Genomic DNA, 144,179 nt, shown 5'->3' with positions numbered 1-144,179 from the left:
TTCCTTCTTTGCATCTTGAACCTGGCTCAAGGCCTAATTCAGACACCAACTTTCCAGAAATCTCCTGTCTGTCATTCTACCACCTCTCCAGCCAGAGCCCATACACCCAGAGCATGGGGTGACAGTGACACAGACATTTTCAATGGCATGAGTGCCACAGATACCCATCTTAAAAGGTCATAAAACTTACCTGTTAAGTCATACTCCATATTATTTTTCTTTGGAAGTGGTTACCTGGGTTCTTGGTTTAGAAATCTATTGCTCTGTACATCTTTTTTTATTTTTTATTTTTTGCTTTAGGAAATATGCTATTTTCCAAAAGCACATACATATAGTTAAACAAAGACAGCCATCTCATTTAAGCGGCAAGCCTTAAAAGCCATTCTTCTATCATGTGCTGAATGCCTGGTCATAACCATGAATCCCATGGAACAGCTTGCATTGCATTTGCTGTATTACCCAGGCTGGAATGTAAGTTTCCGCCACATTTTAGAAAGATTACAAATTATGGGAGAAAAAAAAAGCAAGATCCTAGAAGCAAATAGGTGCTCACCACATTTGTTAAATGAATGAGTCAGCTCTAGACTACGTGTATGATAAGCATTTATAGATATGCATATTTCCATGGCACTGCCCTCACAGTGACTGTGTATGTGGGTATCTACTCCCCCTCTATAATACAAGCCTCCCAAAGATAGGAAGCCACAGCTGCTCCACAGTCCAGCCTGGAGGGCACCATGTCCAGGGAGAGGCCACAACCTGAGTTACCTTGGCCCTACTCTTGGTGGAACTACTTCTCAGAGCCTGAGCCCAGTGGCTTCAGATGAAGGTGGATGCCATTCTTGGAGCGCAGGACCAGCTGGAGCAATTTGATGGGTGGCTGTAAGGGGTCCACAGCGAACTCAAAGCGGAGCAAGCAGAGGGCTGCAACCACCTTAATCTCGTTCATGGCAAACTGCTGCCCAATGCAGTTTCTGCAATGAACACATAAAGAGGCATCAAGCTATTGCGTATCCGGAGTGATGAAATCCAGTGTGCTCAGAGGCCAACAAAAATAAATATTTTTGTATGAATCATTAGCTGGACTCAAGAAACAGAGCTTGAAAGCATAGTATGGTCCCAGACTAAGGATATCCACATTGGAGGGTCTCTCTTGGAATGACTTACCCACACTACCACCTGCTAAGGACATGAATTATATTGATAGCAAGAAGAAGGTTCCTGGAACTTAGCCAACATCAGAATCACCCAGTATGGTTCCCCTCATCACAGAGTTCCCCAAAGTGATGCCTCGCCCACAACATTGTCCATCCTCCCCTCCCTAGTCCTGAGGACATGGAAATTCTAGCATCTCCTTACCTTGGCCCAGCGGAGAAAGGCATGAAGGCGAAGGAGTGCCGTCCAGTTACATTCTCAGGGGAAAAGCGCAGAGGGTCAAATACCTGAGGGGATAGACCTTGCTTAAATACCTGCCAGGTCCAGGTGCTGGATGACCCCCATAGTTTCCCACCCATTTGACCTCTGGCCCAGAAATGGGGTACCTCAGGATTGGGCCACACTGTGCTGTTCCTATGGAGGGCATAGATGTGCAGAGAGACCAGGCTGCCTGTGGGCAGAATAGAGGGCAGGTGACCAGGTGGTCCTGGAACAACCAGTCCCACCTCCTCACAGTACCCAAATCCCTTCACGTCTGCCTAACTAGGCATCAACCCCTACCTCAGCTTTGCTAGTGACAGAAGGTTCATGACAACACTCAGCACATCAATGTGCTTATGATCATTATCATACCTATTTTCTGTAACACCAGCACTGAGTACAGCACCTGACATGGACTTTTGGGGAAAGGAATAAAAAGGACTAACCCACCCCAACACAAGAAGGACAAGCAAAGACTCTTACACACTTTCTGCTATGTGAATGGGGCCTACTGAAGATGTTCAAGGCACTACTTGAAATTATACTTGTAAGGAAGGTGTTCTCCTCACAGAAGAGGAAAAGGGGGCTTAGAAGAAGAGAAATTTACTCATGTTATAGAGCCAGGGTTGGATCCAAGCCATCCCATGTTGGAACAAAGCATGAGTTCTCTGCCATTGTTGTGAAGAATGAGCCAAAGGCACAGCAGCGCGAGTTTCAGAAAAGCATCCTCAAGGACTCCAGTTCCAGCCCTAAATTCATGCCATCTCACCTGCAGGTAGAGAGCGGCCATCCACAAAGCTGACAGGCTTGCTGAGCTGGCGGTACACCTGGGGCACAGGCGGGTAGAGGCGGAGGCTCTCCTTGATGCACATGGTCAAGTAGGTCATCTTGCTCAGATCATCCCTACCGGCAACACAACCAGTCTTTTCTGGAGATAGGGAGCCACAGGGTCCTGCGGGAAGGCAGGCTCCAGCCCCAACTGCCCCCCTCCACAACCATGACAACCCCAAGTCTCAGAGGAACATAAGTGCACCAAGTGGTCGGGCCACACTGCACATGGGGTGGCCACTCCACATTTTTCTATCCCTCCCTCATCTTCACTGCTGGGAAGGGAAATCCAAGGACACTAGGGGTGTGTGTGCACCCAATCATCAAACACAAGGTCACTCCTGTGTCTCTCAGAGCCCCACAGAAGCCCTGCAAGAGACAGTTGTTTGGGTTCTGCTTGGATTTCCCTTGGGAGCTGAAATGGAAAGGAATAGAGGCTAATATTCATTGGTTGAATGAAGTAATAAATGCAGTAACAATGACAATATATATGCATTTCTCTTTTCCCTTTTGCCAGTAAGAAGCTCAGCCACAAATGTGAAGTCCAAATATAACTACTATGCAATACCTTATTACATAACCCCTAAGTTTTTGCCTCCAGTCCTCATTTTTCATTTGTGTTTTACTATTTTATTGAATAATTATCTTTTTGAGTTGCTTCAAGTTCTAGATAGAATGAAGGAAAATAAAATAAATATTTCAACTCCCTCCCTCCAGGCTGTCTTCACATAGTTTCCCAACCTAGAATGCCCAGTTCTCTCCCTTTGCAGGAGTTTCACTCCTTCTTAGAAAGATAACTTAAGCCCCACCCCTTCAGATTTCTTTGCCTGTAATATGGGGTCATTCATTATTTGGTTTTCTCTAGCTTTTTAATTATGAGTTTGTTTCTCTAAAATGCCCAAGGACAGCAAATTGAATCTTCTTCCTTCTCTTCTAATCCACATCCTCAACAGCATTTGACATGTGGCTGGACACCCTGGAAGATTTTCAACATCCAATCAATAAAAATAAGTAATGGAGACTTCATTCTCTAAATCTTAGACCTTGGAATTGTGTGTCTCCCTCAAATGAATCTAAAGTTTCTCTCATCAGTTGAGCATTTTCTGCACCCCAGCCTAATGCCTAGCCCAGGTAATGACAAGAGGGGAGAAGACAGGAATAGAGGGAAGTGGAGGCAGAGGGGTGAGAGGTTCCCAGGGAGCCTGCAGCAAAGAAAGTTACCATCAATAGTATTGTGTTAGTGAGTTCAACTTGAACCAGAAGACAGAATAATTCCAAGTTTCTGGCTGATAGAGTTTAGAAAACAGCATTCTCTCCTTCACCATAGGTGTTTGGAGGCTGCACATGACTATCCAAAGGCAGGTGAGAAACGATCAACTCCCTTGGTTTTCCCAACTCTGTTCATCCTCAATTTTTCTCTCCAGGAACCCAGAAAGGTAGTCGGGTTCTATCATCAGAATCATTACACAAGAAATTAGCTTCCTATTGACAACCTTCTCTATATTACTCACATCAGAAAAACTGCAATTGGAGAAGGGGCTCTGTGGAGCATCCATGCATTGCAGGTGACAGGATAGGTGCTGCTGCCTTCACCTGGTTTTCAGGATGGCTTTGTGTCATCTATGATGATACCAGACAGCACAGACACAGCCTGCAATTGAGCAGGACAGACTGGGCTTCCCTGCAGACTCACTCACCACTGGAAGGAGTCCTTGTCTCCAATGATCTCACGGGCTTCCTCCCGACAGCGATCCTGGTGTTCTGGGTTCAGGGCCATGCAGTAGAGAAACCAGGAGATGCCACTGGTGGTGGTGTCATGACCTTCAAACATGAATGTGTCCACTTCAGCCCGGAGGTCTGCATCTGACAGCTTGATCCCATTTTCATCCTGGGTTAAAATAGGCATAATGGAGCAAACAAAGACATGTAAGGTAGGAACCAAGAAGCACTCATAACAGCAGCTGTCAAATGAAGGTCTGAGAGAGGTTGTGAAAGCTGTGTTTCAGACTGAAAGTTAGAACCCTCCCTCAGATTTCTATCTGATCTCCCAAAATCATTTGGATGCATCCTATTCCAGGAAGCCTTTCCTGACCCCTCTGGCTAGTGACGAGCATCCTTACCCAGCCTGGACTGTTGATTCTGCTCATTTGACACATGGAATGCCACTCATCAGAGGAAGAGATCTTGGTCAATATCCACTTCCCTCTTCACTAGCATCTGGAGGGTAGTACCAGGTCTTCCTCATCTTCTGCATCCCTAGCACAGGAACTAACCCATGGCAGGGCTCAGTGAATTTATAGAGTGAGTGAATAAATGAGTGAATGAATGAAGTCTAAAGTTCTAAAATTTTAAGATGCTGAGATTCTTCTGAGTCTTAGAAATCTAGAATTGGTCTTTGGGCCTTCTGGCATGTTATCCAGGATTCCTGCCACTACATCTCCCCCCCACTGCCACATCCAGACACCTCCCCACCTCTGAGCCTTTGTGTGTCATGAGATTAGATCATATTTGTTGGGGAAAGAAGAGGAAAATGCTTAACATCCCCTGCAGCTGTCCATGATTCTTGTCCCAGGAGGATGGTCTGAAGACCCCTCTGGGACCAGTTCTCAGGAGGGGCTGGGCAAATGTGCACTCACCCGAGCCCCCAGGAGAATGTCCAGGAAATCCAGGTACCTCCGGTTCTGGATCTTCTTTTGTTCTTTCTCATCTTGTAGAGCTGCCTTTCTTTCCCTGATGACTTGATCTGTGTCAGAAGTACAGGGTGCTACTGCTAGGGGCTCATTCTTTGCCCCAGGGAACAGAAGTCCTTCATAAAAAACATCTCAGAGGGGTCCAGAGGAGCTACCTTAGAACCTAGACTTCCTGTGGGCAGAACATTTGGGAAAGGCCTACCTGTGTGGTCATGTGCCACCTGGCAGGCCCGCAGGAAACGGCGGCCATGTGGAGTAAGCCAGTAGATGAAGTCGTTATGGTACTGTACAGACTCTATGCGCTGCTGCATTAGCAGAGTGAGATTGCTGACTGCCAAGTAGTAGTTATTGTCCCTGCACAAAAGTAGAAATGGGAAGCACTTAGACATTGACCCATAGCAGAACTCCGGCTGCCCCATTCTAGGAATCCAGCCCCAGCTACAGCACTTTCTCCCTTATTCTCCCTACCATTAAGTCTCCCCATTAAAGCTTAAATGTGTCTCCCCACCATGGGAAAGGTCCACACTCCCTACAAGCAGGGGTTCCCTGGGGCAAGACCCTGTCTTCTCTCAGACCAGGATCCAGGAGTCCTGCCAACTCTCTTCTCTGAGTTGGCCTGTGTTGAGACTATAGACAGCTCCAAGTGCCCTCTGACCTGTGGTTCAGGCCGCTGTTTCCTTTGCCAAAGGTGCACTTCATGAGTGAGTCCAGTGCCATGAGGCCCACATCACTGAAGATGTCAAAGCTCTTGTCCTTACGAGCCTTTTCCTCCCACTTGTCCTAGAACCCAGAGAATGGAAGTAATGTGGGGCCAGCAGGCTTTGTGTCCCATCCCTGCCCTCCAAGAATGTGGGGTGGGGCAGGTAGGGCTTCAGGCTCACAGGGCAGGACTAGGAGGCAGGTCTTGCACAGCACACAGACACACAGACTCTTTTCTCCACGTCAGAGCAGCCAATATATAAGAAAATTGAAGGGCCAAGATGGGGTGAACTGACCAGCACAGTGAGTGTATAAATCAGGCCAGCAGTAATGTTGGGGGAGGAGTTTCCTAATGGGGAAAGACTACCCTGAATAACCTCTAGGCATTATCCAGACCTGAGAGGCTGAGCTTGACCGGGACCCCTGGCATCCTTTTAGAAATGATTTGTTAATGATGTTGCTTTAGGCAGTTGTGGTAGAAAGAGAATGAAGAGACACTTTTTAGATGTAAATGGATGTCCTCATATTCCCAAATATAGGCACACCCTTATGCTACAGTAGGAGCCTTGTCAGGTCCTATAGAGGCTTTTTGGTCTGGAAGAAATGGCTGGGTCTCCTGATGGACACAGGGACCTGCGATACTTGGCCATATGGAGCTCCACACCTAGTGAACAGCCAGCGCACAAAAGGAGTCAGGCATAGCAAGGCTTGGCACTGTTCTAGGCAGGAAGCAACTCAGTGCCTCAGCAATTCTTCTCACTGCTCTTCTGCAGGGAGAATTGGGGTGAAGGAGGGGCTGGCCAATAGCACAGCCTCCTAGAGCTTGGCACATGGAGCTCACCAGCATGGTGTTTGTTGAGTCAGCAAACACCTTCACATAGGGCTTCAGCACATCATAATGGAAGCCAGGTGTGAGCAGCTTGCGGTGCTGGAACCACTTGGGCCCATCGAGGACCAGCAGGCCTTTCCCTGGGGAAGGTGGGAGGGGCTTGTCAGTGCACACCATTCTGCCCCATCTCTGGCAGTCTGGCTCATCTCCTGACCCAGCTCCGCCTTCCAGCCATGCAACCTCTAGTAACACTAGTCATGGGCCCACCACCATACCTTTTTTCAAGCCCTTGCCCTGGCCAGCACCATCTGTACTATGTCTTAGGATCAACTCTAGTGCCACCCTCTCCAGAGGTTGTTCCTTACACTCAGATTTTCCAGATCCCTTGTCCTGCTTGTCCAGGGGAGAAGACACACCCAGAAGAAGAAGGTACCAGAGCCTTACTTCCCTGACTGTCCAGGAACTCGACTGCCTCTTCCCTGTCTTCTCTTCACTGAGCAGATGAGGTTAGGAACTGCACATGGGACCAAGTGGTCCCATAGATGAATAACTGACTGAGTAGGGACAGGCAGGGAAGGATCATGGTCACCCAGCACCAAGGGCAGGGAAGGTTACCACTTACCAATCCACTGGAGGAAATAGTTATACACATCTGGGGCCTTCGGGTCTGTAAGAGACAGAGATTAGGTAAAGCCAGGACTGGGGGATTCCTATAAGAGGCTATTGATAAGCAGGCTATTGATCACCAGATTTAGGGTGCAGGCCCAGGACTCCTCCCCACCTGGTTTCCTAAGCCCTTGCTGAGAAGGAAGTGCCTCCCCTCTTCCAACAATACTCACCCCCTCGGCTATACACAGCTTTGGCGTAGTCAGGCTCATAGATGTTCAGGAAGCCAAGAAACTGTCCAAACCAGAGTGGGTGGGCGTAGGGAAACTGCTGAGCCCAGGATACCACCTTGTCCAGGCTCCCTGACTTTTGTATCTATAATGATGACAGAAGGCCAGTCTGTTCAGACACCTGACAATACTAGCCATGCCCTAAGTCCCTGAGCCTGCTCCCTCCTGCCTGTCACTCAGTTCTATCCATCTCTGAGCCCAGGTGCCTTTCCAGACCCAGAGCCACTTCTTTCAGTTCAAGCCACCTATTTGCACCTGGGTTAGCTCGACAACCCCAAATTGGCCAACCTGCCTCCATCTGGTGCCACCACCCCTCTATCTACACTGTAGTCAAAGAGAGATTTCTTTTCAGCATTGAAGCTTTTCATTAGAAAGATAATACCAGCTTGCTGTGCAAAAAGGAAACCACCTTAATTCCAGCCCTGATAAATCACTTGACACATTTTTGTTGAGACCAACTATTTGCAGGGTATTGCCTAGACATCTCAAGGGGATGAGACAGATATGGTCCTGCCCTTTCATTCTATGGGGAAGACTGATAAGAAACAAGTAAACAGTTAAGTAGAATTATTCAGACAATAGTAAGTGCCAAGAAGGAAGTAAACACAAGAGAGACTAATAGGGAGATCTGCATGGATAAGAGTGATCCAGATAGCCTCTCTTTGGAGATGACATTTATGGTGAAACTCAAAGGGTGATAAGGATGTGAAGAGTAAAGGAAGAGCATTCTAGGCCAAGGGAACAAGTACAGAGACTCTGGGGTGGGAAAAAGTGTGCTGACTTCCAGGAGCTGCTTCATGATGGGACAGTGACTTGAGATGAGGGTGGAGAGACCATTCAAAGCATGTTGTATAATCTCTGGGAGTTTCTCTAACCACATCTACCCACACAGAGGTGTTTATGTAAAAATAGAGTATACAATAAACACTTTTCCAAACATGCCCCTTTTTCATTTAACATATCTTGTCTTTCTTTTCAAACTAGTGTAATTACATGTCCCACAATATTTTTCACAATTATATAGTATTGTACTATAAGAATGTATCATTATGTATTCATCAATTTTTTTTTTCTATCAATATTTTGAGAGGTTTTTTCAGACCCTTCAGTACACTGGCCATGGGCCTCAGAATAACGTCTGAGCTTCATTATTTGTGAGAAGGCATAGATAATCTTTATTAAGCCCTTGCTGTGTGCCAGGCCTTCTTTCACACACCTTGCATCTTGATCTCATCCAATCCTTACAAATCACCCTAGCTGTTTTTGCTCAGTGGATAGAGCATTGGCCTGCATGTGAATTGAAGGGTTCCAGATTCTATTCTGGTCAAGAGTGCATGCCTGGATTGTGGGCTTGATCCCCAGTAGGGGATGTATAGGAGGCAGCCAATCAATGGTTTTTCTCTCATCATTGATGTTTCTCTCTCTCTCTCTCTCTCTCTCTCTCTCTCTCTCTCTCTCTCTCTGTCTCTCTCTCTCTCTCTCAAATCAATTATATATATTGGCCTAGAATGCTCTTCCTTTACTCTTCACATCCTTATCACCCTTTGAGTTTCACCATAAATGTCATCTCCAAAGAGAGGCTATCTGGATCACTCTTATCCATGCAGATCTCCCTATTAGTCTCTCTTGTGTTTACTTCCTTCTTGGCACTTACTATTGTCTGAATAATTCTACTTAACTGTTTACTTGTTTCTTGTCAGTCTTCCCCATAGAATGAAAGGGCAGGACCATATCTGTCTCATATGTATATAATTGATTTGAGAGAGAGAGAGAGAGAGAGAGAGAGAGAGAGAGAGAGAGAGGGAGGGAGAGAGGAAACTAAGATAGTAGCATAAATACCTAAACTGCTGCATCGCACAACAATTTCAAAACTATAATTAAAAGACAAAACGAACATCATCCAGAACCACAGGAAAGTTGGCTGAGTGGAAATTCTACTACTAAAAGGAAAGAGGAAAGCACATGGAGAATCAGAGGAGCTGCAAAAGGCTGCAGTATGGAGATACACACACTTGGGGGGGCGGGGAGCTGAATACCTCGCTGGCTTTTTCTAGTGGGAAGGAGACAAAAACTCTCAACTGCTCTGAACTCAAGTTCTGACTGCACTGAACCCCAGCTCTGGGTGAGACCTTGGGGAACCAGGCTTATACAGGGGGAATCTGGACTGCCAGGGAGAAACTCAGGGGAGCTGCAAAAGGCAGAGGTCCGGAGGCACATGCACAGGTGTGCAAAGAGAGGACTGACTGCTGAGTGTGCCACTAGCTTTTTCTAGCAAGAGGGAAATGGAAGCTCCCCACTGTGCTGAAATCCAGTTCTGGATGAGAATCTGGGAATCCAGATTCATTGGGGGAGAAACAACTGTCTGGCAGTGGGCGAAACTTGAGGACGGCTTACTCTTAGAAGTGCTTGCAGCAATTACCAAGGGACACTGAGACCCAAGGGCCTCATAGGGCAGGGCTGACTGGAAGCCAAGACTGTCTGCTAAGCCTTGAGACTCTGACCCATCCAAGCTGAGCAATTTTGCAAGACTTGTCTCATAAGACTGTTTCCAGCACAGAAGTTCTCCCTGAGTAGACACAGCTGATTCTCACAGCCAACTGGCCTGAAAGTCAATTCTTCCCAGTGATACCAACAACAATCAAGATGTAACTACAATAAGGCTGTACACACAATCCACAAAGGGGTGCACCAAGAGTGTCCACCTCAGGTAACTGGGGAGGCTGAGCCACTGGGCCATATAGGAAACCTAGCACACAAAGCTACCCTACCAACTCAGGGAAGCAGCAGAAATGTGGAGACAAAGAAACAGATCACAAACAAAAGAAATTGAGGAAAACAAATTATTGGATATAGAGCTCAAAACCATGGTTACTAGATTTTTCAAGAATTTCCTAGCAAGACCCTTGAGGATATAAAAAAGAACCAACTAGAAATTAAACATACACTGACTGAAATAAAAAATATTATACGGAGACCCAACAGCAGACTAGAGAAATGCAAAAATCAAGTCAAAGATTTGAAACACAAAAAAGCAAAAAACACTCAACTGGAAAAGAAAAAAGAATCCAAAAATATGAAGATAGTGTAAGAAGCCTCTAGGACAACCTCAAGCATACCAACATCAGAATAATGGGGTGCCAGAAGAAGAGAGAGAGCAAGATACTGAAAACCTATTTGAAGAAATAATGACAGAAAACTTCCCCCACCTGGTGAAAGAAATAGACTTACAAGTCCATGAAGTGCAGAGAACCTCAAACAAAAGGAATCCAAAGAGGACCACACCAAGACACATCATAATTAAAATGCCAAGAGCGAAAGACAAAAAGAGAATATTAAAAGCAGCAAGAGAAAAACAGTTAATTACCTACAAGGGAGCACCCATAAGACTGTCAGCTGATTTCTCAACAGAAACTATGCGGGCCAGGCAGGAGTGGCAAGAAATATTCAAAATGATGAATAGTAAGAACCTACAACCAAGATTACTCTACTCAGAAAACTATTATTCAGAATTGAAGGTCAGATAAAGAGCTTCACAGATAAGAAAAAGCTAAAGGAGTTCGTTACCACCAAACCAGTATTATATGAAATGCTGAAAGGTATTCTTTAAGAAGAGGAAGAAGAAGAAAAAGGTAAAAATAAAAATTATGAACAACAAATACATATCTATCAACAAGTGAACCTAAAAATCAAGTGAATTAAAAATCTGATGAACAGAATAAACTGGTGAATATAATAGAATCAGGGGCATAGAAAGGGAGTGGACTGAAAATTCAAAGGGGGAAAGCAGTGTGGGTAGTAGAGAGAAGAGACTGGACAAAAGTCATACACCTATATATGAGGACAGTGGAGGGAGATAAGGGCAGAGGGTGGGGTGGGAACTGGGTGGAGGGGAGCTATGGGATGGGGGGAAGAGGAACAATTGTAATAATCTGAATAATAAAGATTTATTAAATTTTTACATATATATATTCTAAAAAGCCCCATTTTAGAGAAGAGGAGCCTAAGGTATAGAGAGATCTGAGGTTGCTTGCCAAAAACCACACTGCATGATTTCACAAATGTCAAAGCACTCCTATAAGCTAAGTATTGTCATCCCCATTTTACAGATAAGGAGAGCAAGATTTAGAGAGCCTAAAAAAACTTGCCCAAGTTCACATATATTAAAAAATAGGAGTAATCTATATTCAAACCCAGGTCTGTCAAGCTCCGAAGATTGCTGGCCAGAGAGTCAACTTTCCTGGTTCACATCTCTTCTTCCTTACAACCCGTGCAGAGTCCAATGTAATCTCCCCATATATCTTCTCCCTCATTGCCTCTGAACTTACCACTGCGAGTTTAACTGGGCAGTGGGGTGTAAGCGTTTTCAGTGCCCTGGTGCACACAGTGTCAAAGAGTTTATCACTTCATCATCTCCATTTACCCGCAAGAGGGAACTCTGGTGTCCCTGACCTCTTTTCTGCCTCCTTCCTGGTTGGTGCTCCTGGATGTGCCCCCTTACTCCTGTGTTTCTCTTATTTTTCCATCTGACCTCCTGCATTTTCATTACCAACTTACTTTCTGATCACCCTGACTGCTCCCCTTCTCTTCATCCCTTCCAGGTTCAGGGAACCCAAGTGGATAGGGGCAGGGAGGAGCTTAAGTCACAAAGAAGCCAGACTCACAGGATCCCAGAGGTGGAAGGAGCCCTAGGCTGATCTGCTTCATCTCAGCTCCACTGCTTCCCACATCAGCCATGCGTGTGCCCCTTGCAACATCTCCACCGGGGACAGGAGAACGTGAACTCATGCTGACCATGTCTACAGCTTGAACTAGCCCTCTGGCTCCTTATGTCCAGCTTTCTCCTATGTACTTCTGTCTGCCTCAGAAACCTCTTGGCCCCACTACTGGAGCTACATCCCCATCAAAAGGGCTAGGGTGTCCTTTCTCAGAGGGTGGGGTGAGACAGGGCATGCCTGGCCAGCTTCTCTAAGTTACACAACTGGTCACCTGCCCTCTGTTCTGTCCATAGGTAGCCTGGTCTCTCTGCTCATCTATGACCTCCATAGGTACAGCGCAGTGTGACCCAACACTGAGGTACCTTAGTCCTGGGCCCAGTGGTGAATTGAGGTGAAAGGATGTGGGGGGGTCACCCACCCCCTGCACCTGGCAAGTTTTTAAGTAAGGCTTGTCCCTTCAGGTCTTTGATCCCCTGCATATTTCCCTGAGAATGTCACTAGATGCCACCCCTTCGCTTTTATGCCCTCTTCTGCTGGGCCCAGGTAAGGAGAGGCCCGACATCTCCATGCAGTCTCAGGGGAGTGCCTTTCCTGGGCTGAGAGCTAGCATTTCTTTTCTCAACCCCAATATGCAGATCAGATTTGTGGGTCCCTCCAAGAATCCCTAACATTAAGCTGATAATATGGCTGAGCATCCATTATGTACAAAGCCCTCCCTAGGCCCCAAAGTGGAATGAACAGGACTCTAGAAGAATAGGGCATAACCCCACCTCAAGGGGATACATTCTGAGAATTGAGGAGGATGACAGGTAGATGCTTTGAGACCTCCAGACTGTAACTGAAGAACAGAAGGTAGAAGTTAATTATGACAGATAGCTCTTCCCTGCCCCAGGCCCTTCCTTCCATCATTAGTTCTCCTCCTCCCTTCCTACTCCTACCATCACTAAGTCTAGGAATCAAACCTAGACCTAATTTTTATGGCCTGATTATGTGCTGAATGAAAAGGCAGGAATCTGGGGTCCAGCCTTGACTCAATTTCTGAGCTACTACATGGACATGGGCAAATTCCTTCAAATTCCTTTATGAAACTCAATTTTCTACTTTTTACATTATGAAAAATTATCCCTGCCCTCCCCCTTTCTCAAGCTTCAATGTGAATCCAAACAGACCAGAGGTGCCAGGTCCCAGGAGAATGCAGAGGAATTAGATCTGCCATGGTTCCCTAGGAAACCTTAATATTGTTAGAAAACAACCACCCCTCCCTGTCCTTCCTGGTGCCAAGACCTTTCACCTATTTGTGTAAGAGTCAAGAAGTCAGACCTAAGCCATGGTTGAGGCCTTCTACATACTCTCAAGTTGGGTCATGAAGGAATTTGGGGAGAAGAGAGAGCCAGGTCTTATATGGGAGTAGGAAAGCAAAGTCCCTCTTCTAGAAAACCCAGCTTGATAAAGAAAGGGAAATGGAGGAGATATGAGAGAAAGAGGATTGAAGGTCTCCCAAATGCCTCTCAGACCACCATTAGGGTTAGACCACAATCTTTCCATTATTTCCTTCTGTAGTTAGCAAAGTCTCTTTCAAACCCATCCTGGTTCCTCCACTTGTTTTTTCCATCACTCTTTCTCCTCTATAGATACTCCTTCCTACTCTCCAACATTCACTGTTCATTCAGTAATGCCTACTCTGAGCCAGGCTTTGTGCTAGTCCCAGAGGGAACAGGGATGAATCAGACCAGATGTCTATCCTCTAAGGATCAGTCTCATGGGGAAGATGAACAAATAAACAGAAGATGACAACCCAATGAGACAAGTGTTGAGATACAGAGCATGGGCTGTTGCAAACTCCTGGTTAGGCACCCTACCCGGCCTGGGGCAGGAGAAGCTCTAGTGTCAATTTCCCCTCTAGACAGTAAGCTTCTTGAGAGCAAGGCCTGGGTCTGATTCATCTCTCTGATGCATCCTTTCCTTTCTGGGTGTCTCCAAGGTGCATTTAGATTACTAGGCCATCCTGAGAGAGAAGTTATTTATAGGGGCAAAAAAAATAAACCTGGGCAATCCTCACTTAAAAGTCAAGTTCATTCCCAGCATCAAACATGGAGGAGAGGCAAATCCCCAGACTGAGAATGGGGGAAGGTACTCAGGAAGTAGAAGTAATTATGCCTCTCTCTGAGTCTTAAACTCTGGCATTTATACCTGGGCTCCCAAACCCAGCTGCAGAGCAAAACACTCATGAAGATTTTTAAATTCAGGCTCATACTTGCAATATGCTAATTAGGATCTCCAGGAACTGGGAGTTTGCTTCTCCCAGTTGATTCCAGTGCAAGTGTTCCTTGTTTTGTGTTCAAAATCTCTGATCTAGTTTCCATCTACATAGGGAGCCAAGAGGTGTTCCTGACAATGAGTGTTAAGGTGATCTCCTCACGCTGAGGTAATTGGGGAGGACAAGTCATGATCTGAAACCAGGAAGATGCCACTGCTCCTGAACCAGCCTATGGGTGTGGCCAGGAGAACCCCACCTTTGGGGGCACCAATGGCTTAGATGTCCTGGGAGGTCTCTCAGGTAATAGCACTCATTTTTGCCTTCACTTTAATTTTCTGCCTTAAAATTTGAAATCTTTACACTGCACAGAACAAAGAGGACACTGGCTAAACTTTAAATGAGATTGCCTAATTTTATTGTATGATTATCCAGGGTTTTTGCACTAATACTATAAACAAGCCTTTATCAGAGCTCTTACTGAACCTTGGGCCTCAGAATGATGGAAAGGAGTTTTTGGCCTGCCTGGACCTCCACTGCCTGGAAGAGTGGCTTAGCAGTTTAGTGTCTACCTATGGACCAGGAGGTCACTGTTCAATTCCCTGTCAGGGCACATGCTCAAATGAGGAACTAGACCAGCTCAATCCCCAGTGGGGGGCATGCAGGAGACAGCTGATCAATGATTCTCTCTCATCATTGATGTGTCTATCTCTCTATCTTTCCCCATCTCTGAAATCAATAAAAATATATATGTATTTTTTTAAGTGCCCCGCCCAGGCCAGCTCAGAAGGCAGGATCGAGGTGGAATCTGGTGGAAAAGCTGAATGGGAACCAAGGCTCGCTCCCAGAATATCATTTCCCTGCCAACTAGGTCTCCCCCCAGGAGATTGGATTGGATTCTCTAAAGGAAAAGGGGGCCATTTTTCTTCTCTACTCCTCCCTCCTCATATCCCCCACGTACCTCAAGGGCATGTCCAAAGAGCCAGTGGGTGGGGGGCCCTGGGAAGCTGTCCATCGCCCTGGCCAAGAACTGCCGCCGCACCAACAGATGGATGAACTTGAGGAGACATAAGACCAAGATCAGTCCCAAAGCCCACAGGCCTAGGTGGGAAAGGCTCAAGGCAGGCACCATAGCTGAAGTTGCAGCCACCAGTCTCCTCCCACTGCCCTCGGGTTCCCTTATACTCTAGACCTAGGCAGCTTGCCAATTCCTTCCCACAGCCCTGCCCACAGCAGCCCAGAATGGGCAGAGCTTCATAAGGCAGAGACAGCAGCCCCAAAAGTTACAGACAACAGAAGAGATAGTCTGCCTTGCCAACTAGTTCCAAAGGGCTGAAGAGAAACAGATGGTGGATTCCAAAAAGATTAGACAAAGAGATTGCCTTGGAGGAGCAAACAGAAAGCAATTCTTTCTATAATCATTGCCATAAAGACTTCCTTTTCCTATAAGCATCTCGTTGTCTCAGGTGCTTTCTACCACTATCTCATTTAACCCAAACAAGGTCACAGGTACTACTCTTTATACCCATATCCCAGATAATGAACCTGAGGCTCAGCTTGCCTGTGCTCTCCACTGTCCTTTTCCATATGGGCACTGGGAGGGCTTGCATTTATGCCAGGCTCATTACGCTTTGAGTCCCTTTTTAATGTGGTACTTCAGGAACAAGGTTCTAGCCTCAGAAGAGAGATTCTAGGTCAGAAAAGGGCCAACTTCACCCCAAGATCATATTACAAATTTAACCCTAAAGAACATAATATTACCTTCAGGATGATGAGGAGGATCATCAAATTCAATTCCTCCTAGATTGATGAAGGGAGCCACTTTGGCCCAGAGACAGGGAGGAAATTGTCCAAAGCCTCACAGCAAGGCAATTGTAGCTCTCAATTGCCCAGCCCAGAGTTCTGTTAAAGAACAAGGTTGACCCAGGTCCCAGCTTTGCCTGGGGAGAGTTTGCTATTTCTTCCTCCAGCCTTGGGTTGTAACAGTCAGGGCCCCACAGGAAACAATTCACTGTATATGTTTCAGATGAAAAGACATGGATGCAGGGCTCCTTTCAGTGGGATAGGCAGAGTTAAGGAATCAAACACGGTAGGGTGTGGCTCCCAGAGACTAGCAGCAGCAGGAAACCGGAACCTGAGAGAGTCAGAATGCAGAAATCAACCTTCCAGCAAAGCAAAGAGCAAAGTCTGGGCCTCTCATGGAGCAGCAGTGGGCAAACTAGCAAACAGGTGAACCTGGAACTCTGATTCCAGAACTCAGATCACAGGTTCTGACTCAGAGAATGATACAATGTCAACTCCACCCCTGGTGAGACATCCTATCTAGTCCTACTCATAGGCAGAGAGAAAGCAAGATGACATACAATAAGAAGAAACCATAGGGGGTTCCTGAAATTCCACATTTGTGCTTCATTTAATTAGATCAGGACATGGAGTGCTCTTTTAAAATGGAAGTCATATGGTCAAAGAGTAGTGGTGCATTAAGAGCTACCAGAAGACTTACATAGTTTATGGTGAATTTGTTTATCGTATGATCTCAGCCTGATGGTATAATGGAGTGTTTGAGGAGATCCTGAGGGAGCTCCCATCTCTTGAAAAACTCATGGTTCCTGGTAAGAACCATTTAGGATGCACCTGGGAAGTGAATAGGACTAGCCTACAAGATGATAAGTGGGTATAGTGGATATTTATTGATTGACTCCCAGTATCCATTCCCTGCTTCCCCCTTTCCAAGCAGTACCATGAATTTATTGCCTTTGGGGTGCAGTGGGATTCACCCATATCTCTTTATGAAAATCTACATTCACATTGTCTGTGTCAAGGATAGGCACTCGACCAAAGTCAGTCAATCAGGGCCAATAACACTCGGTTTTGGTCTATAATTCAAGCTCTCTGTAAACAGACTCTCTGATATTGGATTTGAACCTGGAAGCATGTGCTCTCAGGAGTAATCAATGTGAGGAGATCCTGACAAGAAAATACTCAATGCTGACCAGCTGGTGTGGCTCAGTGGTTGAGCTTCAACCTATGAACCAGGAGGTAATGATTCAATTCCCAGTCAGAACTCAAGCCTAGTTTACAGGCTCAATTCCCACTGTGGGCATGCAGGAGGCAGCCCAGCAATGACTCTCTCTCATCATAGATGTTCTATCTCTCTCCTTCTTCTTTCTTCTCTGAAATCAATTTAAAAAAATATTTTTTAAAGATACTCAATGCCAAAAGAACAAAACTGAGAAATATACAGAGAAAAACTAAATACTAGTCACACTGTTTGAACTTCTGCATCAAGCTTCACCTATAGCTAAGAGTGCCTTTGGATCTTTACATTATGTGAGCCAATAAATCTACTTTATTACTTAAATTCCATTTGAGTTGGGGGTTTTGTTACTTGAATCCAAAGGTTTCCTAGGTAGTATACTGGGGAAATCCCAGGAAAGTAGCAAAGACTTGGTTAAATTGGGCTGAAACATATTTAGGGGCTAGCCTGTGACAAACTGAATGGAATTAACATGGAAAGGGTTAAGTGGGATGAACTGGTATGCTTGAAGTAGTGGAAGTACTGAGAGGGTTCACAGAGGAATTCTAAATGAGATTGCCCTGCGCAAGCCTCCCATAAGAGGGCAAGAAATAATCTGATTATGGTGAAAGTGAAGGGCATGGTTTGGAAAAACCACCAACTGAGTATGAGGTATGAAGCAGAAACATAAACAAAGGAGCATCTTAGGAAACTGGAGTGTCAAGAGCAGAGTGAACACGAAGCCTCTAACAGAGGAGTAAGGAGGTTGGACTTTTTTGTGCTGCAGGGAACCACAGAGGGGTCTTAAACAGAGAAACAAGGGTGGTCAGAGACATGTTCCAGGATGATCCCCCCTCTGTGTGGGTGCAGTCAGTATCCCTGAGCTAGCCCAGTGTGGAAGCGGCCTAGAGCCTCAGTTGGCAAGCAGGAAGAGGAAGTCCGAGGGAGAACCAGCAGGGTAGATGTTGATTATGGCCTTAGAGGTCTTGCATACCTTCTCCTGCCAACAATTTGGCCCAGCACTCACAGTCTATTTGTCACACATCCTGCTCTCCACTCACTGGCTGAAATCAGACAAGACACTAGCATGTAGTGAAGCCATGATCAAGTACATACATGAGAGAATGGACCACCTTCAGGGGTCTGCAGGTGCTGAGTTTTGTGTGAGTTGAGAGAGTGCTGGCAATGTGCACCTACCACACTCAGGAAGGTGCCATGTTCCGATCCTCTCCACTTCCCTGGCACAGTAGGCACTTATAGGTGTGGGGAGAAGAAAGTGAGGAAAGGTTGTCTGGAAAATGCAAAATATTTTAGAAATATGTGCCTTTCTGGACACCTTTTGTGCTTGGGTTCTAGTAGCTGCTGCCTGGTGGGGAGTTCAAAGTTCACCTCAACCTGACCCCTTACTTGCCCCAACTCACTCTGAGCACTAACCACAATAGCAATGAAAACTACCCTTCAGCCCTGCACCAGCCTTATAATGTGCACAAAGCAATGCCATGCTCTCAAGATCCTCACCATAACCCCATAAAGAAGGCCATGCAAGTAGGAGATACAGATGTGGGCAAGCACAAAGGATTGGGATTCATCAAGGCATCAGATGCTTCTAAAGCTCCCCAGGTAATTCTAGTGTGCAGCCAAGATTGAGAACTATTGTTCTAGGCATACTATTTCCTTCCCCTAAATGTAATCTAGTCCTTCCTATCCCCTATCAGAAGTTCACACTCACCACTCCCTCAATTTGCTGAATATCCCTGAGAAATTGAGATAGGGATCAAGTTGAGGGTGGTAGTCCAAAGGTTGGAGAGACCAATTTCCTTGTCTTTTTTTCTTCTCTTCTTTTCTCCTTTTCCTTTTCCTTTATCTCCAGGGTTGAGGACTCATAATTTTTCCTGATTGGCTAGCTAAACCAGTTGGCAGTGTGACCTCAAGCAAACAGTGTTTCTGTTCTTTTCCAGAGGAACTTAGATAGAGAATGAACTTTGGCATGTGGGCATACAGTCCTCCTGCAATTCCAGTCCAATTCTACCCAATTTGGCAACTCCTAGACATACGGTTCCAATGGTTTCTACCCTTTGAGACCTGATAGGGGCAGCCAGGAGAAAGCCAAACCTTTAACCAAGCATTCAAGCCACCCACCACCTAAGCCTTGCCTAGCATTACCAGACAAGAACCAGTTCTTGACTTTGAGTAGGAAAGATTTCAAAATACAGGTCCATGTGATTTTGAAAGTATGTTTATTAATGCTAGGGACAGTGAAACAAAGAAAGGGCTAAGGGTAGAAGCAGCAGCAGGAATCTAGACAGTGCTCTTCTTTGGCTTCCTAGAAACTTTATAGGAAAGAAGTGAGCCAAGGTGGACTGTTGTTAGCTCACTGGGAAGTCAGGAAAAAAAAAAAAAAGGGAAACTTGGAGGCAGGATCATGGAGTAAGCCAGGGACGAACTCCCACTGTTTGCTGCTCCATTGGTTGCAAGTATCATGAGGACTCTTAGAGTTTAGGAGAAAGTAAAAGTTTATGCCCCCAAAGGGGCATGGGTATGCTCCAGAGTGAGCCTACAATGGGTCTTTGTCTTAAGGGTTTTTATCTTTCTTCTGGGGTGAGATTCTTAAGGGAGGGTTTCAGTAGAAAATTCATTAGCTTTCCAGTTGCAGTTTTAATATGCTAGCTAAAGCATCAAAATGAGCATATAAGTGCACCCCTATGTTCATAGCAGCACAATTTACAATAGCTAATATTTGGAAACAGCCTAAGTGCCCATCAGAAGATGAGTGGATTAGAAAACTGTGGTACATCTACACAATGGAATACTACATTGCTGTAAAAAAGAAGGAACTCTTACCATTTGCAACAGCATGGGTGGACCTGGAGAGCATTATGCTAAGCAAAATAAGCCAGTCAGAGAAAGATAAATACAAATATAATATACAACATAAACTGATGAACAAAAATAAATCTAGAGACAGGAAAGCATCAAATGAGCGGTCAAACCTCAGGGAATACAGGGGAAAGGGAGGGGTAGGAGATCAACCAAAGGACTTGTATGCATGCATATAAGTATTACCAATGGACACAGACAGTAGTGAGTGAAGGCATGTGCTGGGGGATGGGAGTAGCCGGGGAGAGGTCAATAAGGGGGAAATAAAACATATGTAATACTTTTATCAATAAAGAATTTTTTAATTTAAAAAATGAATGTATAGGGGGAATTTGAGATTATTCTTTGGTCTGCTTTATATTATACCTTTTTGTTGGGCCTGTCTGGCTCTAGTGGGGTTTTTGTGGTTTGTTTCCCTGTCTTTATCCATCCTTGGGTTTAGATAGCACAAATGGCGTTAATTGGGTCTCTGGCCTCTGTGTCCCCAACCACGGTGATTTAAGCCATGTATTCTCTGGTTAGGGAGAAGTATAAACCATTTGCTTTCAAAATAAGGTCTTGCAATTCACCAGCTGGCTATAAGTTGTTCAAATTGTTTGGCCTTGTTTAATTTTCTTCTCTCAGTTTCCCCATTCCACTTGCTCAGGAATTTTCCTAGCTTCTTACTATCCTGCATCCCTAGGAACAAACACCAGGACCTTCTTTAATTATCTAGTCTATCCAGAGGGAGCCAAAGGTGAAAAGCAAGTCTCCAGCTCCAACAGAACAATGGGGAGGTGAGGACTGAGAGAAGCTGACAATCCAGCCCCATTTCACCTCCAAATAGGTTTCCCAGTGAGTAGTTGAAGACATCTGCTCACATATCTACCTCATCTCACCAGATCATACCAGCCCTGTGCCTCTATTCATGCTGTTGTCCTTTCCTTTTTGCTCCCCTTTCCATCTTTTTAAAAAATTTTAAATTTAATTTATTTAAATTTAATTTAATAAATCTTTATTGTTCAGATTATTACAATTATTCCTCTTTTCCCCCCATAGCTCCTCTCCACCCAGTTCCCACCCCACCCTCTGCCCTTACCCCCTCCCCCGCCCCATCACTGTTCTAATCCATAGTTGTATGATTTTTGTCCAGTCTCTCCCATACCACCAATACCCCTTTCCCCCAAGAATTGTCAGGCTATTGTCTATGTTCCTGATTCTATTATATTCACTGATTTATTCTGTTCATCAGTTTTCTTATTCACTTGATTTTTAGATTCACTTGTTGTTAGATATGTATTTGTTGTTCATAATTTTTATCTTTATCTTTTTCTTCTTCTTCCTCTTCTTAAAGAATACCTTTCAGCATTTCACATAATATAATACTGGTTTGGTGTTGATGAACACCATTTATTTCTATACAGGGGTGCAAACAAACAGGTTTGGAGAGTGCTGGCATGAAGGGAAGGAGCAAGTCAAGGTTGCAAAATATGATACTAGAGGGTCACAGAGGCTATGGAGGATTCATACCCTACCTAAGAGAGAAAAGACACTTAGCTTACTGCCATGCCAGGACAAAGGCCTAGGACTCCCTGATCTTCTGAATTCTAAAGAGAGAACAGACATTTCTATTTTATATGAAATCTCCCAGGTTTTAATTTTGGCATCTAATGAAATGTAACAAGAAACAAACATTGTGGGGCTACATAAAATACTAGGCTAGTTGCCAGAGGCTAAGACCAACAAGTACTAAGCATAGTTATGCAAGAAATCCACTGGAAAGCTAATGGACTTTGATATTCAGCAAGAGCTGAAAATCAGCTAGTAGTGCTGTTGACTGAATGGCTGAAGGCAGTTCCCTAACTTGATAATCCTTTTATTGTTTATCAGACTTTACCATTGATATGCCTGTTTGCATTCCTAAAGGTCAAATGTGTATTCTAGTAAATAAAAGCTAATGGGCCTGGGGATTCAGAGAGCCTCTTCCTAGGACCTAGAGAGTAAGGTTCCCCATGCCTTCTAAATTTATCTTTCTTATCCATTTGTGCGTCAGCCCTTTCTTCAGACCTTGAACTCTAGCCACAAATGGATGCAGCATTCATAACTAGATGGCCCTGAAGATACCCAGTCTGTGACTTCTCTATGCCACACACTCCTTACCTGCATGATTCCATTAAGCTTAAAGAAATGTTTTAAAGATTAAAAATATAAGTCAGGAATAAACTATAAAAAATATCAAAGTATATTTGAAAAAAATATATATAATTTCTAGAAATGAGAAATATTAAATTAAAAATTGAACTGATAGCTTTAATAACAGATTAAGCCAAAAAGACAATTATAGACTAAAAGATAAGTATGAGACAATTTTTTTTATAACAAAGCATAAAGAGATAAAAAGATCACATGATATTGGTTAATAAATATGGATAATTTGGTAAAAATATCTAACCTTACTGATCAGAATTCTACAATAAGAAGAGAGAGCAAGAGTACAGAAGAGAGGCAATTTGAGGAAATTATTATTTAATTATTAATTAGTGAGATTTTTTTAGGGTTGATGAAAGACAACATATTTTTAGAATCAAAAATTTAATAAATTCTAAGTGGGATAAATGAAAAATAAATCCACATCTCAATGTACTGTATTATAGTGAGTGTACAGAACAGCAAAGATAAAAGATAATCACCATTAAGGAAGAAAATTAGCCTAATTACTTTCTAATCAACAGCAAGAATGAACCTAGAAGATGTAGGTTAATATCTTCAAAATCTAAGAGAAAATAACTATCAACCTAGATTTGTAAACCCTGAGAAATTATCTTTCAAAAATGAGAGGGAGCTGAAATAGGTTTGGCTCAGTAGACAGAGTGTTGGCCTGTGGACGTGAAAGGTCCCAGGTTTGATTCTGGTCAAGGGTATGTACCTTGGTTGCAGGCACATCCCCAGTAGGAGGTGTGCAAGAGGCAGCTGATCGATGTTTCTCTCTCATCAATGTTTCCAGCTTTCTATCTCTCTCTCTTCCCCTCTGTAAAAACTCAATAAAATATTTTTTTTTTGAAAAATGAGAAGGAAATAAGGACATTTTCAGACAAAGAAAAGCTGAGAGTTTGTCACCAGCAGACTCTAAGTGAAGAAAACTCAAAAAACATACTTCAAAACTAAGGAAAGTAGATTCTGGAAGGAAGGTCCAAGTTGCAATAGTGCATGGAAAAAGTGACAGTTACATGGGTAAATGTAAATAAACATTGACTGTATAAAACAACAATCATAAGGTCTTATCTATACTAATAAAAGTGTAATATTAATAAAAGTTTAGCCGAAACCGGTTTGGCTCAGTGGTAGAGCATCAGTGTGCTGACTGAAAGGTCCCGGGTTCGATTCCAGTCAAGGGCATGTACATTGGTTGCGGGCACATCCCTGGTAGGGGGTGTGCAAGAGGCAGCTGGTCGATGTTTCTCTCTCATCAGCGTTTCTAGCTCTCTATCTCTCTCTCCCTTTATCTCTGTAAAAAATCAATAAAATATATTTAAAAAGAATATATGCTAATTAGACTGGGAGACTTTCTGGACATCCTTCCAGCCAAAGCCATGGTGGCAGGTCCGAGGCAGAAGTGGTTAGGGGTGATCAGGCCAGGAGGGGAGGACAGTTGGGGGTGATCACTTTGGTGGTGGTGGTAGGGCAGTTGGGAGTGATCAGGCTGGCAGAGGGGGCAGTTGGGGGGGGGGGAGCAGGCTGGTGGGGGATGTGGGGGAGACAGTTGGGGGCAAGCAGGCCGGCGGGAGGGCAGTTGGGGGTGGGCAAGCTGGCAGTGGGGGGCAGTTGGAGGCAAGCAGGCCAGAAGGGGCAAGCAACTGGGGGCAAGCATGTCATCAAGCAGAGCGGTTAGGGGCAATCAGGCAAGTAGGCGAGTGAGTGGTTAGGAACCAGCAGTCCCAGATTGTGAGAGGGATGTCTGACTGCTAGTTTAGGCCCACAGGGATCGGGCCTAAACCAGAAATCAGACATCTCCCAAGGGGTCCTAGATTGGAGAGGGTGTAGGCCCTGCTGAGGGACAACCTCCCCACCCCTCTCACAAATTTCATGCACCAGGGGTGGGTGAGAAGAGATCAACCAAAGAACTTGTATGCATATATATCAAGCAACCATAACAACCGGAATGTCTGGTCGCTATGGTGCGCACTGATCACCAAGGGGAAGATGCTCAATGGTGGTCAGTGTGCTCCCACAGCAACAGCACCACTCAGCTTACCAGATGCAGGACTCATGGCTGGCAAGTGCAACTGTGACAGCATGAGCCTCTCCTGCCTTTGCAGTAATGCTACCAAGCAGCAGCAGGCACAGCAGAGCCGGATGAGCAGGAGCAGCATGGCTTGGGCTCCTCCCTGGCTGCCTGCTACTTCCCACACTACTACATCTCTCAGGAATGTCAGACTGCTAGTTTTGGCAGTCCAACATCTCCTGAGGGTCATGGATTATGAGATGGTGCAGGCCAGGCTGAGGGACCCCACTGGTGCACAAATCCGTGTACTGGGCCTCTATATATATATACTAAATTAACTGATAGTAATAATATGTAGGCACCAGGAGGGGAAGGTAAGAGTTAGTGATAAAAAGTCCTTAATTATTTAGGAGGGGATAAAGTCTTGATTTTATTTTAATGCTAAAATTGGCTATGTAAAGTATACATTTTAAAATTTCTAGGTAGCCACTTAAAAATATAATTTAACAACTTTTAGCCCTAACTCATTTTGCTCAATGGTTGGAGTTTTGGCCCTCAGACTGAAGTGTTGTATGTTTGATTCCAGGCAAGGGCATGCCCTTTGGTTGCAGGCTTAATCCCTGAGCCCTGTCAGGGCTGGCGTGGGGGAAACCTATTGATATGTCCCCCTCACAAGGATGTTTCAACCCCCAATTTCACTCTTTCTAGAAATCAATGGAAAAAACATATATATCCTCGGGTGAGAATTAACAAGAACAAAAAAGAATATAATTTAAAAACTTTTAAACTTGAAGGTGAAAAATGGAATGAGAAAGTGGTCAATTAACCCAAAAGAGAGTGAGAAAGAAAAGAAAGAGCAATACAGAAAAAGTAGGGAAATACAACTTTTATAGAAATAAAAACTAGAAAGCACAAAATAAAACAGAAGAAAGATGATATAACCCAATGAGAAGAGGGGTAACGGGGAGGGAACAATGTTGCACCCAGCGGAGAGGGGGGTTGTGGGGGATTTATACAGAAGCATACTGAGGACACTTTTGGTGACAGTACCCAGTAAGCAATTTGGGTGTCTTAGCCCACCCTAACCCTGAATAATCTCCCACAAACATGTCCCTCAGAAGTAGAATTTAAATAAAAAATGAAGTACTTGTTATGTAAGTGCAGAAAACAAGTACTCCAGGTACTCCCCATTTCACCCCCAAAACATATCACCCATTCCAACCAGGATTCTTGAGATTAGATGCCAAGATTTCATTTGCATATGCATATAAGGTGCTCCATGCAGTTTAGTGCATCTTTCTTTGGGTTTCTTCTCCTGAGCCTCAGGGCAGGACTGAGTCAATTGTAGGGACTCATCAAAAAGGCTTGGTATCAGACCAAATTGGAGGGGAAAGAAAGAGACGGACTTCAGCGCTTCTGGGAGAGAGGGAAAGTAAGAGGCATAAGCCAGGCAGAAAAAGATAAGTATCACATGATCTCACTCATCTATGGAATTGAACGAACAAAATAAACTGTTGAACAAATAGATCTAGAGACATAAAAGCATGAACAGATTGTTGAACCTCAGAGGGAAGGCAGGGGTGGGTGAGAAGAGATCAACCAAAGAACTTGTATGCATATATGCATAACCCATGGACACAGACAATAGGGTGGTGAAGGCCTGTGGTGAGCTAGAAGGGGTCAATGAGGCAAAAAGGAGGACATATGTAATACTTTCAACAATAAAGATAATTTTTTTAAGGCTTGGTATCACACCCAATGGTGGGGAAATACTGATGCATTCCTGGAGAGGGGTAAGGAACAAGAGGACAGGAACTCACTGTTACAAAGCTCTTACCATGCCAGTCCCATTGCACAACCAGCCTGACGGGCAGGTACCTCTGAGCTATGAGATAGTGAGCTCCCCATCACTGGAAGTGAGCAAGAAGAACTGGAGTTCCAGGCAGTGAGACAGAGGAAGAGGGGTTGACTCAATGCTCTCAGAAACTCCTTTCTCTCTAATTCAGGGATCAGGGCTTCACTTCAGCAAAACAGGCCCCATGGTGGTTCTGTCTCCAGCAAGGTCAACCAAGGATGCTGGGGCAGGTGCAAGTCAGGGCAAGTAATCAAGTTCCCGGACTCAGGTTATAGTAACACTATACTGTGGGTCCTGCTCAGACAAGTGGAGAATACTTAGGTTTAGAACAGCTTTCAAACAAAACCTTTGAGAGCTCACTAAGTACCTTGGCTCCCCGCCTTCGGCCCAGCCCTGGGAAAGATTCCCTTTTCTGTGGTAAGCAAACACTGCTTAGCCCTCAGGGAAACTGAATAGTTTAAGAAAAGAGAAAGGTCCTGTGGATTGAGCAGCAATAGGGAATTGTGGGAGTGCCTTGCTAACCTAGGAACCACGCTGGGGCCAGAAAACAGAACACAGTGGGGGAGGGGGCGGGTCAGGGGAGGAGTGAGTGGAAAGTGAGGAATGTAAAAAGTGAGAGTCAACAGTAAACTCTCTCAGCATGGCTGTGAAGAGAAACTGAGGAACACCAAAGGGTGTTTGACTTTGAAGAGACGGAGACCTGAGAATTTCTGTAATGCTGAAGGCAAGATTCTAGTAGAGAACAAGGTTGTGAATTCAGGACAGAGGGGAGCATAAGAGGTGGATCCAGGTCCCAAGCATGAAAGAAGACATGAGAACTGCGGTGCTTGCTTTCCTGATTGGCCCTAACTGCTTCTGCCTGCAGTGCCTATTTTTGGAGAAGAGGCATGAGAATGGGGCTGGAATTTTGAGGGAACCAATAACACTGCTGGATCCTTTTTAGGCAAGAGGAGGCAGGTTTGGGGCAGAGCAGCGGCTTCCTTGAGTAGGAAAGATGAGTAGGAAATGGTGGCCATCCAGAGAAGCTCCAGAACAGTCAAATGGGACATAGGGCAGAGCTGGAACCCAGCATACTGAGGGAAGCTGAAGGAGAGCAGAATCTGCCAGAACAGGGATGGCAAACACCTCAGATTGAAAGCTCAGCCCTTTGACTGGCAATGGTGAGCTGGGTGGACCTGCCCACCCCAAGCAGAGTGAATCCCTCTCTCCATGGGACTCTTGATAAGTGAAATTCCCACAATAATGCCTAAAGCACCAAGTTTTTTAGACATGTTGATTTTTTTTTCATTTATTCTTCATGACACAGCCTCCATAAACAGAAATTATCATCCTTTTTTTTACCAAAGGGGAAACTGGAACTCAGGGAGGTAAAGACAGTTATCTGAGATGACTTAGCCAGAATTTATCCAGTTCAGTTTGACCACAAAGTCCATCCTTTAAACTTTGCCTCTGTGTTGGAACCATCTGAGTATGAATCTAGACTGTGTGCTCCTTGAGGGCAGGAATGGGGTCTGATTCATCCTCATGTCACCAGTAGACTCAGCAAGCTACTTAGGATTATTTATTGAGAAGACTCCAGAGACAGATCATCTAGCTAGTCTGACTCTTTCATTTTGTAAAAAAGGAAACTGGGACTCAGGAAGAGAAAATAGGCTTGCTAGAGTCTCACAGCAAGTCCTTACAGGTGCTGAGTTCGGAGCCAGATCTTCTGACTCTGAAGCCCCAAGAATGAGCTTTTGTTCCCTTCCCTAGGGCCACACCCTTGTTTGTAAATTCCTATTTATTTACACCATAATCCTATTGTACACTATGTGCCCTGAACCTTGGGCATAAACAGGTGCCAGGGCCTAAGAATGCTGCCCACACTTTCCTCTCTGCCTCCTCTGCCAAAGAAAACCACTTCAGGAAACTACTCAGCCAGCTTGCCCAGGTAGGTCTGAGCTGGGGGCTAAGGTTACAGGCCAAGCATTAGTGTGGCTCTCCCTTTAAGGCACTAGAGAAGACACAGGTCAGAAACATCTATGGGAAGAGTGCTTGATATGATTTGTGGAGGTAGCTACAGAGCCAAGGCCTGAAGGATAAGTAAAAGATAACCAGACAGAGAAGGGTCTGGGAAGGGTATTTTAGGTAAAGGGGACAGCAAATACAAAGTCCTGGAGGTAGAAAAGTGAAGAGAATATTCATAAGTTGCAAGTTCAGGGTAGCTGTAATGAAGATGCCATGAGATGCAGAGCTTAGGAGTAAAGGGGAAGAAAATGGGATGCAGGGCTGAGTGAGACCAGAAATACTTCCCATGCAAGGAAGAAATTGCCACTGGCCACTTCAGATGGGGAGAGTGGAATGAGCAAATAACAGGAGAGGGTACAGAGGAAAACTATTTGAAACAGCACTCCCTTGCCTAGAAGCTATCAATAGAATTGATACCTCTTACCCTCAGGATGGAAACCAAACCCTTTGCCACCCAGGCCTGGCACACTAATTCCTGCAAGTCACCCTGGTGTTCCCTCCCTACCTGTAACCTTCAGTTCCCACCTCATTTCTTGCTCACTATTCCCAGGACAACCTCTGCAGCACTTTTGTACTGTTCTCTCTTCTTGGAATGCTCTTGGCAGGTCAAATGTCACTTCTTCCAGGAAGTCTTACATGATACACCCCTGCAACCTCTCTACCCCAAATCCCCAGTGCTGATCTCCACTATAGCTCTGCTTATACACTTTTATAATTATACTAGAGGCCTGATGCATGAAGATTCATGCAAGAATGGGCCTTCCTTTCCTTGGCTGCTGGTACTGCCTTCGCTTTGGCCAGAGCTGCCTTTTCGCTCTGGCCCACAGATGCCTTTCCCCTCCAGCCTGAAGCTGCCTTTCCCCTCAGGCCTGAAGCTGCCTTTCAGCCTTCCCACACTGCCCAGAGGCCCCGAATGGCTGGGGTGATGCCAAACACCTGTGTCGTCGCCATGGCAATAACAAAAATGTCCTGCCCTGCCCTCAGCCCCTCGGTGCTCAGTATGCTTCCATTGCCCTAGGAGCAGTATCAGTGAAGAAGTTCTTTCAGCATATGTCTGAGATTTTGCTGCCTGTGGATTCCTCTAGTATTTTTATGGTTTCCCATTTTATGTTTAAGTCCTGTATCTATTTTGAGTTAACTTTTGTGTATAGAATAAGTTAATAGTCTAGTTTTATTTTTTTGCATGTATCTGTTCAATTTTCCCAACACCATTTATTGAAGAGACTGTCTTGACTCCATTGTATGTTCATGCCTCTTTTGTCAAATATTAATTGAGTATAGTGGTTTGGGTCAATATCTGGATTCTCTATTCTATTCCATTGGTCTATATGTCTATTCTAGTGCCAGTACCAGGCTGTTTTGAGAACAGTGGCTTTTTAATACAGCTTGAAATCTGGTATTGATCTCCAGCTACTTTATTCTTCTTTCTCAGGATTGCTGCGGCTATTCGGGGTCTTTTTTTTTTTTATTATTATTATTCCAGATTAATTTTTGGAGAGTTCTATCTAGGTCTGTGAAATGTGCCATTGGTATTTTAATGGGGAGTGCATATATATTTCTTTGGGTAGTATGGACATTTTAATGATGTTGATTCTACCAGTCCATGAACATGGTGTGTTCTTCCATCTGTTTACATCTTTCTTTATCTCTTTTTTTTCAGTGTGCTGTAGTTTTCCGTGTATAGGTCTTTTAGCTCCTTCATTAATTTTATTCCTAAGTATCATCAATTGATATGACTGTGTGATTTTTATCTCTCAATTTGTTTATATGATGTATCACATTTATTGATTTGAAAATATTATACCATCCTTGCATTCCTACTTGGTCATGGTGTATGATCTTTCTGATGTACTGCTGGAGCCAATTTGCTAGAATTTTGGCATCCATATTCATGAGGGATATTGGCCTATAATTCTCTTTCATTGTGTTGTCTTTATCTGATTTTGGTATTAGGGTGATGCTGGCTTCATAAAAGCAGCTTGGAAGTGTTCCTTCCTCTTGAAATTTTTGGAACAGTCTGAGGAAAATAGGTTTTAGTTCTTCCTTGAATGTTTGGTAAAACTCCCCTGTGAAGCCGTCTGGCCCCGGGCTTTTGTTTGCTGGAAGCTTTTTGATGACTGCTTCAATTTCTTCCATAGTTATTGACCTATTGAGCTGTTTAGATTCTTCCTGATTGAGTTTTGAAAGGTTATATTTTTCTAGGTATATGTCCATTTCCTCCAGGTTGTCCATTTTGTTGGAATAGAGTTGTTCATAGTATTTTGTAACAATCCTTTGTATTTTGGTGGAGTCTGTTGTTATTTCACATCTTTCATTCCTGATTTTGTTTATTTGGGTCCTCTCGCTTTGCTTCTTGGTGAGGCTCGCTAGAGGTTCATCAATCTTGTTTATCCCTTCAAAGAACCAGCTCTTGGTTTTGTTGATCTTTTGTATTGTTTCTTTGGTCTCTATGTTGTTTATCTCTGCTCTGATTTTTATTATTTCCTTCCTTCTGCTTACACTGGGATTTTCTTATTGCTCTCTTTCTAACTCTTTGAGTTGTAGGGTCAGATAATTTATTACCATTGTTTCTTGTTTTTTTTTTTTGTTTGTTTTTTTGTTTTCAGTAAGCTCATAGACTATGAACTTCCCTCTCAAGACTGCTTTTGCTGTGTCCCATAGAATTTCGATTGTTGTATTTACATTGTAATTTGTTGCCATGTTTTTTATTTCTTACTTGATCTCTCTGATAACCCAGTCATTGTCTAATTGTATGCTATTTAGTCTCCATGTGTTTGATTTCTTTGAATTGTTTTTATTGTAGTAGATTTCCAGTTTTATGCCTCTGAGATCTGAGAAGATGCTTGCTTTGATTCCTATCTTCTTGAATTTGAAGAGACTTTGCCTATGACCCAAAATATGGTCTATCTTTGAAAATGACCCATGTGCACTTGAAAAGAATGTATATTCTGTGGCTTTGGGGTGAAATGTTCTGAAGATGTCAATTAATTCCATCTGGTCTAGTACGTCATTTAGGATAGCTGTTTCTTTGCTGATTTTTTGTTTAGAGGGTTTGTCCAATGGTGATTGTGGGGTATTTAAGTCTCCTACTATGATTGTATTGCTGTCAATCTCTCCTTTATATCCTCCAGGAGTTTTTGTTTTGTTTTGTTTTGTTTTTTTGTTTGTTTGTTTTTTTAATGTATTTGGGTGCTCCTGTGTTGGGTGTATATATATTTACCGGAGTTATTTCTTCTTGTTGGATTGCTCTCTTTAGTATTATGAAGTGGCCTTTTTTAGCTCTTGTTATGTCCCTCACTTTGAGATTTGTCAGATATAAGTATTGTTAGCTCAGCTTTTTTAAAATTTATTTCCATTCACCTAAAAAATCCTTTTCCACCTTTGCATCTTTTTTTCTGAGTGGGTTTCTTATAGATACCATATATATGGGTCATGTTTTTTCATCCAATCAGTTACCCTGTGTCTTTTGTTTGGGGCATTTAATCCATTTATAGTTATTATTGGTAGGTACTTATTTGTCACCATTTTTATTCTTTACCCTTGTGTTCCTTCTTCACTTCATTTTTTATTTTTATTTTTATTTTTTTTACAGCAGATGCTTTAGCATTTTTTGCATTGCTGGTTTGGTGGTACTAAATTCCCTTCTTGGATTTGTGTGGGTTTTTTCTTCCTATATCAGGAAAGTTTTCTGTCATTATTTCTTCAAACAGGTTTTCTATTCCTTGCTCAGTTTTGTCTCCTTCTGGAAACCCTATAATGCAGATGTTGTTTTGTTTCATGTTTTTCCAAAATTCCCTTAGTGTCTCCTCCTGCTTTTTAATTTTTTTTCCCCTAGAAGCTGCTTTATTTGGGTATTTTTCCCATCTTTTCTTCTAGCTCACTGATGCGGTCCTCTGCTTCTTCTTGTCTACTCTTGATGCTTTCTATTGAGTTCTTTACAGCAGCAATGTCATTTTTCATTTCATCTTGGTTCTTCATTTTCTCTTGGTTTTTACTCATATTGTTGAATTTGTCTTCCATTCATTTCAGCCTTATGAATATTTCTCTGAATTCTTTCTCTGACAGCTTGCTTGCCTCCATTTCATTTACTTCCTTTTTGGTGATGCCTGTATTTCTTTCATATGCAGCTGTTTCTTTGTCTCCCCATGGTCTTTCTTCTTATGTAGTTCTCTCTCTTATCCCAGGCATAATCTGACCTTTCTATGGTGGAGTGTAGAGCTCCTCTGAATCTGCGTTTTTGTACCAATTGGGGACCAGTGTTCTGGAGCTTGCAGCTGTTTGGTGTGTGCTGTAGTTGTAAATTTTCAGGCTTCTGATAACATTTACTTTCCCCTTCAAGATGATGCAGTCTCTGCAGCCCAGCTGATGGCTCCAGGAGGGAACCCAGCAGTAGTGGGAGCTGCCTGGTCAGGAGAGCCCTGCCAAGCAGTCCTCCACATTCTCCTGGAGTATAACTGTCCCTTAACTCACCAACAAACATTCTCCATGTGACCCTCAGCTGTTCTCTCTATCTGCTCTGGGACAAGGCTCAGGACATGTCTGTCTATTCTGCCACCATTTTTTTCTCCATTCCAGTGTACTCTTGATGTCAAGTATGGTATTCTTTATTTATGACTGGTTTTTGTTCATAGTTTTTGTTTCCATTTTCATACTATTGTAGTTACAGCTAAGATCCTTGTAATTCTCACTAAGTTCCTTTAGCATCCTTATAATTATTACTTTGAATTCTATATCTGATAAGTTGCTTGCCTCCATTTCATTTAGCTCTTTTTCTGGAGAGTCCTCTTTTTCTTTCATCTGGGATTGTTTCTTTGTCTTCCCCTTTTTGCTGTCTCCTTGTGTTTGTTTCCATGCATTAGATAGAGCTGCTATGCATCCCAGTTTTTGTGGGGTGGTCTTATGTAGTAACTGTCCTGTAGGGCCCAGTGGTGCAGTATCTTTGATCTTCTGAGATGGATGCTCTAGGAATGTCCCTTGGTGAGTAGGCTCCAAATGATTCTATTTGAGTAGCAAAGGACAGGGTGATCTCAGAAGTTAGAGGACTTTGAAGAACCCAAGGCAGCAACACCAGATCATCTATCTGACACTCCTCGTAGACAGTAAACTCACCACCCTCTGCCCTGGGCATTGGAAAACATTGGTAAATAAGTAACCTAGGGCAATTGGAAGTGTTCAGGGTTTGTTTCCATGGCATGCACATGGAATCTGATAAATGTGTAACATTTATGATACATAAGGAAATCTTGCTACAAGAGAGGACACAGTAATTTCCAGACTTGGGAACAAGCATCTGAAATTGACTTTGGGACTGACACAGACTTTTCTGGAGAAACCCAGAGCTAGTAATATTTCCTCCATTATCAAAACCTCCAAACTACATCAGGCAATTAAAATCAGCACAGATAGATTAAAAAGTGAATCCCTCCACACCATGATCAATGTCTAATAATAAACCAATTAAACTATATGTATTACGTATGTGAATGGAGATGACAAGACAAGGGCAAAAGATGTGAATCCAGTTCTGTCAAAAGAAGACAAAAAAAAGAAAAGGAAAGAAAAAGGTATGGGGTTGTCATCTCCAGCTGTCACTGAGGGCACTCCCTAGGGAAGATGCTGAGGATTCTGGCAGTAGATCATTCATCCCATTCCTTGCATCATGTGCTGAAGAGGAGGAATTACTTCTTAACCAGTGCTTGCCACTTCTTAAGAAATGAAGCCCTAGAATAGAAAGGCACAGGTTGCCCCCCCCCTTATTCACAATATTGTTTTCCGAGGTTTTAGTTAACCACAGTTAATCAAAGTCCAAATATATTACATGAAAAATTCCAGAAATAAACTATTCATAAGTTTTAAATTACATGCCATTCTGAGAAGTGTGATGAAATCTCACACCATTTCCTTTGTATCCTGTCTGAGATATGAATCATCCCTTGTCCAGTGTATCCACACTGTATGTACAGTACAATAATATATTTTCAGATGCCACATTTACATAATTTTATTATAGTATATTGTTACAATTATTCTATTTTATCATTAGTTGTTGTTATTAAAATTTTGCTTGCATAATTTATAAAGTAACCTTTATCATAAGTACGTATAAGAAAAAAACATAATTGTATATATAGGGTTTGGTATTATCCATGGTTTCAAGCATCCACTGGGGGGGTCTTAGAACATGTACCCGTGGGTAAGGGGGGACTATTGTATTACCCACTCTCTGCACCTTCACTATCTGCTATTTCCAACCTCTTTCCTTCTCTTCTCTCATGATAAATGACATCAAAAGAGGGTGAGTAATGTGGGAGGCTAGAAGCTGTGCAGAGACTTTATAAAGACAGACCTTTGGAGAGGGAAGTTGCTGGGGAAGATGGAAGCAGGGAATGTGCCTCAAAGCTTATGACAAGACAGAACTTAAAGGCAGGGTCTTCCTCTGGCATGCTAGGATGGAGTGGGAAATGTGCCTTTATTGTGGAAGGATGTCTGGAAGAAGAGGCTATCTGATCAGAGCAAGGACACTGAAGCTAGGTCATTCTTTATACAACTTTGCACAGTTTTCCTATAATCTCAGAGGAGACTAGAACAGCAGCAACCTGAAAGCATCGGCCTGAGCAGTTAAGCCATCTGAGATCAAGGTCATGCATTCTACAGACACCCACTAAGCTACTACTGTGTGCTGGGCCCAATGCTGAGGACTGAGACATAGAACAATCTCAGACATGGTTCCTGCTGTCCAGAAACTGTGAGACAAGTGAGAGAGAAAGAGACAAATCAAATTAGGATGGACATGTGTTTTTGGTGTTGGAACCACAGGGAGGGGAGTGGAAAAAAGAATTTGTTCTAGCTAGAATGGAAAGCGAGGTCATGGAAACTTTCCCAGGGGAGTCATCACTAGAGCTGAGTCTGGAAGGAAATAATGTGGGTGGCTAAGGCCACTAAAATGGGGGACAGCTGGACAATTGTTGGAGAAAGCTTGGACACTGGGCATGAGGGTGGGGACGATTGATGGAAGAAGATGGAAAGGGTTCCCAAGCCCAATTCATGCCCTAGAGGCCATGGGGAATGCTAGTTTTGAAGGAACTGAGGCATTGTCGGCAAGGCCCACTCTAGTTTTGATGTGAGGATTAACGTGGGGAGATAGAAAGGTCTGGTGGATGGGGGAGCAGGAGAAGGCTTATAATAGGGCAGTGGCCATTAAGGGTCACCTGAATGTGGGACTATAGGGAAGGACAGAGGCCAGAGGTCAGGATCTAGTCTGATCAAATGACCCAGTTTCTAGTTCCCAGCTCTTGTTTTCTGTGTAAGCTTAGAATGGAAAAGAAGCATTAAAGATACCTTGAAAAAGAAGAGAGAGGGATACAGTTTGAAGAGAAACCAAGATGGCAGTATAGGTAAATACCTGAACTTGCCATCTCACACAACAACTTCAAAACTACAACTAAAAGACAAAATGGGCATCATCCAGAGCCACAGGAAGACTGGCTGAGTGGAAATTCTACAACTAGAAGGGGAGAGAAAAGCACACTGAGACTCAGAGGAGCTGCAGAAGTAAAGCTGCAGAGATATAGAGCTGTGTGCACGGAGAGGGCTGGCAACTGAGTACGTGGTTGGCTTTTTTCAATCCCCAGGGAGACAAGCTCCCAACTGCTCTGAACTCCAGTTCTGGAGGCAAGAATCTGGGGAGAAACTGGACTGTCTGGAAGTGGGCAGAACTCGAGGGTGGCTTTCTCTCAGAGGTGCTTGCAGCGATTACTGCTGGAGACTGAGACCTGGGGGTCTCATAGGGCAGGGATTACAGGAATCCATTTATGTTTTCTCCTCTCTGAGACCCCACCCCATCCCAGCTGTGTGGAGAGGCTTTTGCATATGAGTAGCCTGGTCCTTTGAAATCTAAACTTACCTATCAAACTGCAGCTGAGTCAGAGAGACCCAGAACATCCCAGAACATCCAAAAGAGGGCCCAAGGCCCCACAGCAGCTTGCATTGCTTCACAGCTGGGCCTCATCTGGGCACCTCCAAAACCCAAACAAAGATAAGGAATCTGTAAATCTCTATGTAGTTCCTGCCGGGGGGGGGGGGGGGGGGAGGGCTTAGGCAGAAGCTAAATTAGCGCCTCCTTGGAGATCCAAGAGCCAGTGAATCAAGGGGTCAGAGTAGGATCATCCAGATTACAACTTCTCAGATCCATAAGTTACACACTCAGAGAGCATACTCAGTGAGCACCAAAGCCCCACTGAAGCAAGTCTCATAAAGATGTCTCCAGCACAGATGTTCTCCCATCATAGACACAGATGATCCTCACAGCAAATTGGCCTGGAGGTCAATTCCTCCCAGTGATACCAACAACATTCAAAGCTTAACTACAACAAGACTGTGCACACAAACCACAAAGGGGTGCACCAAGAGTGTCCACCTCAGGTAACTAGGGAGGCTGAGCCACTGGGCCCTATAGGATACCTAGCACACAAAGCCACAGTGTGCAGGGAAGCAGCCAAAATGTGGAGACAAAGAAATAGATTACAAATGAAAGAAATAGAAGAAAGCAAACTACTGGATATAGAGTTCAAAACCATGATTATAAGGTTATTCAAGAATATTCTAGAAAAGGCCAATAAATTCAGTGAGACCCTTGAGGATATGAAAAAGGATCAACTAGATATTAAGCATTCACTGACTGAAACTAAAAATAATATAAAGAGATCTAACAGCAGACTAGAGGATTGCAAGAATCAAATCAAAGATTTGAAATACAAAGTAGCAAAAACATCCAACCAGAAAAGAAAAAAGAAAAAAAAAGAATAAAAAAACTATGAAGATAGTGTAAGAAGCCTCTGGGACAACTTCAGGTTTACCAACATCAGAATTATAGGGATGCTAGAATAAGAGAGAGAGCAAGATACTTAAAACCTATTTGAAGAAATAATGACAGAAAATGTCCCCCACCTGGTGAAAGAAATAGACTTATAAATCCAGGAAGCACAAAGAACCCCAGATAAAAGGAATTAAAAAAAAAAAAAAGAATCCAAAGAGGACCACACCAAGACACATCATAATGAAAATGCAAGAGCAAAAGACAAAGAGAGAATATTAAAAGCAGCAAGAGAAAAACAGTTACCTACAAGGGAGCACCCATATGACTGTCAGCTGATTTCTCAACAGAAACTATGCAGGCCAGATGGGAGTGGCAAGAAATATTCTTGATGAATAGCAAGAATCTACAACCAAGATTATTCTACCCAGCAAAGCTATTATTCAGAACTGAAGGTCAGATAAAGAGCTTCACAGATAAGAAAAAGCTAAAGGAGTTCATCAACACCAAACCAGTATTATATGAAATGCTGAAAGGTATTCTTTAAGAAGAGGAAGAAGAAGAAAAAGGTAAAGATAAAAATTATGAACAATAAATACATATCTATCAACAAGTGAATCTAAAAATCAAGTGACACAATAGAAAATGAACTCAAAGCAGTCATATTATAGTGCAAAAAATAATAAAATTTAGTAGCTATCAAGACTACATTATAAAATTTTCAAAAGCCTCCTAATATTTAAATCAAAAAGTGGGGAAGGTAGAAGAATATCATGTAAGGAAAATATCCTGTAAGTAAATTACATTTAGAAAATTTGTACTTTAGAAAAATAATTGTAATGCTAAAAGCAAGACATCCATGAAAAACACACATGATGTCAAAACAAGACAGAGGAAAATCATTTAGGCAAAAAAATGAAAAAGGATCCCAAGTCAAATTTATTGAAAATATTCCTTTATTAACTTTTGGTTGAGAATATGTTTGTATATTTTCAGAAAACAACTCTGAGACCATGTGGATTCTGGCAACAGAAAGGAATTGACAGGACTACTCCAACCATGAAGATAGAAGAGAAGCAGTACAGAGTTGGAAGACACTGACGACGCCTTGCCATAATAGCAGTCAACAGCTGTGTATCACTGCAGATTCCCCAGGACCAAACCAGAGAGGGTTGGACCTGCATTACCACCATTTGTCCACCATCCAAAACTGAAATATCATTGCTGACATACACACATAAGAAACTGTTTGACATTGAAATTGGGTCTCAAAAGAACTGTTGGCCCAGAAAGAAACTCACTACTGATTCATTTTGCCTTTCAGCATAACCATCATTGCTTGTTTCATTTTCAATTCTTATAAGTATATTTCCAGTAGGAGATGATCTCACTCATCTACGGTAAATGGTGAACAATATAAACTAATGAATAAGAACAGACCCAAAGATAAGGAGCCATGGGTCAGACTGTTGGACCTCAAAGGGAGGGTGGGGATAAAAGGAAGAGATCAACCAAAGGACTTATGTGCATACATGTGAGCATAACCAGTGATCAAGGACAATATGGGGGTGGGGACATGAGTGGGAAGGGGTGGAGGATTTGAATGGGGGGGTTGAGGACAAATATGTGATACCTTAATCAATAAATAAAAATCTTTAAAAAGACAAAAAAATAAAACAGATCAAAGCAAATAAAAAATAAAATCAAGTGAATAAATAACCTGATGAACAGAATAATCTGGCAAATATAATAGAATCAGGGGCATAGAAAGGGAGTAGACTGACAATCCTTGGGGGGGAGGGGGAAAGGGTGTGGGGTTTTCGGGAAGAGACTGGACAAAAATCATACACCTGTAGATGAGAACAGTGGGGGGTGAGGAAGGGTATGGGGAGCCGTGAGGTGGGAATCGGGTGGAAGGCAGAAGAAAAAAAGAGAGAGAGAGAAGGCATTTGGGAGTCATCAGGTAGTAGCAGATTGAAAGGTAGTAGTCAGGATTAGCATGATTTCTTCCTTGAGCTGGGGATCTGCACTCAGCCCATGTAGTATTGACTAGACGTAGGGGTGTCGAACTCAATCAGAGAAGGGGCCAAAATCTAAAATCCAGCCTAAATCGCGGGCCGAATGGTTTACTGAACAGTCATAAACTGTCATTGTGATGGAAACGCAGCGGAGTGCAGTGATGACAGCACGGTGCGGGCCACATTGCAAGGCCTGGCGGGACGGATTTGGCCCGCGGGCCTTGTGTTTGACACTTGTGCTAGAGAAACACAATGGCTAGGAGGAACAGGGTATCTGGGAAGCGGGAGGATTCTGCTTTGACTTCATTCAACAAGTTCATTCAACAAATATTCGTGCTGGGCCTGCTAAGGTTGATGCACTAGTCCTTTGGGACGAGCAGACCTGGTTCAAATCCCAGGTATACCATTTACTAACTCCATGGCCTCAAACAAGTGAGCCAGTTTCCTTAGCTGGGAAATAGAGATGGCCACCCCTTCCATGTCTAGTTGTTTTAAAGATTAGAAATAATAACATATATATTGTATAATTGTGGCACATAGCTGTAAATAGCAGTCATTATATTTGCTTAGAACTCTGCTGAGGTTTTAATGTAAAGTGGGAGTGGTCCCAAAGGAGTCCTAGGCTTCAGAAAGTTCTGTGTTTTGATGCTTCCCTCTGCTGGCCAAAATGGGAAGATTCCATTGAGAAGAAAAGCACAGCATGCTACTGGTAAGACCAGACAGAGCTCCCTGTTTTCTCACTCAGAAGTAGGAACTTTCCTATTCTGAGCGTCCCACATGGGAATCACTCTAGAAGCTTCAAATAGGGTGTAGCATATAGAACCAGCCATTTACCAGCACCTCTTTGAGCCTCTATTTCCTTGGCTATAAAATGGGATGGTGGTCCCTGGCATGTTTTGCAGAAGAGCTGTTAATTCCAAATGAAATCATACCTGAGGAAAACTTAGAAAACCTGAGCTATCCCACAAATGTTCATGGCCAAGCATGTTCTGATGCCCCTTCCTCACCACGCTGGGTGCTGGGAGCTCCAGGATGACACAAGAAGCTGGCTCTGCCCTTGAGGAGCTCCATTCTTGCTGGGAGAAACAGTCATGTTTTAGGCAAATAGGGTGGGATGTGGACGGTATGTGCCTGGAGGACTCAAGGAAAGACCTGCTGTTTTGTTAGCCTATTCCAAGGACCCAAGCTTTTCAGGCTTGAAAAGAAAAAGACTAAAACCAAGTCCAGAATAACCTGCAGGCTTCTAATCATAGCATCTCTTGGCATAATCCTTCTTTCTTTATTTTTTAAAAAACTTTATTGTTTAAAATATTACAAATAGTAGTATATATGTTTCCTTTTTTCCCCCATTGACCTTTCCCCAGCCTCCCCTGCCCCCAGCCACATGCCTTCTCCTTCTCCCCCAGTGTTTTGCGACCATTGGTTATATTTATATCCATGCATACAAGTCCTTCGGTTGATCTCTTACCTCCCCTTCCCAATCCTCCCCAGCCTTCCTGCTATAGTTTGACAGTCTGATCAATGCTTCTCTGCCTCTGTGTCTATTTTTGTTCATCAATTTATAATGTTCTTTATTATCCATAGATGAGTGAGATCATGTGTTATTTTTCTTTCACTGACTGGCTTATTTCACTTAGCATAATGCTCTCAAGTTCCATCCATGCTGTTGCAAATGGTAAGAATTGCTTCTTTTTTACAACAGTGTAGTATTCCATGTATAGATGTACCATAGTTTTCTAATCCATTCATCAGATGATGGGCAGTTAGGCTGTTTCCAATTCTTAGCTATTGTAAATTGTACTGCTATGAACATAACAGTGCATATATCCTTTCTGATTGGTGTTTTTATTTTTTGGGATATATTCCTAGAAGTGATATTACTGGGTCAAATGGCGGTTCCATTTTTAATTTTTTGAGGAAACGCCATACTGTTTTCCACAGTGGCTGCACCAGTCTGTATTCCCACCAGCAGTGAAGGAGGGTTCCTTTTTCTTCGAATCCTCTCCAACACTGTCATTTGTTGATGATAGCCATTCTGACAGGTGTGAGATGATACCTCATAGTTGTTTTGATTTGCATCTCTCAGATGATTAGTGACTTTGATCATGTTTTCATATGTCTCTTGGCTTTCTGAATGTCCTCTTTCAAAAAGTGTCTATTTAGGTCTTTTGCCCATTTTTTAAATTGGATTGTTTATCTTCCTTTTGTTAAGTTATATAAGTTTCCTGTAAATGTTGGAGATTAAACCCTAATTGGAGATAACATTGGCAAATATGTTCTCCCGTGCAGTGGGCTTTCTTATTGTTTTTTTTATTATTTCTTTTTGCTGAGCAAAAGCTTTTTATTTTTATGTAGTTCCATTTGTTTATTTTCTCTTTAGTTTCCATTGCCCTAGGAGCTGTATGAGTAAAGATATTGCTACAACAAATGTCTGCTATTTTACTGCCTATGACTTCTTTTAAGATTTTTATGGTTTCCCATTTTACGTTCAAGTCCTTTATTTGTTTTGAGTTTATTTTTGTGTATGATGTAAGTTGTTGGTCTAGTTTCATTTTTTTTGCAAGTATCTGTCCAATTTCCCCAACATCATTTATTGAAGAGACTGTCTTGTCTCCATTGTATGCTCTTGCCAAATATTAATTGAGCATACTGGCTTGTGTCTATTTCTGGGTTCTCTGTTCCACTGGAACTATATGTCTGTTCTTGTGCCAGTACCAGGCTGTTTTGAGAACAGTGGCTTTGAAGTATAGCTTGATATCTGGTATTGTGATCCCTCCAACATTGTTCTTCTTTCTCAAGATTGCTGCAGCTATCTGAGGTCTTTTTTTATTCCAGATTAATTTTTGGAGAATTTGTTCTAGGTCTTTGAAGTATACCTTTGGTATTTTAATGGGAATTGCATTGAATTCATAGATTGCTTTGGGTAGTATGGACATTTTAATGATGTTGGTTCTACCAATCCGTGGTATATTCTTCCATTTGTTCATGTCTTCCTGTATCTCTTTTTCAAGCATCCTAAAATTTTCCGAGTATGGATCTTATGTCTCCTTGGTTAAGTTTATTCCTAGGTATCTTAATTTTTTTTGTTGCAATGGTACCTGGGATTGCTTTTTTAATTGCTTTTTCTGTGAGAGAGAAATTATTGGTGTATAGAAAAGCCATAGACTTCTGGGGGTTTATTTTGTATCCTGCTACATTGCCATATTCTTTTATTAAGTCTAGTAGTCTTTTGATGGAGTCTTTGGGATTTTCTATGTACAATATCATGTCATCTGTGAATAAGGATAGTTTTAATTCTTTTTTTTTTCTTTCCAATTTGGATGCCTTTTATTTCTTCTTCTTGTCTGATTGCTATGGCTAGTACTTCCAGTACTATGTCAAACAGGAGTTGTGAGAGTGGGCATCCCTGTCTTGTTCCTGTACTTAGGGGAAATAGTTTCAGTTTTTGCCAATTGAGTATGATGTGGGCTGTGGGTTTGTCATATACGGCTTTTGTTATGTTGAGGTATGATCCCTCTATTCCCACTTTGCTGAGCGTTTTTATCAAGGAAAACTATATAAATGAGTATTTTCCAAACTTAACTACCCAAAATACTAATTTTTTCTAAGATGTTAATAAATTTTATATGAAAAAGGATCTCCATGATCAATTAAATGTGAGAAACTGAGTAAAAGGAATTTTATTGCAAGATGCTTCTGAGCCTTCAATATTTAATGCCTTAGGAATTTGCAAACAGAATGTGGGTATAGTACATGCAGTACCTCTCAGGTTTCTTTGAAGGCACATTTATTAACACCTTATGGGTGGATTTCATGAAGTAAAATGTTGATATCTATTGTGGTTCACCTTATGCTTTGGCTTCGAGGGAGCTCGGTGCTAGCCATAATGTTCATTTGTAATGTATAATGTAGCTTAGATTTTAAAAAAAGAATTTTTGTGAGTTGATTTGAGCCAAACTGTCAACAATTGACAGGAAGCAGTACCTCAGTGGGTTGAGATAATGCTCCCAATGTAGCTTAGATTTGCGGTTTAATTATCTCCCTCAATAATATTTCAGGACTTCTGGATGAGACATTACTTTTTCTATAGCAATATAAGACAGATATTGCTATAGATGATAAAACATTTCCTCTCACCTATGACTACCCTTAAGCTCTAGACTATTTGCATTAATATGAGTCCCTGAATTTTAGGTTTGGCTACTACCAACCTGACAATAGCTGCACAGCTTTAGGCTGAAGAGGCAACTTTAACTGGTCTTTTGTATCGTAAGGCTAGGATCTTAGGGTGGGCCCTTCAGGGTCTTCCTCCACCTCCAGGAATTCCCAGACTGAAGGCTTACAGGCCATCTACTGTCATAGCTAGGTGGCGGAGAGTGGGCTGCTAGGGTAGATGGTGACCCAATAATCTCTGAGGAATCAGACTTATCTGGTCACTTTGGGGTCCATAGAAAAGTCTTAGTTCATCTCTCAAATTGACTGAATAGGTAAGGTCTATCCAAAGATAGCAGCCCCTGTGTGATGGCCTTTAGCAAATTATTGATCCCTTAGCAAATTACTGCTCCCAAGCACAGCTGGAAGGGTCCCAAATGTAATATTGTCCTCATTATGGTTTTTTGGAGGGGAGAAGGGTCACTGGGATTTTCTAAGGAAACCTTGGTACTCAAACCTCTTCAAGGAAAGAGGGACCCCAGGAGATCTTTCTATAACTGGCCTCTCTAAACTCAATAAAAAAATATTTTAAATTATTTTTAAAGTGAAAAACATGAAATTGAGTCGATATTTTGCCATACACACACAATACATTTAAGGTGAACTAAGAACCAAAATGGATAATATAAAACTTTAAAGCACTTAATATAAAACATAGGTTAATACCTTTATAACTTTAACCTAGGAAATAATTTCTTGAACAATTTACAAAAAAAAGAGCTAAAAAATTGAATTATATTAAAATAATTGCCTCTGTTCATAGAAGACATTTTAAAAAATATAAACAATAATTTACATACTGGAGAAAAAGAAGTATAACTGATAGCTATCAAAGGATTTATACCAAGAATCTACAAGATGCCTATAATACTCAGAGAAAGAAAAGCAATTAAAAATGAACAAAAGTCATGATTAGGATTTTCACAGAAAAAGAAACTATATCTTCAATAAACATTTTCTCAACCTCCTTAGAAATTAGGTAAATGAAAATAAAGACAACAATGATATCCCAATTACCCTTATTCATTTTACAAAGAATAAGAATTCTAACAATAGCAAATGTAAGAGAATGGGAGTCAATCTTTCTACTATACATTGTTGGTGGGAATGTAAATTGTGACAACCATTTTGAAAAACAATTTAGTATTATCTTGTAAAGTTGAATTTTCATATATTCTACAACCCAGAAATTACTCTTCAAGATATGTATATATGTGTATGTAAGTGTGAGTGTGTACAAGGAGACATGCACCAGAAGACATGTACAATACTATTTTATCAGTACTGTTCATAATAGGAAAATAATGGAAGCAACTCCAATGCCCACTGACAGGAAAATGGATAATAAATTGTGATATATTTGCACAAAAAAATAGTTTTATGTATAGCAGCAAAATTGAATTAGCCACAGCCCATATTACAATTTGGATGAAACTTGGTAACATACTGAAAGAAAAAAGCAAGTTTCAGAATATTGCATATAGAATGCTTTTTATAAATTTTTTAAAAATTTAAAAGCATGGCGTGTGTGTCTGTGTGTCTGTATGTGTGTGTGTGTGTGTGTGTGTGTGTGTGCGCGCGCGCGCGCGCGTGTGTGTGCGCGCTTATGTTTCTTTAAAAACAAAAAAATAACAAAAATTCAAAAATGGTGTTTACTGGGGATGGAAAATGGAAATGGACACTTAAATATAATTTTTGTTGGTGTTCCTTCTTGGGTTGAGTTGTAAGCTTATGAGAGAGAGAGGTGGGTGAGAAAGTGAGAAGGAAAAGAGGGAAGAAGGGAGGGAGGGAGAAAGGGAGGGAGGGAAGTTGGTTTGTGCAAGGACAAATGATGACAGTGTCATAAGTCAAGATTATAGATAAGCCAATTTTGTGCAGCTGGTGTTAATTAAGAGGAAAAGGAAAAAGAAAAAGGAGGAGGAGGAACAGATAAGAAGTAGAAGAGGCTAGGGAAGGAGGGGGGAAGGAGAAGGAGGGGAAGAAAGAGCACTTAGGCAACCTGGGAGGAATCAGGGAAGGCTTTCCAGAACCAGGTACACCTAAGCTGAGCACTGAAGACCAATTAAAATGTATCCGGGTAAAAGAGACAAGAAAGAGCTTTTCAGAAAAAGTTAACATCAAAGACAAAAGGCCAGAACATTTGATCTACAGGTTGCTAAGGATATCTGCTGAGCAGAAGGGGAACTAGGCCACTATGAGAAGCGAGACTAAGGAACTATACAGGTCCTGAGCCACCTCCAACAGCCTCAACAGCCTCAACCATAGAGGGAGGATGGGAACTAAGAAAGCGACTAAATCAGGGCCCCCATTTCCTAGGTCTGAAACTGTTCTCAATCTGTTGGACCAGCAAGACTTCATCAAAGCAAATATGGCATTGGTGATCTGAACAGAGGTGGAGCCAGACATACTGTCCAAGACCATTTTTTATCAAAACCCCATGGTCTCTGATGTAGAAAAATTGCTCTAGTAGCACTGTGGGGATGGAATGGAGGTTTGGGAGGGGTGAACCTGTAGTCAGGAAGTCTAGGGAGGAGGCAAGAGCAATCATGAGGCTATATCAGAGCTGATACTCTATCTGTGATTTTCCTGTCCTTGGGCTCCTGAAACCTGGAGTGTCAAAGTCTTCAGGAATTTGTCTGCAAAAAATTCCAACTGAGTCTTCCTGTCTTGGCCTGAATTATTCAAGTCTTTATCTGTGTTACTGATTTGTAGGTCCCTCACTCCACCTCTTGAAGGCACACCTGCACTCTCATCCCAGCTCTCAGGACTGGCACAGAATCAAGCCCAGCATCATTCCACACATGAGGATGCACAAGTGGAAATTTTATTAGGTGTTAAATATTGTGAATGTTCCATTGTTAAGAGTTTAAATTTTGTTTGCTCCTTTTAAAAAATATTGAAGTTTATTTTGTTTGGGCAAGCAAGTTAGTTACTTATGGATCAGTGTTGTCCTTTTTTAAAAGTTATTAAGGTACCCTTAGAGGAGCCTATATTATTATGATCCTTTTGAGGTCTCTACTGAATACCCCAGATATTAAACAACTTCTCTCCCCTCTAACCAGCTGGAGTATGAATGTCCCCCAACCAGGTCTAAACTCTGGAAATTACAGCTCTCTGGTAATTATTTGCCCATATTCAAGGCGTCTCAGCCTGTAAATGCACATCTTAGTATCTCTACAGAGACTCGCGGGAGACCCCTATAGAGGTGTCTGGAGCTCTCAGTCACTCTTTCCTCCCTGGTACTGTTCCTTGCAAATTCTAGTTTGTCCATCTTTTCAAATGTCAGTTTCTATCCTCAATCAAAAATACCCCTGTTTTCTCCATGTTCTTTGAGAAAGTGCCTTCAGGCCTAAAGTTAGAAGGATCATCGGGCTCATTTTGTTTGTCTTCCTTTTCCAGGAATCAAGTCCTATGTTAACTGTTGTCCAATGTCTGAATATTGTTTTATATAATTGCCAAGTTTTCTAGTTATTTATGCAGGAGGAAAAGTCCAGTACAATTCATTCATGTTCATCAGCTAAAATTCCTCTCCCTTGGGTCTTTACTCAAAGGTCACTTCAGAAGTCATAGTCACTCCACTACTCTGTCTCTTTTCTTGCTTTTTTTTCTTACTACTCATCATCCAACACTATATATATAATTATCCATCTTATCAGTTTTTCCCTTCATTAGAATCTAAGTAGGGATTTTTCTGTATTTTGTTCCCTGTTATAGCTCTAGCACAAAAATTAGAGATTGGATTACATTAAATACCCAATAAAAATATGATGGATGGATGAATGGATGAAAACTTCATTTTTTAAATTGAGTTCAGAGAGAAAGGGAGAGGGAGAAAGATAAAAACATCTATGGTGAGAGAGAATCATTAATTGGCTGCCTCCTGCATGCCCCACACTGGGGTGTTGAGCCAACAATCCAGGCATGTGCCCTTGACCATAATAGAACCTGGGATCCTTCAGTCCACAGGCAGACGCTCTATCCACTGAGCAAAACCAGCTAGGGTAAAATTTACATTCTTTCAAAAACTTTTCCTGATGCCATCCCTACCCTTTCCCTATCTTGTATCATAATGTTGATTATATCTTTATTGTTTATATGTCTATTATTCTCTCTCTCTCTTTCTCTCTCTCTCTCTTACACACACACACACACACACACACACACACACACACACACACATACACACATGAAGCTCTTAAACAGCGGGAATATAAGATTTTAATTTTGTCTATCTGTGTATCCCTACTTTCCAACATAGGAGACTTATTTATGTGAATGGAAATTGTCCCCATCCAATACATGCAGTTGTCCAAAAACAACAGCAGAGGGCAGCACAAGCCCATGCATGTCTATATTGTCTCCCTCAAGCAAGTCTCAGGAAAGTAGACTCTGGTATCAGACAGAGCCTGAGCTACAGTCTTAGGCTGGTTTAGACACACAAAGCCAGTTACCTCAGAAAGAACTCAGAGGGCCCGGGTAGTCTCCTTTTTTTCCTACCCAATCCTCAGGTGGCCTTTCTGACTCAGCGTCTCCCACCAACACCAAATGTGTGTGCCCGAGTGCGTGCACACACACACACACACACACACACTCACCCCTTCTTCAGTGAGAAGAGCCTCTCCTCCACAATTCCATCAACCTTCTCTTCCAGACCGTGCTGCTTACATTTAAATAAAATTCCCAGAGGTCCAGAGGTGCTTCCTGGTCAACCTGTTGACCCAATGCACTTAATAATTAGAGGGCTTTACCCTCTAATTCCCGCTATTTAAATGTAATCCTTACCACAGGCACTACCAGGAAGTGAACATTTTTAGTTTTGATTTACACATGAGAAAATAGGCTCAGAGAGGAAAAGGAATTTGTCTAAGGTCACACAGCTAGTAGGTTGAGACTCGAACCCAAATGTGCTGGTCCCAGAGCTCCTTCCATGTCCAGTTGCAGCCCTGTCTCTGGCTCAAGCCCCAGAGGAAGGTGGGCTGGAGGCCTCCTTGCAGGTTCTTTCCTCCCAGGATTATTGTTCTCATCCTAAAATAAACCCTGTCACTCCAGACTTGCTTTCTTATTTCTTCCAGTATAAACCCATCCTGTGGCATTTGCTCCCAGGAGCCATTGCCTGCTTCCTGGGAACTTTTGCAGGGCAAAGCCTGGATATTATTGGTGTGTTTCATAGCCTCACACAGGGTAGAGACTCCCTCAAGGCAGGAGTGTTGGGTGGATGGATGGGGTCACCAAAATGAAGAACAATGCCTAGAAGCTCTTCAGGGTTTCCACTACTCTTCCTGTAAGACAATTCAGCAAACAGTTCCCGAGGTCCCCCAGCATAGGGCACTGTTCTGAGTGCTAAAGCACAGTTAATAGATGGGAAAACTGAAGCTTCTACACAGCTGAGGCACCAAAGCTTGCAGCAACTCGGAGGAGGCTGTGCCTGGGATAGGAGAATCCTAGCGGTGCAACCCTCACCTCTGCCCACAATAATGCTGGGAACCACTTGCTACTTCCTGCTGCCTGGGACCCACTGGGAGAGGAACCATTGTTTAGCTTGGAGCTTGGCCCCTTTCCTACCACCCAATCCTTCCCCTCCCCATTGTCCTTAGTCCTCTCCTCAGGATGCAGCTGCCAGCACAACAGCAAAAGGAATGGGGAAGGGGCCTGGGGGAGCAGATGAGGCCATCCCAAAAGGAAGATTCTTCAGTTCCAGAAAAAGGCCCCGGACTGTGGGCTCCATCAGCGTGGTGCAGGGCACTGAGCGCAGAACTCAGGCTTCAGAGGCAGACAGATTCCGACTCAAGCCCCAGCATCTGCCATTGATGTCCTCTGTGTCCCTGGGAAAGCCTCTTGCAATCTCTGAGCATCAATTTCCTCCTCAATTAGAGCAGGGATAAAACACTGGCCTCGCCCAAACCGGTTTGGCTCAGTGAATAGAGTGTCAGCCTGCAGACTGAAAGGTCCCAGGTTCGATTCAAGTCAAGGGCACGTACCTTGGTTATGGGCACATCCCCAGTGGGGGCTGTGCAAGAGGCAGCTGATCTGATCGATGATTCTCTCTCATCAATGTTTCTAATTCTCTATCCCTCTCTCTTCCTCTCTGTAAAAAATCAATAAAATATATATATTTTAAAACACTGACCTGGTGAAGATTAGCTTAGTGTAGTGAGGATTAACACCAAAATGCTTGATACCTAAGTATTTTAAAATGTTCATTCTCTTCCTTCCCCCCTCTTTAACCATAGCAAAACACCAAGAAAGATGATGATAGAGTTCTTAAAGCAAATGAAAGCAGTCTTTTCTATTAGGTAAATAAAGACATATCATCAAAATTATGTTTAATAAGTCTGTAATAAATCACATTTAGTAATTAATTGTATTAATGGGGCAGCTGACACTTATTGAGCACTATGAGTCAGGCACATTCCCTCTTCACAGCTACTCTGTGAGCTAGATATTGTCAGGGCCAGGGCCAGGGTGTGTGACCAGCACAGTTGCACAGAACCCCCCACTCAGAAGGGTGTCCCTGCATGAAGATTTAATGTTCTGTGGTTGCCATCTTGAATTTTGTAATAATTTTATTTTTGAATTTATGTTTTATAAATGAAGTCCATGAAACAATAGAGCATGCACTGGGGACCTGGAGTCTCAGCTCACAGGTCATTCTGTCTCTCATCACCTCCCCACCTTCCTCTCCCCAAAACGGATTCTCACTTGCCTGTTTCCCCGTCCTTATTCTATCCCAGGCAGGGGCCTGGATGCAGAGTGGGGGTGCACACCAAGTCAGAGGCCCCTGAGATGATCCCCATGCCCAAAGGAGCATAATATTCATTAGTGAATAATAAACAGCATGACAGGTTGAGTCAGGAATTACAAAAGAAAGAGAAATATTTTTTCTGCTTTTTAACAAAGGACCTTGCATTTTCCTTTGCATTGGGCCCCATAAATTATGTAGCCAGTCCGGCAGAGAGGGCAGGATCTGGCGGACCAGAAGTCATTGCAGTTGGCCAATGCATCTGTGGCCTGCCTCACTCCTGTGGTTTCCTCAGCTCCTGGCTCCCTGTTGTAGTACAGTGGCCAGTAAGACAGAATAACTCATTTAAACTTTTTTATTCAATGTTGATGAAGTTAAATGTAAATTTAATATAGTTAGTGGCAACTGTATTGTATTGCACAGCTCTAGAATCAAAAGGAGACAATAAAAGCAATAACTGCACCATGATTTGGGGCTTCAGAAGCACTTTCTCAGGCATCTTCTCATTTGTCTGTCCTGTGAAATAGGTGTTATCCCCATTTTGTGGTTTGTTTGTTTGTGTTTGTTTTTTTTTTCAGAGAAAAAACTGAAGCCCAGAAAATTTAAATGGTTTCCATGCTGACAGAGCTAATATTAGAAGCATGATTTAATTCCAGACCTCGTGATTCCAACTCCACTCATACTTCTGTACAACTCTACTCTCTTATGTAAGTATTCATCACATACTTATCAGTTCATTGTTACTAAATGCCTGCCTCTGGGCTAGACACAGAAAGATAAATAAGACACACTGGCTTTGGGTGTGTCTCCCTGAACAAACAGTACAAATGGCACAATAAGAAGGAGCAGGTAATTGCCTTAAAAAAAAATTACTTTAAGCCTGGCCTGCGTGGCTCAGTGGTTGAGTGTTGACCTATGAACCAGGAGGTCAAGTTTTAATTCCTGGTCAGGGTACATGCTGGGGTTGTGGTCTTGATTCCCAGTGTAAGGCATGCAGGAGGCAGCCAATCAATGATTCGCTCTCATTATTGATGTTTCTATCTCTCTCTCTCTCCCTTCCACTCTGAAATCAATGAAAATATATTTTTAGCCCTAACTAGTTTGGCTCAGTGGATACAGCATCAGCCTGCGACTGAAAGGTCCCAGGTTTGATTCTGGTCAAAGGCATGTAGATACCTTGGTTGCGGCATCTTCCCAGTAGGAGATGTGCAGGAAGCAGCTGATCAATGTGTCTCTCTCATCAATGTTTCTAACTCTCTTTCCCTCTCTGTAAAAAATCAATAAAATATATTTGTAAATATATATATATATATATATATATATATATATATATATATATATATATACAGTGGTGCCTCACACAACGAACTTAATTCGTTCCAGGAGCAAGTTTGTTATGCGAAAAGTTCGTTATGTGAAACGCGTTTTCCCATAACAATACATGTTAAAAAAAATAATTCGTTCTGTAGCATAAAATATGCTAAGATGACATTAAAAAAAGATAAATTTTTTGTTATTATTTTTATTTAGATACATCTAAAAACATAATTTTTTAAAAAAAATTATATAAAAAAATATTGAGTTTAACTTAAAAGGACGACTGCCGTGATACGTGCGTGATTTAATTCGTAATGAAGAACGATTGCCGCGATACGTGCTTAAGTTAAGCGCAGTGACTAACGACTGCCTGCAGTGCCTGCGCGGAAGGATGCAATACATTGGCAGCGATCGTGGAAGCTCGGGCGAAGCAGTCATGGAAGCTCGGGCGACTTCGTTGTGTGAAACGAAGTTCGTTGTATGAATCGTGAAATGAAGTTCGTTGTGTGCAGCGTTCGCTGTGCGAGGCATTCTTTATGCGAGGCACCACTGTATATTTAAAGATTACTTTAAGTTACTTTCTTCCAATTAGTTCAAAGCACTTTGCTTTAAATACCATCTATATCTGATACTCTCAGGTTTATATTTCAGGCTCCAACCTCTGCACCAAATTCTAAATGGATATACAAGAAAAAAAAAAGCCATTTGAATATTGAATTGGCCTCTCAAACTTGCCCCACACCTCCTCTTGATCATCTCAGTAAATGGCAATTCCCTTCTTCCAGTTGTTCCACACTCAAACTCTGGAGTCCTCCATTACTCCTCTTTCTTCACACCTTTCATCTAATCCATGAGTAAATATTATTAGCTCTACCTTCATGAAGCATTCAGAATGCTCACCATTTCATTATTGGCACCCTAGTCATCATCATCTCTATCTGGACTGGTTTCCTTTGTCCATCCCCTTCTCCCAATTCTCTTTTCCACTCAGTACGCCAGAGTGATCTTTTAAAAATCTGAACCAAAGTATGCCTCCTTTCAGCTTAAAGCACCAATGCTTTTCCAAAGTCCATACCACCATGCATAAAGCCCCGCACACTCTGGCCCCCGATCTCATTTCCCACCTCTCTCCTCTTTGCTCTTCAGGTCCAGCCACACCAGGTTTTCCAGGTCACTCCTTCCTCCCCGCCATTGCATAACTCATTCTACCATTTCCTCCCAGTTTTAACCCAATGTCCCCTTATCACAGAGGCACTTCCCACCCTTTTATGTTTCAATTTTTTCATAACTCTTACCACCTCCCGACATTAAATATGCATGTCTGTTGTTGCTCTCCTCCCATCAGAATATTGGCTGCAGTAATAGGATTAGCAGATAAATACAGGATACCAATTAAATTTGAATTTCAGATAAAAAACTAAGTTTTCAGTTTGAAGATGTCTCAGAAACTGTATGAGACATACACTAAAAAAAACTATTCGTTTTTTTCAAACCTTACTGAGTGTCCTGTATGTATTTTTAGGGGGGGACAGTAGTTGTTTTGCTCATCGCTCTATCTCCAGCGCCAGAATTGCTCATGACACATGGCAATATTTAAGACAGCCGGTAAGTCAGAGGTGCGTTGCCACCAGACTAAGTTCATAAGTTCAGTTCCATAAACTTTTTTAAAAAATACATTTTTATTGATTTCAGAGAGGAAGGGAGAGAGAGAGAGAAACATCAATAATGAGAGAGGATCATTGGTCTACTGCCTCCTGCACGCCCCCTGCTAGGGATCGAACCCGCAACCCGGGCATACAGCCCGAACCCGGGACCCTTCAGTTCGCAGGCCTAACCCTCTATCCACGGAACCAAACGGGCTGGAGCAGCTGAATAAACTTCCCACGCAAGTCAAGCACCAGGTGCTTCGGCAGACCCCACGCCGAACCCTCAGGAAACAACACTCCCTCCCTAAACCAAGTGGGCTCACACCCCTGTGGGGGCGGGGCGGGGCGGGGCCTCCCCATCAGGGGGCGGGGCTTCTCCACCGGGGGCGGGGCCTCCCCACTGGAGAGCGGCCCACCCCTTGCAGGTGTCCAGGGCCCTTTAACACCCCGCCTCCCATCTCTACTAGCTCCTGCCGTGTGACGTCACCAGGAAGACGGCCAATGGAAACGCGGCTTACTGGCAGGCGGCGCTGGCAGTTGCTGCCAAGAGGAAGTGAGCTGGAGCCGGAGCGATGGCCCTGGGCTGGAACCCGCGGCAGCCTCCGCCGCCACCGGTGCGTCGGGTGCAGCCGCGGCCGCAGCCGGAGCGGGGGCCGGAGTCGCGGACGGAGCGAAGGAGGCGCTTGTGAGTTGCCAAGAGTGGCCTGGGCCGGAACACCTCACACTCCGGGCGGGAGCTCTTCAGGTGGGCAGAGCCGCCGTCGCCCGCCCTTGCACCGCATCGCGCCCCCAGGCCCAGACAGCGGGGCTGGGTCTCCGGGGTGCTGGGCTGGCTCCTCTCAGGCCGAGCCCTCCGAATTGGCCTCTGGGTTTTCCTCGGCCTTGGACTTCCTTGAAACTAAGGCCAGAGGCCGGAGGACAGTGAGCACCGTCGACCCGGACATTTGCTTGTCTCCCCGACTGTCCGGACTGTAGCAACTGGGAGCCCCTCCTGCTGCCCTCACTCCAGCTAAGGAAGGACGAGCGCGTTCCCGCTGTCTGGTTGTGCGCCTCTCCCTTCCCTCGCATTCAAGAACAAGTTTCTCTTCTCTCTTCATTGGAAACCCTGCCCGGAAGCCCAAAGCGCCCGTCTGTGTGCCCTTCCCCAGCTCTTGGAGCACCCTTAGAAGAAACATTATTTACTTGTGAGGGCTGAGAGTCGCTCGTTCTTGACTTGGTTTTTATCCACTGACACTTCATGCCCAGGACCTTTTGGATCTCCAGCTCCCTGGCCATATCTATGTGACTTCCCCCCACCCATTCGTTCCAATTTCCTCTGGGCTACAATCCCCAGCTCCCGGCGGATCTGGTCAGTCCCACCCTTGGGTGGGAGTGACCAGGGGGCTCTGGCCCAGGATCCCCCACCCTGGAAGGCAGCTCCAAGGTACCAAGAGAGCTGGGCCTCGGGTATGAACCTGGCAGCTCAGGAGTGGGTGCTCCACTCACCCCACACAAGAAGATGAAAAAGCGCAAAGAGCTCAATGCATTGATTGGCTTGTCTGGGGATAGCCGGAGGAAGAAGCCCAAGAAAGGCTCAGGCCACCGCCTGCTTCGCACTGAGCCTCCTGCTTCAGACTCCGAGTCCAGCTCCGTGGAGGAAGAGGAATTTGATGTAGATGGAAATCGCTCTTGCTTTGTCAAGTGAGTGATGCAGTGGTGAGAGGTGGGATGGCGGAAAGACCCAGGGGGCATATTAAAGAGAAGGAGAGGAGAGTTCTTAGGGGGGAAAAAATCAATCTGTGTAGTCCTTGGAAGGCAAAGAGGGAGAAAGTTGTTTCTTCAGGTTCTCAATGAAGGACAAGTTAGAGAGCTGTCTGTAAGTGTACAAGGAAAAGTGCTCTAAATCTAGGGTGGAAGTCTCAATGTGGGGAATATGCCAGGAGCCCAGGAACAACAAGTCAGGAGTAGCAAAGAAGCTAAGAATAGGAACATAAGAAGCTAAGAATAGGAACATTGGAGCAGACAAGCTTTTGGAAGTAGCCTTTTTTTTTTTTTTTTTTTTAAGTAGCCTTTTTTAAAGGTCTCCAGAAATGGGGACCTTAAGACTGTAAATTACTATATATAATAGTAATTTACACTCTTGATGAGTCTAAATCTTGGTGATGGAAGAATTTGTTGAGGGACATACTGTATGAGCCTTGAGAGTAATGGAGCATGGAGGACAACATGAAGAAGCAGCTTTTTCCCAAACCACTTTCAAATGGTGCAGCCATTAGACCAGTGATCAGCAAACTCATTAGTCAACAGAGCCAAATATCAACAGTACAACGATTGAAATTTCTTTTGAGAGCCAAATTTTTTTTTAAGATTTTCTGTTTCTTTTTTCTTAATATATTTTATTGATTTTACACAGAGAGGAATTGAGAGGGACAGAGTTAGAAACGTCAATGAGAGAGAAACATCAACCAGCTGCCTCTTGCACACCCCCCACTGGGGATATGCTGGCAACCAAGGTACATGCCCTTGACCGGAATCGAACCTGGGACCTTTCAGTCCGCAGGCCGACGCTCTATCCACTGAGCCAAACCGGTCCCAACTTGAGAGGCCAAATTTTTAAACTTAAACTATATAAGTAGGTACATTGTTATTTATTTTTTAAAAGACTTTTTTTCAATTTTGTCTTTTTACAGAAAGGAAGAGAGAGGGATAGAGAATTAGAAACATGGATGAGAGAAACATCCATCAGCTGCCTCTTGCACACCCACTACTGGGGAAACATCCATCAGCTGCCTCTTGCACACCCACTACTGGAGAAACATCCATCAGCTGCCTCTTGCACACCCACTACTGGGGAAACATCCATCAGCTGCCTCTTGCACACCCACTACTGGGGAAACATCCATCAGCTGCCTCTTGCACACCCACTACTGGGGAAACATCCATCAGCTGCCTCTTGCACACCCACTACTGGGGAAACATCCATCAGCTGCCTCTTGCACACCCACTACTGGGGAAACATCCATCAGCTGCCTCTTGCACACCCACTACTGGGGAAACATCCATCAGCTGCCTCTTGCACACCCACTACTGGGGAAACATCCATCAGCTGCCTCTTGCACACCCACTACTGGGGAAACATCCATCAGCTGCCTCTTGCACACCCCCTACTGGGGATGTGCCCGCAATCAAAGTATATGCCCTTGACCGGAATCGAACCCGGGACCTTTCAGTCTGCAGGCCTACGCTCTATCCACTGAGCCAAACCGGTTTCGGCAAGGTACATTGTTATTAACTTAATTAGTGTACATGGTATTTTGTGGAAGAGCCACACTCAAGGGGCCAAAGAGCTGCATGTGGCTCGCGAGCCGAGGTTTGCCGACCACTGCACTAGACGAACCCAGTAGTGAGTACTGAGGACATTGGGAATTAGGACTCAGGGTTGGGAGAGGGCTGGAGGGAACCTAGAAGGTGCCTTGGACCCTCTCAGGGACTACATTAAAAAAAAAGATTCTGCTGAGCATGTGGAAGCAAGGGCTAGGCAGAAGGTTGGGGTGTTAAAAGAGTCCTTTGAGTTTGTTTAGAGTTTCTTTGTCCTATTTTGTGAAAGGAAGGATTTGGCTTCTAATGAGCTTTGCCAGGTTAGGTATTTAAGGACAACCCTATGTTTGGGTTGTGAAGATCTGATGAAATGGAATTGCTCAACTGGAATAGTACCCTTTGGGTTAGTTTAGACCTAAATGTTGGTTGAAATTTGGTGTGAAATCTACTCCTTTCTATGCTTCCTTCTAAGCCAATAGCTAGAGTGTACCAGGTGTCCACTTCACCCTACAATTCCTGTTTCTTTCATTCCATTTGCACTAAAACTTGCTCAAAAGTTTATGAAGTTTCAATTAACTGAAACAGGGTCCCCTGGAGTGAGCATGTATTTGACAGAGACAGGTAGGTAAATTACAGTGCAGTGATGGAATTGCAGAGAAGCCCAGGTTTAGGCACTTTCATAACCTGAGATTGTTTCCAAAGGCTTGAATTGGTAGTGATTGCAATGAGCTGCAGCTCCCTCAGGTGCTTCCTGAGGCCCACGGGAAGTCCCCCTGTTTCATGTGAAGTTTTAAACTTTTGTACTGAATAGATGACCTCTTCATAGGTCATATTACTTAGTTATTTTCAACTTGCTATTCAGATTTAACTATGTTACTTGGTAGTCCCTGGTAAATCAACTGCTTATTCATTTAAAAACATACTTGCATAGCAATACAGGAATGCTATTTCTAATAAAGCTGTGCTCATAATCACCCTTGTACTCCTGGTTGAATTTGTTCTTGTGATCAGGGGAGACTATTTACGATGCTGCAAGATCTGTTATCCCCTCTGTGCTTTTGTCATCCTTGCCGCCTGTGTCGTGGCCTGCGTGGGCTTGGTGTGGATGCAAGTTGCTCTGAAGGAGGATCTGGATACCCTCAAGGAAAAATTTAGAACAAGTAAGTGGTCGCATATTTCAGAGTATAATCTTGGATTCTTTTCTGGGATCTAGGACAAAGTGGATCATGCTGAATTAAGGGTTTGCCCACTGGTAAAACAATTATACATTATATATTTTCCCCCAGTATTTTTCTATTCTTTCTTAGATGTCAGCTTCAATATCGTAACAGTTATTTGTCTTAAACACAAACAAAAAACAGTGCTTGTACACCATCAGCACAAATAGCATCTGAAAAATGGCATTTTAATCAACACTTAGGGCACAAAAGGGAAGCTAAGGTCTAGTAGTCTAGAAGGTTGGTTAACCTCCACCTGTTGCCACTTTATACTTTCTCAGTGCACTGGGCTATTTCCTTCTTCCTCATAAGCCCTTGAGAAAAATTTCCTCCTTAAAAATGACATAAGAACATAAGAATGGGCAATAATAACAGCCAACATTTATGAAGTGCTTACTGTGTACCAAGTCACAAATAAATATTTCTCATGAGTGGGTTTCAAAGTGTAAGAGACTTTCTTAAGTTATGGAATTTTATATATTCTAAATTATAAAGTTGTATTTTGCATATGCAAAGTACTTTTTCTGAAAGATGGGTTTGCATGCTGGCTTCTACCAGATTTAACTTAAATATCTTCCTTTACCAACACTTGAGATCTTCATTTCTCAGTTTCAAAGATTAATTTTCTAAGCTAAGGAATCAGTTCCAAGTTAATCACAAATTCACTAACCTTAGCAGCATTCGTACATCAGGACACTGACCACCAGGCTTTCCTAAGATCTTAAAGAAATCTGGCCCCAGAACTGGAATTAGAGATGCTAACTTACTTTCCATATTAAGCCTTAGGAAATCACAACATCCTAGTTTTCCTTCACTCCAACTTCTCTTGGCTGCCTGCACTTATTGAAGTTCTGAACCTGATCTAGGGACAACTAATCCTTAGTGCATTGATGACATTCCTAGTGATGTTGCTTGAAAAAAAAAGGCTCAACTACTAACTTTGGTTTTCTTAAAAGTTTCTGATTTAGGGAATGGCCTTGGTAAGTCATTCTCTGCCAGAATCATCCTGACTTACATGTTTTATCAACTAGTGAAATCAGTATAGTGTAAAAAAGAATGAGATTTGTATTCTAGTTGTTGTTCCTCCTTTATAGTTGTCCTTAGCCGAATTGCAAGGTGTTTCTAAGGCCAGTGTTTTCTTTGTAAGGAGTAATCATTACTTGGAAAAGAAGTTTTCAGAAACAGTATTTAGCTGTAAACAGCCAGTGAAGACACCTGCCTGTACCATCATCTCCTTAATTAGTTGGACTTCTTGGGTTTGTGCTACAGCTTGTTTTGATCACATGTAGCAATTGTTTATTTATACATTTCAAAACATTGCTCAATTCTACCTCTCCAGTTCTTTCTCTGACTCCTCTGTGCCGTGTTTACAGAACAACCAAGTAATTTATGCCTTTGTCAGCGAATTTCTTTGTCTAGAAATACAGTTAAAGTTTATGTGTAATAGACCTGGCAATCAACAAGTCAACAAATATTTATTGAGCACTTGTTAATCCCAATTCCTGGAAATATTATATTCAGGAGAGTCCAAGAATTGTACCCTGGACTATGAGACACAATTTATATAATTGAGCAACATTCCCCTGAGACCCTGACTACATTTATCAGGCCCCTGAATAAAGCAGATTTAGAATTGTCAGTCCAACTGCATTGTTGACTTTGGTTTGCTACATAAGAAATGCCAGCACCTATAATGTCTAAAGCAGGACTTCCTGAGGGATAGGGGCTGGTCCCTAGGGCATGTTGTCAGTCTATGGGCTAAGCCATTGTGAACCACTTGCCCAAGAATTTTTGTTGTTATTTTGTTTTGTTTTAATCATCACCCAAGGATATTTTTTCCATTGATTTTTAGAGGAAGAGACAGAAATACTGATGTAAAAGAGGCACATTGCCGAAACCAGTTTGGCTCAGCGGTAGAGCGTCGGTCTGTGGACTGAAAGGTCCCAGGTTCGATTTTGGTCAAGGGCACGTACATTGGTTGCGGGCACATCCCTGGTAAGGGGGTGTGCAAGAGGCAGCTTGTCCATGTTTCTCTCTCATTGACATTTCTATCTATCTCTCTCCCTTCTTCTCTGTAAGAAAAATCAATAAAATATACTTAAAAGAAAGAAACATTGATTGGTTGCCTCCTGCACACACTCGGACTAGGACGCGGGCCCAGGCCCTGGGCCCTGGGCCCTGGGCCGGGAAGGAGCCTGCAACCGAGGTATGAGCCCTTGACCAGAATCGAATCTGGGACCCACTGAGCCAAACTGGCTAGGGTCCGAGAGTTTTTTTTGTGAAAACATACCTTGAGGTCAATGAGGTCAATCTTGTAACGCTTAAATAATCTTTCCTGAATTCTGCTTTAAATATATTTCAACAAGGTAATTTATACCTCTTGGTTTTCAGGAAAACAGTGAAGTCATTGACTTAAATAAGATCATCTGCTTTAATACTTTTCTGAAAAATTCAGAGCCCATTGTTCTTTATTTCAATAAATTTTCCAAGATGCTTGTGAGGAAAGGAGGTAAGGTTGCTGAAATAGAAAGCAAAGCGGAGAGGCTTCGTTGTTTTTTATCTTGTATTCAAGGAGTAACTTGATCCTTAAGCTGAAAGTACTGGCTGTCCTTAACTCTTAGCTCAGTATTCCAGGTACTCCAAAAGACCTCCACAGTTATTCTAAGGAACATCTATTCCTAACCATCCCTCTTTGTCACTCAACTATGGAACAGTAGAATAATAGAAAAAAGAATTAGGAAAAGAAGGAAAGTATTAATGAATTAAGCATCTCCTCTTTCAGGCAGAATAGCAGTGTGGTCATTTAATACAGAACCTAAAAAAATGATCTTGTGATAATGAGGGTATTAAGATGTACATATTTATAGCTGGAGTATACTAGAAAGAGTGCTGATACTAGGAGTAAAAGGTTTGACTGTTGAATCCTGGCTTGCTCATTACTAACTGTTAAAAACTTGGACAAGTCACTTATTCTTTCTGAGCCTTCACTTCCCGTCCATAAAACATTTTAAAAGTATATGTGTAATAGACCTGGCAGTCAAGTCAACAAACAAGATGTATTCGTGCTATCAAAGCACTTTGAACATTCCTCTGTCATAGCGTATGTAACACCATATAGTAACTGTGACAGTGCCTCATGCCTCACTTCCTGCTGAACTGAGAACTTCATGGTCTTTTTATGCACTAGCACTGAGTGCAAGGCTGGGCACATGGTAGGCACTCAATAGCAAGTTTAATAGTTACATAAAAGTTTATTGCAAACTATAAAGACATAAAAAATTGCTATCAGCTTTATATGTTCTGTCTGAAGGGTGTTTGCCGAAATCTCCATTTTTTGATCTTGAAGATCTCAGGAAGAGAGCTAAGTAAGTTTGAGTCTTAATATACTAAATTTTAAATGAGTGTTTTCCATGTTGAAAGTACATGAATAAGTAATCATTAGTTGTTTGCTACTCTTCCTCCTATTTGTGGAGTTAGAATGCCTTGACTTTACTTGTTTCTCCTACAGGGCCCCAAATCAGATAGTGTATATGATCCCTTCTCGGCTCATACAATCCTCAGCATCCAGAGTGTGTTCAGGGCTTATCAGTTTTATATGTTTATTAGTTAATAATTGTAACCCAATTTATTTATGTGTTTATCTTCCACTTCTGCCTTCTATTATACTTAATTTGTATAGACTGCAGGAAAGAGAGACTCCCCCTCTCCCTTCTTCACACACACACTCTTGGGATGTTGGACCACTTGAGAATGGCAGAAAGTAACTCAGGATGAGTTACCTCACTGAAAATGTAAACTAAATTTACTGAAATTTAAGTGTTGCATAATTTAGACTGATAAAATGTCTTTATTGTATGAGATGGATGTGTAGTCCTACAAACCATTTGTAAACCAAATGTTACATTAAAAGTTTTTAGAGAAATATATATATATATATATATATATATATATACACACACACACACACACACACACACACACACACACATATATATATATATATATAAAGAAATTCTTTGGTGTATATTTTGAAAGATGAATAAAATACTGATTTCTTTTAATAATTCTGAATTTTCATATAGTGGGCTTTGCTGTAGTAGGGACACCACTAGTCAGTTTTTCTCTTTCTTATTCATGTTCTTTATGATTTTTAGTTGTTGTGTTTGTTTGTTGAGTTTTCTTTGTTTGACTTAATAGGCTAGCATTATCTCCATTTCATACCCTACAATTATTTTACTGGGAAAGTATTTAAGTTCTGTGTACTTGGCACTGCTGGGCCCTGGGAATATATGACTAATATAATTTGGTTCCTATCCTCTTACAGCTCTCTCAGTCTGTATACTTGTATAGCTATACAGACAAGTATATAGCTACAGCACAGTGTATATTAAATGCTAGGAATGATAAAAGGTGGCTGTGGTCCAAGGTGGGGGTGCAGCTATTTGTGCTGAATCTTGAAAGTAATTAACTAGACTAGGGTGGCAGAAATGAAAAAGGGGCAAGCTAAAGGCATCTAGGCAGAAAGAATAGAGTGTGCAGGGTCATTGAGACTTAAAGAGATTGATATATCAGGAAAATCTGCGAGGCTAAGAAGTAGATTAAAGAGATAGGTAAAGTAATGAGAAGTGTGGTTGGGGAGATAAGCAAAGGCCAGATTTATTCAGTAATACTGAGTGCCAGGTATATTCTAAGTGCTAACCATGCAGAATGTCTTAGTACTTACATTTTATTAAATTGTTTTATATCTGTCCTGCGTGCCAGTTTTTTGTTTCAAAGAAGTATATACCCTGTTTCCCCGAAAATAAGACAGTGTCTTATATTAATTTTTTCTCCCAAAGTTGCGCTAGGTCTTATTTTCAGGGGATGTCTTATCTTTCCATGCGCTATGTCTTATTTTCGGAGAAACACAGTAATAACTAATTTGGCATTGTGTGCTTAAAAAAAAAAAAAAAAAAAAAAAAAGTAGGTTTTATTCTAGAGGACCAGTCATTATCAATATTTTCCATGTAAAGGAAAAATACTCTTCAAAATAACAAGAGAAAGCACTCTTGCAAGCCTCTGCCTTCAAGCTGATAAATCTCTAAACCATTCAGGAGATATTATTTCCCAAAGGAAAGGCCAAATATCAGCTATACTTGGCTAACATGTTCCTTTATCTTCCTTTACTTTTACTTTGAGCTTTTGGGTGGATTTAAGAAAAACACCTTGCTGTTTATGAAAAAGATGTAAAAATCTTAGTCCTTGTAACAGTACTTTAAAGGGGGTAAGAAACTACCTTGCATTTGACCAATATGAAATAGAGAAAAGTAGACTTAAGCACTTAGAGTTATAACTTATGATGTCACCTGAAGCATGAATGGAGTAAAGGTGGTCAGTATTTAACATTTATTTATCACTTACTGTATGCCTGGCCAGCTGTGTTTAGTACTTTACAGCCAATTATTTCAATTGACTGTAAAAATCCTGTAAAGTATATTTTACAGATGAGGAAACGGAGCTCAAAAAAGTTGAGTAATTTTCTCTAGATCACAGTAAGTTACAGAGCTGTGATTCAAATCTAACTCTTACTGCTGATAGTCATTACTATCATTTTTAGCCATCTGACTTTTAAAAGTTGTATTTCCATGCTCTGGTTTCTCTTCAGATCGCATAAATCTTTCGCCTTTTACTAAAAGTTGTATTTCCAGTCGTGAATAGCCCCAGTTAAAAGCTTTAGTATTAAAAATGTACATTTATATAAATAAAAGGATATAAATTTAGTTATTATCCTCCTAGGGTTAACGTGTTGATTTATCTTCTTTCCTACCATATGTGATTTTTTTTTTTCTTGGAGCCATGAGGGAACTTTATGGCTATTTATGATTATTCTTATTTTTGCTTTTAGTGGAATCTAATCAGAAAAGTTCATTCCAAGAAATTCCCAAACTTAATGAAGAACTACTCAGCAAACAAAGAGAACTTGAGAAGATTGAATCTGGAGAGCTGGGCTTGAGCAAGGTCTGGATAAACATCACAGAAATGAATAAGCAGGTAGCAAAAGTGTGATTTTATTTCTTTGTAAGTTCTGATTATTTAGTCCTATTTGGTCTGAATCTGTAGGTATAAGTAACTCCAAATTGTTTTACTTTTTGTTATGGTTTTTGCAAACTGTGATTCCAACACATTAAATTCAGGTAAAATAGGTAATAGTATGCATTTACCAAATAATTAAACTTTTCTTCAAAGGATAATTTTACAAAGTAGAGTATAATTTAGAGGGAATTGGAAATACTTGAGTCAGTTCTCATAAAGAGCAGTTGTTTTTGGAAAGAGTGCCATCTAACCCCCAAGAAAAAGGATAGCATATTTTTATTAGATAATAAGAGCTTATTTTGTTTAAGAGTATACAAACTCACAGACACAATCTTGAGGTATATACTATATACTATACCAAAACCAATCTGGAAACCATTCACAGCTAATGATAGTTATTCTAGCATAGCATAGGAGGAAGTGGCAGAGTTGGTTAAATACCTTGGCCAGGCAAGCAGCCTAGAGGAAAAACTTTCCAATCACTAAAAGGTTTTTGATCAAGGATCTTGTATTTATATAGTTGCTGCTAGGTATCTGTAGCCCTTGTCCTCAGTTTTTGCAGTTTAATTAGGAAAAATGTGCATAAAAAAAAAACAACCTCAAGTAGCAAATGAATGGTACACCTGCAAAGTGCTTAAAAATAGATGTGCCATTCTTGTTAGCATTAAGAGGATATTCTCTTCTTCAGAATGGAGTCACAAAGTTCAGAATAAGCCAGTGGCAAGGAGCAGCACTATGCTAGGATAAAGAGCTTACACATAGGCTGAGTGGCCAGATTATTATGATCTCTGAACACATAATAATCTGGGCCCTCAGTGTGTGTGTGTGTGTGTGTGTGTGTGTGTGTGTGTGTGATTTATTTATTTATTTATTTATTTATTTATTTATTTATGGCCCGGTGCATGGATGGGGTCCGGCCAGCCTGGCCAAGGGGAGGGGACATGGGCAGTTGGCCGGCCTGCCTACTGGCCGAACTCCTGGTTAAGTGGACAATTTGCATATTAGCCTTTTATTATATAAAATGTACACTGAGTGGCCAGATTATTATGCATTTAGAGATCATAATAATCTGGCCACTCAGTGTATTTCTGAAGTTCCCCCACCACCTTTCAGCAGTAGTGCAGGAGCTGGGCAATTCATCAGTTAAGACCAGAGATCAATGGCCTGGTGCTGCAGCTTTAAAACGTTTGCCTACAGTAAGAAATATTTTACATCATCCTATGTAAAAAGAGTGAATATGCTAACTGACCCTCACGCTGTTGCAAAGATAGTGACGCCCATAGCCAATAAGGAGAGAATATGCTAATTGCTGCCCTGCCCTCAAAGATGGTGGTACCCACAGCCAACAAGGAGGAAATATGCTAATTGACTGTCATACCCTCAAAGGTGGCAGTGTCCACAGACACAAGATGGCAGTGCCCAGTCCCCTCAGCCCTGTCAGGGTGGCAGGCACACAGCAAGGCCACTCCACGCACCTGCCTCAGAGTTCCCCAGTCCTCTCAGTCCCTGGCCCCCCAGAGCTGGCCCGAGGTACAGGCAAGCTGCAGATGGCAGCTACCCAGTCTCCCAGGGGTGCCCGAGACTTAGATAATCAGGGCTGGTTGAGGCTTGCACTGCCAGCAGTGGCAGTAGCAGAGGTGTGATGGGGTGTCGTCTTCCCCTGATCACTGGTTCACCTCCTGCCCCTGAGGGCTCCCAGACTGTGAGAGGGGGCAGGCCAGGCTGAGGTCCCCCCCCCACTTCCAGTGCATAAATTTTCATGCACCAGGCCTCTAGTTATCTAATAAACACATACATATATGTAACAAATAAAAGTTTCTGAAAATATTAGCTTACCCTTATGATGCCTTATGATATTTATTTTCTATTCTGTTCTATTTCATTTTTTTTAGTCATTTGTGAAATAATTGATCAGTTGTAGTATTTACTCATTATATATTATCCTTGGACTCTTAGTATTTAGAAAAAAACAAGTATTCACTCCTTTTTCTGTAAAAAGAACAGGATAAGACTGGCCTTGTATTCATAGAGCAAATGAGCAGTTTGACCAGAGATTACATCAAGTGAAAATCAACCACAGTGAAGCACTGAGAGATAATTAACATCTCTCACTAGGGCAAACCAGAGATTCCATTTATTAATAGATAGTCATGGAGTTTACAGTTCTGGGCCAAGGTGAAATCTTTCAGGATGAAGAGCCAGCAATATCAGCTACATTCCTATCTCCTTGTCAAGCAGCATAGGATAAGAGTCAAAGGGAAAGTGTGTACTTGGTGTGAGAGGGCACAGTTTTCAACCCTTTCCTATATGTTTTGGTTTCACAGTTCTCTTGGAATCTAGAAACAAAGTAAGCATTTTATTCTTGTCCTGGCTGTTATTTTTAGTAACAAAAAGCACCTGGGAAGAAGATAAATGGGAAAGTTTACTTCAGTCCTAGAGCTTCATATATAAAAGTAGGAGAGATTGAACTTAAACCCTTTCCATTTTACCTTCAGTAGATCTTCAAAGTTGATGGGACTGACTGATGAAACTAACCTGAGGTAGAGAAATTCTCTGCTGGCATGGGTACAGAAGGACGGGTGGTGGTAACCTAGAGCTTTAGGTTGGTCCAGAGCAAGCATGTCAAAATCACGGCCCGCAGGCTGCATGCGGCCCACAATGAATATTTTTGTGGCCCAGCCAATATAATAGTATGTAAAAAACGTTTTAATAAAAATTTCATAACTTAATTTTACAATATCCTATTATACATAATTGTTAATAACGAACTACAACATTCCATAATGACTGATTACTATAATCATGTTACATTCGCTTCCCTTACACACCTTATGTGCAGGTGCACCATTTCTCCACTAATACTAGCAGTGAATATTTTAGCAGCCAATTGCCATGTCATCAGTCTTGGATTGACTTGTTTGGTGTGCACAACAGGTTTATTTGCATTATGCTTATTAATTTGTGTAGTTGTTCAGTGTCTGGTAAGTTAGTATTCAAGACAAATATTAATTTTTATTAAAATGTTCTATTATTTTATGTTAACGATTACTCATTTATTTCAACCTTTTGTATTCAGCATGTCTCTCTCGAAATAAATCTACATTTCTATGAAAATTGAAACTCTTGTTTTTTTGCTGCCTACATAAACTTAAACCTTGTTTATTTGGCCTGTGTTAGCCTTTGAGTTTGAAATACTTGGTCCAAAGGGAGTTCATCATTCTCTGAATGATTTTCTAAAATTGCTATACATTTCTTATAGAAAGACATTTGTCCAAAACCAAAATAGCTAAAAAAATAAAATTAATATTTAACCACGTTTCTTTTTTTAAAAAAATATATATTTTATTGATTTTTTACAGAGAGGAAGAGAGAGATAGAGAGCTAGAAACATCGATGAGCGAGAAACATCGACCAGCTGCCTCTTGCACATCCCCCCACCAGGGATGTGCCCACAACCAAGGTATTCAATACATGCCCTTGACCGGAATCGAACCCGGGACCTTTCAGTCCACAGACCGACGCTCCACCACTGAGCCAAAACGGCTTTGGCAATCTAAAGTGGCTTAAACAATAAAAAATGTATATCAGTTAACAAGGACTGTCCTTATCACAGTATGAATTGAAGTTAATGTAGCCTGAAAAAAAAAAGTTTGAAATAAGTTAAAATCAAATTTTGTACTGAAAAGTATTTTAAAAAGTATTAAAATCAATTTATTTTTCTGTGTTATTTATGAAACTTCTAATTTCATACCCATGTCCCTTCTCAACATTATAGGGAGTCTGCTCCCCTTCTTTGAAGACTATTAATTCAACAAATGTTTAATGAGCTGCTTTTATGGAGTTAGGTCTTGGATTCCCACCCTCAAGGCTCTTACCATCAAATGGAGGAAAAATAGAAAAGTAAATAGTTATAAAACAGCCTAATAAGCAATATGAAGCTGGTTTATATGAGCACTGTGGGGGCATTTTTTAGGTATGTTTCTAACCCAGACTGGCTGGATTCAAGTCAAGCTTCTCATATATCTTGAGCTGAGTCTTGAAGGGCTAATAGGAGTTGGCTAACTAAATCCTCTAGAACACATGTGTCAAACACAAGGCCCGCGGGCCAAATCCGTCCCGCCAGGCCTTGCAATGTGGCCCGCACCGCGCTGTCATCACTGCACTCTGCTGCTTTTCCATCACAATGACAGTTTATGACTGTTCAGCAAACCATTCGGACCGCGATTTAGGCTGGATTTTAGATTTTGGCCCCTTCTCTGATTGAGTTCGACACCCCTACTCTAGAAAGAGAGGGTATCCTCATTAATACACTTGATCTTCATCATTTGCAGATTTCCATATTTGAAAACTCACCTACTAGCTAAAATTTGTTTGTAACCTAAAAATCTGTACGTGTGGTGCTTTTGCAGTCAGTCACTGGCAAGCATTACAGTGGTGAAAAATTAGTCACTCAATAGGAACGTTTCCAGTTGAAGTCAAACAAGGCCACACATTGCCTTGTTTTAGCTCATAGTGTAAACAAGTTTTCTTTTCATGGTATATTTAGTGCCATGGTTTGTGTGTGTGTGATTCTGCTTCTTAAAATGTACAACTATCATGTGCCTAAGTCTTATCTAATATTGCAAAGTTCAAGAATGCTGTGTTATGACTTACAGTGAAATACATGTGTTGGATAAGCTGCATTCAGGCACGAGTTAACAATATACATTAAATAAGATGTCTGTAAAAGAAATACACATAAAACAAATATGTATTTGTATCGATATGTATTGTATCGATCATTTGACAAAACTGTTTGACCAGGGGACTCTTGGAACCTAACTCTCTACTTCCCTTAGGGGCAATCCCTCATTCAGTGTTTGCTGTGAATTTCCAGAACAGTGATTTTCAACCCTTTTCATCATGGCACACATAAACTAATTAGTAAAATTCTGCAGCACACCAAAAAATACATTTTTTTGCCAATTTGACCAAAAATATAGGTATAATTTTGATTCATTCATACCAGATAGCCATTTTGTGTTATCTGTTGTCATTTTTTTATTTTGTCAGTGCCCTCAACTAAATAGTCAGGTATTGCATATTTTAAAAATTCTTGCAGCATACTGATTAAAAACCTCTTCTAGAACACAAATATGGTGAATTGTGAGAATTGAGTACATGTGCAAAAGCACAGACAAATGAAAAACAGTTTGTTCAGGGGATTTTTGTATTGTATTATAGCATAGTTTGGTGGAAAGAGGCCAGAAGTAAGGAAGGCTATGTCAGCAAGAGTCATCAAGGACCTTGAGGGCATCATTTTCTATACTAGGGGTGTCGAACTCAATCAGAGAAGGGGCCAAAATCTAAAATCCAGCCTAAATCGCGGGCCGAATGGTTTACTGAACAGTCATAAACTGTCATTGTGATGGAAACACAGCGGAGTGCAGTGATGACAGTGCGGTACGGGCCACATTGCAAGGCCTGGTGGGACGGATTTGGCCCGCGGGCCTTGTGTTTGACACATGTGTTCTATAGTATGTTCTATGTATATTTTTTGGCACTTGGTCCAGATATCTTATGTGACTTAGAGGCCTGGTACACGAATTTGTGCACATTGAAAGGAAATTAATTAGAAGGTGGCCAGCAGGGCAGGACTGGGCCAGATCAGCCAGACATGCCCTGGAGCCAACCTCCCGCTATCTCTCCCGCCAGCTGCACCTGCGGTGGCACCAGGGCTCAAAGAATGTCTGCAGAATGGGTGGGGTCCCTTGGCCTGGCCTGCAGGGAACCAACAGTCCAACATATCCCCCCCCCCAGGGGTCCTGAAGTGTGAGAGGGAACTCTGCAAAGTTGCTGTTGCTCCGCAGCTTCTGCAGTGAGCGTCTGCCCCCTGGTGGTCAGTGAGTGTCACACCTACCAGTTGTTCAGTAGGCCACTTAGCCTTTTATATATATATAGAAGATAGTCACCGTAGTCCCTTCTTATCCAAGACCTCCAGTGAAACCGCCAATAGTGCCAAACCTTCTATATACTATATCTTTTCTATGCATACACGCCTGTTTCATTTATAAACTAGGCACAGTAAGAGATTAACAACAGTAACAATGAAATAGAACAACTAAATGTACTGTAATAAAAGTTATGTAACCCCAGTAATTTTTACATTTTTAAATTCAGATCTACTCCTGAATCTGTCTAATCATCTTTCTTTCAAGAAATGGCTGGGTGTTACTCGTTTCAGGGGACACCTTGCTAAAGTTTTCATGTAGGCTCAATGCTTTCTGGCATATCATGTTACCATCAATCAGAGCACACTTTGTGTTCTTGTCTCCCATCCACAAATTTAATGCCATTTCCATTTTAACTAAGCATTTAACACACACTGTGGCCTTAACTATTGCAGTTTGAGGTACAACAGCAAAACTAGCACAAATTTCTTTTCCTTCACAATTTCACAAATAGATTTGTTCTTACCATAGATCTTAACAACCTCGGCATTTGATTTTTTTTCTTTCCTTATTAAGTGGAGAACTTTCACTTTTTCACCTAAAGGAAGTACTTATAGCTTCTCTGGCATATCCCAATTGCCAGCATCACTATTTTTGAGTTTTGGGGCCATTATTAAGTAAATTAAGGATTACTGAACACAAGCACTGCATGACAATCATCTGATACCAAGACAGCTACTTAGTGACTAATGGGCGAGTGAAGTATACATCCTGGATATATTGGGCAAAAGGATGAATCATGCTGTGGTGGGGTGGGTCAGGATAACAGATTTCATTACACTACACAGAAGGGCATACAATTTAAAACTTACGAATTAGTTTATTTCTTAAATTTCCCCTTTAATATTTTTGGACCACAATTGACCACAGTAACAAACCACAGAAAGCAAAATTGAGTAAAATGGGGGACTACTGTATTTGTGTGTGCATCTAATTACACTAGAAGGTTGTACATGGAACTGTGCTTTAGGGTGATAACTGCTGTTCATTAAATGCTTTCTTTATGCAACAAAGAAAGGCCTCTATTTGAAGTACTACATATGAAATCTTTTTTCTCCTATAGGCCTATGAAGTAGGAGTGATATCTCCATTTTACCAACAAGAAAACAGATTCCGAGGAGTAGTTAGCCCAAGGTCGCACAGCTATGTAGCGGTACTAACGTTAAAATATTCAGGTGCTAGGAGCCTGTCTTTCCCAGTTTTCCTTTCTGCCTTTCATCTTTATATCCACTATAAAATGCAGTAGGTGCTCAGTAGATGAAGTTGAAAGGGTGTGATGTCAGGTTCCTACTAGAGCTCATATTCATCATTGATGGTTGCCTGTTTTAGTAACTTTTTTGCTTACTATGTAAAGAACACTTCCCCAGCCGGTGTAGCTCAGTAGTTGAGCATTGACCTATGAACCAGGAGGTCACACTTTGATTTCCTAGGGGCACATGCTCCAGTTGCAGTTGGCAGGCTCAATCTCCAGTAAGGGAGGTGCGGGGTGCAGGAGAGCCAATCATTAATTCTTATCATTGATGTTTCTATCTCTCCCTCCCTCCCTCTCTGAAATCAATAAAAATGTTTTTAAAAAGAAAGAACACACTTAATTTTAACCCCAAAGCAAAAAAAAAAAACAAAAACGAAAAAAACAACAACAACAAAAACAGCATTTCAGATATCATAGTATAAAATTGTCTACAGTAGCTATTTTTAATTTTGCTAATGAAAAGTCGTGTAATATGCATAAATGTCATGACTCATTTTTTGGCTGAAATTTGGGTTTTTATCTTAATGGTTTCTACTTAATGCAACTTTTTTTTAGACTCTTTGAATCAGAAATAAATTCTGTAATGCTTGAATCCAATCTGACATCCTAGAGCAGTCCCAGTGATAATAGAGGGAGACCCTTGTCTCCATTCTAGTTACCCATGTAGCTTTGCTGCAGTTTTCCATAGATTTTGGCATTATTCCACTCAAAAGAAAGAAATGTTGAGAGATGAAATCCAGCTTTGCAGTTTATGGGAATATAGCTGAATGCAAGAAAGTGTGGTCCAGGTCTTATAAGTGAGTAAGAAGTCCTAGGTGATGTTTGGTAATTAGAGCATTAATGGTCAGCTCTCCAGAGTAAACTCTTTGAGTGAGGCAGCTGATACCCAAGCCTAGAGTTTGGGGCATGGGGAAAAGTGAAACAGTACCTCACCTTATCTGCTAGCATCGGCTTTCAGCTGCTCCTCTGGTTTGGGGAGAAATAGTAACTGCTAGCCAGCCATACTGGCCATTTGTAAGACCTTTACTATTCTTGAGAAACTTAACAAATAATTACACAAGTAAATAAATCATCATCACTTTGAGAATTGCCATACAGAAAAAGTTTTCCTGGGCCTGTTAATGTTATTGCTCCCTACCTATTACCCAATGTCACACTCACCCTTCTAACCTAAAAAGAATACCTGTTTTATTTTTATATATAAAATCTTTCCATCAGAGTCTAATTGGAGTCCTACTTCCATGAATTCTGTCCAGTTCAGCGTGCACTGATGTTCTTTTCTTAGAACTTTATTATCACATTTAGTACTTTATTTAATGTTAGTTCCCTTCCATAGAGGGATAGACCCTCTACCTCCCTGCCTCCACCTCTCCCTTCCCTCCCCCTTTCTCACTCATATTTTGTGCTTCTGCTGCCAGCCTTTTTTCTGTTCTTCAGATATGCCAAGCGCTCTCCTGCACTGGGGCCTTTACCCCAGCAAGTTCCCTCTATCCTCAGATGCACTTCATTCTATTTATGTCTGATTAATTTCTTATTATTTAGATCTGTTTAAATGCCATCTCTTTATAGAGGCTTTTTCTAATCATCCAATATAAAGTCGCTACCCAGTCACTCATCAAGTTGCCTTATTTTCATTTTTTCCTAACATATACCACTATCTCATATAACATTGTCTGTGTCCTTGCACTAAAATGTAAACTCCAAAAGATCACTGACACCTGGTATAAAATAGGGCTCAACAAATATTTATTGCAGTAATGAATGAGTAAAAGTAGCTTGGTATCCTTGAACATTTTCCTTTCAAAGGGAAAGAAGAAAAAGAGAATCTAAGTTCCCAGGTTCCTTACTGGACTCCTTGTTCAGAGTACACTGCTGCTCACCCCGGAGTTCTGCTTAATTTCTTTACATAGACCTTATTATCTGATACTTTCCTTCTTTGTTTTCTCTCACCTACTATGATGGGTGCTCCATGAAAGCAAAACTTCATGGTCTTGTTTGCCACTATCTCCACAGTGCCTGCAGCAGAACCTGACACGGAGATGCCAAACATTTGTTGAAGTAAAGAGTAGGGGATCAGGTTTACTTTGTTTTTATGGAAACTTTAGTGGCTATTCTGTGACCCTCTGAATATAATTGCTGTTGGTATATTTGTGTCCTCATTCTCGCTTTTGGGATAGGAATGCAGTATGGAACCAGGAGTCTTCCAAGAATGTTTGAGCCACACTGCAAGGTTGTTAGAATATGATCTATGCAGCCTGAAATTGAGTATTATACAGGCTCCCCCAGCCCCCATATAAGAGAGAAGTCCAGCTGTGTAGAATTCTACCCCTAATAGTAAAAGGGAAGACATTTTATTTTGATTCAATTCCTATTTTAATACATTTAGTACATCAGTCCACAAGTCACTGGGTATTTATTGAGAAACTTCAGGGTACAAAGTAGTGCTTTGGTTGAGCTATTGAGTTTGAAATATTAATCACATTGTTAAACCAAAACTAAATTCCCAAGTAGTTGAAAGTGCTGTTCAAGTTGGCAGGGTACAGTTTCTATAGACTGTATTTTGTGATGATGGGCTTTTACTTTATATGTTCCCACTTGGGCAGGAACAAAAGTTCAGTAAATAACTAAGGTTTTATTTTTTTACTGAAATGAAATCCTTCAGGGATCTTTGATCATTAGCTTTCTTTCTGTCCTTTTGTTGAAGGATTGTGTTGTAATCACTATTACAATCATCTTTTGGGTACTTTAAGATTTTTACATTTTGTAGCTGCCAGGAGTTAAAGTAAAGAATAATTGCCTTTCTCTCTTTGGCACTAGTGTTTAAATTGGGCAGGGAAAGAAGGGGTATTATCGCTGCCTCCCCAATCTCCAATCTGTTCAAGAATGAGCTGAATAAGGTGAAATGTCTGGATTACAGAAGTGCATAAAATCGAAGGGTGCCTTGACATCAGCATCAAATGTAGAGACTGTGAAGGAAGAATCCACTGTGCAAATTCTGTTTTCATTGTTTGTTCCTCTTCCTTTCAGATTTCTCTGTTGAATTCTGCGGTAAACCACCTCAAAGCCAACATTAAATCAGCAGCAGATTTAATTAGTCTGCCTGCTACTGTAGAGGGACTTCAGAAGGTAAGTACTATGTATAGACACTGAGATTAACCAACTGCTGTAATTCTAGCTTCTTAGATGTTTTCTTTGAAAACCCAACATTTGAAATCATCTGCTTCAGGAGGGCAGTAATAGAGCATACCACTGTGCCCTAAAGATTTTAAAGTATCTTTTTTGGTCTGATTAGTTGGGCGTTTAATTTGCAACAGGTGACTTTAGCTCTGGTTTATGTGACTTTGCACCTTTTTATTTGGTTCTCCAAGTCCCAGGATTGCTATGCTGGGACTCCTATGTTAACATATGGGGGTTCTTTTTTCATCATTTGCCTTTTCTTTTTTTTTTTTTAATATATTTTATTGATTTTTCACAGAGAGGAGGAGAGAGGGATAGAGAGTTAGAAACATCGATGAGAGAGAGAATCATTGATCAGCTGCTTCTTGCATACCCCCCACTGGGGATGTGCCCGCAACCAAGGTACATGCCCTTGCCCGGAATCGAACCCGGGACCCTTCAGTCCGCAGGCCGACGCTCTATCCACTGAGTCAAACCGGTCCCAGCTCATCATTTGCCTTTTTGATTCATCATCCACTTTGTCTTCATGAAAGCAGACCAGTTGTATATAAGAGTTGCTCTAAATTGTTAACTTTTATATTACCATTTATTTTTTAGAAAGGTAATTTGAAGAACTGCAAACATTTAAAATTCAGGATTTGATAAGTGTTAGCAAAGAAAACTCCTGCTGGGAATAAAAATGGTAAAAATCATTTTGGTAAACAATGTATGTTGTTTTATAAAAGTAAAGGTGCACATCCTCTAAGCCAGGGTAGGGAACCTTTTTTCTGCCAAGGGCTATTTGGATATTTATAACATCATTTGAGGGCCATACAAAATTATCAACTTAAAAATTAGCCTACTATATTTGGGCAGACATCTAATTAACTCACCCCTAATGCCTTGGCAAGGCCAGACCTAATGATTTCTTGGGGTTATATGGTGCGAGGGCAGGATGTTTCCCACCCCTGCTCTAGGCAGTTTATTCAATATATGCCTTAGGCAAACAATAATTTGGAATGTCTGGGTTTTTTTGATCCCTAAGATTCAGGCCTAGAGCAGGAGGCAGTGACCAAGCAGATGGGTAATAGATAGGGATCTTTAGAGCTGGATGGGGAGAGTGGACAGGAAGAAGAATGGGCCTACTTGGAACACAAGCAACATCAGCCCCTCCAGCAGGAAATATAAGAATCGATTCTGGAGCAAGGGAGTCAAATCTAGTCTATAACTTTTCAAATTTAGTATGTGATAACTTTGATTACATGCCAGGCTCTATAAATATATAAATTTTCTCCACAAAGGAGAACTTCCTAAGCCAAAAACAGAAACAAAACTTGCCATTTTATAGTCACTCCACTTGTAAGCTCCGTCTCCATAGTTTGCTATTTGTCCAATAATGTCATCTGTTTATAACTTTAAATACAAAAGTAGGGACAACTTTGATGAGGCCGAATACTTCTTGCCATTGTTTCCAGGTGCCAAGTGGGAAAAAGATAGGCCTCTGTAGCCTTTAGCACAAAAGCGACTCTGGGAGTCTAGCATTAGTGAAGGAAACTGGTTTATTCTTGCATTCATCAATTCAGTAAACGTTTGTGGAGCTTCTTCCAGAGCCAGGCACTTTGCAGTTATCGAGAATACCAAACAAGAACTTACTATCTTCTTGCATCCTGATGGGATCATACATACAGCCAGTTAGGAGTCTGTAATAACAGAGCTTGCATAGATAACATTCCAGCTCAGAGACTTCTACCCAATGTGTTGGTGTCTCTTTGCAAATTTGTGCATTAATAATGTCAGACACTACTTCTGTTACAAGTGGCTCAGTTTTGAAGTGGTAGTTCATCTCAAATACCTAACCTCAGTATACTCAGGCACATAAGGGAAGGCACACAGGGAAAGTGTTCCCAGGAGAAGCACCCTGCTGCAGCTGTGCTCACTGGCATGAGCCCCGTGTCTGGCAACCATCTTATCAGCCGAGATGAGCTGCACTGCTTCTGTGGGAGCACCCTGACCACCAGGGGGCGGCTCCTGCATTGAGTGTCTGCTCCCTGGTAGTCAGTGTGCATCATAGCAACCATTCGGTTGTCTGGTCATGAGATAGCTTTGACTTTTATATATAGAGATTTCCCCCCCCCCCCTATTAATTGTGTCAGTATAAGCTACATGAAATTCATAGTTTGAAAATATTTGAAATAATTAAAAACACTGACCTCCATTTATTGGTGTTTAATGTAAAATGAAATCAATGATATATACACTCCCGTTAGAATGGCTAAAATTGCAGATACCAGTGTTGAGGGTATTAAGTAATTAGAATTTTCATACACTGCTACTGGGAATACAAAATGGTATAACATTTTAGAACACAGTTTGGCAGTTTTTTAAAAGTTAAGTATACATCTACCATGTGATCTGCCATTCACCTTCTAGGTATTGTAATTATAAGCATACTAGAAGCCTGGTGCATGAATTTGTGCACTGCTGGAGTCCCTCAGCTTGGCCAGTGATTGGGGCCAATAGGGACCAGCTGGAGGGAGGGACCTCGGGATGTTGACCAACTGCAGGAGGTTGGCTGTGGGAGTACACTGACCACCAAGGTGCAGCTCCTGCATTGAGCGTCTTCCCCCTGGTGGTCAGTGTACATCATAGCTACCAACTAGTCATAACAGTCACTTAGGCATATATATATATATATATATATATATATATATATGCCCACATAAAGACATGGACATGAATGTTTGTTCAAGCTTTATGTGTAATAACCAAACACTGAAAACAACCTAAATGCCCATCAACAGGGAAATGAACTACAATATATCCATACAACAGAATGCCACCCAGCTATATGCTGAGTAGCTACAGCATAGGTAAGTTTTAAAATAATTGTACTAAGTGAAAGAAGTTATCATTTTTAAAAAGTACATTCTGCTTCTCTCTTTCTATGAAATTTATTTTCTTATTTTTTTTCTACATATATTTTTATTGATTTTTTTTACAGAGAGGAAGGGAGAAGGATAGAAAGTTAGAAACATCGATGAAGGAAAGAAACATCAACCAGCTGCCTCTTGCACACCCCCTATTGGCGATGTGCCCACAACCAAGATACATGCCCTTGACCGGAATCAAACCTGGGACCCTTCAGTCTGAGGCTGATGCTCTATCCACTGAGCCAAACCGGTTAGGGCTCTATGAAATTTAGAAAATGCAAATTGATATGTAGTGATAGAAAGTAGATCAGTGGTTGACTAGGGACAGGGATAACTTGGGGGTGATGGATGTGTATTATCTTGATTATGTTAATACTTTCACGGGTGTATGTATGTCAAAAGTTACATTTTGAACATGTGCAGTTATTGTATATCAGGTACCTCTTAATAAAACTAATACAAATTTTTAAAAAGGAAAAAACACTAACCTTACTACATGTTTATGTTCAGAGCGTGGCTTCCATTGGCAATACTTTAAACAGTGTCCATCTTGCTGTGGAGGCAATACAGAAAACTGTGGATGAACACAAGAAAGCCATGGAGTTACTACAGAGGGACCTGGTAAGGAAATCTACGAGCACTATGGAAAGTCAGCACTCTCCTGCCTCCTCTTTTCTGAGCAGTAATAGTAGAGATACCCACTTTCCATTTGTCTAAACTAGGGGTGTCGAACTCAATCAGAGAAGGGGCTAAAATCTAAAATCCAGCCTAAATCGCGGGCCAAATGGTTTACTGAACAGTCATAAACTGTCATTGTGATCTAAACGCAGCGGAGTGCAGTGATGACAGCGCGGTGCGGGCCACATTGCAAGGCCTGGCGGGACAGATTTGGCCCGCGGGCCTTGTGTTTGACACATGTGGTCTAAACAGACCCTACTATGCACCTTTAAAAAAGATACAGTAATCAGTATATATTGTTATTTTTACAATCTGTAAAATAAGCAATTAAGGTGGATAGAATTAAGAGCCTCAGTCTTTTGCAAATGTGCTGCAGGAGACACTGAAATAAGATACCCGGGGATGGAATGGGAGGAAGGAAAATGGAAAAGAATGAAAGGAAAGTAGGGAGGTGTCTCCATTGTTTATTGCTACATAACTAATCACACCACAACTTAGGGCTTAAATCAGCGCTTTATTATTTCTCACTTTTCTGTGGGCCCAGAATTTGGCAGGGCTCTTAAACTAGGGAATGGTAAGAGGCCATGTGAAGGGGGCTCCAGAGGATGAAAGGCCATCTTGGATGTTCATGCTCCCAATAGAATGCAGCCATATGTGTGACCTCAGCCTACAACATGTGAAACAGAATATCCCCACCCTGCTGAGCCTATACAACCCACAGAATTCTGAGAAAGAATAAATTACAGTTCTTTTAAGCCACAAAATTTTGGGATGATTTGTTACACAACACAGATAAGTGAAACAAACAACCCCTGCAGTGCTCAGGGGTTGTTTTCAAATGTCTCTCCACACTGTGCAGATGTAAGCTGTCTACAGTTATTTGGAGGCCTGAGTTCATCTCCTAATGGGTATTCGGCTCCATTCAGGATTTATGAAGGCTGAAAAGGATAGCACAATCTCTGCTGTCATGCTGTGGAGATGAGTTATATGAACTTGAAATTGGGACTATTCAAGGTGTACAAAAGCTCCCTAGCTTATCCACTCATTCCTAGATCTGTCCCCCATGTTGATGAATCTGTGGAAGCCCCAGTGAGAAGCTAGAATGTTCCGAGATCATGGCAGATGGCTAAGTAGGCTTAGTAATTACTTATTGCCTATACTAATCTCCATTCCTGTTAACAGAATCAGTACTCTATGAAGGAGACCAGTAGAAGCAGCCAGATTATTCCATCACCTTCAGCTCCATCAGAACTTGACAATAAATCCCACAGCAAGAATATGAAACAGGTACTTTTTGTATCTGGCTTACCTTCCTGTGACCACAGTAGATTCTGGAGCAATCAGAGTAATTTGTGCTTCGTGTTGTGGTTCCTCAGCTGACATCTCATGCATATTTGTGCCTGTGTGAGAGCTGACCAGAGAGGGGTTGGATAGGGATCCAAGATGCTGTCCTATCTCTTGTTTAGCAATCTGTGCTTTTCCCCCTGCATGTCAATCAGTGGAGTAAGTTTATTTTCACATCTTGAAAGATTGAAAGACATAGAATGACCAGAATATTCTGAAACTCTTTATGAAAAACAGCAATCTGAGCAAGTTAAAGATGGATGGATAGCACATTAACTCAGAGTGATGGCTGTTTTGAGTCACAGTAAATTCTAATAATGTTAAAAAGCATATCCTTACAAAGTTAAGATTCTCAAAAGACTAAAACAAAGAAGAAAAAGGATATTGAGTTCAGAATCATATTGAAGAAAATAAAGGAAATCTTCACTAAGAATAATTCCTGTCCTGAGTCTAATGCCCTTTAAAACCTATAGTCATCATTTCTATTTAAGTAGTAATCAGTAACTAAAGGATGTCAATAAAAATAATTGAGTCTTGTACTAAATAATGCACTACTTGTTATAGTTTTGCTACATGAGCCAATTCAGTAATTGGTATTGTTCCTAAGGTAGTTTTTTTCTGACAAATTAGGCAAATAGATGTTTCGGTTAATAACCCAGCAAGCTTTCCTGCCAGCAGGTGAGGTAAACATTGGGAAATCAATTCCCAACCTCTCAGCTTCCTGGGACCAGAGAGTGAATCATGTAGGTAGTCCTCTTCTCTTTCCCCCTCCTGTCTAACTGAGGCCAAACAATTCCAGAGGGAGTAAACTGAGAGCAATTTAGAGTAGAGGGACAAAGCAGAGACAGACGATCAATGGTCTAAACCAGGAAAAGGAGTTTACTTCCACAACTTGACATAATAATGGTTGTTCAGTGCTGCTGGCCTGCTTGTCTAGCATACATCTTTAGCTGGATTCCACAACTTAATTTATTTCCACTCCAGAATATCCTGTACCTCCACAACTCTTTAGAGGAGGTAAACAGTGCCCTCATGGGGTACATGAGGCAGAATGACCTTAAATTTGAGGGGATGAATGAGACTGTTAGTAATCTTACCCAGAGAGTCAACTTGGTAGAAAGAGATTTGGTTGCCATGAGCAAGCGAACCTGTCCGTTAGCATCATAAATCTTTTCAGATCTTTTGTGACGTGTCTGTGTCGCAGTGTCTTTTGTCTGTACGTGGCTGACATTCCACCACCTTTTCAGAACACAGTCTTCTGGCATATTTGAGAGGCTACACATTTGTATTATATTTAATCCTCTAATCCTACACTAGCTCTGTGATGTGCGTGGCACAGTCGGTGTTGGTCCTGATTAGGAACGGAAATGTAGAGAGGTTTAGTTGCTTGCCCAGGGCTCAGGACAAGTTGTTGGCAGAGATGATAAGCCTCCTATTATGTTACAAGTGACCCATCTGGCAGGGAAGCTCTGGCACATGTTTCTAAGTGAGGTTTTCTTGATATTTTTTAAGTTGTTAAAGGGTAGGAGCAAAGTCAGTGGCAATAACTGAAGAATTTTTTGTCATTTCACTAAGCCAGAACTTGACTTTCAGATTTACCCTGCTCCATCTGCACTTATACTTTTGCATATAAGATCAGGAAAGCCATTTAAAACAGATCAGAACTGGCCAGCTCCTCAATTTAAGAGATCATTGAATCCAGCTTCTCATTTTACATGTGAGGAAACTGGATGACCTACTAAGTCACCAATGCTAGCTGTCCACGTGGTTTACTAGTTTTCACATTATTCTGTGTTTCTTTTTTTTTTTTTTAATATATTTTATTGATTTTTTACAGAGAGGAAGAGAGGGGGATAGAGAGAGTTAGAAACATCGATGAGAGAGAGTCATCGATCAGCTGCCTCTTGCACACCCCCTACTGGGGATATGCTCGCAACCAAGGTACATGCCCAGGAATCGAACCTGGGACCTTTCAGTCCGCAGACCAACGCTCTACCACTGAGCCAAACTGGTTTCTGCTATTCTGTGTTTCTTTAATCAACTTTACTTTGGCTGGGATCCATGTGGATTTTTTTTAATAGTTGCAAGCCTCACCTTTAAAGATTTCATACAGCAAAGATATAGGCATATATAAAGAAATGGAAACCAAGTATAGGAAATTATACTGTGATTTTAAGTAACCACCAAAACTAGAAAAAACCCCACAAATATAGTCAAATTCTGGCACATAGAAAGCAGTGTTTGAACTGGCTCTGTCATACTGGATCGTTGGCAGGTTGCCTGGAGGCTTGGAGGGTGGGGTAAGACTGTCCCTCTTCTGTTTTACAGGGATATGTAATTGACTACAAATCTGCAAAGATTAATTACTGCAAAAGGGAGTCTTGCTTTGAACTCTGCTTAACTAAACAGGGACTAGGAATTTTGGATGATTTGATGAGTAAAAGACCTCTAAGGTTTTTTTTTGTTTGTTTTTGTTTTAATAAATCTTTATTGTTCAGATTATTACAAATGTGATCCTCTTCCCCCCCTCAATTGCTCCCCTTCACCAGGTTCCCACCCCACCCTCTGTCCTTTCCCCATCCCCCATTGTCCTCATCCATAGGTGCACAGTTTTTGTTCAGTCTCTTCCCGCACCCCCACTCCCCTTTTCCCTGAGAATCGTCAGTCCACTCCCCTTCCATACCTCTGATTCTATTATATTCACCAGTTAATATTGTTCATCAGATTTTTAAATTCCCTTGGTTTTTAGATTCACTTGTTGATAGCTGTGTATTTGTTGATCATAATTTTTTAGCTTTATCTTCTTCCTCTTCCTAAATAACCTCCTTCAGCAATTCATATAATTCTGGTTTGGTAGTGATGAACTCTTTTAGCTTTTTTTTATTTGTGAAGCTCTTTATCTGTCCTTTGATTCTGAGTGATAGCTTTGCTGGGTAGATTATTTTTGGCTGTAGGTTCTTATTATTCATCACCTTGAATATTTCTTGCCATTCCCGTCTGGCCTGCATGGTTTCTGTTGAGAAATCAGCTGACAATCTTATGGGTGCTCCTTTATAGGTCACTACCTGCTTTTCTCTTGCTGCTTTTAATATTCTCTCTTTGTCTTTTGCTCTTGGAATTTTAATGATGACGTGTCTTGGTGTGGTCCTCCTTGGATTCCTTTTGTTTGGGGTTCTGCGGGCTTCCTGGACTTGTAAGTCTATTTCTTTCCCCAGGTGGGGGAAGTTTTCTGTCACTATTTCTTGTAGTACTCTTTCGGTATCTTGCTCTCTCTCTTCTGGAATCCCCATAATTCTGATGTTGGTTCGCTTGAAATTGTCCCAGAGGTTTCTTACACTGTCTTCAACTTTCTGGATTCTCTTATCTTCTCCCTTCTGCAGAGGAGTGTCCTCTGGCTCTTTGTGTTCTAAATCTTTGTCTTGATTCTTGCGATCCTCCAGTCTGTTTTTAGGACTTTGTATAATATTTTTTATTTCAGACAATGTTTTCTTCATTTCTTGTTGATCCCTTATTATTTCTAGTTGCTCACTTTTCATATCCTCATAGGTCTCATTTATTTTATCGGCCTTTTTTAGGATATTGTTGAATAACCTTATAACTGTAGTTTTGAACTCAATGTCCAATCTTTTCTTTTCCTCCATCTCCTTCCTTTGTGTCCTTCTTCTTGTCTGCATTTTAGTTGTTTCCCTGATTTGATGGAATAGCTTTGTGTGCTATGTGTTCTGGTAGAGCCCAGTAGCACAGCCTTCCCAGTTACCTGCAGTGGACAGTCTTGGTGTAGCCCTTTGTGGGCTGTGTGTGCAGTCTTGTTGTTAAGCCTTGCTTATTGTTGGTATCACTGGGAAGCGTTGATCTCCAAGCCAATTGGCTGTGAGGATCAGCAGTGTCTCAGCTAGGAGGGTTTCCGTACTCTGCTTGAATAGGGCGGGGTCTCTGGGTGGCGCAGACAATCTTTGGTTCCCTGTCAGTCTCGCCTTAGAAAAGTCCTGTTCGTGGAGAGTTTTGGAAGATTGGTTGCAGGTGCGCGCACCTCTTTGGTAAAGGCGCAGACAAGCTTTGGATTCCTGCAAGTCCCTCCTTAGAGAAAGCCAGCCTCTGGGAGAGCTTCTGTGCTCAGCCACAGGTAGGGCGGAGTCTCGGGTTGGTGCAGACAAACTTTGTTTTCCCTTCAGCTCCTCCCCAAGTCCCGCAGTAATGGCCTCTGGCTTCACACACCTCCAAAAGATCTCTGCCCACTGCCTGACAGTCTGGCCTCTCCCTGTCTGGGGCCATTTATCAGAGCAATAGGGTGATTCTGTTTTCCTCTCGGACAAGAAAGCCAGCCGTGTTAGCTGTTCGCCCTCTCCGCGCCAGGAGTAAGCCAGTAGCGAACTCAGCCCGGCCCGCCCTCTCTGCGTGCAGGGAGTAAGCCAGCAGCAATCTCGGTCCGGCCCTTCCTCTCCGCACCGGGATTAAGCCAGCGCCTTTTCGCGCACACAGTTCTCCGTACCTTCACAGTTCCTGAGGTTCAGCGTGCCTTCTCTCTCCTTCCCAGATGGCAGAGCCTCCTCTCAGTCAGCCGTCTGGCGCTTCAGGGCAATGCCTCCCCTGTTTTTCAGTTCTAAATTCAAATTTGTTGTGGTAGGCTGCATTCAGGTGTCTACCCTATGCCGCCATCTTGGTTTCTTTCAAGACCTCTAAGGTTTTCGAGGCTTATTGTGAAAATTTACCTTCCCAAACTTCCCCTATTCTTCCTCTCCTCCCCACTTTATTTTTCTCCAGAACAGGAAATTGTTAATAGTAAGGTCTGTCTTACTGCTTCTTCTACTAGTATCTCAACATGCTTCTAGATTAAAGTTCTCTCGCTTTTTATACTTCAAAGTTTTAAAGTTTGAATGAATCAACTAGACTAAGCACCATTTTCAGCTTTGTATCTTGGTGGCCTTTCTCCCCCTCTTCTCTCATTCTTCTGGTATTTCCACTGAAAGTGTTGTGAGATTTTTTTAAGATAAGTTTGACCAAATTGCTTAAAAAGTGCTAGATATTGTGTAAGTTTTAATGTTTGCCTTTAATCTTCTCTTGTTCTTTTTACCCTTTAAGATAGGTGATAGAGCTGCCACTTTGAAAAGAGAGTCTTTGCATCAGGTGACCAGCAGAATAGATACATTAAAAACTCAAAGCATAAAGGTAAATAACAGGAAGCTTGCTCTGACATAAAGATAAACACATCTGCATCTTTGTGCTTTTGAACTGCTGCTGCTTTCTCAAAGGGAGCACTTTAGTCTAATTTGCTAAAACTTCAAGACAGTTAGTATATTGAATAAGTGAAGAGTTTATCAGGCACCTGCCCTGTGCCAAGCACTCTGCCAGGAGCTGGGGTGACCATTCTGAGTAGGCTAGACACATGAACCCTCTTCTGGTGGAGCTCAAAGTCCATTAGTCAGAAAATCATGAACATGTAATTGAACAGATAATTAATCATGAGTGTGATAAATGCTAGACAGGAAAAGTATAAGATATGATGAGGGCATTAGCAGAGATGAGAAAGGCTTTTCTAAGGAAATGACTTTTAAGCTAAGACAGGAAGTTAAATGTACTAATGATGGGGAACAGTGGCTTAGATAACTTAAAAACATTGTCTAACCTAAAAAATATTTTTTATTTTTAAACTAGAGCGCTGGTGCACAAAATTTGTGCACTGGTGGGTCCTGAGGCCTGGCCAGCAATCAGGGCCAATCAGGTTTCCCACCTCCATGCCTCCTCCTTCCTTCTCTCTCTCAGCACCCCACTGCCACTGCCGCTGATGACCCGCTATGTTCCGTGCCACCCCCTGGTGGTCAGTGCACATCATAGCGAGCAATTGAACTCCTGGTCTCCCAGTCAAACTCCCAAGGGGACCCTTTGAATGTTAGCCTTTTATATATAGATAGATAGATAGATAGATAGATAGATAGATAGATAGATTGCAGTCTCAAAACATGTATAATCCATTTAAGCCTCAGCCAGTTCCCTTCTCCTTGTACCTTTCTGTTTTATTTACAAGATAAGCAATCTGTGATATACTCTGATATCCCAGAAAAGAAAGTCTTAGGGTATCAGAATAAAATACAGCTAGTACACATTTTTACCTAAATTTATTAGCTTTACTTTTAGATCCTTTGTTTTTTTTAATTATCTCAATATGAATCCCTTTCTGCCGCCTCATCTAAGCATCCTAACCACATGCCATTTCTCTTAGCATAAATTCTTCAAGCAATTAGGACCAAGTTTTAGGTATATATGCCCATATATTAACTTCCTAAATCAACCATGCTATGGTTTCTCTTCAGACCGCATAAATCTTTCGCCTTTTACTAAATAAACCAAGAGTGATCTATATACTAACAGTATAGAAATAAAGGCAACAGAGAAATAATTAAATATATATTGAACAAAACAAACATGTAATGAGTTGATATTCTAATTAAGCACAGGATCAGGACCTTTCACCCTAGTTAGAAACAGGCCTCATAGAAACCAGACTTCTCTTTTTATAATTAAATTTATTTTTATATGGGACTCTAGATTATCCTGGAGATGAGGCAGGGTATAAGGTAAAAAGTTTTTTAAAAAGATAATAAATAAGACTTTGAATTAGAAGTATTAGAGCTTCTTCTTCGTGTTCATACAGTTCCTGCCACTAGTTGAATGATCACCATGAGTGGAGAGAAGGAAGATCAGGGGAATATTTGTGGTTTGGTTGCTTTTTTTTTAATGTGATAAGAACATAAAACTCTACCTAAAGTGGTCTAGTCACAAGGTGAAGTAATATATTCAGGAAAATTATTTAGTTAGTGTGAAATCATTCCTAGAAACCAATATGCTACTCATTTAGGAAATAGGTGTCGTAGAGGCACCTGAGCAAGGGGGCATTTCCTTTACTGCTGACACAGGCATGCCTTCCCCCATCAGCCAAATGTTCACAGTGAATCAGATCATCTCTAGCATAATGTTCCCTTAATAGTCTAGGCTCAAATCCAGCTAGGCCCTCATCAACACTGAGTACTGAAGATATCTCTAGTATATGTTGATTCATTCCTTCATTGCCTGTACTGATAGGGAACCTCCTGGGGGTCAAGCACTACATGCTAAATAGGCAGGCGTTGGGAATATAATAAAGAATCAAATGAAGTCTTGCTTCCGCGTTAAACCTCTGTGATCTTTATTTTGGACAGAAAGAAGATAGTTCAGATTCTCAGGTATCCAAGGTAAGGGAGAAACTACAGCTGATCAGTGCTCTCTCCAACAAGCCTGAGAGCAACAGGCCTCCAGAGACCACCCATGAAGGTGAGATATTCAGGGCTGGCTTCTGAATATTTCACGCAGGCTTGAGCAGCTTGCCTCCCACATGGAGTGGAAAGGTGTTTCGGCAGGACTGATCGAACCCAGTGAATGATGCCTGAGCGCACCGAGATGAAGCTGATACACTTTGCTTTCATTTAGCAAAAGCCCATTTGGTACATGATTTGTACTCCAGTCTATTAAGGGAAGAAGGGTAATGTTTAGCTGGAAATAGACTTCTCCATGCTGTCTGCATCCAATTATAGGCAAAAAAAAACAAACAAACATTACTGTCATAGCATGTATTAAAGCAGCTAAATGTTTATGGAAGTCTTTTCAATTTTTAAGTTCATAAAATTTACTTTAAAATAATTATTAGTCCTTCTGAAATACCATTAACAAATGATGATGGGATCATTGAATTGGAAAGGCCCTTGGCTTTAGGTAGGGACATACCTACTCAATATTGGCAGATATATCAACCTCCACTGGTTTAAGCTCTATGAGGACATAATCCTAAGGCATTGGACTATGTTGGCTTTGACCCCTACCCCCCACAAGTATTTTTTATTTTTGAGAAAGCAATACAACCTCTCTGTTCTTTTTAGGGTGGGATACAGACTACAGGAGGCCTTGTCCTAGCAGTCTGCTACACAACTGTATCATAGCAATCTTTTAGCACCAGCTCGTCTGGTGGCATATACCCCTGATCTGCTCATAGCACAGCTCTCAGGATATCAAATATCCAATGCTGTTTTCACTTGCAACTTAAGCTCTTAACATCTTAAACATGTGCTGGTGCTATAAGACCACAGGTCCTACTGAGCCATGCCAGAGACCACAGTTTTAAACCTTAATGTATAATATTGATTGATGTTCACTTAGCCCTAAACATGTTGAGTTTATGCCTTTAACTCATTCAGTCACTGTGCTACTTAATTCTCTGTTTTTATTTTATTTTTCAATTACAGTTGGCATTCAATGCTATATTAATTTCAGATGTACAATATAGTGGTTAGACAACCATGTAATTTACATATATTTCAAGTACCCACCTGGCACTATACATAGTTATTACAATATTATTCACTGTGTTCCCTATGCTGAACTTATATTCCCATGACTGTTTTTGTAATGATCAATTTGTACTTCTTAATCCCTTCACCTTTTTCAGCCACCTCTCCAACCCCCTCTCTTCTGGCAATCTTCTTTGTTTTCTCTATGAGTCTGTTTCTGCTTTGTTTGTTCATTTACTTTGTTCTTTAGATTTCGCATATAAGTGAAATCATATATTTCTCTTCCTATGCCTGATTTATTTCACAGCATAATACCCTCTATATCAGTGATTTTTCAACCATTTTCATTCATAGCACACTTAAACTAATTACACTAATTTTAGTAATCTTAATTACTAAAATTCTGCAACACAACAAAAAATATTTTTTGCCAATCTGACCAAAAAATAGATATAATTTTGATTTATTTACATAATCCTCGCTAATAAAAGAGAAACATGCAAATTGACCACTAGCCAATCAGGTTGAATATGTAAATTAGCCCAACCAATATGGCAGTTAATTTGCATATCCAAGCCAGAGCAGAGACAAAAGTGAAAGAAGTCAAGTGTTGCAGAGAAGCAAGCAAGTGAGGCAGTGGAGAAGGAAAGGAAGCAGGCGGAGTGGAGAGAAGGGAGAGAAGCCTGCAGGGCTGCAGAGACTGCAGCAGGAAACCCTATTGCAGGAATCTTCCTGCAAGGGGCCTCTAGTAATAATAAGAATAAGAATAAGAATAAGAATAATCTAGTATTCTTTTTACTCCAAAGTGATTTTTTTTGAAAAAAACAGGTGCCTATACTTGTATATAAAGATTTCTGATATCACTAATTAACTAATCAACCTTATTATGCGATGTGACCAGTAAGGTGCAACTCTATTACTAGTACATGACCTACATATTCATGGTTCAAGCAGGGCATCCACACCAGACAGCTATTATTGTGTTGGCTGTTTTCGTTTTGTTTTTAATTTTATAATCTAAGGGAGAAGAGATCGGTGCCCCTCACTAAATGGTCAGTTATTTCATATTTTAAAATTTTTTTGCAGCACACCAGTTGAAAATCACTGCTCTAGGTCCATCTGTGACATTACTAGATTTCATTATTTTTATGGCCTAGTAGTGTTTCATCGTATATATGTACCACAACTTTTTTATCCAGTCTTGTATTGATGGGCGCTTGGGTTGCTTCCATATCTTGGCTATTAAAAATAACCCTGTAATGAACATAGGTGTGCATATATCTTCTCAAATCAGTGTTTTGGGGGTGTTTTTTTTTAATATATATATACCCAGAAATGGAATTGCTGGGCCCATTTTTAATTTCTGGAGGAATCTCCATACTGTTTTCCATAATGGCTACAGCAATCTGCATTTCCACCAACAATGCAAAAGGTTTCCTTTTCCCCACATCCTTACCAACACTTGTTTTTTGTTGATTTATTCATGATAGCCATTCTGACAGGTGTGAGGTGATCTCATTGTGATTTTAATTTGCATTTCTCTGATGATTAGTGATATTGAGCATCTTTTCATATGTCTATTGGCCATCTATATGTCCTCTTTGGAAAAGTGTCTATTAAGGCCCTCTACCCATTTTTTTAATTAGATTGTTAGTTGTTTTTTTGGTGTTAAGTTGTATAACCTCTTTGCAAATTTTGGATATTAACCCCTTACCAGATGTATCTTCTTTGATTCAGTAGGGTTTTTTTTGTCACAATTTTTCTTAAATTAAGTATATATGCCTTTATCCTAAGAGATAACCTTCAATGCTGGTTTAACTTGGTGTCAGACTTGCTAATAACTAAAACCATGTGTATTTGTTACAGAGCAAGTACAGAGTTTCACATCAAAGCCATCAGCACTTCCAGAATTTCCACAATCTCCTGGAGATGATATTGAGAAAACAGCCCAGCTAAGATCTGTCTCCATACCAGGAATTGCTAGCATCAAAGGTAAATTTGTATACCATGGAGTAATAAGGGAAATGTTCAAAATTATAAATTCCTCATTTTTTTAACTTGCAAGAAAAAGAAATATATATAAATTTGGGCCAATATTTTATATACATTTGTATTATATAATACTGTTTAACAATCCAGAGAACATAAATATTCATGTATGATACTCATTTTACTAATAGGGAAACTGCCTAAGTCCACACAGCAAATAATTAATTGAGGCAAAATTCATACCAAGGCAGTCTGACACCAAAGTTTACACTCTTAACCAATGCACTATATTATCTCTCTGGTAATGTTTTTAGAGTTTTCATTCATTCATTGAGTACCTAATTATACCCAGTGCTAAGCAATAACAATACAGTATAAGATAGAGTCTCACATTCCTCACAGATATAAAAGTCTAGTGGAGAAGGCAAACAAGAAAACATAATAAATACTGTAAGATTAGAAAAAAAAGTAAAAGTTGACCCTATTTGTCAGGGCCCTCCAAAAATGAGGAGTCCTTTAGCTGAAAACCAGTAAGATAAACATTAGTAAAAAGGATATGATTCTTAGAAAAGTATTACATTACTCCCAACAGTGAATATTCTGTCCCTCACTGTGACATTTGGGTCTCCTGATTTTGCATTTGCTAACAGCCTGGAAAAATCACCCCATTCCTGTTCATTGCCTTTGCCTGGCTCCTCACCTCAGCTTAGATACCATTCCACGAGGGAACATTTCCTTACCTCCCAGGACCAGATAAGGTTCTTTCTGTATATGACCTCTTCTGTTTAATACCTATCACTCTGTTGTAATTTCCTCGGGAGACATAAAATTTAACTTCACTCCTAGCCCTTAGCACAGTGGCTGGTACACATGAATATTTGTTAAGTGAATGAGTTCTCTACAGGCTACAGTTGAAGCATAGAAGACCTAAATTTATTTTGCCATTTAAATGCAATTATTTTTTTTTCCCATTGCAATTTTTTTCTTTCTGTTTTCTGGGGAGATGGGATAATGTTAAGTTGTGTTTATTGTCAATACAAGTTGCCTTCTACTCTCCATTATTACTTCAAGAATTGATGAAAATGAATGGAGTTGAAAATCTATTAAGAGCAGATTAAAAACAAGCCATCTTAACATTTGTACCTAACAGATTTTACATGCTTTTGAATGGCTACACTTTTGAAATGATCTGGAACAGCAATTAGATTTTTATTGAAGTACTTCTACCAAGTACATAGCACATTTTATTAACTTATGCTTCATATTCTAGTACACACACAATAAAAGATTTTTCAGCTAGCCACTTGGTGGCAGGCATTGAGAACAAGCATCACACCTGCTTTTCTAGCTTTCAAGACTTTTATTTAGCTGCTTTGCTAAGACTATCTTAAGAGTGAAACTAGGCCCTTATTCAGAAGCTTGTCTACAACTCCTTGAAGGACTAGACCTTGCACTGCAACTGTTTCTCCCCTTCAAATTATTACTATTCTTCTTAAGTACCAAACAGCCAGAGGCCTATTGAATCTAAGAGTGAAGTTGCATAAATGAAGAAAGGAAAGGAATTTAGGAAGATTTTTTATAGAAACATAAGCCTCATTGACTATCTTCTGATAGTAGAGACTAAATCTACTAAGTCATTCAATAGGGACATAATCAAGTCCAAGTCTTTTTTATTTCATTTTTTGGTTAATCCTTACCCAAGGATGTTTTTTCCATTGCTTTTCAGAGAGAGTGGAAGGGAAGCGGGAATGGGGACAAAAAAAGAGAGAGAAACATCAATGTGAGAGAGGTACATCGATTGATTGTCTCCTGCCTCAGTCCTGGCCAGGAGCTGGGGTTCAAACCTACAATCCAGGCACATTCCCTTGACTAGGAACCCAAGACCTTTTGGTGTACAGGCCAATGTTCTCATCATTGAGCCACACCAGCCAGGGCTCAGGTCCTTTTTAATGTTATGTAAATAATTGGCCCTCCTATTTGGACACAGCTTAAGTGCCCATCAACAGATGAGTGGATTAGAAAACTGGTACATTTACACAATGAAATACTGCACTGCTGTAAAAAAGAAAGAACTCTTATATTTATAATAGCATAGATGGACATGGGGAGCAATATGCTAAGTTAAATAAGCCAGTTTGAGAAAGATAAATATCACATGATCTCACTCATTTGTGGAATATAATGAACATAAACTGATGAACAAAAATAGATCCAGAGACATAGAAGCATCGAACAGACGATCAAGCCTCAGGAAAGGCAGGGAAGGGGGTGTGAGTAAGAGATCAAGCAAAGGATTTGTATGCATGCATATAAGCATAACCAATAAACACAGACAATAGCAGCGGGTGGTGAGGGCATGTTCTGGGGGGTGGGAGCATCCAGGGAGAGATCAGTGGGGGAAAAAGGAAACATATGTAATACTTTGGACATAGCTGAGGAAAGAATCAATGAGCATGAAGATATGTCATTAGTAATTACCAAATAAAATGCAAAAAAATAAATTTAAAAAAATGATAATTTTTAAATTATTTATTAATTAAATGAGTGTTCCCTTATGGGGTCCTTGAGAAAGCACAAGAAGAAACTGTTGATAGACATTCTCCAACCTTATTGGCCCAAATGCTATCTTAGAAATAAAAAAGAAGATATAGCCCTGGCCAGCATGTTCAGTGGTTAGAGTATCAGCTTGTGCACCAGAGGGTCAGGGGTTTGATTCCTGGTCAAGAGTATGTACCTGCATTGCAGGTTCAATCCCCTATCTGGGGTCAGGGCGCATGCAGAAGGCAACCAATCGATGCACCTATCTCACATCAATGTTTTTCCTTCTTCTCCCATACCTTCTCCCTTCCATTCTTTCTAGAAATCAATGAAAAAAATATCCTCACTCAGGTATTATTGCTCTCTCTCTCTCTTAGCTCTCTTAACTGGAATAGATGTAGCTTTAAAGAGATATACAGAGAGGGTAAAAACATATTTGTGAGTACATGACACAGAGTTTATTATTTTATTAATTTGTTATTTTACTAGAGGCCCAATACATGAAATTTGTACAATAGTAGGCCTTCCTTCCAGCAGGCACCTGGAACCCAGGCTTCCCTTGCAGCACCAACTTCCTCCAGAAGGACATTCAGTCTAATTAGCATATTAACGCTTTTATTATTATAGATTTGCCATACAAACAACTGTAAACCTACTTTTGCCCCTGGTTGTTTTTAGTTGGGAAATAATTCACATACCATATTATTCATTCTTTTAAAATGTATAATTCAATGTGCTTTTTTTAGTATTTTCACAAATTTGTGTAGCCATCACACTAATTCTAGAACATTTTTATCATCCCCAAAAGGACTCTGTACCCATTGAACAGTCATTCCCTTTTTTCCCTTCCCCCAGCCCTGACAACTAATCTCTCAACCACTGTCTCTTTGGATTTGCCTGTTTTGTATATTTCACATATAAATGGAATCATACAATATATGACCTTATATATACTTTTTTCTTGCATTATATTCCTTTCATTTAGCATAATGTTATCAAGGTTCGTCCATGGTTCATCCATGGTTCAGCATGTAATATATTTCATTCCTTTTCATGACTGAATAATATTCCATTGTATGAATACACTTAGTATTTCCATTCATCAATTGATTGCCATTTGGGTTGTTTCTACTTTTAGGCTCTTAGGAATAATGTAGCTATGAACATTTGTATACAAGTTTTTGTGTAGACATATGTTTTCATTTCTCTTGAATATATACCTAGTAATGTAATTGCTGGATCACATGATAACTCTGTTTAACTGACAAAATGCCAGAGTCTATTTTACAAACAAAGCTTCTGACAATTATCTCTTTAAGCCTGTATAGTCCTTTTCACCCCTTCAACAGAAGAATAAAATCTGAAAATTCCTAAAGGAAGGCCCTGGACAGAGAAAAGGCCTATTTTATTCTCCTGTGATTATCTATCACTTCTTCTGTTTTAGGAGGATAGTGCCATACAGTATTTCTCTCAAGGATCAAGAAAGAATTAGTCTTTCTGATTTAGTGATACTCTAATCTTTACCTTTTGGAATCAGAGTCTGCAAAATAGCTTTCTTTTAATGCTTTACATCCAGTTGAGGCTATTTTTTAAACTGTTAACTAAATTTAGCTATATTTATAAACATATACACTTTTTGCAATTTTTTGACAGATCTTCAGGATTTATTCCACAAGACTGGCCAGAACATGGATGGGGAGCTAACCTACCAGGAAATTTGGAACTTGTTAGGCTCTACTATGCCAGCACCAGAGAGTTTGAGGGAGTTTGATGCTGATGGAGATGGAAGATACTCATTCCTGGAGCTAAGAACAGCTGTAGGTGTCTAGCCTCATTGGACATATTTAGAAATGGATATATACCCTGGGCTACCTAGTAACTACTCACATAACAAAAACACCCCTTCTATTTATCTATCAGTCCTCCAATCCTCCAAACTATTGTAGCAGACACATTGCAATCTTTTAACTTGTTTGAAAAAGCTATATAAAAGTTACTTTTTTAAGAAAGATCATTTTACTTAAGATATTCAGAAATCTATGATTTCCTGAAACCAGTAAGATCTTAATTCTAAAATTGCTAGAATAAAAGTCAATCCCTTTTTTCTTTCTCTTTCCTTTTTTGAGGGAAGGAAACTTTATCTTTTAGAACTAGAAAATGTATATATAGTGAGAATAAGCCACCTTTTATATGTCACATAAATTTGCCTTAAATTAGCTGCACTTTATTCAGACTCAGAAAAATGTCTCTCCTTTAAAAGATAGGCTTTTTCTGTTTATAAAGATTTAAAATGAAAGAAGAGTTCTGCATATTTTGTGGGAAGTTAGGAGGAATGGTTTGAAACAGGACATGAGCAAATGGCTTGTCAAAAATCGCTAATTTGATTTGGTAGCGACTAAAACTAGGCCCATGTCTCCTTCAGGCATCTCCTTTAGGTGCTACCGTGGAGTTTTGCCTGGTGGCCGGAGGAATATATTTAGGGAGTAGATATTGGGGACAGCATAGCCTCCAGGTGCAGGATAGTAAGATCTATCTCTTTGTTTCTGTCCTCTTAGCTAATTTCAATCAGTGAACCAGAGAAGTATTCTTGGCATTTTTATTATTTTTTTATCCTATTTCAGGGTTTATGGACATAAAAAGTTATCCAGTGGGGAGCTATATTTCCCTCCCTGAGTGAGCAGGATTATCACACACACACTCGTCTCTCTTTAAGCTGTGGCTGACTTCCACCTTTGGATGGCAGGGCTGAAGTCCCTGTCCACTGGCTCAGCCTGGCTTCCCAGGAGCTTTAGAAGAGAGCTATGCCTCTAACTCTGACCCAAGAAACTCTGAGATTTCACCTGGGGGCTAACCAAGAACCTAATATGTTCCTCTGGGGGATAAGGCCATAAAAGTTGGGAACATACTAAGTTTCTTCATGGTTATCAAGTCAGAAGTAGCTGGAAGCTTTATGTCCAGAGGATGCCAAACATAGCAGACAGGCCTGGGACATTGAGCTTTACATGATGGTAGCAAGTGTTTTCCGACCTAATGCAAGCAAGTGCAATACTTTTCCCTTTAAATACTTCTATAGCCTGGGACTACAGGACCCTGAACTGAAAGGAATTATACCTCCATGCTATCTGTGCTGTGTTGTTCTCAGAAAGAGTCTCTGAACAACACAAAAGGAAAAAAAAATTGCAAAACTTAACTGTGCTGTAGGCCACGTCAGGGAGAAACTAGAGAAGCTTTCGTGGACCAACTTCTTTAGTGGAGCTCATTTCCATTTTAATTTTGTCCAAGTAGCCCAGTTAGCCGAGGATGCAGCCAAACATCCTTAACTATTTAAGGGCTGGTTTTGTTTTGCTTTTTCTTTATATGATATTCAGCTTGGTGTAGGCTAGCCTTGATTTTTTTTTTCTAGAAATATTAAATTTTAGTTAAAGCAAGATGAAGTCTTTTCCCATGAATGTGTCTGCTTACCTCATATGGCTTATGCTTCTCTTTCTTTTAAAAAGAAAAAAATTTTTTTTCCTTGCCCATCCAAGCTATTTCACTTTCTTGGAAAGGTTAAAATATAATATAAAATTAGCACTTTGGGTAACTTGAAGAGTACTCTTCTGGCTGCCTTCCCTGCCCCCCCCCCTTTTTTTAATATATATACCCTAACGGATTTTGTAACAACCAAATAACACTCTAGCAATAAATTGAATTATTCTGCTATATTTGTATATACTGTACCATAAATAGTATGTCTACCTGGAAGGTATTTTTTTGAGAACTGATTTATATGAAATATACTTGGGGTTAATGTAGCTTGTCCTTTTTAGTTTCAAATTCTTATTCATAGGCATATACTTTGAGGACACCTTAACTCTTTGTTGTATGTACTTTCCTTTTGCATCAGAGAGCTATCATGGAGGAATCATTTTTTAATTTAGTTTAGTTTGATTTATCATCCATTTTCACCTCAAGTATGTCTGGCTGGCATCATCCCTGAGCCAGGTATATAGTGCCATCCTCTCCCCCTACCCAATTTGGCAGAGGTGTTCCTGCTACCCTCTCAGACTTAAGACTATCCTTGTCACACAGCCTGGGGAAGTGCCCTATCTCCCAGGCAGAACTAGGGCACCTTGAACTCCTTTGTTCTAAGTTGAGCAGATTCATTGGTCTAAGAAGAGCCTCAAAAACCTATTGTTCAGTGTTTATTTGGCATTTTTATTTGTAAATTGTCTTAAACTATAATCAAGCCTCGCCTGCCGCCTCTCAGCTCTGAAATGAAGGTCAGCAGTAGTGATGAGTTGGGTTTGGGTTTTGGTTTCAGTTACTTGGACCTTTCCACTCTGGCAGCTCCTAATGCTGCCTTTCCCAAGTTACCCAGAGCACTGCTTCTGGTCCTTTTTTTGTCTTGTACATTCTGATATAATGTTTACTTAAAGGGCAAAAGTGTTTTGCAGGAAGAAAAGAACCAAAAGTAGAGAGAATCAGCTTAGAGCTGACTCTGATGTTATCTTAAGGGCGGAGAGGGGCCTGGCACTTAGGAATGTGCCTCAAACAGCAAAGCTGAAGAACACACACTCTTCACCTACTGGCTACTGTCCCTCCCACTGGTGTTTCCTCACTTTATGTTGCTGGACAGAACACTGGCGGCGCCCCCGCTGGTCTTGCCGGTCACAGTTGAAGATTCTGGCTGTGATGGGCTCATACTCATAATGGCCTGCTGTTGAGTTGTTTTTAGTGACAGCTTTCGTTTGCTACACACCTCATTGGCTTGCTTACCAACACCAGCTAGATGCAGTCCCTGCTTTCGTATCCAAACCAGAACACATTTGGGTATTCCTGAGACTTTATAGAGCGTGTATTGTTTGTTATATGAACCTAACCTACCTTGTTGTTTTTTCACATTAAGAAATGTCAATCTACTTTGCTTTAGTGAAGCTATTTTGGTAATGTATAAGCAGTTTTGGTTCTGTTTGGGGAGTGAATTCAAGGTTTCCATGGCTTGATTTGAACTTTGCTTATTTCATATCAGTAATACAACCATCTTAATTTATCTAAATAAAACATTTCCTTTTTCTCCCACTGTGTCTATGACTAAGATCCCCATCCCTGGTTACTAAAGAAAAAACATATCTGCTTTGAAACCTAGTTTTATGGACTCCTCCCTCCTCTTTTTTTTTTTTTTTTTTTTTTTTAAGTTTAAGTTTTTTGTTTTTGTTTTTTTTTTGTGTTTTTTTTTTTTTAATATATTTTATTGATTTTTGTACAGAGAGGAAGGGAGAGAGACAGAGAGTTTTCTAACATCGATGAGAGAGAGTCATCGATCAGTTGCCTCTTGCACACCCCCTACCGGGGATATGCCAGCAACCAAGGTACATGCCCTTGACCGGAATCGAACCCGGGTCCCTTCAGTCCCCAAGCCGACGCTCTATCCATTGAGCTAAACCAGTCCCGGCTCCTCCCTCCTCTTGGAAGCAAAGACAGATTGTGGGCACGGTGTTCCCACAATTGAAGACTACCTGACGAATGCAGAATTTGGACTGAAGGAGTGAAGGCTGCTTCTTTGGCATCTGTAGGTTGGGAGGGGAGGGGGGAAGTTATGAGTGAGCCCCTGTTCCTGTATCAACCACAGAAGCTCTAACTAGGACTGTTTTATATGTTGAGGTTCAGGGTAAGAACATGTTTAAAAGAAATGTCCCACTGTCTTAAAGGGTGTGGCCTTGAAATCCATTGCAAGAAAGTGGTCATATAGGGGCTGGAGCTCTTTTGCACAGAAAAATGTTAGAAAAATTAGCTCTACATGGTTGCTAGATTCTAAGATTACACACCCACATTGTGGGTGGCCTTCCCCCTCATGGAAGACTACGTAAAGCTTATCACATTTGAGCATCTTACCAAATATGATAAGACTAGAAGCACAGTGCACGAAATTCGTGCATGGGGCGGGAGGAGGGTCCTCTCAGCCCAGCCTGCACCCTCTCCAATCTGGGACCCCTTGGGGGATATCTGATTGCTGGTTTAAACCTGATCCTGGGGTACAGGTCTAAACTGGCAGTCAGACATCCTACTTCTGGACCACTGGCTCTTAATCGTTCACCTGCCTGCCTGCCTGGTTTTCCCTAACTGCTCTCCCCTGCCAACCTGATCATCCCTAACTGCCCCCCCCCCCCCTGCTGGCCTGGTCGGCCCTAACTGCCCCTATCCCCGCCTGCCTCGTTGCTTCTTACTGCTCCCCCTGCCAACCTGGTCCCCCCCCCCCAACTGCCCCCCTCTATTGGCCTGGTCGCCCTCAACTGCCCCCCCTCCTGCCAGACTTGTCACACCTCATGGCACCCCTGCCAACCTGGTCACCTCATGCAGCCTGCTTATTCAGTTGTTTGGTCTCCCCCAACTCTTCTCCCTCCCCGCCCCCCTGCTGGCCTATTCACCCATCACTGGCCCCCCCCCCCCCCCCCCGCCAGCCTAATCACCACCACTGCCACTCCCCCCCCCTTACTGGCCTGGTTGCCCCCAACTGCACCCCCTGCCAGCCTGGTCACCCCTAACTGCCCATCCACCGGCCTGGTTGCCTCTTACTGTTCTCCCCCCCACCCCGGCCTGGTTGTCCCCAACTGACCCCCCCACTGGCCCGGTTGCCCCACACAGCCTGCTTCTTCAGTCATCTGGTTGTCCTCACTAACCCTCCTGCCAGCCTGGTTGTAGGCAGCCATCCTGTGAGGGCATAAAGGTCAATTTGCATATTAACTATTATATAGATGATTTCCTTATGTCCAAAGTGAAAGGGAAAAACTGTATATTCTGGGGCAGACCTGAGCTTTCTTACCTTTTATCTGGCACAAAATAGCCAGTATTATCTTAGGGGTTTTTTTAGGATCGTTTTCAGAAAAGTACAAAATTTCTCTCCTATAGTGGATCTTACCTTTTGGAAGGGCCATAGATCCCTTTAGGAAAGATCTTTTTTAAAAACTGGACATATTACGCCGAAACCGGTTTGGCTCAGTGGTAGAGCATCGGCTTGTGGACTGAAAGGTCCCAGGTTCGATTCCAGTCAAGGGCATGTACCTTGGTTGGGGGCACATCCCCAGTGGGGGGTGTGTAGGAGGCAACTGATCGATGATTCTCTCATCGATGTTTCTAACTCTCTATCCCTCTCTCTTCCTCTCTGTAAAAAAATCAATAAAATATATTTTAAAATAAATACTTTAATAATTTTCTTTAAAAAATAAAATAAAAACTGGACATATTTTGATATATTATTTTAGGGGCTTCACTGACCAGCCCTTCCCCCAAGCCACTCCATGGACCAACTTCGTTCCACCCTACACACATACAAATCATTTGCCAAGTGTATTCTAACCAGGCATATTAAGGAAGGGACATCAGGGTGGATGGTTGGAAAATTAACTTTGAAGCCAGCCAGATATAAATTTGAGACCTTGAGAACTTTCTCTTCATCTGTAAGTGGAATGTCACTGGCAGTATTCTTATATCAGAAACAATGTAGAGACAACCCCAACTCAGTACACGTACATGTTAACAAAAGAATGTGATTGAGCCAGCAGTGGTGTAGCTCCTGGATCTCTGACCTGTTTTGCCTGTGACCTACCACTATGAATTGCCATAGTTCACCCATGCCCAAAGCTATCACTTTGTGGCAGCTATGCTTAATGTCCCACAGAATGGCAGTGCCTTTGGGTACCTATCCCAGAACCTAGCATACATTTTTGGTCTTAAGTAAAAACTGGGTAGAGGACTGTTGAGCCCATCACAAGTACCAGTTCAGTGTGTTTTCCCACAACCAACCCTCCAATTTCCATTTGTTTTTGTGATTCTCAGTGACCTTCAATTTGGTTTGCAAATTGTCCCTATCAAACAGGAGAAGGACTTTGCCCTCCTAACAACAAATGAGACACCAGGGAGCCTGGGACTTTTTTTTTAATCTTTCATAATTTGACATCCAGATGTGCCCTAGCCTGTCAATACCTCCTCCGAAGTTAGCTCTGCCCCAGTACCTCCAACTTCCACACTCAGTGAAAGGAGACTACAATTCTGAAGCAAAAGGCTTGGCATTGAAGCAGTGGTCCCCATGGGCCAGTGTGGGGAGGGAAGGGGAGTGGAGGTTTCTTTCAGGACAAAGGGCCAAAGGATAGGAGACGGAGTGGTTCAGCAGTGGAGGTAGGTTACACAGGGCGAGAGCAGAGGGCACCTCCTGAAAGATGGGAATCGTGAGTGGGGAGCTCTTCTGGGGCCGAGGCCTTGGGGAAGCTAGGGGAGGCTGTGGGACCAGCTCCAGTGCAGGTTGCGGGGGCACGGGGGCCTCCTCCTTGGGGCTACTTTGTTGAGCAACATAGCTCCTACTCTCAGTGCTATCCAACTCCCACAGAACATCTGAAGTCTGGACCTCGGTATCAGTCGTGGAGACAGTCAGGGAAGGGCCCATGTTGATGGCTGTGTTCATGCCATAGTGCCTTCGCTTGTTAATCCAGTACAACAGTGGGCTGTAGGTGAATGTAGTGGCTCTCATCACCTCTCCCCACTCCTGGGCACGCTGTTTCCGCCGCAGGTTCTTCCTCCAGTGCAGAAAGAGGATGCAGCCACCAGTTAGCACTGAACACAGCCCCAGGAATCCAAAGTACAGCGCGATCCACACTAAGGCAATAAGAAGGGAAAAAGAGGCAAACTGGCTGATAGCTCTAACTTGGGGCCTGAGTTGTTTCTTCTTCTTAACCCATTCATTGGTCATTCCATCCACGTAACCATGCTCTTCATTCCTTCCCTCCCTCCCCATTGATTTCATCATTCTCTTAGTCAAAGTTAGATTTCCAGGGACCTTAAGAAGCCCCCTAGCCCTTTATAGATAAAGAAAGCTGGAGGTTGGAGTGGAGCATGGCCTATCTGGGCTTAGTCAGGCCTCTGGTTCTCAACCCTGGACCCATCCAATCCACCAGATGGAGAACCACACTAAAGGCGAGGCCTATCAAGGAAGTGAGAGTTTAACAGTTGATAGGGACACCAGTGTCCCATCCCATTCTATCCATTCAGTTGTGGTGGTCCTAGTGTATTCATAGCACCCCTCTGCACTCAAAAAGTCCTTAATTTTCTAGAGGAAATCATAGCTTAACTGCTTAGCACTCCTCCATGCAGGACCCACCACACACACCATCCATGCTAAAGGTCCTCCCAAGCTAAGGGCACCAAGCAAGGGTCAGGAATAGGAGGGTCATTTACCAGCAGGGATACTCAGGTCCTTCGGTTGGGAATCCATAAGGTCCAGCTCTGGTACCTTGCCAGTGGCCTTGGAGAGAGGGAGCTTACCTACCCATCTCTCCAGTTACTATGAGTCCTTGAAATGCCCAGGCCCCATTGTTTCCTAAACGTGAGGTCACTGGATTCTGAGCATTGAGCATTCTGGAGGGCGGAGCTTGTGAAGTCTTGGGTTAATGATAGGGACTTCATCTAATGTTGTACTATATGTCTACCACTTGAATCAGGGACTGACCCAGCCACTGAATTGTCTGTCCCCTACCCCTTATGGTGAACCCACAAAACAGCCCCAACCCCAGGAAAGGGCCCCAGTCCCTCAGGGACTTATCCGTGTTGCTGGGCATTAAGGAACAGTTGATGGAGACCTGTTCCCAGTGGGAAGTGTGGCAGGGAGCACACACAGCTTTGGGCAGAAAACCTGCTCAAGAGAACTAAGCGAATAATGCCTCCTATCTTGCCTCTTAACAATCTTATTTTTGTTTCGTTACCTTCCTTCAACAAGTGGCGTTCATAGGGCACCATGTCCTGTGGGAGCTCCCTATTTTCTGGCCTTACATCTTTTCCAGCCTCACCCTCCTCCCCATCCTTCACTTACCTCTTCCTTCTGATTATGCCAGACTTCTTAGCACAGCCTGCTTACATCTCTGAAGTTTTGCTCATACTGCCTCTACTTGAGTGCCCCTCCCCACTCTTTCCCCCACTGAACACCTGCTTATCCTTCAAAGCTCAGCTCAACTTCCATACTCTATGACCAATAGTTTCAGTTGGCTTCCCAGAATGCTATCATCTCCAGTTTGAAGAAGTTTTGAGGATTGTCTAGTACCAAATCCATCAGATGCTTGAGCCCTGGAGCAGCAACTCAGCCCCTGGGACTTGCTTGAGTCAGGGACTTACTTGCTTACACCTCCTGAGGCAACTTGATCCATTTATGGGTTGCTCAGTTAGAAAGCCCTTCCCTAATTAAGCTCCAGTCAGCCTCCCTGTACTACCCCTGGGCCTAGCTCAGCTTTTTGGCACCATTTAATTACTTTCCTCTCTGTGGCCCCCCAGCATGTGACTTGGGCACTATTCTGCATAGATTTCTTTCCAGGTTTACTTAACCCTCAGCTTGCCTCATACTTCACGGGCTCCTGCTTTGCAGTCTCCTTGGCTAGTTTCTCTTTTTCCCTGACCACTAAATGTTAGCATGCCCTCAAGTCCTTAGCCCTCTATCTATATTCACTCCCTCGGTGATCTCATTCAGACTAAGAGATTTTTTTTCCTTTTTATTGAATTTATTAAGGGGACACTGGTTAACAAAATTATACAAGTTTCAGGCGCACAGTTCTACAACACATCATCTGTACTCTGTATTGTGTGTTCACCACTGCAAGTCAAGTCTCTGTCCATCACCATTTGTCCTCCCTAAATCCTCCTTAACCTCTCTACACCCCTCCCGTCAGACTCATAGTTTTAAATATCATATATACACCTATATATACCGATAACTAATGGCTTTTTATCTCCAGCCCAGACTGTTCCTCAGAACTCTAAACTCATTCACACAACAGTCCAGTTGATGTCCCTACTTGTCAGTCTATTAAGTGATCTTAAACTAACATGACCAAAACTAAACTCCTGGTCATCCACCCTCTAACCTACCCAGCCTTTCTCCTCTCCGTACATGGCAACTCTCTCCTTTCAGTTGTTCAAGCCAGAGCCTATAAGTCATTCTCAACTCCTTTATTCTCTCACAAATTCACTCCATTAGCAAATTCTTTAGGCTTGCTTTCAAAGCCATGTTCCTGTCACTATCACCTTATTCTAAACATTACCATCTCTCACTTGCATTATTAGTCTTCCCATAGGGTGACCAATCATCCTAGTTGGCCTGCGACTGAGGAGGTTTTCAGGACATAGGACTTTCAGTGTTAAAACCAGGAAAGTCCCAAGTAAACCAGGACAAACTGGTCACCCTTAGGAGAGCTTCTATCCTTGTGTGCCCCCCCCCCCCCTGCTGCCCCATGCCCCACATTCCACAAGCAGACAGAATACTTTTAAAAATAGATCATTTTCTCTGCTCAAAACCTATAGTGACTTCCCATTTCACTCAGATTCAAAACCAAAGGCCTTCAAAACCCTGAGCAATCTAACTACCCTTCTCTGTACTTCTTCACACAATAACCTCCTTGGTGACCACAAGCAGGGCAAGCATATTTCTGCATCAGAGCATCTGCTTGTCATTTCCTTTATCTGGAAGGCTCTTGCTCTAGATATCCATACAGCTCATGCCCTCATTTCCTTCAGGTCTCTGCTCAAGTATCCATATCTCTATTCTGCTTTTTTTTAAAATTTAAATTCTTTATTATTTAAAGTATTACATATGTCTCCTTTTCCCCCCATTGACCTCTCCCTGGCTGCTCCCACTCCCAGCACATGCCTCACCCCCTATTGTTTGTGTCCATTGGTTATGCTTTTATGCATGCATACAAATCCTTTGGTTGATCTCTTAACGACCCCTTCCTGCCCCCCTGCACACACACACTTTCCTTCTGGGGTTTGATGGTCTGCTCGATGCTTCTATGTCTTTGAATCTATTTTTGTTCAGTTTATGTTGTTCATTATGTTCCATAAATGAGTGAGATCATGTGATATTTATTTCTCTCTGACTGGCTTATGTCACTTAGCAGAATGTTTCCAGGCCCATCCATACTGTTGTGAATGCTAATAGTTCTTTCTTTTTATGGCAGCGTAGCATTATTCCACTGGGTAGATGCACCAGAGTTTTCTAATTCACTCATCTGCTGATGGGCACTCAGGCTGTAAATTGTGCTGCTATGAACATAGGGGTGCCTATAATCTTTCTGGTTGGAGTCTTTTATTTCTTGGGATATATTCCTAGAAGTGGGATTACTGGGTCAAGTGGGAGTTCCATTTTTAATTTTTTGAGAAAACTCCATACTATTTTTCCACAGTGGCTGCACCAGTCTGCATTCCCACCAGCAGTGCACGAGGGTTCCTATTTTAACGAATGGCATCTATCATCACCTAACATGATATATTTATTTATTGTGTCTCACAATACTCGGTGATTACAACCCATTAAAGCACCTTCGATGCTGAAGGATAACTACTACAGCAAGTGCCAGAAGACTTTAAAAGGGAGCAAGCTCCGGCGAGGACCAGCAGACCCCAGCGACTTTCCAGAGGAGACCTGGAGAGCAGAGGCTGCTGGTACCAACCTGGCGGGCGTGAATCGGGCGGGCTCCAAGGAGGAGGCGGGCAGTGGAGGGACGTGCAGGGGCCTGGAGACCCTAACTCCCGCTCCGCCCCCTTCGCCCGGCCGGCCAGGCTCCCGGAACCTTGAGCGCGCGGAACCTCGAGGCCGGGGCGCCGGCGCCGCGGACCCGGAGTGCCAATGGAGCGGGCGCAAGGCCCGCGGGCCGAGGCCGGGGCGCCCGAGGACACCGAGGAGGAAGAGGAGGTGGGGGCCGCGATGGCTGCCGTGGTGGCGGCGGCGGGCGGCGCGGGACCGGCGGTCCTGCAGGTGGCCGGCCTCTACCGGGGCTTGTGCGCGGTGCGCAGCCGTGCCCTGGGCCTGGGGCTCGTGTCACCCGCGCAGCTGCGGGTGTTCCCTGTGCGCGGCGCCTCCCGCCAGCCCGCGGGGGGCGACGGCGGCGGGGTTGGAGCCGATCTCGAGGCCAACCCTTTCTACGACCGGTACCGCGACAAGATCCAGCAGCTGCGCAGGTGCGGGCTCCCGTGGGGTCGAGTGTGTGTGTGTGGGGGGGGTGGGGGGAGGTCGGCGGGCCCGCGGTTCCGGTGTGCCTGTCGCTTCCTGTAGCCCTGCAAGGTGGGCACTACCTCTGTCCGCACCCAGGGGAAGTACCAGGCTCTGAGAGGCAAGATCCCACAGCTACAGGTCCCACATCTACTGTTAGAGCTGAGAGTCTCTGCAAAGCCTTGGCTGTTTCTCCGTGGCCTACCTTTGTGTTTTAGTTTCCTAAGCAGGCAGCTCCAAGACACCTGTCCTTAAAGAAATGGGGAAATGGAGCCTTCCAGAGAAGGCACTTGACTTGCTCGAGGTCGAATACTGACTCAGCTGAGGCCTGGTAGTCGTGTCCCAGTTGGATCATCCATTGAACCCTCTCATTAAGGTGAGAAAGCTGAGGATCAGAGAGAATAAGAGGCCTGCCCGTGATCACACAGCTGGTTGGCATTCTTCTGCTTCCAGATGAAAGGACTTGGGGCTTAGAGGAAGTTTGTGGGGGCCATGGTAGGGTCTGAAGAGTTTCAAGTGGAGGAGCTAAAGGAGATCAAAGGTGAAAAGTAAAGGGGCTTAGGAGAGAATATGGCAGGGTGGGCAGACAGTTGTCTTATGGAAGGAAACCAAAGACCCAATACTGTAACTTCTTTGAGTTTGGTCTCATCTCTCATTCCACGACCTTAATTTAATCCCCCATCATCTTCACCTGGACTCTCTCTGTCATCCTCTAGCTAGTCTTCCCCACTCGTCTTGGACCCCTCCATCCCAGTCCATCTCATTGCAACTATGGTGACTTTTCTTCTCTTTTTGAAAGAATGATGGAATAAATGAATGACTATTTTTTGCTCTTCTTTCAACATCATTCAAATATACTCACATATTTGTCTTCTTAAAAAACCTTTTCTTGGCCTGCATTTCCCTTCAGCCTTTTCTCATTGATCTCTTTCACAAACAGCCATGTCAGGAGAGTTGTCTACTTATACTCTGAATATTTCACAACTAGTCTTCATTCTCACCCACGAACAAATGAGTGACTGGTCTTAACTCTCCTCCACTAGATCATTCCCATCGACATTTACTTTCTGCTATGTTGAACTTGCCGCTGACCTCTGGATAATGTCCATATTCCCTCGAGTTCCTCACAAGGCTCTTACGCTGTGAGCTTTGCCTCCCTAGCTTTATTACCAAAACTCCCTATGAGCACTGTGGGTTAACACAAAGGAATACAGGAATGGGATTGGGGGAGGATATTCCAGGTAAGGGGATCAGCAGCAAAGATACAGGGGCATGAAACCATCTCAAACTATTTGGGAATGTTTGAGTAAAATTGCATCATACATCAGTAGCATTTTACTATACTTAGTTACTTGTCTATCCCCCTTACTAGATAGAAGCTCCTTGAGGTGGGGAGTCTTTCTTCATTATTTTTGTATCATAGAGCCCAGAAAGGTAAACAGCAAGAAGGGATAACAAAGTTTGTTGAATGAATGAAAAAGGGTAAGTTCTAGAAGCAGCTGAGAGACCCATTCAGGGAGATGGAGGGGAAGCTGTGTGGATTCAAAAAGGAAAAGACCATGAGGAAGAGGTAGATGAAAAGGGGTATGAAAGCAGGGCCAAAAAAAGGGTCAGTAGAACCTGGGCCAAGTTAAGGGAAGAGGCAAAATAGAGCCTGGCCTTGGGACCCAGGACCAAACACGTAGGAGGATATGATGAGATATTTTAAAGGGACTTACAGTCCTGATTGGTTCGTGCTGAGTCATACTCACAAAACCCTGGGCTAGTCGAGTATCAGCCACAGGTGTGATGTGAGCCAACAGAAGGACAAGTCTGTGTGCCCTGTTGACTCCAGTCCAGCCCAGAATCTGGGTTTTACATCACACTCCACATGAGTGAATTGGGAGGATTTGATCTAGCTCCAGGCCCACTATCTCTTAGAGTGTGGACAGACTGGAGTGTGTCCAGAGAGCAGGTCCACAGTGAAGAAAGATTCACAAGTCACTTATAGGAAAAGGGGTCTCAAAAAACTGAAGAAATTTTACCTAGAAAAGATGAATTTAAATGGTGACATAATAATGATTTTCACTCATATAAAAAGAATTAGACATTTTTCTCTTATTCCTGGGGATGAAAGATAACAGATAAATTTAGGCTCAAATCATTTTACTAATGACACCCTCATAATAATGAGTGCTTTCCACCCTCAACCCCAGGTGTGGCCTCCCTGGTTCTGGTACTTGTGGCCCTGACCGGCAGTTGCCACACCCCACTGGGCAGGACCTTTGGAGCCACTCTGTACCCAGGAGCTGGCCTACTACAGAGGGAAACGTATACTCAGGTCATGGCAGTGAGGGGAGTGGTGTTTAATATTGCCTCTGGAAAGGAGTTTTATGGAAGAGACTTCCCTACAGTGCCTTGACCAGCCAGGATTCCACCAGAGAGGTGAGCAAGACATGCTTGGATTTTATAGATATCATCCATGACACTACAGGTCTCATGGCTGAGGAGCTGGAGTATTCACCAAAGTGTACAGAACCAAATATCATTAGCTACACAGCCTGAAGAATCATTAACAAGGATGACAGCCCCATCCTGGACTTCATGCCTGAAGACCAGCCCCATTTTGACATAAAGGAAAAATTCTGACATTCCATCCGAAGGAGCAGGTTTTTTTTTTTTAGAAAGATGGTCAGGGAGATAGGTGCTAAATCTGCAAAATAGGTTGGCCAAAGCCTCTGAATCACCTGCATCTGAAGAAACAGATGTTTAACCTGAGGAGAAGATGCCAAGAACTAGATGTGTTCAAGTAAAAGCCTGACACCTGGTAGGAATGTTTTTAAATTTCTGCCTGAGGAGGTGACCAGCAAGATAGCCTCAAAGTCCCCTTCCCAACTTGAGAATTTGAATTCCAAGTACCCAAAGTTTAAGTACCTGAGGGCCAAACTCTCCGTCACCCTGGGAAATATTCTGCAGGAGAAAAAGGTTACACCGTCCTCTTGAGGATTAGCAATAGTTGAATAACTAGACAATTTTGTCCACTTTTTGATTTGTAGGCATGTGCTCAGGTCTAACTAACTGAAGGCAAATACTTCAGCCTCTGAATACCTGTGTTCCTTCTCTATAGAAATGGAACATGTTGCTAGTCCTTTCCAAATCTGAAAAGGCCCCAGTGGTTTAACTGGTTTATCTTTGATCAGGTCTGACCCAGCTGCTTTTGAGTCTCGACTAGAGAAGCGCAGTGAGTTTCGGAAGCAGCCCTTGGGGCACTCCAGGCAAGGTGATTTCATCAAATGTGTGGAACAGAAGGTAAGACCTGTCCCTTTTGGGATAATTGGCTCACCAGTGCTCTCCACCCTCAACCCCAACCTGTATCCTGGAATTGGTCTTATTAATGGGTCAGCTGGATGAACGGAACAGAGCCTCTCTCTACTCAGCTCAGGAAATTGGGATTTGGCATTGTATTTTGAAATGAGAGATGTTTCTTTTACTTGGAGAAAAACTTTTTTTTGCTTTGGGTATCCTAAGTTTTAAGCGAATCCACCCATTCTTTTAATAAGTGATTAATTAGAATTAGAGCAGTAGTCAGTGGGTTAATCATTGTAAGGTTGGGGAATAAATTCAACCTTCTATGACACATGTGTCAAACACAAGGCCCGCGGGCCAAATCCGTCCCACCAGGCCTTGCAATGTGGCCCGCACCGCGCTGTCATCACTGCACTCCGCTGTGTTTCCATCACAATGACAGTTTATGACTGTTCAGTAAACCATTCGGCCCACGATTTAGGCTGGATTTTAGATTTTGGCCCCTTCTCTGATTGAGTTCGACACTCCTATTCTATGACAAACATAATTTATAGCTTTATGTGAACAACTCTACTACAAATACTTTAACAAATGCAATTTACCATAATAAATGTATAGTGCCAATAATAGTTCTTTATTGTATTATCAACTTTCAATATTATATGGGAAAGCTCTTTGCCCCTTTTTATAGACTCAACTTTATGATAAGATGCAGAATAAGATTTCATTATATTATGGCAACTCTTAGGGTAAATATTTACTTACAGTCTTTCTTATCTAGTTACTCAGAGGAAGGCTGATTAATGGCTAATCACTCCATTTCCAAAGCCTCGTCTTTTCTTTGAGTCATTGGTTTCTGTCACATGAGACCCAACATCCTCTTTTGCAATAATTTTTTATTAAAAATGTTCCTTTTTCTACCCTGAAATAAAATGTAGACAATATAATCCACCTACACACACACAGTTTCAGAGGGGAAAATATCAATATAGTGCCCTATGAAATAAAGTAAAGTATTTTTAAATAAAATTCATATTTTAATATGTGAATTCTTGTGCACAACTGTGACCTAATGCAGTCATCAGATGCTTTCACTTATATGTGAAATCACTGTGAATAATATAAGCAGCAAAAACTGACTGGTGCAGGGGGATTATGTTGGTAATTATAAAAACTTCCAAACTATGAGCAGTGTTGTAATCAGTGACCCTCATAGATTCCACAATATTGTCTTCTTTCAAATTACATAGTAATCGCGTTTCTGAAAAATTTAGTGTTTATTAAAGCTGTGCTTAAAAAAAAAAAAAAATAGGGAAAGAGAAAGGAAAGTGCCAGGGTTCTTTTCCCAGCCTTACAAAGGGTTCAGCATTCTGGAGAGAGATGCTGCATGTAGATGATTAAGAAGGAGTCCAAGAACAAAAGATAAATTTTGAAAGGCATTGGGGATCAGAGGACCTTCAGCTAAAAGGAACTGAAGACTTTTTCCTTGACCAAGAACCCTTGCTTTTATTCAACACAATTTATCCTAAGGCAAGGTAGAAATATACATTTCAAAGGGTATTTATTGTCAGATTGATGAATAGCCAACAGCTGTTCAGGTGTTTGGCCAATAGGAGGCAATAAAATGCCCTGAGCTGTCTGACAGTTAACAATCCTATTCAGGTTTGGGGGAAGTGCCATTTAGCCGTTTCTAACAGGTAAATTACATATGTGGCTCACCCGTATTGAGCCACCCAAGTCCCATCAACCTTTTGATGGAACCCTTGTAATGATTACATGCTGAAATTGGTTCTCGGCAGAAAGAGGAAAGGAAATAAAACAGTTAGATTTCAGGTCCAGGTAATAGAAGGAAGGAAGGAAGGAAAAGAAGGAAGGTAAAAAGGAGGAAGAGTAGAGGGGGAGGAAGATTTGGAGGGAAGAAAGGAAGGAAGGGAGGGAGGGAGGGAGGGAGGGAGGGAGGGAGGGAGGGAGGGAGGGAGGGAGGGAGGGAGGGAGGAATGATGGGTGGGAAGGAGGGAAGGAAGGAAACAGAGTTAGATTTTAGGCCCAGGTCTTTATAAAAAAGGTGTTTCACTTACAAGGATGTCTAGCTAGACATTGAGAAGTTGTCCAGGATGAGGAAAAGTGCTTCATTAACTCATCTGTAAAATTGCAGCTCATTTAGCATCCCTGTCCCTCCATAAATGCAGGTGTCACCATCCAGTCAATTATTGTGCTAAAAAAGTTCTCTCCACAGATTTCAAAAGAATCCGTAGGGAAGTAGTAATGTACTCATTTAAATTTCTTATTAAGTGCTCTTAAAACTTGGGCACATAGTGTCAATTGTAATTTTAATTACTATATTTCACTGTTTTTTAAGTTCACATTTTTTTCACATTTTAATATCTTTGAAATTGCCTTAAAATTGATAATGAAATATAAGTACAGTGTTATTGTTTAATTGGCATCATTTTCTAATACATCATAAAATAATGGTGCTTCTTAAAATCTGTGGTGTTCTTGATTAGATAAATTGCAGTAAGTTTAAATTTTTTATTTCTGTAAATATGGAAATAAATGAATTGAAGAGACATTGTTGAAAAAGAATATACCAGGCTTAGTCATTGAAAAGTGAAGGCAGTGTGCAAATGGAGGGTTTTGTTTCTTTTGTTTTCACAATACACCTAAAGGTGAGTGGTAAGAAAATGAAATCACTTCTCTTTGGTATGCTATCAGTGTATAGGATCTGACCAAAAAGGTCAGGGTGTATACAAATAGATTTTCCATTCTTTTGTCTAACTTGTGGTTATGAGTTCTATGGGCATAATTTAAGTAAGGTTTAGATATATTAAAGCACAGAGTAATGAAAGGCAGGTTTTTATGCAGAAAGTGTTTTTCACCTTCAAATCCCAGATGTAGCTTGTACTCCTTCCCTCTGAAAGGCTTGATCTTGAACTGAGAAACTGAGTGGAAGACTCACTCAGAATAACCCATGCCCACTACCAGAAACAATCAAAATAGGATTTCCTGACTCTGGCCTTTATCAGAGATAGTGGATTAAAAGAGAAAATAATCACCTGCATTTGTTTTTGGCTTTTTTTGAGGGGAAGTCTAATTTGATGGAAGGAATGAATACTAAAAAGACTTTACAGTTTGCTGAGGATGTCTGCCATCAGAAGTGCTGTCACAGATAAGAAACAGCCTAGGAAAATAGATCTTTCCATTCCTTGCCTCCTCTGTGGCTCGCTGTGGAGCAGAACATAGAAAACCCAATCAGCCCTCAATCTGGGAAGGGGCACTTTATATCCATAAAAATAAGAATGCACTCTCTGTACTAGTAAATGCTGTATCTCATCTCTGTATCTCAGAAGCTATGTTAAAAAGTTCTCACAAACAACTCTTAAGAACAGTATGTACAGTTACTATATGGAGTCAAGAGAGGTAAGTTCTTAGGTACAAAATTACTAAATGAGATACAGGGCACCTCACTACCTCAGTGGTCTTTTTCTGAGTGAAGTATAGATTCATGTCTTGTCTATCATATTTTAGGAAAACACTTTGGGGAAACAGCCTATGAGCAGAGGATTCACTAAGGACAAGGTAGGTTTCTAATTAAATACCTAGTTTTGAACATGTAACATCTATAATAATAAAAATGTAATATGCTAATTAGACTGGACAGCCAAACAACCTTCCGGACATCCTTCGGGATGATCTTCCAGACAAAGCTGGGGCAGCGAGGGTCAAGGCAAGCCACCATAGCTGTGAGGGCCAAGCCCCTTGCACGAATTGTGTTCATCAAGCCTCTAGTCTATAATAAGAGACTGCAAATATGAACATGTTTACTGTGGTTCAGTGATTTTGTGATTTACCAACTGTGGTGATGAGAACTATTCTATGAATTTTTGTGTCCTTGATGTGACACCTATCATAGTGTGGATCCTGGGGATGTTAGAGGAAATATAGTGATACCCTTTTTCCCCATAGGAATATGTTTTTAAAAATCAAATAAGAACATGTTTACTCTGTCATTTAACTTGCAATTAAGGAGCAACCCCTGGCAGAATGGCAGTTAAATTAAAGGTAAGCAAACTTTCTCCTCTTACCAGTTGCAAAGTGCTGCAGTGCTCCTTGTGAGGGTGAAGGATTTAGAAAGTACCTGTTCCCCCCAAGACTAGAACTGCAAAAACCTGCCCGGGCTTGGAGGCTCACTTCTTTGCAAATAGGAGTTTTCTTACACTCTTCTCTACTTATTGAGGATCTGGTACACTGTACTGTCATGTTGCTTCCCACAAAGCTTACAGATAAAGTTAAGCTGCTTTGTTTTTTAAATTGTGGTGTTAATTTCCTTTATTTTCCCTTTCAGACTCTCAGTTCAATCTTTAACATTGAGATGGTAAAAGACAAAACTGCAGAAGAAATAAAGCAGGTATTGAATGAAAATGGGTGGATGTACTTTATGAAAATGTGTGTTCTGTGAACCAAATCTGAAAGTAGAAAGGACCATAGATTTCCTGACACCTCTTTCTAGCCAAAAGGAAAAGTGGCCATGGATAGAAAAGTGATGAATTACATGAAAAATAGTGGCATAAGAAAACTTATCTTTCTTGGTCTCACTTCTGCACATCTAATCAACTCACATTTCCCCTTTTCTCTTCATTCCTATTGTCCACATCTTATTTTAAATCGTTGCTGCCCTATACCTGGATTACTGTACTACCTTTCTAAATAAGTTTTCCTGCTCTTATTTCTCCCACTTCTCCTACCATATCCTCATAAGTTGAATCCTCTTAAAGTTCTGCTCTGGAGAAGCATAATATTATTGATTAAGAACGAAGACTCTAGAACCAAGCTGCCTATTTTAAATCCTAGCTCTGCCCACTTACTAGCTGAATGATTTGAATAAGTTAGTTAACCCCTTGGAGCCTTAGTTTCCCTATCTGTAAAGTGGAAATAGTAATAGTACTTACCTTATAGAGTTATTTGGGAAATTAAATGAGTTAATATTTGTAAAGCACTTTAAACAGTTCCTGGCACAGTGTAAATGCTATATTTGTGTTTTAATTTTTTTTAATTTATTTTAAAATATATTTTCATTGATTTCAGAGAGGAAGGGAGAGGGAGAGAGTGATAGAAACATCACTGATGATAAAGAATCACTGATCGGCTGCTTCCTGCATGCCCCACGCTGGAGATTGAGCCCTTAACACAGTCATGTGCCCTGACCAGGAATTGAACCATGACCTTCTGGTTCAGCGCTCTACACTTGACCACTGAGCCACACCAGCTGAGCCTTCAAAGCACTCTTGATCTGTCCTGCCTCTGGTTATTTCACTGTTATTTAAATGTTCATGTTTATGATTCTTTTCTCTAATCCTGTATTAATAAATAGGTAATATGCAAATTCACCGTCATTCCAACACACAAGATGGCTACCCTGTGTGGACACAAAATGACCACCACAAGATGGCCAGCAGGGGAGGGCAGTTGTGGGCAATCAGTCCAGCAGGGGAGGGCAGTTGGGAGGGACCAGGCCTGCAAGTTGGGGGTGATCAGGCCAGCAGGGGAGAACAATTAGGGGTGACTGGGCCGGCAGAGGAGGGCAGTTGAGGGGGATCAGGCCTGCAGGGGAGAGTAGTTAGGGGTGACTGGGCCAGCAGAGGATGGCAGTTGGGGGAGACCAGGTCTGCAAGAGAGGGCAGTTTGGGGTGACCAGATTTGCAGGGGAGGGCAGTTGGGGGCAACCAGGCCTGCAGGGGAGGGCAGTTGGGGGTGACCAGGCCTGAGGGGAGGGCAGTTGGGGGCGACCAGGCCTGCAGGGGAGGGAGGTTGGGGGGGACTAGACCTGCAGGGGAGGGCAGTTGGGGGTGACCAGGCCTGCAGGGGCGGGCAGTTGGGAGTGACCAGGCCTGCTGGGAGGGCAGTTGGGGGTGACCAGGCCTGCAGGGGCGGGCAGTTGGGAGTGACCAGGCCTGCTGGGAGGGCAGTTGGGGGTGACCAGGCCTGCAGGGGAGAGCAGTTAGGGCTCACCAGGCCTGCAGGGGAGGGCAGTTAGGTGTAACAGGCCTGCTGGGGAGGGCAGTTGGGGGCAACTAGGCCTGCAGGGGAGGGAGGTTGGGGTGGACCAGACCTGCAGGGAAGGGCAGTTGGGAGTGTCCAGGCATGCTGGGGAGGGCAGTTGGGGGTGACCAGGCCTGCAGGGGAGGGCAGTTAGGGACAATCAAGCTGGCAGGGGAGCTGTTAGGCATCCATCAGGCTGGCAGGGGAGTGGTTTGGGGGTGATCAGGCTGGCAGGCAGAAGCAGTTAGAGGCAATCAGACAGGCAGGCAGGTGAACAATTGGGAGCCAGCAATCCTGGAATGTGAGAGGGATGTCTGACTGCCTGTTTAAATGGGCAGTTGGACATCCCTTAAGGCACATGTGTCAAACACAAGGCCCGCGGGCCAAATCTGTCCCGCCAGGCCTTGCAATGTGGCCCGCACTGCGCTGTCATCACTGCACTCCGCTGCGTTTCCATCACAATGACAGTTTATGACTGTTCAGTAAACCATTCGGCCCTCGATTTAGGCTGGATTTTAGATTTTGGCCCCTTCTCTGATTGAGTTCGACACCCCTACCTTAAGGGGTCCCAGATTGGAGAGGGTGCAGGCTGGACTGAGGGACACACACCTCCCCCCAACCCTGTGCACAAATTTTGTGCACCTGGCCTCTAGATAGATTATAATATGCTATTTATTGGCATTCCTTATAGTTCCATGAGTTGTGTTTTAGGTATATTGAGAGAATCAGAATAATAAAAACAGTATATGTGTCAGATACTGTTCATGTTTCATATGCACTATTTCATTAACTACTTTGTAAAGTAGGTGTTATAATTCCAAATTTACACTGAGGAAACTGTAGCTTAATGAAATTAAGTAACTTAGTAAGTGGTAGAGCTAGAGTTATTTGGGGAATTGAACATGAGACTCAAACCCATGTCCATTTCACTCTGCATCGTATTCCTTTATGGGAAGTTGTGCCAATTGCCATGGTTTCTTTTGGGTGCTACATCATTCATTTTTAGCAAACATTTATTGCACACCTGTTAAATGTCAGTCTCTGTGCCAGACATAGAAATAAATGAGAGAATCCCTACTCTCAGGGAGTTTTAACCTTATGGAAGGATAGACACAGAAATAAGGACAGTACAGGATTTTAACCTCTGTTAATAGAGGCTTATGCAGTCTCAAGGAGACCTCAAACTGACTTTGGGAAGAAGTGCCAATGGAAAGTAGACACCAACTATGTCCTTTAGTGGGTAGAGAAGCCAGGCCTGAGACTCCTTATCATATGACAAATATCATTTAGACTTATAATTTTATATACAAATTTGTGTTTGTTAAAATAATTTTGAGTGACCAAAGTCAACTATGTTAGGAATTATCTATCAATCTCGTGTATTTCAGTGTTGATTCATAAACTAACTACTAATATAAATTAAATAAAAATAAGCAAGATATACTATCCTTAAAATGAGAAGGCAGTGTTCTGACATGAAAAATAAAAGCAAAGCAACCTTAGGTTGCACTGATAGAGTGATTTGCCCAAGTCCTAGGAAGTAACAGTCCTTCTGTGCTCTGTGTTGGCTAGATCACACTTTGATTAGTATCTTAGTTGGGAATTAGTAACATTCCCAATTTTAATGGGAATGTTAACGAAGAGCAGCTTTAAACGAGGGTGGTCCATTCTTCAACACCAGTTCAGATGTCACTTTGGCTATGATGTCTTCCTCTGCTCCTATGTCTTTGCTAATGTTATCATTCTCTGCTTGGAATGTTCTCTTATCTTCTTCCTTACCTCTATGTCTTCCCAGACTCCCTGTTCACCTGGCTAACTCCTGATCATTTTTTAAGATACAGCTCAAGTGTCCTCTCCTCTGGCACTCATTCCCTAACTTGGGTTAAGGGCTATTTGTTGCCCTCACAGCACTTTGGCTCTGGGTTGCATTGTAATTCTGTTTGCTAAGCACAAACCTAAATTATTTCAGCTCGTCTTCACAACAATCCTGTGAGGGTGATGCTATTGCTGTTTTACTGATGGTTATATAGATATTATTTTGTTATTTTTCAATAACTTGCCTAAAGTAGCATAGCTAGCAAATGATTGAAGCTGGGGTTTGTATCCAGACCTGCCTGACTCTAAACTCTGGGTTTTGAGTGACTAATGTCCTACTTTCTAAGAAGGCCCACAGTTGGCTAGGGCAGTGGTTGCCAAACTGCAGCTCACAAGCCACATGCGGCTCTTTGGCCTTTGAGTGTGGCTCTTTCACAGAATACCACATGTGGGCATGCATGTACAGTGCGATTGAAACTTCATGGCCTATGCGCAGAAGTCGGTTTTCAGCTCTCAAAAGAAATTTCAATCATTGTACTGTTGATATTTGGCTCTGTTGACTAATGAGTTTGCTGACCACTGGGCTAGGGAGTTTGGGTTTGGGGAAGGAAGAGAGACGATATGAAAATGAAAAAAAAAGAGCTTGTCTATTATATACAAGGCACGTCTTGAGAGAAATGATTAACAAGGTCATAGACTCCATTTCTCTGACAGGAATTTGTTATTAAGAGTTACAGTTTAATTATCTAGAAGAGTAGATGGTATTAAATCTTTTTGTAATCATATACTAGAAATAAAAGAATTACTTTGGGTTTTCCTCTCTGTTATCAAATTGTATGTTACTGTGAGTAATGAAAGCTGTCATCATTCCTTGGTGCAGGTTGAAAAGATTACCCACATGTCATAGACATACTCTTTTTTTTTTTTTTTTTTGTACAGATTTGGCAGCAGTATTTTGCAGCAAAAGATACAGTCTATGCAGTTATTCCTGTAAGTAGTTTGAAGGGGAAAATGAAAGTGTTATAGCATGAAGGTCAGGTCCCTAACTTTAGCAGGCATTTCCCTTTACTTTTCCTATGTTTATTGCCTCTTGAGAACTTACACTTATAGCTCTGAGGGTTTTTATTATGCCCTGAGTACCAAAGATTGGAAGCTCCATATGGTATATTTATAGCTCTTGTTTTCCCATATTCTGGTTTAGAAATGTCTCTTTGAGTCAAGTCTCTGACCAGGGAGCGTGGTGTAAGTTCATGTTGCTGAGCCATTTCCAAGTCTTTTATTTCTTTCTAGTGTTTCCCAAGCTATTGGAATTTAACATAGGGTTTCTTCCTTTCTTGTGAGCTGCCTTGGAGCCTCTTCCTAATCTTTTTCTGACATTTCCTCTTACCAAGTGGCATTTTCTTATGGGGTGTTTTATTTCTTTCCTTCTTAAAATTGCTGTCATAGAGATTGTTACTCTGTGGTCACTGCTTGACCATGAAGCATCATTTGATGTACTGGGGTATCAGCTAGTTCTTTGTTTTTCTTCCCAAAAGAGGAAATAGCCTAGATTAAGTTTATATCAAGCAATATACACCAAGCTTACATGTGTAATTGTAAGATTAAAGAGAAAAACTTATAAATGGAAAATAAAGCCTGGCCTTTTGGTTGTTGTAAGAGTATTGTTATTTTTTTTCTACCTCTTATACATGTATACCCTTCCCCTTCAAAGGTTCAAAAGCCAAGGAATCTGTACTTCTATGAGATTTAGATCTCTGATACTAGCTTTCTGTTTGGAACTTTTTAAGCCTTCCCTCAGACAGACTTAGTGACCTGATGTCTCAGATCCGTAGCAGAGTCCCCTGGAGAGTTTGGAGCAATTTAGAGTATACACTGTTCACAGCACATTCTGATACTGACCAGCAAAGAATACATCTGGTTTTTCCTCTCTGTCATAAGAGGCATTTGTAAATGATGAAACTTAGATTGTTTTAGTTGTATTTTAGTTCTGGAGTTCAGTCTTGGTGAATTAAGTGTCATTGTAGCTTTTTATGGGGTTTTATTTGTTTGTTTGTTTGTGACTTTTAGTCCTTTCTAACCTACAGGAAGAGAAGTTTGATTTGATCTGGAACCGGGCTCAGTCCTGTCCAACAGTAAGTTTCTGAATTGCTTATCCATGTTGCAAATAAGGATGTTTTCTAACCAATCTCTTCATGCTCCATGCTATTTTATGTTATAGTTCTGTTTACTTAAGAAAGATGCTTATATGTTGATTGTACTGTTTAGCCTTATGAAATCGTGTGAGTTTGGCACAGTAAGTCTCTGGCTTTTTCTGAGCCCTTTCTGATCGGTTCTCAATCAACAGTATAAGTAAATGTTGGACATAGAACCTGAGACCATAATATTTTCAACTTCCCTTAAGTGTCTGTTTTATTAATTTTCTTTTCAGTTTTGGCTGTGCTATCTTGATTAGATGTAGCTAAAAGGAATTATGAGATTATTGCTGTAGTAATGATCTAAGGGAAGGGAATAGGTAAGGTGGGGCAGCTGACTTGGTGTTGATAATCATTTCTAGGATTCTAAAAATTTTTTTCCAAACATTGCCAAGAGAAAATAAAAAAAAACCCTCGAAGTAAATGAGAGATATATCATGTTCATGGACTGGATGACTCCATATTATTGTCATTTTTCCACAAATTGGTCTATAGAATATAATCCCAATCAAAATACCAATAGGTCTTTCTTTTAAAGAAGTTGACAAGTTGATTTAAAAAATTTATTTGGATATCCAAAGGACATAGAATAACAAAACAATTTTGAAACAGAACAAAGTTAGTGGACTAACATTATCTTATGAAGACATTATAAGCTGTAGTTATGAATACAGTATGATATTGGCATAAAAATAGACCTATAATTCAATGGAACAGAGTAGAGAATCCAGAAATAGACCAACATATATGTGGTCACTTGTTTTTCAGCGAAGTGACCATGGTAATTAAATGGGGGAAAGGACAATCTTATTCTAACCTCACCCCATAGTCAACAATTAACTCAAAGTAGGATCTTATTGATCTTGGGTTTAGCAAAGATTTCTTAAATACATAACAAAAAGCACAAACTATTTAAAAAATTGATAAATTAATTTCATTAAAATTTTCAATTCTATACCCATGTTCATAGCAGCATTAGTTGTAATAGACAAAAGGTGGAAGTAGCCCAAGTTGATAAATGAGTGGATAAATAAAATGTAATGTGTGTGTGTATAAAATAGAATATTATTCAGCTTTAAAAATGGAAGGATATTCTGATACATGCTACAACATGGATGTACTTTGAAGATATTATGCTAAGTGAAATAAGCCAGTCACAAAAAGAAAAATACTACATGATTCCACATATGAGATACTTAGTGTAGTCAAATTTATAGACAGAAAGTAGAATGCAGTTGCTAGGGACTGGGGTGAAAATGGATAGGGAATTATTATTTAATGAATATAGCATTTCAGCTTGAGAAGATTAAGAAAGTTCTGGAGATGAGTGATAGTAATGGTTACACAACATTGTGAATGTACTTAATGACATTTAATTGTACACTTAAATATAATTAAAATGATAAGTTTCGTGTAATGTTATTTTACCACAATAAAAAATTAAAATTTTCTACTTCTCAAAAGATCTTGTTATCAAAATGAAAAGATAAGCCACAGACTGGGAGAAAATATTTGCAAGACATATATTGACATATGACTGGTATCCAGAATATATTAAAAACTCTTACAACTTAATAAGAGGACAGGCCACCCAATTAACAAATGGGCAAATGATTCAGACAGTTGACAAATGAAGTAGAATGTCAGATAAGCACCTAAAAAAGTGCTCAACATCATTAGCCATAATGGGACTGCAAATTAAAGCCACAGTAAGATACCACTAATGTGACTAAAATTAAAAAGACTGACCATACCAAGTGTTGGTGAGGATATGGAACTCTCATGTATTCTTGATGAAAATGTAAAATGATACAACCACTTTGAAAACAGTGTGGCAGTTTCTATAAAAGGTAAGCATGTACCTGCCATACTACCCACCCATTCTACTTCTAGGTATTTTCCCAAGAGAACTGAAAGCACATGTACATTCAATGACAATACACAAATGTTCATAGTAGCTTTATTTGTAATGACAAAATACTGAAAATATCCAAATCTACCACAGTTGAATGAATAAAAGAATTGTGGTGTGTGTACATGTGCACAATGGAATAATATTCACGAATTGGAATGAGTTATTGATATATACAACAACATGGATAATTATGGAGAGAAGCCAAACCAAAAAAGAAGTATAGATTGAGTGGTTGCTTAGGAAATGTTGAGGAAAAGGTATGAATTACAAAGGGACTTTTTGGAGAAGATGTTCATTATGTTGTCCAAGGGACCAGCTATTAGATAGGCATTGAGGTTATCTCATCTATATTAATAATAGAGGAATATACAAATTGTCCAGGATGCATCATAGTAACAGTAATGACTGAATAGCAGGCTATGTGGGGCAACCAGGCTGACAGAGGGGTTAGTGAGGGACAACGAAATGACTGAACTGCTGGCTATGTGGGGTGACCAGGTCAGCAGGGGGTTGGGGGCAGCTGAGGACAACCAGGCTGGTGGGGGGAAGGAGGTTGGGCAGGGGGCAACCAGGCTGGCAGGGGTGCAGTTGGCGACCAGGCTGGCGGGAGGGGGCGGGGGCAGTAAGGGGCAACCAGGCAGGCAGGCAGGCAGGTGAGCAGTTAGGAGCCAGCAGTCCCGGATTGTGAGAGGGATGTCACAGATTGGAGAGGGTGCAGGCTTGGCGGAGGGCCCCCACGCCATGCATGAATTTCATGCATCGGGCCTCTAGTTTAATAATAAAGAAACAGCTTGTGTTGTTGGCAATACTGAGACAGTTTCATGACTGATGCATATTGGATTGATTATGCTTTATGTTCTGGCATCATTCTCTCCTCCACCACTCATCCCCAATTCTAAACATCTCAGGCATAAAACTAATTATCTCTTGGTGTTTAGAACTACAATATTAGCCTCAGATGATAAGGTATAAAGTGATTATAGTAAATGGAACAAAAATTAATTTAGCAGCATTAGGAAGTTTATAAAGTGAAAAAGATCCAAATGTTTATCAATGGAAGAATAGATAAATTGTGGTAAATTTCTATAGTAGAATTCCATACAACAGTGAAAATTAATGAATTAGAGTTATAGTTATCAACTTGGATAAATCTTAGAAGTATAAGAAGAAATGAAAAAGCAAGTTGCAAAAGTTAATACATAGTTTGATATGATTTATGTTCAAAGCATGCAAACGGCCCTATTCCTTGTTTATGGATATGCACATACACATTAAAAGTATTAAAACTTGATTTGGTAACTGCTGTGCCATTTTGTTTTTAAATATATGTCCATGATGAAGGATTCATTGCCTATTGAAAGGGAATGGCAGTCAGCAAATGCAGGACAGGTGTTACTCAGCAGTGGGATTGGAATGGGTTACAGGGAGGTTCAGTTGGATATCTATTGCTTCTTTCTTGGGTGGGTTGGGAAGTGTATATATATGCCTAAATGTTATATTATTATGGATGAATTTCATAATTTCAAAAAAATGTTTTCAACCAAAATAAGGAATAAATGGAGTGAATGATACAGGTGGTTGGACATAAAGGGAATGATTTTATTTATTCATCTACCTCCTTGTGTATTTGTTTCCCACAGTTTCTATGTGCACTACCAAGAAGGGAAGGCTATGAGTTCTTTGTAGGACAGTGGTCAGGCACTGAACTCCACTTCACTGCACTTATAAATATCCAGGTAGGTGGCTTCTGCTCATCTGCTAGAGGAAAGAGGCCTACCCCTTTGTGGGATCCTGAGCCCTTGCTGAGGCTTGAGAACACAGAATATATAAAGACCCCCCAGCAGTATTTGCTGTGGCACTGATGAATTGTTATACTTGATATGTTGGGCTAGCTTTCCAGGCCCTATACAATACCTAGAAATTGGAAAAGACCCCAAAACATGTTCTCTGACTACTTCGGGCTCTCTCCTGTGTCTTCCCCAGATCTCTAAAACATTTACTGCATGTGCCTCATTTAACAAACATGGGTAAGTTATAATGGTAGTCTGAAGGCAGGCTCCATGTCTTATTTGAGTTTTATTAATCAAGTCAGTCCTTCCCAAGGTGCTATGTAGTAGTTTCCATTCCATAGATGTTTTTTGGTTTGCTTTCCTCCTTTTTTTAAAAATTCCCAAATATTAGATTTAGTTTGATCCAAGCATTTGAAGCTTTTTTTTTTTTTTTAATATGTTTTTATTGATTTCAGAGAGGAAGGGAGAGGGAGAGAAAGATAGAAACATCAACGATGAGAATCATTGATTGGCTGCCTCCTGCACACTGGGTATTGAGCCTACAACCTAGGCATGTGCCCCTACCAGGAATTGAACCAAGGCTTCCTGGTTCATATGTCGATGCTCAACCACTGAGCTATACTAGCTGAGCTGAAGCTTTTAAAATAAGTCAGTATTCATATTAGATCATAACTAAGATTGACATTCTATATTTAGAGGCCAAATCTGACAAAAACAAGCATGTATGATTTTGAAGTTGGGGTAAAGGGAGCGCAAAATAGAATGAGGAGGCAGCTTTCACTTTGTTATTTTTAAATTCTTCTAACAATCATTTATTGGGCACATAACTATAATAACCAACATTTAATATACTTAGTATGTTATGTACCATTATCGTTTAGGCCTCACAGTTATTCCATGAGATATTATTTCTGTTTATTCACTGCTAGTAAGTGGTATAGCTGGGTTTGACTGACTCCAGGTAATTGACTCAGTAGTCTATGAACTTATCCATTATGCTGTTGTGTTGGAAACTATGCTAGAACCTAGGTACCTATGAGCCAAAGTCCCTGCCTTCATGAAGCTCATATTCAAGTATAAGAAAAAAAATCCAGAAATGGAATTATAATCGAAATGACCAGCAAAGTAGAAGTATGTTCAAGAGTACTGAGAGGCTAACCTATTAAAAATACCCTAGCAATACTTAGATATTGATAATTAAAAGGACTCTTGTTGGAATTTTAGAGAGGAAACCCAGAGATCTTTTTTGAATGTACAGTCCTCCAACACTATATGGGGGCTTTAGCTTTGAACCCAGCTTCTCTTCCTAGTCTGGATTAAGGTCTGATTACTATCCTGTTCATTGTTCATGAAATTATGGTATTCTCATGCTTTTCTACCTACTTCCCACTCAGCTTTTATTTTAAAACTGCACATTGCAAATCTGGCCCATGTGCCAACTCTCCAGCTGTTTGCAACAGCTTAAAAGAGCTCAGTCTTCAGAGCCAGCCAAGGGGAGTAGTGTGAAATACACTAGTCCATAAAAGTGGCAATTACACAGGCATATTGCTTTTTTTTAGAACTTTATTTGGTAGTTGCTTGTGCCATTTTGTTTTTAAATATATGGCTATGATGAAGGATTCACTGCCTGTAGTAAACATTTTCTGGGGAAAGAGCCAAACATTTTTCAGTTGAAGACACAAATAATGCTGTGCAAACTGTCACTTCACTGTGCCTTGGCAAGCCTAACCATCCCCCCACTCCTCAGACTCACTAGACACCCAAGGGGCTAGTAAGAGCCAGAATTTCCTCCAGACTCTCTCTTACTCCGAAATTGCAGTTTTGTTGTGGTGATACCTTATTGTGCCTTGATAAGTGTTCTTTCTTACAGACCCGAGGGGAAGCTGCGGCCAGCCAGCTGATTTTATATCACTACCCTGAACTTAAGGAAGAAAAGGGCATAGTACTGATGACAGCAGAAATGGATTCTACATTTCTGGTAAGAATCAGTTGTACCTCTGTGGATTTACCTGGTAGCCCTTGAAAGTAATATTCTTCAGCGAAATTCAGGAGAAGCAAAATTTGAGATACCTACATGTATTTATTTCTTACTTAAAGTTGACAATAACAGGTCTTGCTCAATCTCTTCTAAGTTGAAGTTAGTACAGATCCTCAATCACTTCTTCACAATTTTCAAATCCAAACGCTCTGAAAGCATTCTGCACCTTTCTAAAATTCTGAATTAAAAACACATCAGGCTCTAGGTCTCCCCCCGCCCCCCTTATTACATATTTTTTATTTATTTTTTTATTGTTTACAGCATTATACAATATATAGTAATACATATATCTCCTTCCCCCCCCCCCACCATTGACTTTCCCCCAGCCTCCCCTTCCCCTTGTCACATGTCCTCATCCCACCCCGTAATGTCTTGTGTCCATTAGACCCTAGGGGTTTTAGGGAAGAAACTGGACACGTAAATGGCTTCTTAAGAGTAGGGAAGAATTCCAGGTCTAGAACAGTGCTCGATCTTTTATCTTCCACACTGTTTGCACACACATTCCTCACACAGTGATTTCCCTTGCCCCTTTTCCATTCCCTGGATAGAGCATCGACCATATGCCCATAGGTAATGATATCATTGTGTTTGTTCTCCCCACGTGTCTAGGAACAGGAGCAGTTTTATGATTACTGTACAGCCTGTTTGTCTAACCTTTGCTCATTTTAATCTCATTTATCTGATGGCATTTAAGTTCAGGATGTCCTCAAGATACTGGCCACTCTCATGCCTCTTTTCCATGAGATTTTTCATTGCAATGCCCACTTATATTTCCCTTCTCTCTTACCAGCTGCATACAGGGAAGGAAGTGGTATAAGTTCCTTGGCTAATAGTGGCACTTGGCTAGTATTTCAGCTGTATTACAATAGCATTGAGTCCCAAGTCTTGGGCACAGTTGGGACTCTGCTTCCCTGTCCATTATCCCTGAAACTGTTTAGTCCCATTTCTCCTATTCTTACTTCTACCCACCACACTCAACTGGAAGGTACCTAAAACCCTATCCACAAGAATGGAGTTGCCATTAACTGAGGTAAATGGGATTGTAAAAGGAAAAGGAAGATCAGGAGCTCAGTTGTGGGCATGTTAAATCTGAGATGCCTATTAGATTTCCAAGTAGTAGGCAGTTAGATGTATGAGCCTGGAGTTCAGAGGAGAGCCCAGCGGAGATGAGGAAGCACCAACAAAAATTACTTAAAAGGAACAATTTAGTGACATAGGCAGAAAACTAAGATAATAGAATGTCCTGGAAGCTGAAATAACATGTTTCAAGAAACAGGGAGTGTTCAGCTGGCCAAATCTCACTTTCTGGGAGGGAAAATGAGATGAGGGCTGAGAATTTAGTACATTTCACAAAATGGAACTCATGCGGTACCTTTATAAGGGACATTTCAAACAGCAGTAGGACAAACACATAATTGGAGTGCATTTAAGAGAGTATGGAAAGAAGTTAGGGTAAGCATAAACAAGTCTTTGAAAGGGTTTTCTGTGAGGGGAAGGAGAGAGTGGGGTAATAGCTGGGGATGGGAGGAGGGAGAAGTGGAAGTGAGAGTGTTTTTTTGTAGTGCTTTAAATATGGGAGAAATAATACTTGTATGCTGATGGAAAGATCCAGTAGGGAGGGAAATATTGGTAATGTCGACAAAGAGGAGTGAAATACTGAAGTGAGATTTTTGAGTCGGTAAGTCTGGGAATGAGGAAAATATAAAAACAGGAGAGAGGCCAGGATATAAGGACACTACTACCACCTCTGTCCACCATTTGGATAGAGGTGGTAGTAGCCTGCAGAAATTCTTTCTAGTTTGCTTAGTGAAAAGAAAAGCCTGTCATTAGTTAGAAGTAAGGATGGAAGAATAGGTGTTGGACATTAGAGTGGAAAAGAGGAAGTCTGAAATTATTGTCCTGGAGTCAGCACACTGTAGCCTATGGGCCAAATCCAGTCCACTGTCTGTTTTTAGAAGGCCCATAAGTTAAGAATGTTCTACATCTTTAAATGGTTGGTAGAGGGTAAGGGAGCCTAAAGAAGATGAATGTTTTCTGACCTGTGAAAAGTATAAAATTCAAATTTCAGTGTCTGTAAAAGAGTTTTATTGGAATACAATAAATAGCCATAGTTATCAGTTACTAGTATCTATTAACTGTGGCTATTGTAGCTCTGCAACAAAGAATTGAGTAATTGCAACCAAGACTATAGAACCCATAGAGCCTAAAATAATAACTGCCTATCCCTTTACAGAACGTATATGCCTGCCTATGGTCTAGGAAAATGGAAGAGAGAATACCTGTGTGGGTACAGGCACAGAAAGAGAGGTCTGAGAGTTTCATTTAACTAAGGTTATGGTTTAGCTAGGTTGTATAATGCAGTAAAGTAGGAACCCAGAAGTTGAATGTAAGGCAAAGGACTGATTATAATTGTTGGCCATGCAATATAAACTGGATAAAGAGGGAAGTGAAAACAAGGGAGGTTAGAGACAGAATTGTGAGTCCTAGTGGAGTTAAAAGATTTTTGAAGTTGGGGGTGAGCTTAAAAGATAGGAAATAGTAGACCAAGTGTGTTGAGGTGCTTCAAATTGAAATTTGGAGGGGATATAGTTACCAATAATGACAAAGTTTAAGATTTGACCTGAGGAGTAAGTGACATAGAGATTGTACTTTATTTTCTGGTCTTCAGCGAAGCACAGCCTCTAAACATATTAAAAGTGCACTTGGGCTCTAACCAGTTTGGCTCAGTAGATAGAGCATTGCCTGCGGACTGAAGGGTCCCGGGTTTGATTCCAGTCAGGGGCATGTAGCTTGGTTGCGGGCACATCCCCTGTGAGAGATGTGCAGGAGGCAGCTGATCCCCAGTAGGAGGTGTGCAGGAGGCAGCTGATCGATGTTTCTCTCTCATTGATGTTTCTAACTCTCTATTCCTCTCTCTTCCTTTCTGTAAAAAATAAAATTAAAAAAAAAAAAATATATATATATATATATTTTTTTTTTAAGTGCATTCGAGAGGTCAGAGGAGGTACCCTTCTACTTGGGCATCTTGACTGCCTCACTTTGGTGGTCTCAAAACTGATACACAGTTCCTACCATCATTAAAATTTGCCTCCTGGCCTTATAACATTTCTCAGCATACCAGACAATAAATACAGGGTGGGGCAAAAGGTTTGCCATTGTTCATATGGAAAATAATATAATAATTAATAAATAATACAAGAATAAATTATGTTTTATGTACTCACAACTGTAAATCTACTTTTACTCTACTCTATATTTTTTAATATATTTTATTGATTTTTTACAGAGAGGAAGAGAGAGGGATAGAGAGTTAGAAACATTGATGAGAGAGAATCATCAATCAGCTGCCTCTTGCACACCCCCCACTGGGGGATATGCCCGCAACCAAGGTACATGCCCTTGACCGGAATCGAACCTGGAACCTTTCAGTTCGCAGGCCGACGCTCTATCCACTGAGCCAAACCGGTTTTGGCTCTACTCCAGCGTTTTTCAACCGCTGTTCCGCGCCACACTAGTGTGCTGCGAGATGTTGCCTGGTGTGCCGTAGGTGCAGACAAGACAAGAATTTTATAATTTTTCACTATTTTGTTTACTTAATATTTCATAATAAAGTAATTATAAAATACTTTCTTTGTGTTTATTTGATTCCTATTCAAGAGAATTACTTTATATATAGTCAATATAGGCACAGAGTTAAATTTTTTAACATTTTCTAATGGTGGTGTGCCTTGTGATTTTTTTTCATGAAACAAGTGTGCCTTTGCCCAAAAAAGGTTGAAAAACACTGCTCTACTCTATATTTGCCTTGCATAAATCAACTTGACTGACTGTCACATGTAGTATACATTGATAGGTTCTTAGAACTGTGGCAAAACGGTATAACAAAACCAACTTTACCATAGGCAACTTGATATTCACAGCAGTTAAGTTCCAACAATATCTCTCCAGTGTTACAACAAAACAACATTGAATGAATGATATTACTCGAGGAGCTACTGTACAGAAATAGACATGTTAGAAATTACTATAGAGGTGCATGATTCAGAAATGGGAAACTAAGAATGTACAGTAGGTCCTCAGGTTACATCGAAGATCCATTCCTATGGTGTGATGTAAGGCGATTTTCGCCGTAAGTCGGAACCCACCACCTACATAAGCACCTACGTCACTCACTTGGAGCACATACACAGCAGTAATGAAACAATAAAAACAATTTAAAAGAAAGATAACAATTGCTGACCTTTACTTGTGGTGAATAAATAATAAAAAATATAAAGCAGATATATGTACCTACGTTGAAATGACAGGACTTTTTTTTTTTTTTTAATAAATAAGTGGGAGATGATGGTGATGTAACCACGAAACAATGTAAGTTGAGTCCGACGTAACAGAGGACTGCCTGTAATATAAATATATGGTCACCTGCATAGTCCCACATGAGTTTGTACTTTAGGCATAGTATTTCCAAATACAGTAAAGCAGATAAATAGAAATACATGGAAATTAAAGGTTTCTTCTTAAGTAATTAACTTTAATGCTGAAAATTTAGTAGCATATTAGAAAACCTTATCTGGTTCCATATGTCTATCAATAAAAGCTTTAATTGGAATGCAGTAAGTGCTAGGATAAAAACATGCACAGCATTCTGGGGGGTGGGGTTCCACGATTCAGAAGGAGGAAGGTGACTTCCTAGAAATGACACCTGGGCTGAACTTTCAGAGATGAGCCAGAGTTTTGCCAGGTAAAGAAAGGTGGGAGGGAGAGAGGCATGTTCCAGACAGAGCCAACACATAAGTAAATAATAGGAGGCATAAAAGGACTTGCGGTATAACAAAGAATTTGGTATCACTGATATATAAAAAAGGATTGGTGAGTTATGTTTAGAGGTTTGGCTTTATCCTGAAGACACAAAAGAATCATTGGAGGAGAGCTAATGACCCCCAAAATACATAGGAAGTAAATTGATCATAGCTATGAAAATTAAAAGAGGAGAAATCAGGTTTGTTAATATATCTCCTTATTGGGCTTTAATATGTTTATCTTCTCGGATCTTGGAAAGAGGAGCTACTGCTTCATGTTGAGAATTACGAAAACAAAAGGCAGGGGGTGAATAATCCTCGAGAGACAGATGCACATAGCTACCTGTATCTTACCTCCCTACCCACCACGCTAGTGGTCTTCAAACTAGTAGGAGGAATCCTGGATCCAAACAAAATCTAACTATGTAAATCCTAGGATAAAACAGCTGAAACAGAAGTGCAGGGTCCTGAGGCACCTCTTCAGAGCCCTAGGATTCTGTTGTTGGGTCGGCACTATTCTAGAGTGAACACAGCTGAGGTAATCCTTGCCTCCATGATCCTAAGCCTCAAATAAGAATTGGTTGTCAGAGGCCCTTCAGTTCAGGAACTCAGAAAACAGTGATATTTGCCTAGGATTGTGGCATGCACTTGCTTTAGAAATGGTTTACTCTTAAGGCATGTTTAAGTATAAAAAAAGGTAAAATGGATGAAGCAGAGTTAACAACCTTGATTGATTTTAAGTATCTCCCCCCACAGTGTCAGGGTGAAGTGGAGGGAGGGCCAGCCTAGGAGTCCAGAGGTCTGGTCCTGCCTCTGCCACTCTCTAGCCACATGACCTTGGGCCTATCCCTGGATTTCATCTGCTTTGGTTTCCTGGCTTAGTAAATGAGGACTGGGTGATCTCGGAGGCCCCTTCCAGCTCTGAAATTCCATTAATTTGAAAAAAACAGCATTTTGGAAAAAGGCTTTAGATTGAAGATCTAGTCTCAGAGATTAGTGCCTGCTTGTGCTCAGAGATTAATGACCTGAAAACCCACAGGAGAGAATGGAGACAAAGCAGCCTAGGGTATTTATAAACCCATCCTCATCATTCTATAACTAGACATAGCACACTCCTGACAGTTTTATGGGGAATTTTCCATTATCCTTTGGGGTTAGCTTTGGCCATAGAAACACAATGATAATGAATAAGTGCCTCTGACTAGTTAGAACTGGAGATTGACAAGATAGTAAAAATAAGAGTTGTTTGAAGAAACTTCTTTTGTAAGGTTTCAAAAGTACAGCATATGTCCTGACCCTACCTCTGTTACGTAGAGTCTTCTGGCCAGCATTTCTCTGCCTCTGAGCTTTCCCCTGGGGCTTTGCTGGTGCCTTAGTTATTAGTTAGAAATGGCTGCATAGCAAATACCCCAAACTTAGTGGCTTAAAACAAAAATTGGTTACCTCATAGTGTCTGTGGGTCAGGAATTCAAGAGCAGCATAGCTGGGAGAGTCCAGCTCAGTCTCGTGAAGTTGCTGTCAGGATGTTGACCAGCACTACAGCCACCTGAAGGCTGATTGGGCTTGAGGATCTGCCTCTGACCCTACTCTCATTGCTGTTGGCAGAAGACCTCGTTTCCTTGCCATATTGACTTCTCTGTAGGGCTTGAATGTCTTCATCACATGGCAACTGGCTTTTCCAGAGCAAGTGATTCAGGAGAGAGCAAGTTAGAAACTACTATGTTTTTTGTGACTTAATAGCCGAAGTCATTCTTCATCATCCCACTGTAGTTTGCTTATTAGAAACAAGTCAGTAAATACAGTCTACACTCAAAGAAAGGGTTAGTCAGAAACTTAGTACTCACCAACTAGAACTTGGAGCTGGATAACTATTGTTATTCTCTTCCCCCCTCCAAAAAAAAAAAAAAAAAAAAAAAAAATATATATATATATATATATATATATATATATATATATATATATATATATGCACACACACACACACATACACACACAGTTATAAAGGAACTAAATAAAGGGAGATATTGAGCATATGTATTAATTTATTCAAACATTCACCAGATGTCACTATGTGCAAGGGTGTAAAACAAGCACACATACTTTGAGAAATTGATACTAGGGAAGATAGACAAAAAAAGAAAAGAAAGGACAAATACAATAAGTATGATAAATACGACAATAGAGGTAAGCATGGGGTAATTTGGGTATACAGAGAGGAGGCACCTAGCTAAGACTTGGGAGATCAGAGAGTTGGGGAAGTTTCCTGAGGCGGAGACTCCTGAGTGAGGGCCCACTTGCCACAAGACACAGCTTTTCGGTCCTGGGCAGACAGAGAGCTCACTATTCTTTTTACCTTCCAGAATGTTGCCGAGGCACAGTGCATTGCCAATCAAGTTCAGCTCTTCTATGCCACTGATCGGAAGGAGACCTATGGGTTAGTGGAGACTTTTAACTTCAGACCAAATGACTTCAAATATATGTCTGTCATCGCTGAATTGGAGCAAAGTGGACTTGGAGCGGAACTGAAATGTGTCCAGAACCAGGAGAAGACTTAGAGCTGCAAGGGTTGGCTCCTTTACAGCATCTGCTCAGCCCACACACACCCCACCCTTGAACTCAGGAGCTCAGCATCTATAATGCAGTCTCTTAAGGAGTTGCCCTGTGTGCTTATGTAAGAAATACTACTGGAGATGAGCCTTATTACTTGATAGTCAGGAACAGAGGTAGCCAAAATTCTGATAATTATCTCTCAGCACACTTGAGGTTTCCTTTTTAAGTGTTTCAGTTCATTATCAGAGATAGCCAAAGATCAGCAGGATGGTTGCCTTGATTTTACACACTGTTGAAAGTGCATATGCATTCTGGCATTTTGATGGTACAACTCCCAAATGAGTATAGTTCCTCATCTTTCTAAACTTGTGACAAGATAGCTTGAAGACCTGCTATAGTTAGATGTGGGCTTTAGATACTCTTCCCATGTGCCAGTTAGCTTGCCAAAATATAACCCAAATATCCTGTTTAGATTCTAGAACAACCGGGTATTGCAATCAGGATAAAGACTTCATCTAGATGCTCCCAGAGTTGCTTTTAGTGTAGCTGGTTTGAAGCATCAGTAGATGTCAGGTATACTTAAAACACACAGGTACAGTCCCTGCATGTTTTTAAACCATGGTTTGTGGCTCCTCCTCTTCTAACTTTGTCTTTTAGAATCTGTGTATTTGGAGGGGGTGAATCAGTGCAATGTAAATAAATCAAGTTTTTATAAGGAAGGAGCAATCTAGATTTGTATGTTTTTATGTTGTTTTTTTAACAACTCTAAGCCGTGCTACTATTACATGAAAAAGTGGGTGGAAGCAAATGTTCCCAGGTTGGGTGTGGAGAAAGTATAGCAATAAAATAAGCTTTGGCTTACAGTCTTTGTTATATTCAGCAGTGAACTCTAAGCTATATGCTATCCTTAGTGTCAGTGCTGTGAGCTGATTTGATCAAAATTCATCTTTGAGCTTAGTAATTGCTTGAAACACCAAAATATGAGAAAGGAGCTCTCCAGTTCTAAAAACTCTCATGTGGTTTTAGAGTCACTGTTATGGCTCAAAGCTCAGTGATAGAGGAGGGTGGTAGTTACACACCAGTCTTCTGAACCTGAGTCCTCCCCGCCACCTTTCCCCCCATTGTTGTCAGCTGCCTCTACTACGCCTTTCCTTTTCTTGCTCTGACATGCTTCACTTTGTCTGCTGCTGCCCGAGATCTGGTGGTATGACACTGAACATGGTCAGTGGGAATGAAACCAGTAGTTACAGTTCCTGTGTATGTTTGTTTTCTTCATTACTGGTTGGGCCTGTCCCCAAGCTCTTTAAATGGGGTTGGGCTTCCCATTATTTTTTGAGTTGAGTCCTTTTTGTTATACCTCTGAGTCTGTATATAGAAAGAGACAGCTAGTGTTTGTTTAACCTGGAAAAGCTGCTAGCTAGCCTTTCACAATTTCTCTAAAGACAGGGCTATTTCCTGATGCAAATTCTGGACCTACCTCTGGTCCTGACAGTTTATTTTTTGAGAAACTTGAATCCGGATGTTTTGAGTCCCAGGAATCTTTAGCATCAGTCAGAGCTGTAGTGTGGGTATCCGGTTATGTTTGCTTTTCAGTCCAGATGGACCCAGCCATAGGATATTTCCTAGCCATAGGACATTTTCATAGCACCTCAACCAGAGGGTGAGAAAATGATGGGAAAAGAAATAAGAATTGGCTGCTCATTTATTGCTCTTCCCAGCTTTGTCCTAAACCACAAGGAAGATTGTGTCCATGGACAGTTACACTGGAAAGATCAAAGCACCATCTGGCTGTTCCTTATATTTACCTAGGAAGATCTGGCAAAGAACTAAAAGAACATTGTAACATTGGTCAGTAAATTTGTCTGCTGGTGCAACATGGTGTTATAGAAAGTGGACAGGCTTTGGAGTTAAATGAATCTAGATTCAGCTGTTGGTGTTGCAATTCATTAGCTCTATAATATTGAACAAATTACTTAAGCTCTAACTCTGTTTATTCATCTGTAAAATGGGGATAATACTATCTACCTCATAGGATTATTATGAGAATTAATTTATAGACTACAGTAGAGCTTAATGAATGTCAACTCTGTTCCTCTTCTCTACCTCCCTGTCTGTCATTAAAGGTCAATGCAAATTAACATTTCAGGTGTGCAGATCATTCTTTATTCCAGTTGAACAAGCAAACCTTATCTCACATGTTCTCAAACTTTAAGTGGAAGTAGAATTATTTTGAGCACTTCAAAATGCAGATTCCCAAGTCCCAAACCTCAGCCTGCTGAATCATAATCTTTGTAGAAATTCCTGGGACTCTGCATTTTAATATGTGCTCCAGATGATTCAAATGATGGTAAGTCACCAGCCACACTTTGAGAACCATTACCTTATGAGTTCTTCACAAAAAATGCCAGGTCTTCCTTTCCTATGGACATTAACCATAGAATTGGGTTCAATCTCCTGTCTTTTGCCTCCTATAGTGGTCCCCTGTGCCTATATTATATTTATGTATTTATGTATCTTTTGCCCACAATAGACTGTGAGCTCCTTGAGGGCAGGCTTTAATCTCCATTTCTAGTGTCAAGGATATGGCCTGGAACATGTAAGATACTGAATTGTTTATTGAATAAATAAGTGACATGATTTTAGCCAAAACATCATGTTGTGTATGCCTATATTTAAATGCTCTGAATTTAAAAGAATCATTTAGATTGAGAACTTACTGAGGAGGAATATAATCAGGTACCAGATTATATACAGTCTCTGTAAATCACCAATCTTCTGGGCTGTCTGCTCAGTGCAATCCAGTAGTCCTCACAGAGCACCTACTCTGCCACCGCCATGTTAGGTGCAGACACAGAAAATGCGTAGGAACCCTATTCTCAAGCTCTGTTCCAGCCACCGCCTATGTCTCTCTGGCCTCTGAATCTGTGCCCTACATCTAGCACCTGGTCATCATTTTCCTTGTCTTGTTCTCAGGAGGTATATGCTTCTGTTTCTCTCTTCTCCTCCAACCAGTTTGGAAGCAGTAGTCACATGTATGCCTTTTCTTTTTCTTTTCTTTTTTCTTTTCTTTGCAGTCTCCATAATAACTGACCTTTTGTTCAATTTTGGAGAAGAGGTAAAAATGCCCATTTTTCCAGTCCTTTGATTTAGCAATGACTCAGCATTTATTAATATTTAGTGAGCACCTGTTAGATGTCAAGTACAGATATAGGAAGCTGGTGAATAAAGCAGAGAGCAGGACAAATAAGGCCCTTGTTGTCATGGAATTTATATGCTTGTGAAGAAGACAAATGAATAACATTATTTCAAATACTAGTAGTGCTATGAAAATAAAAAAATAATGTGATAGAATGTGGAGTGGAGGCAATAACTTAATGGTCAGGAGAGCCATTTCTGCAGCAGTGACAGCTGATACTGGAGTTGAAGAAAACTACCCGGTAAAGAGAAGAGCCAGGGCTGAGGCCTTAAAGTAGGGCCAAGCTCAGCATGCTTATTTATGGGGCCAAAATTTAAAGGATCACTCCTTGCCTTTGAGCTCACAGTTCAGCAAGGGAGACACTAACATGATAATTACAATATGGGCAAACTGACAGTGCCATTCTCAGAAGAGGGGCTTGGAGGGTTAAAGAATGCCAGGGAAGCCCTTGCCAGTGTGGCTCATTTGGTTGGGCAACATCCCATACACCAAAAGGTTGCCACTTTGATTCCTGGTCAGGACATGCCCAAGTTGATCCCCAGTAGGGGGTGTGTGCAAGAGGCAATCCATCAATGTTTCTCTCCCTCTCTTTCTAAATATTAATAATAATACTCAATATTTGACAAAGGAGGCATGAACATACAATAGAGTCAAGACAATCTCTTCAATAAATGGAGTTGGGAAAGTTGGACAGATACATGCAAAAAAAATTAAACTAGACCACCAACTTACACCATACAAAAAAAACAAAACAAAACAAAAAAAACTCAAAATGGATAAAGGACTTAAACATAAGACAGGAAACCATAAAAATACTAGAAGAATACACAGGCAGAGAAAACTCAGACATGTCGAAGCAATTTCTTCACCAATATCCCTCCTAAGGCAATGGAAACTAAAGAGAAACAAATGGGACTACATCAAAATAAAAAGCTTTTGCACAGCAAAAGAAACCAACAAAACAAGAAAGCCCACTGTATGGGAAAACATATTCGCCAATGTTATCACTGATAAAGGTTTAATCTCCAACATTTATAGGGAACTCATACAACTTAATAAAAGGAAGATAAATGACCCAATAAAAAAATGGGCAACAGACCTAAATAGATACTTTTCTAAAGAAGACAAAAGGAAGGCCAAAAGACATGGAAACATGCTGAAAGTCACTAATTATCTGAGAGATGCAAATCAAAAAGACAATGCAGTATCATCTCACACCTGTCAGAATGGCTATAATCAACAAATCAACAAGTGCTGGCAAGGATGTAGAGAAAAAGGAATTCTCGTGCACTGCTGGTGGGAATGCAGACTGGTGCAGCCACTGTGGAGAACAGTATGGAGTTTCCTCAAAAAACTAAAAATGGAACTATTTGACCCAGGAATTACACTTCTAGGAATATATCCCAAGAAACTAGAAATACCAATCAGAAAGGATATATGCCCCTCTATGTTCAGAGCAGCACAATTCACCATAGCTAACGTTTGGAAACAACCTAAATGCCCATTGTCTGATGAATGGATTAGAACACTATGGTACATATATATATTATGGAATACTACGCTGCTATAAAAAAAGAAGGAATTCTTACCATTTGCAGCAGCATGGATGGAACTGGAGAGCATTATGTTAAGTGAAATAAGCCAGGCAATGAAAGAAAAATACCACATGATCTCACTCATTTATGGGAAATAAAAAGCATTATAACCTGATGAACAAAAAGACAGATACAGAGGCAGTAAAGCATTGAACAGACTGTCAAATTACAGCCGGAAGGCTGGGGAGTGTCAGGGAGAGGAGAAAAGAGATTAACCAAAGGACTTGTACGCATGCATATAAGCAAAACAAATGGACACAAGATACTGGGGGTGGGGAGGATGAGGACACCCAACGGGGTAGGGGAAGCTGGGGGAAGGCCAATGGGGGAGGGGGGGGATATATGTACTACTATATGTAATATCGGTTCTAGTAATAATTAATGTCGTTTAAAACATTCGTTTAAAATCTTGCTTGGTGTTGACTTGTATTGACATAACCTTCAAACACGTGGTATCTACAGAACATGTGAAGTGCAATTAACAAGTTTTGCTTGAAAAAGTTTGTGTTTGGTTTAGTTTTTGTTGCAAAACTAGGGCTAAGAAGATGGCGGATGAAGAGCATATTCGGCACTGCATGCTTTACGAGTTCCAATTAGGAAGAAAAGCAAGTGAGGCTGCAAAAAACATCTGTAGTGCTCTTGGTCAAGATGCATTTAGCGCCAGAAAATGCCAGCGTTGGTTTGAGAAATTTCGCGAGGGAAATTTTTCGTTAGATGACAAGAGTGGTCGAGGCCGTGTGTCCAATTTTGATCAAGAAGCTCTTCAAGGACTGAAGCCAAAGCTGCAGGCTCCACCCTGAAACCCCGTCCCATCTGTAACTGCGAAATGCAACAACAAAATAGATCACAAACGAAAGAAATGGAGGACAAAAAGCATCTGGATATAGAGTTCAAATCTACGCTTATAAGGTTTTTCAAGAATTTCCTAGAAAAGATGGATAAGGCCTATGAGGATATGAAAAGAGATCAACTAGAATTAATAAGGAGTCAACAAGAAATGATAAGGGATCAACAAGAAATAAAGAATACATTGTCTGAAATAAAAAATATTTTACAGGGTCCTAAAAACAGAAGGGAAGATCGCAAGAATCAAGTCAAAGATTTGGAACATAAAGAGCCAGAAGACACTCCTCCACAGAAGCTAGAACTCAAGAGAATCCAGAAAATTGAAGATAATGTAAGAAACCTCTGGGACAACTTCAAGCGAACCAACATCAGAATTATGGGGGTCTCAGAAGATGAGAGAGAGCAAGATATCGAAAACATACTGAAAGAAATAGTGACAGAAAACTTCCCCCACCTGATGAAAGAATTAGACTTACAAGTCCAGGAAGCGCACAGAACTCCAAACAAAAGGAATCCAAAGAGGACCACACCAAGACACATCATTATTAAAATTCCAAGAGCAAAAGACAAAGAGAGAATATTAAAAGCAGCAAGAGCAAAGCAGGTAGTTACCTATAAAGGAGCACCCATACGATTGTCAGCTGATTTCTCAACAGAAACCATGCAGGCTAGACGGGAATGGCAAGAAATATTCAAGGTGATGAATAGCAAGAACCTACAGCCAAAAATAATCTACCCAGCAAAGCTATCACTCAGAATCGAAGGCCAGATAAAGAGCTTCACTAATAAAAAAAAGCTAAAGGAGTTCATCACAGCCAAACCAGAATTATATGAATTGCTGAAGGGGGTTCTTTCAGAAGAGAAAGTAAACAAAGATAAGAATTATGAACAACAAATACGTAACTATCAACAAGTGAATCTAAAAACCAAGGAAATTAAAAAAATCCGATGAACAATATTAACTATTGAATATAATAGAATCAGAGGTATGGAAGGGGAATGAACTGACGATTCTTGGGGAAAAGGGGAGAGGGGGGCGTGGGAAGAGACTGAACATAAACTGTGCACCTATGGATGAGGACAATGGGGAGAGGGGAAAGGGCAGAGGGTGGGGTGGGAACCTGGTGGAGAAGAGCAATGGTGGGGGGGGGGAGGAACATTTGTAATATTATGAACAATAAAAACTTATTTAGAAAAAAGAAAAAAAAAAAAAAAAGAAGCTCTTCAAGCTCTTTTGGTGCAAAATCCTCAAATTACCCAACAAGAGCTTGCGACAACTTTAAATTGTTCACAAAAAACAATTTCCAATCAATTGCGTGCACTTGGCAAAGTCCAAAAGTTTGGAAAATGGGTTCCTCATGAGTTGACCGACAACAACCGTAATCAAAGAGTCACAATTTGCAGTTCGCTCCTCTCTCGTCAAAACCATTTGACGTTTTTTAGAGCAAATTGTTACCGGAGATGAAGAAGGGGTGCTGTATGTTAATTTGAAAAGGCGGCCTCAATGGTTGGACAAAAATGAGGCTCCGCAGCCCACGCCAAAACCTGACTTGCATGCGAAAAAAGTGATGTTGTGTGTTTGGTGGAATTTTAAAGGAATTCTTCATTATGAACTTTTACCATCTAACCAAACCATTACAAGTGCAGTGTATAGTGCCCAATTGGAAAGGTTAGCCCAAGCTTTAAGAGAAAAAGAACCCGCGCTGATTAATCAGAAGGGCGTAATTCTTCACCACGATAATGCACGACCGCATACTGCAAGAATCACTGCTGAAAAACTGCGCCAGTTGGAATGGAAAGTTCTCCCTCAACCTGCTTATTCTCCTGATATTGCCCCTTCCGATTACCATTTGTTTCATTCTTTGCAAAACTTTCTTCTTGGAAAAAAATTTAATAATGAAGAATGCCTCAAAAATGCATTGACCGAATATTTTGCATCAAAATCACAAGAATTTTACAACAGAGGGATTAAAATGCTTCCTGAGCATTGGGCACAAGTAGTAGAAAACAACGGCAACTATATTGTTGATTAAATTTTGTTGTATTGTTTAAATAAATTCGATTTAAAAAAAGTATTAGAAAACGACATTAATTATTACTAGACCTAATATGTTAAGCTATAAAAAATTTAAAAATAAAAATATGTAAAAATAACACTGGGTCCTGTGGAGGATGCAAATCTTACCAGTCTATAGTACCTGGCATGAAATGCTTGAGGAAATTAGACTGAGAGCCACCCCTTCCTGACCTGTAGCTCTTTAACAATCATCTGCAATCTCAGTCTGAGGAGCTGTAAAGTGGGACACCTGGGCCTGGGGAAAGTTCCTCAAAAGACTGGGACTGTTATTATCACCCACAATGCAAGGGCAAGGTCTGTACCTAACCCAGATATAGTGCCTGACATCTAATGAGTTCTCAGTAAATATTTATGTAATTAATGGATGGATAAATGAATGAATGAGTCCAATGTGCTGGTTCCACCCTTCCACGCTATCTCTCTAAGATGATAAAAACTCTATTGGTTTACTACTATTTTTAGAAGACATCACCCCAGCCCTCAGGGAGGTCCTAACCCCACAAGTAATATGGGGACCAGGAAGAGGTTGCCTTAATTTATTCAGGTTGCTATGACAAAATAACATAGATGGGTGACACACACAACAGAAATTTAGTTTTCACATTTCTAGAGGCTGGAAAGTCCAAGATAGAGTCACCTACAGGTTTGATGTCTGGTTCATAGAAGGCCATCTCCTAGCTCTGTGCTCAAATGGTAGAAAGGGAAGGGAGCTCTCTGAGGTCTCTTTTATAAGATCACCAATCCCATCACCTTCCAAAGACCCTACCTCCAAATACCATTGCACAGGGGATTAAGTTTCAACATATGAATTTAGGGGACACAAATATTCAGTCTACAGTAGAGATACCCAAATCTTAGTTTTCTGTATAAATATCACTAGGGACCTTGCTTAACCAGGAGCTTCCTGTACCTACCCCAAAGATACTGAAGCAAAATATCTATAAGAGAGGCCTGCCTTTTCTGTTTCCTTTTTTATTATTGAAATTTTCAAACATATACTAAAGTAAAACCAATAGTATAATGAACCCCAAGACCCTGTTACCCAACACAAAAAAATGTTTAACACATGACAATCTAGTTTCATTTAGATCCCCACCCACTTTCTCTCCAAATCCCAGGTATTATATTGTTTAATCCATACATACCTCTGCTTATATTTCTAAAGGATAAATACATTTAAAACACACAACATTTCTAACTTAATTAACCATAATTCCTTAATACTATCAAATGTGTAGTCATATTCAAATTTTCCCAATTATCCCATAATTTTTTATAGCTTTGCTCAAGTCGGGATCCAAACAAGGCCATATCTTGCAACTAGATATATCTAAGTCATTTTTTAACTTTTTAAATAATTTTAGGCTCACATAGCAGTTGCAAAAATAATAGAGTTCCTACATACCCTTCACTCAGCTTTCCTCAATGTAACATATAATAACCAGAATGATCAAAACCATGAAATTGACATGCACACAATATAAATACAGACTTTATTTTGGATCTCACCAGCTTTTATATGCACTCATTCTTTACTTTTTCCTTTTGTTTATAGTCCTGTGAAATTTTAGGTTTGTGGAACCACAGTCAGGATCCTATCACCCAGAGAAGAAAGTCCCTCGTGCTATGTACGCCTTCATAGTTAAACTTTCCTTCTCAGTCCTAACTCCTGGCAACCGCTGATCTGCTCTCCATCACTATAATTTTGTCATTTTGAGAATGTATATAATAAAATCACATAGTATGCAATCTTTTAAGATTAAATTTTTTCACTCAGCACAATGCCTTTGAAATCTATCCAAGTTTCTACAACTCTCAATACCAGTTTGTTTTATTGCTGAGTGGTATTCCATATTAAGGCACTTTTAACTTACAGGTTTCCCCCCACCTCTTTTGTTTTCTTGACATTTATGTGTTAAGAATCTGTCCTATAGAATTTTCATCATTCTGGATGTTGCTTATTTCCTTTATTCCCAGTCCCTCCTATAACTGAGAGACCTCCAGGCTTGGTCAGAATCAGATGGTCTTCTGTAAGGAACCCCCATCCCCACTGGCAACGCTAAGGTGGGTATTACTGAAAACACTGGGAGAAAGGATGTTGAGAGGAGGGAAGAAAGGGCCATGGGGGCTGTGGTAGCCTGAGGAGGGTTTGAACTGGGGTTATTCTCTAGGCAGGCAACCCCAGAGGCTGAAAGGGAGGCACCACAGTGGCAGAGGAAGTAGGCTTAGACAGAACTTCCTGTGCAGGCTTCATGGTGGGTTCCATGGAAGGCTGAGCCTGGGACACTGGCAAACTGTCACCACAGCCTACCTTCTAACCCCAACCCCTCTGCCACCAACTATCACTTCCACTCCTGGGACACCCCTGAGTTGGGAACTAACCCAAGTGGTTGGAGGGCATGCATCTGTAGAGGGCAATACCCACCACAGCTCTGTTGGAGGTCAGTCAGGTTGGGGAGGGTGTTATGAAATTATCCTAAGGCTCTTATGCATACAGGCTTCCACCACAGGCTCCACAGGTATCCTTTCCAAGATGGAAGTCCTGAAACCTGGAAAGGTAAGGGCTATGCCTCCAACTCGAGGAGTGGGCAGGGAGCAGGGAGGGAAGAGGGACCTTGGAGCACAGAACACTTGAGTCAGGTTCTCAGGCTCAAGAAGGCCCTCCTGCTTCTCAGAAGGACTAAAGTCCACGTCACAGTGGCTGTGCCACTTTCGCTTGCACATTTATTCTCTCCACCCCCACCCCGAGAAGTGAGTACAGCCACGCAGGCTACATGGTTGGACCGCCCTGATGTGTTGTGTCCTTACATGTTGTCCTGGTCACTGCCCCTTGTCTTTCAGGACCATCCCTCTTCTACACAGGAGCTTGCTGGGGCTTGAAGGCAGTACCCCAAAATGACTGACCATGGCCTTCTGCTGACCTTCACAGGTCTTCTGTGGGGCTCGGATTGTTGTGGCTTTCATTTTACAGAGGGGGAAATAGGCTCTGAGAGGACAAATGCCTTGTCCAAGGCCACACAGAACTTTAATGTACATTCTTTTCAACATTGTCTTTCAAACTAAAGGAAGTCCAACCTCAATTCCTCTTATTGCAATGAGTCTATTCTTTGTGCCAGGATGAAAGATATTGCAGGAATCTGGGCAGGAAAAGGCAGAGCTGAAATAGAAACTTTTTCTTGGGAGATTGAGAAGAAGGTGGGCCCCATCTGGCTCCTCCACTGGAGCTGTGGCCTAAGCTCAAGGAGCATACCCAGCCCACAGCGATCATACTGCAAGGGACTGGGGGTCTAACGAGGCCTCCCTCACCTCCTTTCCTTTGATTTCTGGCCAGGTTTCCCCATCGGAGTTTCCAGAAACCTGTGCAGGCTTTGGATGTTCTGGGGGTGCTGTAACTCCTTCTGAGAGGAGTGTGGACATGGGGAAACTTTTCTGGCATAGGAGGGACTGGGAAGTCCCTAAGGAGAGACTCCTCTGTATCAGTGGAGTCACAGGTACAGGCTCACAGGGGCAAGAGCAGGAAGCTTGTCCTGATAAGGCACTTGGAATGGTATGGATGGAAGATGCTTTTGTGGTGCAGATGGGGAAAATTGAAGCCCAAAGAAGGACAGGGGCTTTCCTAGAGACACACACGGCAGGGCCAGAGACCAGGTCTGGATACCTCCCCTGCCACTGGAGCTCCCAACGAGAAGCCATGTTCTTGCGGTGGAAAAGAGTATGTCCGCAACTAGGTTTTCAATGGTTCCCACCAAGCTTCAGAGACAGGGCCTTCTTTGAGCCACTTGTCATACCCAGGACACAGTGGCAAGGAGCAGTGCCTATAGAGTTACAGCACGCCACCAGGGAGCACAGGAGTAATCAGTCACACAGCTAAATACATTGCAAAGCTGGGACTTTGTTCTCAAAGGTCTGGATCTTCTCAGCCCCAGCAGAGCCTCCTGTAAGTATCTCTCCAGCCCAGACTGAGAGCCACAGGAAGGGGGGGGACAGGCATTTGAGAGGCCTGGGCTATCTCTGACTTCTCCCAGGCTTCAACCTGTCAGCTACCCTGTTTCCCCGAAAATAAGACAGTGTCTTATATTAATTCCCCCCCCAAAAGTTGCGCTAGGTCTTATTTTCAGGGGATGTCTTATCTTTCCATGTGCTAGGTCTTATTTTTGGAGGATGTCTTATTTTCGGGGAAACATGGTAGTATGAGGCATACCCTAAAAATCTGTGGGTGAGCTGGTGACTTCTGAAGCTCCTCCTAAATGGATCAGCTGTATTTCCCACAAGTAAGATTCTCTACTTTTCACTCTTCACCAGGCAAACCCCTGCCATCCTATAAAACCCAGCTGGAGGTACAGCAAATGACCATGTGCAAAGCCACAGAAGGAGTCACATCACATTCCAAAGAATCTTACCGACCATGATCTCCAACCACAAGGCAATATAATTAGAAGTCAGCACGAGAAACATAAACCTCCCATAGGCTGAGAAACTAAGAAACCCCACTTCTAAATCATCCATGGGTTAAAGAGGAAATGACAATGAAATTATGAAATACTTAGAACTGAATGATAAGAAAAGCACAAAGCGGTTTGTGTTTCCTCTGTAAGTCAAAGTCCCTGACCCACATCCTAAGTTCCTTTCATTGCCTCCTCCCAACCCCCCAGACACACTCTAGGAGGCTGACTTCTATAGACTGAATCTACAGGTTCCCTGCCCTTGCCTTCAAGAGTAGGAATTGGCCAGTGGGGAGACCTGCCCAGAAGTCAGAGGAAGGGAGGTGGGGAAGGCCCCCTTAGACCCACAGTCCTTTGCAGTATGATTGCTGTGAGGGGCATATGCCCCTGGAGCTTAGGCCACAGCTCCAGTTCGCAGCTCGCTCCTCATAGTTCCCACTTTGACAACTCTCTCCCAGCACCTCTCAGCTGGGGCAGGGGTGGGAGGTGGGGGGGGGGGTGGTCAGCTTCAGCCTAGAATGGACATCAAAAGGCTGCTCTTGCTAGTCCTTTGGTGATACACTATCCATGTGGTTTCCCTGTACCCTGACTACACCTCTAAATAGTGCCTTCTTTAAACTCTCCTCAAAATGCCCAGTTAGGGTGTTCCATGTGTGTCCTGCAGTTAACTCACTCTCAGAAAGTGCTCCCCATCAGTCTGTAACCATGCTCACACTTCTGGATGACGGAACTCTGACCTTGTGTGATTTCTGTGTGTTGACCCCTTGCTGGCCTGTTGTCAGCTGAGGTCAG

The 144,179-nt window shown here is 41.6% G+C and overlaps 4 protein-coding genes and 1 long non-coding RNA gene across 14 annotated transcripts; 2 read left to right on the top strand and 3 right to left on the bottom strand.

Moving 5' to 3' along the window:
• Positions 1–586: 586 nt before the first annotated feature.
• Positions 587–15,496, bottom strand: LOC118724855 (cytochrome P450 4B1). The gene is made up of 12 exons (XM_036448535.2): positions 15,289–15,496; positions 7,302–7,443; positions 7,085–7,129; positions 6,475–6,602; positions 5,590–5,714; positions 5,137–5,288; positions 4,881–4,987; positions 3,942–4,132; positions 2,186–2,319; positions 1,542–1,606; positions 1,360–1,442; positions 587–974 (listed from the first exon to the last, which is right to left on the bottom strand). Exons 1-12 carry the CDS (start codon positions 15,457–15,459, stop codon positions 791–793), a joined length of 1,527 nt encoding a protein of 508 aa, XP_036304428.1. The 5' UTR covers positions 15,460–15,496; the 3' UTR covers positions 587–790.
• A 38,061-nt stretch (positions 15,497–53,557) lies between these two features.
• EFCAB14 (EF-hand calcium binding domain 14) lies at positions 53,558–96,860 on the top strand. 7 transcript variants are annotated; one of them, XM_036448037.2, is made up of 10 exons: positions 53,560–54,707; positions 57,336–57,484; positions 63,426–63,538; positions 73,883–73,981; positions 77,452–77,562; positions 78,802–78,906; positions 84,043–84,129; positions 86,157–86,268; positions 89,145–89,270; positions 93,459–96,860. In XM_036448037.2, exons 1-10 carry the CDS (start codon positions 54,526–54,528, stop codon positions 93,632–93,634), a joined length of 1,260 nt encoding a protein of 419 aa, XP_036303930.1. In that variant the 5' UTR covers positions 53,560–54,525; the 3' UTR covers positions 93,635–96,860. The 7 variants fall into 7 exon arrangements, with proteins under 7 accessions (XP_036303934.1, XP_036303930.1, XP_036303932.1 ...); XM_036448036.2 differs by having other exon boundaries at positions 53,561–54,707; positions 63,426–63,571; XM_036448041.2 differs by lacking the exon at positions 77,452–77,562 and having other exon boundaries at positions 53,558–54,707.
• A 739-nt stretch (positions 96,861–97,599) lies between these two features.
• LOC123652713 lies at positions 97,600–114,051 on the bottom strand. Its single transcript, XR_006742183.1, has 4 exons — positions 114,040–114,051; positions 109,744–109,747; positions 102,678–102,685; positions 97,600–97,848 (listed from the first exon to the last, which is right to left on the bottom strand). It is a non-coding gene; the product is annotated as an uncharacterized LOC123652713 (long non-coding RNA).
• TEX38 (testis expressed 38) lies at positions 99,758–100,427 on the bottom strand. Its single transcript, XM_036448049.2, has one exon. It carries the CDS (start codon positions 100,306–100,308, stop codon positions 99,826–99,828), a length of 483 nt encoding a protein of 160 aa, XP_036303942.1. The 5' UTR covers positions 100,309–100,427; the 3' UTR covers positions 99,758–99,825.
• On the top strand, positions 104,333–133,880 carry ATPAF1 (ATP synthase mitochondrial F1 complex assembly factor 1). Of its 4 annotated transcripts, XM_036448044.2 has the most exons (9): positions 104,344–104,777; positions 107,988–108,096; positions 111,622–111,672; positions 112,439–112,501; positions 116,887–116,937; positions 118,032–118,079; positions 121,695–121,790; positions 123,715–123,822; positions 131,042–133,880. In XM_036448044.2, the coding sequence occupies exons 1-9, from the start codon at positions 104,446–104,448 to the stop codon at positions 131,234–131,236; spliced, it is 1,053 nt and encodes a 350-aa protein (XP_036303937.1). In that variant the 5' UTR covers positions 104,344–104,445; the 3' UTR covers positions 131,237–133,880. The 4 variants fall into 4 exon arrangements, with proteins under 4 accessions (XP_036303940.1, XP_036303939.1, XP_036303938.1 ...); XM_036448046.2 differs by lacking the exon at positions 116,887–116,937 and having other exon boundaries at positions 104,336–104,777; XM_036448045.2 differs by lacking the exon at positions 111,622–111,672 and having other exon boundaries at positions 104,338–104,777.
• The last annotated feature ends 10,299 nt before the right edge of the window (positions 133,881–144,179 follow it).

The sequence above is a fragment of the Pipistrellus kuhlii genome, unplaced genomic scaffold (genome assembly GCF_014108245.1).
Source record: "Pipistrellus kuhlii isolate mPipKuh1 unplaced genomic scaffold, mPipKuh1.p scaffold_m20_p_2, whole genome shotgun sequence".
In the NCBI taxonomy this organism is placed as follows: Eukaryota; Metazoa; Chordata; class Mammalia; order Chiroptera; family Vespertilionidae; genus Pipistrellus; species Pipistrellus kuhlii.
The sequence above is the reverse complement of the archived record's forward strand: the minus strand, read 5'-3'. Positions and strand labels throughout refer to the sequence as shown.

Coding starts and splice junctions, on each gene's coding strand:
- EFCAB14 (XM_036448036.2), top strand. CDS start 54,526: ATGAAAAAGCGCAAAGAGCTCAATGCATTGATTGGCTTGTCTGGGGAT. Junction 63,572..73,882: donor TCACAGAAATGAATAAGCAG/GTAGCAAAAGTG, acceptor TCTTCCTTTCAG/ATTTCTCTGTTGAATTCTGC. Junction 89,271..93,458: donor AGGAATTGCTAGCATCAAAG/GTAAATTTGTAT, acceptor ATTTTTTGACAG/ATCTTCAGGATTTATTCCAC.
- LOC118724855 (XM_036448535.2), bottom strand. CDS start 15,459: ATGGTGCCTGCCTTGAGCCTTTCCCACCTAGGCCTGTGGGCTTTGGGA. Junction 5,715..6,474: donor ACTCAACAAACACCATGCTG/GTGAGCTCCATG, acceptor TCTGGGTTCTAG/GACAAGTGGGAGGAAAAGGC. Junction 4,988..5,136: donor GGTGGCACATGACCACACAG/GTAGGCCTTTCC, acceptor CTTCTGACACAG/ATCAAGTCATCAGGGAAAGA.
- TEX38 (XM_036448049.2), bottom strand. CDS start 100,308: ATGAGAGCCACTACATTCACCTACAGCCCACTGTTGTACTGGATTAAC.
- ATPAF1 (XM_036448044.2), top strand. CDS start 104,446: ATGGAGCGGGCGCAAGGCCCGCGGGCCGAGGCCGGGGCGCCCGAGGAC. Junction 112,502..116,886: donor CTGCAGAAGAAATAAAGCAG/GTATTGAATGAA, acceptor TTTTTTGTACAG/ATTTGGCAGCAGTATTTTGC. Junction 121,791..123,714: donor CTGCACTTATAAATATCCAG/GTAGGTGGCTTC, acceptor TCTTTCTTACAG/ACCCGAGGGGAAGCTGCGGC.